Below are 124,704 nucleotides of genomic sequence, written 5' to 3'. Positions count from 1 at the left end.
TGATTTTTTGATTTCCGTTGTGTTGAACACAATGGTATCCGTGGCATCTTACTCGTCCATCAAAGGCGAATAATCCCAGAGATTGGTCAAGATACTTTCTTGGATGATACGGAAGCAGTCGATTTCCTCAATTAGGTCTGGGAGATTGTCTGTATGTCCAAAACTAGCGTTAATGCCATCAAGAGTAACGAGGTTGGGATGGTTTAATGAAAAGTCCACGATACGTTGGCATTGGTCGATGACATTGAAAAACCCAGTGATACCCTACACAACTACCACGAAAATCTAACTTTCTGCGGTTCTATATTCTGAGCCTGGGAAATATTTCGCCATATTTGCCCCCTCTTGGCCGATTTTATGTCAACAACTCCGCTTTCTAATCTTGGCATATTTATACCCTACACAACTATGTTGTCAGGGCATTACAGCTTTGTACAGCTCCAAAAGTTTGTAACGCCGCGAAATATTGGTCCTAAACCCAGCTTTAAGTATACCGAACGTCTCGACTAGCTGAGTCGATCTAGACATGTGTTTCCGTCCGTCCGTCTGTCCATTATAATTTGTAAACACGATACAGGCCACAGTTATGGACCAATCTTCACGAAATTTTGCATGTAGGATGGGTTCTGGCCCATGAAGACCCCTATTGTTTTTGTAAAAGATCGGTTAATATTTAGGGGATGAAATGGACCAAATACTAAATTTTTGTCGGTTATTCTGGTCGCTCCTGAGGCCGCAAACATCGCGAATTTTCGCATGGAGAAGGGGATCGGGCCAAAGAATAAGCGTTCCTGTTTTGATAAAGATCGGCCAATATTTAGCGGGTCAAATGGACCCTAACTTTTGTGTGAAAAATTACAAAATTTGTATTCTATAGCGTATATATTTACCATTTAAGGACATAGACCCGAGAAATTTATAGTATATCCAAGAGGAGTGGTTGACCTTTAAATTGATACCAATTATATTGTCGTAGGTACTCGAATGCGGGAGTTACACTTAAATATTTACAGGTGCTTACGTATTCATATATTATTTAGTAACCTATTACTAACATTTACAACGGCTTTTAGATGATTATCAATTAAACCGGGAAAACAATATTTGAAAACCAGTGAGCGGAGCAGTATAGTCGGACGGGGCCGACCATACGATACCCTACACAACTTCCATGAAAATCTAATTTCTGTGGATCTATATTCTGAGATTGGGCAATATTTCGCGATATTCGAACACTTTTGACTGGCTAGAGGTCAGCAAATGTTACTAATAATCAGTACAGCAACTCTAATTACTTGTCCATATTCCCTACACCGTGGGTTGTGTTGTGATGTTCGGCTTTCGACTCGAAAAGTACAAATAATTAACTTTTCGGTCCACTTCATCCGAAAAATTTTTCTGATCATCACCTAACATTTTAGGCGCTGTCCTCGACCATAACTGGAATCTCATGGAACATTTCACTGCAGGGCGGAAATATAGCGCTGAACGCTTTGAAATAGTAGCTGAACGCTACTCAACGAAAATCTTCATGTCAAATTTCAAAGCGGTCAGCGTGACAATTCCGCACTCTGGTGGGATAATAGTAATACTAAAAAATATAATAACATAACTATAACTATAAATATTTATGTATAACTCCCACATCCGAGTACATACAACAATATAATTGGTATCAATTTTGAAATCATCATTGTGGCCTCTAAAGCGAACAGAAAAGCAGCCAAAAATAAAGTTTTTGTCCATTTCATGCCCTAAATATTTACCGATCATTACCAAAACCCATCCTACATGCAAAATTTCGTAACGATTGGTCCATAACTGCAGCCTCTTTACAAATTATAATGGACAAACGGACGGAAACAAATGTTTAGATCGACTCAGCAAGTTGAAATAAACTTAAAGGTAGGTTTAGGACCAATATTTCGCGGCATTATAAACGCGGCATTATGACAATATAGTTGTGTAGGGTATAATTAAATTTATTTTTTAAGCTACGCTTCTCAAGTTTGAGACTGAGAAGGTAGGCAAACATCTGTCCAATAAATATCGTTATACTGTTTGTTTTTAGAATCTGTTAGAATCCCCCTCCCCTCCTCTCTCCCTAGATTCCGATAGCCCCTCTACAAATGTGTGTACAAAATTTCACGATTATTGGCATTCTAAAAATTTAATTATTTTAGATATGGTAGACCCTAGCGGGGAATCCAATAAATAGTCAAGACCCATAATTCCATGCTTCTAACAACATTTCTTCCTAAAACTTCCACCCTTACAAATACGTATTTTTTTAATATAAATCAAGTTTAAATTAGCAACGATATTGTTAAAGGATCCCTGAATAACTGATTCGGTGATGGTACTTTGTCAGAAATGTTATCTAATAGCAAAATATTTTTTTTCTGCAAAATGTCACCCTTCCAACGAGCATAAATCTGAAATTGTTTGACCGATACTTTACGAGAAATCTATCATTACCACCATCTGACGAAACATAATGGATTTCTCTCTCCCCAACCTAATACCTCTAACAAAAATTTTCAATATTGGTCAACATTTTAAATTAGTGAATTTTGGGAACGTTTTTTAACCAAAGGCTCTGCAACTTTATATTTTAGGAGAATCTCCTTGTGTGTCAAAACAGCTACTAATTTTTTTTAAATATCGGTTCCCGGAATAGCCCCAAGATAATGGTAACCACAATATTCGGTACATTGCTATAAGCAATTAAAAATGCAGTGAAACCAATCTTCGTATTTTAAAGTCTTCCTACGTATTATTTCCACTTTTAAATTTTCCATGACTGATTTATTTTATAAAACGTGGATCCTGCCTTTATACGATAAATGCATTGTGCATTCACATGTTTTCCCTTATGCATTGATCATTATATCTTAATATTCACAATACCTTCACATGTGTTTTACAAAAATGTTCATCAATATTTTCTTTCCCTATATGTCCATCCACACACATCCACAAATACATACAAAGCTGTATGTACGCCAAAAAAAAAGAAAATGCTTTTCAATTTTATCTTTTCCTGAAATTTCCGTTTTGTCTGCATTATAGATTTTCGTCGTTATGTGTGTATGTGTCTGTGATGCTCCGGCATTTTCCTGCCACTTCCCGTATTGAACGAATATCATTTAACAGATTTTTCCTCTCCTTTTAACAGGATAACAAAAAATCTATATGTATGTACATATACGTCTGAATGTTTGGCTGGATATTTCAGGATGTACATCAGAATGTCAGAATCGGAATGACAGCAAAAATTGTTTTTGCCACTTTGGTGTTTGAGGTGTTGTTATGGCATTTCCTTCATTAAGACTTTAGCTTGACAGGGATTTTTCGTATTGAAATTTGTTTCTGTTTTTGTTCATTCTCCATAACTGATAAATGTTGAATGTATGTGTGCAGATATATATCCGAAACATATGTCCTTTAATAGGTAGGACAATAAATTAACTTCAGAATAAATTGTGTCAGGATTGTGGCATACAAATATTCTTGAAAAATCTACACATATTCTTTAAAAAACCCACGCTTCTACTGGACCTTGAAAAATATTCTTGAAAGATCTACATCTCTGTTAGATCATGGCCTGGACCTTGAAAAATATTCTTGAAAGATCTACACCTCTGTTAGATCATGACCTGGACCTTGAAAAATATTCTTGAAAGATCTATATCTCCGTTAGATCATGACCTGGACCTTGAAAAATATTCTTTAAAAAATCCGCGCTTCTACTGGACCTTGAAAAATATTCTTTAAAAAATCCACGCTTCTACTGGACCTTGACAAATATTCTTTAAAAAATCCACGCTTCTACTGGACCTTGAAAAATATTCTTTAAAAAATCCACGCTTTTACTGGACCTTGAAAAATATTCTTTAAAAAAATCCACGCTTCTACTGGACCTTGAAAAATATTCTTTAAAAAATCCACGCTTTTACTGGACCTTGAAAAATATTCTTTAAAAAAATCCACGCTTCTACTGGACCTTGAAAAATATTCTTTAAAAAATCCACGCCTCTACTGGACCTTGAAAAATATTCTTTAAAAAATCCACGCTTCTACTGGTCCTTGAAAAATATTCTTTAAAAAATCCACGCTTCTACTGGACCTTGAAAAATATTCTTTAAAAAATCCACGCTTCTAATGCACCGTGAAAAATATTCTTTAAAAAATCCACGCTTCTACTGGACCTTGACAAATATTGTTTAAAAAATCCACGCTTCTACTGGTCCTTGAAAAATATTCTTTAAAAAATCCACGCTTCTACTGGACCTTGAAAAATATTCTTTAAAAAATCCACGCTTCTAATGCACCGTGAAAAATATTCTTTAAAAAATCCACGCTTCTACTGGACCTTGACAAATATTCTTTAAAAAATCCACGCCTCAGTTGGCCCTTGAAAAATATTCTTTAAAAAATCCACGCCTCAGTTGGCCCTTGAAAAATATTCTTTAATAAATCCACGCCTCAGTTGGACCTTGAAAAATATTCTTTAATAAATCCACGCCTCAGTTGGACCTTGAAAAATATTCTTTAAAAATTCCACGCTTCTACTGGACCTTGAAAAAATATTCTTTAAAAAATCCACGCTTCTGTTGGACATTGAAAAAATATTCTTAAAAATTATTTTCAGTTGGATCTTAAAAATATATTCTGTAAAACTCCAAGCCTCTGTTATATCATGAAAAAATATTCTGAAAAAAATATTTGTAATAACGCCTCTCTCTTCTCTTTTCAGAACATCTCAACTTAGCGGCTCGGTGCTTATCAACGGCAAAGAACGTAATCTGCGACGTTTCCGTAAACTCTCCTGTTACATTATGCAGGACGATGTGTTAATTGCCAATTTGTCGGTGCGCGAGGCCATGATGGTCTCCGCTAATCTCAAATTGGGCAAAAATATGAATTTGGCTGCCAAAAAAGTTGTAGTCGATGAAATTCTCGAAACTATCGGTCTTATCGAATCAAGCAATACCAAGACTTGTAATCTCTCCGGAGGACAACGAAAACGGCTGTCGATTGCCTTGGAGTTGGTCAACAATCCACCCGTTATGTTTTTCGATGAGCCCACATCGGGCTTGGACAGTTCGACGTGCTTCCAATTGATATCGCTGTTGAAGTCACTGGCACGTGGTGGCCGTACCATTGTCTGCACAATACATCAACCGTCCGCCAGGCTATTTGAGAAATTCGATCATTTGTATATGTTGGCCGAGGGTCAGTGTATGTATGAGGGTAGGGTGAGGGCATTGGTGCCATTTTTATCATCACTGGGCTATGATTGCCCTTCGTATCACAATCCGGCAGATTATGTGTTAGAAGTGGCCAGTGGCGAATATGGTGAATGTGTACCGAAATTGGTGGCGGCCGTCAAGAGTGGGGTCTGCAAGAAATATAGCCAAAAGAATTACGGTCTCGATATAACCAAGGATATTACCAATGACATTGCCAAGGGTAATGGTGCGACGGCGGGAGCGGCAGCCAATGGAGGCAATGCGGGAGTTGTTACCAATACCACCACTGTTGTGCTGGCCGATGAAAAATCCAAATTGGATGAACCCTCGTCGGCGGCTGAATTGGAACTGAACTCATCAGGCATACTAAAACCACCGAAACTAGAAACCCAAGAAAGTCAACAGTCCGATTGTTCCGTTATCAATATGCCGACACGCAACAGTGGTGAGCACACCGGGGAGGATAGCTGTAGTTATAGTTCCAAAGGAGGTCAGAGTACCAATGCCACCACAAATGTCACCGGTTCCAATGGTGCTGGAGGTGGTGGTAGTGCCGGCAACGGTGGTGGCGGAGGAGGCAATTCCGGTGCCGGTTGTACAACCTCACTCCTGGACTCCCACGAAAGTGTCATAGCTATGCCGAATAAATCCGGTTTTCCCACCAGTGGTTGGACACAATTTTGGATATTGCTCAAACGTTCCTTTGTCACGATTATGCGTGATCGTATGCTGACCCATATGCGTTTGGCGTCGCACATAATTGTGGGTGCCATTATTGGCATGATCTACTATGATGTCGGCAATGAGGCTTCGAAGGTGATGAGTAATGCCGGTTGTATATTTTTTACCACACTATTTACCATGTTTACAGCAATGATGCCCACAATATTGACATGTAAGTACAGAAGGGGGAAGAGTGGGGGGTGATATTATTTATTTTGAAATTGGAATTTATAATTTTGAAAACAAATGTTGTTTCTTTAATTACAGTCCCCACAGAAATGTCGGTGTTTGTTCGAGAGCATTTAAATTATTGGTATTCACTTAAGGCTTTTTATTTTGCTAAGACAATGGCTGATTTACCCTTTCAGGTAAGACGAAACGAAATTTAGAATTGAATGCTTATTTTAATTTTAAACCAGTAAGGAAAGTAGTTAAGTCGGACGGGGCCGACTATATGATTCCCTTCAGCACTTTGGGTATCTTCATCAGATGAATCCTAACAGACGTCGCATTTTTACATAAAATCGGACGAAAATATTTATAAAAGCTATATCGAAATCCAAGCCGATTTCATCGAAATTTGTCACAGAATATCGGCCACATTTTCAGTTCTTGGTGCATCATTTACTTAAAGTCGGGAAAAAATTTCGTGCAAGTCGAAAGATATATAGGGACTTTGGTACAACATTTACCTTAAATCGGACGAAAATATATATGGGAGCTATATCTAAATCTATACCGATTTTCACGAAACTTAACACACATCATTCTAGACCTAATTCAGTACACTGTGCCAAATTTCGTACAAATCGAAAGATATATAGGGACTTTGATACACCATTTACATTAAATCGGTCGAATATATATATGTGGGAGCTATATCTAAATCTGAACCGATTTTCACTAAACTCAAAAAAAAACTGTGCCATATTTCATGCAAATCGAATGATATATAGGGACTTTGTTGCACCATTTACTTAAAATCGAACGAAAATATATATATGAGACCTATATCTAATTATGAACCGATTTTCACGAAACTCAGCACACATCACTCTAGACTTAATTCATTACGCTATGCTAAATTTCGTGCAAATCGAATGATATATAGGGACTTTGTTGCACCATTTACTTGAAATCGGACAACTATATATGGGAGCTATATCTAATTATGAACCGATTTTCACGAAACTCAGCACACATCATTCTTGACATTATTGAGTACGCTATGCAAAATTTCGTGGAAATCGATTGACATATAGGAGCTTTGGTACACAATTTACATAAAATCGGACGAAACTATATATGGTAGCTATATCTAAATCTGAACCGATTTTCACGAAACTTAACACACATCATTCTAGACCTAATTCAGTACCTTATGCTAAATTTCGTGTAAATCGAAAGATATATAGAGACGTTGGTGTATCATTTACATAAAATCGGACGAAACTATATATGGGTGCTATATCTAAATCTGGACCGATGTTCAGGAAACTTGTCACACATCACTTTAGGCTTAATTCAGTAGGCTGTGCCAAATTTCGTACAAATCAAAATACATATAGGGAATTTGGTACACCATTTACATTAAATCGGACGAAAATATATATAGGAGCTATATCTAAATATGGACCGATTTTCATAGTTAAAAAATAAATTTTAAAATAATCCACGCCTTTGGAAAATATTTTTTTATAGAATCCCCAATTAATCATTTTTCTGCATTTTATTTCCAGATAATGTTCTCTAGCGTCTATGTCATCGTAGTGTATTATCTAACATCCCAGCCCATGGAACCGCAAAGGGTAACCATGTTTGTTGTTATATGTGTACTAACGTCGTTGGTGGCCCAATCGTTGGGCCTGCTCATTGGTGCCGGTATGAACATAGAGGCCGGTGTTTTTCTGGGGCCTGTCACCACTATACCGACCATACTCTTTTCGGGTTTCTTTGTTAACTTCGATACAATACCGGGCTATTTACAGTGGGTCACCTATGTCAGTTATGTTCGTTATGGATTTGAGGGTGAGTAGAGGTTAAAAATCAACATTTTTATTTTTTAATTAATTTTAAATTTATTTTAGGAGCCATGGTCTCAATTTACGGCATGGATCGTGCCAAACTGCAGTGTGATGCCATGTATTGTCACTTCCGTAGTCCGAAGAAATTCTTAGAGGAAATGTCCATGGATAAGGCGGAATATTGGATTGATGCTGTGGCGCTGATTGGCATTTTCATTGCCCTGAGAATTATAGCCTATTTTGTATTACGTTGGAAGTTACACATGATACGTTAAATGTAGCGATCGCAATGGATCAACTATATAATCCCGAAATTAATACAACAACAAATAGCCGAAGTTAGAAGTTAGTTGAACACCACATGATATAGTATATTAGGTTTAGGAACTATTTTTGTCAGTGTGTGTGTGCGTGTCTGGCGTAAACGCATAGAAATCATAGAGCCAGTCATACCCCCGAACAGAGAAAAAAAAAACAAAAACAAAAAATTACATCTGTTAACGACTTTATAGGCATACAGACATACATACAAACAAACATACTACATATACATACATAGTATTAGCAATGAGACAGACATACAAAAACAAAAAAACAACAAAAAACCTAAAAACAACATTTTTATTCTCAATATGGTGTGATATGTAATGTGTTTTTTTATAAATATATATATATATAACAAAAAATATATATAAAACATATTTATATAAAAAAACGAAAAATTATTTTTATCTAAATATGTTTGTCTTTCGATATTATTTTTTTCTATTCTATAATTTTTTGTAATTCTGCAAACAATTCTTGAAATTACCAACTAGAATTAATATTGTATTGTATTATATTTATTGTGATGTATTCTAATTTTAGTTTTTTCTTAAATAATAATTTTTAATGGAATTTATTTTTGTTCTCTGGAAGCTGTGGCATTATTTTATAAAGAAGTTTATATATAAATGTTTTTTTTTCTATTAATTTCAATTATTGATAGCAATATTGTAATGCAATTTATATGTATTTTCATGAATGTATTTTTTTGTTCGTATGTAAGTAGTATTTAAGTTTTAGCGAATTTTATTTTTCTTTTGGTCTTGAGTGATACAGATTTAATATACCTATATAGATATTTTTTAAACAAATAATAAAAAAAATCATTTTGAAGAGATTTTCTTTTTAATTTTGTAGGGTATATGGATATTCCATCAATGTCCAATTTTATTTCCAATTTAAGTTTTAGTAACAATTTATAAAAAGCAAGGACAATATAATTTACAATTATATTATCCCGGCACACTGCTGAGTTACATATGTACCCCAAAACTTCAGAGTTCGCTTTAGAATTTGTCTTGAGACCGGTAATTCCATGCTAGCCAAAAATCAACATCAAAGGAAAACATTTAATGTTGACATAAGACAGGTTGAAAACTATTGCTAGAAGTTTGTCGGAAATACAGTAGATCTTATAAAGGCTCCCTATTTCTAAACCGGCGACTTTTTTCCATGTGAATATGCCAGCTACCGGAAGCAGCTCACTTTTACCCTGGAAAGTTAAATTTTTTGAGCAATTTTGACTTTTTGATAAAACACCAAGTATTTATGAAGAAAATCGAAAATCAATCTTGAAAAATCGACTTTGCGATTTCCTCAAAGATCAAAAATCGAATTCTACTTTTAAAGTTTTAAATACAAAAAGTCGATTAATCGATTAGTCGAAAGTCGAAAGTCGATTTAGTTATCCCTTTTTTGGACATAATTAATATTCATTATCAGGGTAAAATTCTAAGACCATTTGGAAATATTAGTCCCTCTACTCTTTATTGTAATCACACTATGTTCAGAAGGATTGGCTTATGTTAGGCTAAATTAAAACCAGTGAGCGGAGCAGTATAGTCGGACGGGGCCGACCATGCGATACCCTACACAACTACCACGGAACTCACATTTTCTGCGGATGTTTATTCCGAGCCTGGGAAATATTTCGTGACATTTGCACCCTCTTGCCCGATTAGAGGTAAACAGCACCCTTTCCTCACACTGACATATTTTCCGAATATTACGAGTATTCAGTACAGCTATTGTCCAGATTCCCTTCACCGTTATGTTATGATATTCGGTGTTCATTTGTGGTCTATAGATCGATTTGAAAATAACACAAAAAATTAAGTTTTCGGTCCACTTCATTCCAAAATTATTATCTGATCATCACCGAAAATTATAGGCGTTGTCTTTGACCATAACTGGAACCTCATGGAATATTTCAAAGCGATCAGCGCTATATTCCCGCCCTCTAATGTGGTAATGGGTTACTAAATAATATCTGAATACGTATGCACCTGTAAATATTACAGTGTAACTCCCACATCCGAATAGATACATCAATATATTTGGTACCAATTTAAAGGTCAAGCACTCCTCTTGGATATACTATCAACTTATGGGGTCTATATCCTTCAAGAGTAAATATCTACGCTATAGAATTCATATTTTGTGATTTTTCACACAAAAGTCAGAGTCCATTTGGCCCGCTAAATAATGACAGATCTTTATCAAAGCAGACGTGCTTATTCTTTGGCCCAATGTCCTTCTCCATGTAAAATTTCGGACCATAATTGTAGCCTCTGGAGCGACAAGAAAAACCGACAAAAATTAAGTATTTGGTCCATTTCATCCCCTAAGTAATAACTGATCTTTACAAAAAACAATAGGGGTCTCCATTGGCTTGAACCCATCCTACATGCAAAATTTCTTGAAGATTGGTCCATAACTGTGGCCTGTATCGTGTTTACAAATTATAATGGACAGACGGACGGACGGACACACATGTCTAGATCGACTCAGCTAGTAGAGATATGACGATGGTAAACCTTAAGGTGGGTCTAGGACCAATATTTCGCGGCGTTACAAACTCTTGGGGATGCACAAAGCTATAATAACCTGACAACATAGTTGTGTAGGGTATAAAAATAGGAGGGGTTTATTTAAAAATTGTTCAACAAAAATTAACAATATCAGCCCACTTTTAGGTATAACCCTCAAAAAGGCTTCCCCTCAATTATATGTATTTTGGGCACCCTTTTTCACAAAATCGTGTACAATTAGGACTTTTTGATATTGGATAGCAAAAATTATCGATATTAGCCCTCTTTTAAATTTCGATATTTTAGAGAGAATTTTGGATACATATTTCGGAGAATATTTCCCTAAGAAAATTGAACTATATTGGTTCATTTTTAGGGAGCCCCATGAAACAGTACCCCATTTCCGTTCGACCTTCTGTCTGTCCGGCCGGCAGGTGCGCACGATAACTCTCGAAGGGAGTAACCTCCCACACAAAATCATCAAAATTAATTTTATAATATCATGCGAACGGAGATGGGACCCTATTCCTTCTGTTACCTTGGTCCACTCCTTCTGGTACCTCCCCCACAAATGGTAAATATTTTCAATATTTATAAATTCGATATTAGACGAAAGGACTGTCCGATTTGAAGCAAACCTTTGCGCAATCTTTACTATGATAAAGTCCGAAGATGGGAGCCATTGGTCCACTACTTCTGGTACCTCCCCCACATAGTGTCAACATTTTAAATATATATCTCCAATATTAGGTGGTACGCCCGCTTTGATTCGAAATGATCAGAATTATGCTAAAAATGCGTTTATAATATCATGTGAACAGAGCATCCAAACATTGCACATCCTTATTTTTCAAACATATCTGTATATAGATAAGGGATGGGTCTCATCGGTCCACTCTTTATAGTACATTCCCCACAATGGGTCAAAATTTTGAATCTATTTAAATCGTATATGAAACGAACGGAATATCCAAATTTCAGCCTAACTTTGCTCATAGTAATATTTTAACCTATCCTAGATTGAATCCAAAGATACCTTCCCACAATGGGTCACAATTTTGAAAATTTGTTAATCCAATAAAAATGGTGTGGATGTGTGATGTCAATTTATTCAAGGTTAAAAAAGGAACCCTTCTGGCACCTCCCTCACAAAAGGATCAACATTTAGCTGAAAATTTATTGTCTGGTATCCGAATGAACTAAACTTTGCACAACCTAATATTTTAACCATGCCTGAATAATGTTGGAAGATGGGACTTATCGGTCCAATCTCCCTCAGAAAGGTACAACGGAATATCTAAATTTAATCCAAACTTTGCACATGTTTATATTTTTTCTAGCCTAGAAGGTATTCAATGGGGCCGATCGATCACCTCCTTCTATTACCTCCCATACAATGGGTCAATATTTTGAAAATTAGTTACTCCATTAATTTCGTACACCTCCTCAAACCATAACATGTCACTTTTCATCATAATCGGTCAATATTTAGCGGGTCAAATTGACCCAGACTTTTGTGTGAAATATGGCAAATTTAACAATTTACTCATGAAGGACATAGACCCAAGAAGTTGATAGTATATCCCAGAGGAGTGGTTGGCCTTTAAATTGATACCAATTTTATTGTTGTATGTGGTCGGAAGTGGGAGTAACAATTAAATACTTACAGGTGTCTATGTATTCGGATATTGTTTGCTATTACCATTACCAAACTAGAGGGCGGAAATGTACCGCTAATGACTAGAAAATTTTACATGAAGTTCCAGTTATAGTCACGGATGACGCCTATAAATGATAAATTATTACTCCGGGAAAACGTGATTTGAAGAAGAAACATAGAGCTCAGTGGTAGTTGTGTAGGGTATAATAGCGTCGGACATTTTGTTCTAATTTTATATTTTGAGAAATCATGGAATGACAAATCTTCGTAACAGAAATTATAAATATCTGTCGATCTTTGGGTATATCTGCCATATAATGGTCCAGCCCTTTTAAAAATAATTTCATTTTATATTTTAGCATTACGAAGTGAATGTATGTTGACATTCCGGGACATTAGTGGATAAACCGCCCTTTTATTATAAGTTCATATATAAAAATAAAATGTTCAAGGTCCTAGCCCAATTTTTCAAATTAGGATCTGTAATTTGAAATTTTTTCTCAGAGAATAAAACCTCCAATCCGATTATATCCTTATAACTCGATTCGGTTTCGTGTTGTAGTAGAATATACAATACAATTTCCAAACTGTGAATTTTAATGTAATTCCAGCAAATTTTCTATTCTGGACCCTTACTTCGAAGTGAGCCTTAAAAGTGTGTAATGCATTATTTGATTAATTCCTGTCAAGTTCTCGGCCTTAGAACTGACATCCCCTTAAATTGACGCTCATTTGGTATTGATTTTTATCAGTTGATGATCTCATGGTTTAAATTTTTGGGGTTTTTCCTCTCGATAAAGAAATGGAAAGCTTAAACCCCTGGGGTTCATGTTATTTTATCGTAATGGTTGAGTTGTGTACATACATTTAAAAAATGTTATGGGGAGAGAAGAACATTTTTGAAAAATATTCAATGGTAATGAAATCCCTTGACAAGTATATTAAGAACCCAGAAGGATGTGGAAGGTTCATCTTCCAATTTTGTTTTTTTTTATCCATTTTCGGAGTCCATATTTTTTACATTCAATATTCTGACTCCTTTGATATCATTTGGAAAATATAATAGCATAATAGTAAAATATTTAATAATCAGTATCACTCAAAATGTATTCAAGCGTTTCACTCAAATCCCGCCAGATTTCTTATATTTTATATTAAATACAATTCATTTTTTATATAAAATTACAAAAAAATCAATACTTTTCTGCTGATATTACCAAATAAAACCACGTTTTCAGTTTGTGTTCTTAAAATATAAAAAACAAATATATATTTAATTTTTTGGTGTGTGTTAGTTCAATTTTTTATACAAAACAAAAAAACTAGTAGTTTCTTTTTTTCTGTGAAATATATTTTTTTATTATTATCACTATTATTACTCTTAATATAATATTCATTATAGTAATAACTATATATACAAAAAAAAAACATATATAAATATAAACTGCAGAAACACATTTACACAAAAACCAATTATATATAAATTAAAAAAAAATAAAATTGAAAAAATAATCTAAATAAAAAGATTTCACAAAGAAAAAAATCCATTATTAATTTAAGTATTTATTATAAGTTATTTAGCTTTTAAATAAAACAAAAAAAAATGAAGTAAAAAATCAACAATTATAAACAACAAGAAAAACATAAAAAACATTAAAACAATATTCTAAACTCAAAACATCACAACCAATAACAATTCATAAATAAATAAAAATAAATCATAAATTAAATGGTCTTTTTTGGAAATTAAATTGAATAAAAAAATGGGACAACTGATGTAAGTCTATGCTAGGTTTTACTTTATTAAACCCACGAAGACACATGAGACATCTGGTTTGGTTTATTAATATACAAAAACCCTCACCAATAATAGGTCAGAATAATATAGGTCAGAAAGAGTAGGCCGATATTCCCTATCTTCGAAATTGAATTGAAATTGAATCGAATAAAATTTAAGTCAAGGAAATATTACAATTTGAAAAGTTCGGATGAAATCGATTACTCTTATCAAGAGTTATCACAAACAGACAAAGTGATGGACATTTGTAAATCGACTCCAATCCACATTAACCAGGAATACGTATCAGAAAATTAAAGACAATTTAACATTTTATGGAAATATATTAGCTACCCTCCGTAAACCTTAAATGCCTATTTACCCCTACTTGGGTTAGAAATACCAAAACTGAGGTGGGACTTTTATATGGGTAATATGTCGAAATTTTCTCTAAAAAAATATTGATCACCCTCCAATAACCTTGTACACCAAATTACAGCCCTTTGGTAGGAAAATGCGGCTATAATATACAAAATACAGAAAATTAGGCGGGACATTTATAAGGCGGCTATGTCCTAACAGAGAAGTTTTTTTAGCCAGGAATACGTAATAGCAAATTATAGACAATTTAAAATTTTCAGAAAATATATTTGTCACCCTCCAAGAACCTGGAATGCTGGATTACAGCTACTGGGTTTCGAAAATGCGGCTAAGGTCCTCAAACTACTAACAAATGAGGCTGGACTTTTATATATTAGCGCTGTGTCACAACCTGGGTTGTATCGAAATTGTTTTAAACACGTAAAAAATTGTTATTCGGTGTAGCCGAAAGATATATACCCTCACCCTATGGTTTGCGGAGGGGGTCTTTGGTGTTATACACAGGTTTTATTATTCGATTTATATAAAGTATATGTTAATATATAATATGTTTCGTATTTTATGTTGATCAAATATATAATATTGACTCTTTTTGTAGGATGTACCAGAGGAAAGGGCACATTTGGTAAAGATAATAGGTTGTGCAAAGTTTGGTTCAAAACGGAATTTCCTTCGCCAGAAGTATTGGTCCAATAGGTGCCATCTTCCAACTTGAGCTAGACTTGGTAAAGATATTACGTTAAGCCATCTCATATGAGACATAAGAGACAAACAAACATACGGACTGACTGATATTTTGTACATCGACTTCAAAATATCTAAAGCGAGGAAAAAATAATATATATAATATTGTTGTACCCAAATTCTAACGAATATTAAATATATATATATATATATATATATGGGCAATATTGCCAATTTTTTAACATAGCTGAAGCGGAGGTTCACCCCTTTATAACACGGGAACTACTTAAGTATATGAAAAAAAGTAAATAGTTTTGGGTTAATTGATCTGTCGTTGCAAACTGTTCATGATATTGACCTCCAAACTTTATTTTGGTGGAAGCTGTGTCTACTTTAATGTAAAAAAATGTGTAAAAACAGGTTGAGGCGAACCAGTTTTTTTTATGTTCTCTATCGATTTGTGACTAAGCCACTCATTGCACGGTCTTCGTATCAAAATAAAAATGCAAGCCAACAAAATGGGGACTACGCCCCTTATGTATAATTTTTCAAAATTTTAACTGCATCTACCTTTAAATGATGCTGACATTTTGAAGCTCGATTTTGAGTGTTTTTTTAATTTTACTTCTACCTTTAATACGCAAGCAAGAATTTCTAAAAATCGATTATAAGATTATTGTAGTCGCGAATCTGCGTAATTTGATATGTATTTTGTGTATGTAGTATGCACAGCTTCAGAGTAATACTCATCCGAGGGTGCGAATTTTGTGCGATCAAATTTCCAAAAAAAAAACTATTTTTCGGGCCAAATTTTTAGATCTGTCAACTGAATGATATGGGTACCCGCGATCAATAAGGTTTTTACGTTTCGGATGATATAAAATCATCTTCGTGAAAATTCATCTACTAGAACGGCGGGAACTGGCCTTCCAAAAACACGAAATTTGGCAAAAAAGTTTTTGAAAATATCGCGGATTTATTTGCGTTTTCTGTGTATCATTTCCGCTTCAATAAATGACCTCATACGGATTTTGATCTTTTTCGAAAAGAGAACTTTAAAAACTTCAGCCGAAAGAGAGATGTACGCAATTTATCTCAAAAATAGATTGTGCTGGCACATCCATGGTTTTTAATGGACCACATTGAAATGGTATAGATCGATGTATTTTTTTAGGGTGCACACCGAAATCGGATGCGCTTTAATGGCATATGGAGTTTTCGGAAATTATTCGCGTTTTACGATTTTTTGGGTACTTCAATGTAACGTGCGGCACATCTTAGCCGTCAAATGAAATTTCGCAAAATATATATGGATTGGAAGATAAACTTCAGTACTTCCTGGAAACCGCATGCGCATCAAATGATTTTAAGAATTACGCGATTTAGACGCAATTTATCTCAAAAATAGTGTGAGCTGGCACATCCATGGTTCTTAATGGACCACATTGAAATCGGTATAGATGGATGAATTTTTTAGGGTGCACACCGAAATCGGATGCGCGTTAATGGCATACGGAGTTTTCGGAAATTATTCGCGTTTTACGATTTTTTGGGTACTTCAATGTAACGTGCGGCACATCTTAGCCGTCAAATGAAATTTCGCAAAATATATATGGATTGGAAGATAAACCTCAGTACTTCCTGGAAACCGCATGCGCATCAAATGATTTTGACAATTACGCGATTTACACGCAATTTAAAATGTATATTTCATAATATTATTTTATTTTAAGATATATTCCTATTTATAAAACCCCAAGATTTATCAGAAGGGTCTTGATATAATCCGCAAGGCGTATACTTATGCACAAAAAGTGATTATTATTATATATGTCAATTTTTCGGCGAAATTCGGGTAAAATAGCAGAATAACCCCAATATTTTTTCTGAAATTTATTGTATAAAATTAAAAAAAAATAAATATGATGACATTATTTTTTCGAACCAAAAACAAATATTTTTCCTCAATATCTTGTTTTGCTGTCGCTTTGATTTAGAAACCGCTACACGGACTTGTGTGATTTTGATATCATTTGATTCACTATGGTGTTTAGATTATGTAGATATTTTTAAATTAATTCTTAGGTGTGTGTGTGTATGTCATTAATATAATGAAAATATTACATCAATATATTCTCCTATAGCTTTTTTATTTTTCTCATATTTCGCGAAGATCTGCAACTTTATCGCGAATATTATAATATATTCATATTCTTATTTTACGGAGAAAGATATATATCAACGTTTTTGGTCAATATAATAAACGGCGTAATTTTAAGATTCTTTTCTTATGCCCAAAATTAAAACCTCGATAACTTTTGCGCGCATCAACCAAAAATTTGATCGCGAACGGTTTCGGAGTCAGAACATTTTTCTCTATATATGTACCAAAAATCATTGATGTGCCACAAAAACAAAAAAGCTGATTTTTTGAAAATGGAATATTAAAAAATTGGCAATATTGCCCATATATATTTGCAATTTGCTATTTTATTTCAAAACTTAACGTTTTTCCTTATTAAACACAATCGACAACACTAGCTCTGTTCACCTCTACAATTCACACTGTGGTTTATTACTTCATAGCATACTTTCAGGCTGACCTAATTAGTGCCACTAACAACTGTTATTGTGAATTGTTGCAGCTGCTTATTCAAATTAAAACCCGATAAAACACTTGTGTGTATTGTTAAACAACGTTTATAAATAATTCGTTTTAATTTTAATAGTTTGAATTCTCTTTGGTAGAAATGGGAAATGTCGTGGATTCTTAAATAATATTTTTTATGGTCCAATTAAGGGGTACATTTTTAAAAGATTTTTTTTATTGAAAATAATGATACTTAACTACAATTTTTTACAATGTCATTGTACCTGCAACTTTTTAAGAAGCTGTCGTATTAAATGACAATTTATTAACAGATATCGCAACTGCTACAGTTCATATCATTCATATGATACCATTGTATCCCCATACTCCCAGTATTTAAAGCTACAGCGGTTCTCTTTGCAAGTTATTTCAGTTTTATAATTACCTCGATTTTTCGCAACTCGGACATTCCATTCGTTTAATACAGGATTTATAAATATTGAACTTCGGACTTGATCTAGTGTTGGTTAACATAATAAGTTGTACAATGTTTGGTTCAAATCAAATAGTTCGTTCACATGATAATACATATTATTTATTGAACAAGTTTGACCATTTTGTGCGGGAGGTACGAGAAGAAGGGGACCGATATTTCCCACTTTCGAACTTAATCTATGTTTGGAAGAAATATTAAGATGTACAAAATTTGGATGATATCAGTTACACCCTTGGAGAGTTATCGTGGGCATCTGCCGGCCAGACAGATAGACGGACGGTCCAAAGAAACATGGGGTCTAAAAATCTATATTTCGATGAGGTACATTTTCACCGTATCAAAGGGCATACACCCTCATTAGCCAACGAATAATAAAACCTATGTATAATTCCGTAGACCTCCGCAAACCGTACGCTGATGGTATATATGTATATGGCGGCAACACGACTGAGAGTTTTTTTACAAACAAATAAAATAAGAAGAAATTGAAATTTTTATTTTAATTATTTATTGTATTTTTTCAGCATTAGGTTTTGTAAATGTACTTGAAATATTTTTGATATTATTTTCAACTGGGACTTTTGCACTAACAGTTACAGTATCTCAGAACATCTCATCTCAGAACATATAAAAAACGAATGTATTCAATTACTAATTAAAAAATAAAAAAAAAATATAAATGCGAAAAATATTTCTAATTTTTAATACAGTTAGAATTTAATATAAATGAAAATATTAAATATTCAAAAATTAAAATTTTGCAATAGATAATACTAAAAATTATTATTATGAATTTAAAAATTAAATAAAAAATAATATAAGGAAACAATTTATGATGAAAGCAAAATTAATATTTAAATATATGATATTCTGGAAACTCTGACACTGTACGAGGCAGGGATTCAAGTACTTTCTCCGTTCATCTTCAGTATAGAAATATGTCACAACTTCATCATTTTCCATCAAATTTCATAATGTGCAGAGTGAGGAGGATTGTGTTTAATAAAGAAACAAATTATCTATATCTCTTCTCTAAAATTGAATGTGTGATATATAATCAAGGATTTAAGGATCCATGTTGTCAAGTGTAGGGTAGGTAATGTTGCATGTTGATTTGGAGTCCTTTATTTGTGCAACCAGGATAAAAGTTGAGGGATGCTGTACCTTATATTCAAATTATAAAACCAATTGTCAGCATACATTGATATGCTTCATTCACATTCCCCGAAAACAAATCGAATTAAAATAGAAAAAAAATGAAAGGAAAGTAGAAAAAATTCTGAAAATAAAATAGAATTGGCTCCATGATTACCCATCAAGGAAAATTTTCCATGGTCACTGGAGACACATTTGCCAAATGAGAATTCTTATTTCTGCCAGTTTAAGGTTATAAAATTTTCTAAACCAATGTTATGGGTAGTCGGATTGAAATTAAAAGAATTATTTACATAAAAAATATGGGATAGAATTCGACCACAAACAAATATATATTCTCTGTTATTTGGTCCTTGGTAAACAAATGCTTTAAATATCATGTTTTTTTTTCAATCCCCTAAATCCGAATTGAGAATTTCTCCATTGAGGAATTTTTCAGCACCACAATTTGCTTTGTTATATTAGCCATGGAAGACTTCAGGGAACAATGTTTTCAATCTGTTATATAGTTGGGAGATTTAGTTTTTGAAAAATGTACTCAAATCCAAATTGAAGATTCATTAGTTGCAAAATTTGTCTGACTTCACCACAATTTCCTGTGTTGTATTAGCCATTGAAACCTCATGTAGTCGCCATTTGAAGAGTGTCGCCGTTGTTAGTTTAGATAAAACAAAATACAAGCTATTTCGAATATCTGTCGATAGTTCCGCTCTGAAAAATAGATACAAACACAAAAGAAACAAAAATATCTGAAAATAGAAAAAAAAATCACTCAAGAAGTCTCATCACGACTTCTAAGCCCACTAATGATGTTTGATCGCATCACTAAGTCTCACTTCCCAGATTCCAGAGTATTCGCCAGTCAAATACTCCGATTTGTATCTTTAATGGTGGCGAATCGATAGATTTTTTAATCTGTGTGTTTCATACCACTAGTAGAGGGCAATTTGATTGGAAACCGGAGATACAATTGGGCGCCGCCGTTATGCTATGATTAGCAGCACATGAGGGTCATGTGCCCAAAAATGGACGAAAAAATCAGCATATTTTCATCATCAGGGTATTTAAACCCATTAGAGGAGCGTCCTTATACTTCTCCTTTATAGATCTTCTCCACGAATCACTATACCGTTTAGACTAGACACTCAGATATTTTTTATTTCCCACATTCCAGGGTATTCTCAAGTCAAATACTCAGATTTGTATTTTTAATAGTGATGAGATTTACGAATAGATAGTTTTTTTCTATCTGGATGTTTCATATCAATTGTAGAGAGCCATTTGCTTTCATGTTGGTGATGCAATTGTAACAGCATGTTAGGGTCACGGGATGGGTCAAAAGTGGACAAGAAAATCGACACATTTTCATCTTGAATATTTTCAATAAAAGTTAAGGGAAAAATATTCTGAAAATAGAAACAAATTGGAGTTCTCTTGGGGTCACACAATGTTATGATACCCCTACAATATAGTTGTGTAGGGTATACAAATCGTCTGATAATAAAAGTCTTTCATGGGGATTGACGTCCTTTTTGCATATTCCGGACGGAATTACTTTTCCATATTCAATCCCAGGGATATGTTTTGATATTCGCCAGAATATTATATACAGGGAAGCCAATTGTTGAATGTCCATAAGAAAAGGATACGGTAGTGATGTGGTTAGATCCGAATACCGAATATTATACTTGAGATCGCCGTGGATGGATATTTCCTGTAGTTGGGGGGGGTGTATTGATTCTAGACAAATTGAAATTAGTCCAACTGAAAAATTTAAAAAATAACTGAATAGTAGGAAGAAGAATTGAAAAGAATCCAGAAAAAAGAAAAAACAAAGGGACAAAATAGGAAGGTCATTCTCCATTATAGTTCGGTTCTTTAGAACACGATCGTCATGGATTGTTATCCTTGACATAAGTCACTCCTTCGAAATGCCTCTAGATCACGTTCCATTAGTTCTTCCCTTCGACTTTAAAGACTTCGCGCCCATAGTTGAGGAATATGCTTCAGTAGCCAGTCCCAATTTTTCCATTTTGGATTTTCCCGCAAATTCAAAAAATCGAAATGGCAGACTTTCAACTTGCGATGATCCATTTTGGGGGTAAATCTTCGACGGTCTTAACTTTCGTCAGCAGCAGCCAATGAAGAGCTGTGGTCTTTGAAAATTCACTAAAGATAACCATGGTTGTGGTTGATGAGGAAGAAATTGCCAGCAATTATTTTATTTTTTTGATAGGCCACCAAAAATGCAACGTCCTCTCAGGTTAATGGCGAATGATAAACTGATAACTTGCTAACAAAATCCTCTGAATTTATACTCAACAATTTTGTTAGTAAATACAAGCAGCTGCTCATCTTTTCAGTTTACATTGTGATAATTTAAATGTGATTACTTTCAAGGACGACCCCCTTTGATCCCTTTTCATAGGTAGCTGAGGGTAGGTATCTTAAGAAGCTACCAGTTATAATATACGCGCATATGTTTGATAATATTGACACAATATTTTAGATTTGCCTACCTGAAAAAATAGTTTCTAAAGAATAAAGTTTCATCCCTAAGGAGATTTGGGTCTTCGAAAGAATTAAAAACCTTCATATGGAGGCAACTGTAAGACATTGAAACTTTTTGGATTCTTGTCTACCTAGCGAAAATTAACATATTGAAATAAAATTTCATCGGATAGGTTACTTTCTATTTTATTCTGGACGCCAGATATTTTTGTGAAGTTAGTCCAAGATAAGCAAGACCAGTTGAAAGAGGAAAAATGTGAAATATCGTTAATACATTTACTTTTCTTAAATTTTTATTAAATATTTTATATGTAAAAAATATATACATACATTAAAAATATATAAAATATGTTTTTATTTTAAAATTTGCAAAATATATAATGATGCTTATAGGCGAGCCTGTTATATTGTCGACTTATTAGAGATCGTTTCGATCTCATATAACAGCCTGTAATGATAATATATAATTGAGCGCCACCGTAATGCTATCTTTAGCAACATATCAGGGCCATGAACCTAAAACAGGACAAGAAAATCAGCTCTAAATCTATCCTCCTTATACTTCTTATTGGTAGATCTTATTAATTTGGACTCGGATATACTCGGAGAATTTAAGCCATAGGATGACGGTCATTATACTTCTTCGTTGTTGAGCTTCTCCATAAAGGAAAACAAAAATATCCGAAAATGGAAAAATAACTACCATCGATCTCAAGAAGTGTCATCACGACTTCCAACGCCCATAATGATCGTAGGGGGACATTTGTTTGGATGCTGTTGATACAATTGGGCGGCACCGTAATTCTATGATTAGAAAATCAGAATCAAGGGCTTTAAAACGAACAAGAAAATCAGGGCATTTTCATCGGAGAAATTTACACGCATAGGAGGAGAGTCCTTATACTTATTCATTGTAGATCTTCTACATGAAGGAAAATGTCGTTTAAACTAAACATTTAAACCATAGGACTTTGTATAGCTTCTTCATAAGGAACCGTACCGTTCGAACTAGGCAACAATGTTATGTCCTACAGATTAATAGTGTCAGACACTATTAATTTCCCTCCAGAAATTTTACCGATATTATTATTATTGTAGGTCGCAAATTTATAAAATAGTGACATTTTTGTTTTTGATGGTTCCATTTAATAAATTTGTTCTCTGAAATTCGGCGATCTTCCCCTTTCAAGTAGTTCCGTTCGGCATGTGTAAAGAGGCTTCAAGTCCCATGAAGGACTTTTATTTTCAGCGGATTTGAATACCCAACAAAACTATCATGTGGCCCCATGGGAACTCCTGTGTTTTTTAATTTTATAGGAATTTTAAGAGGTTGCTCTAATTTCGCTCCGATATTTACAGGATCTACATTTTTGTTTTTTACATTTTTTTAGAAACTCAAAATGAATATACCCTTTTTATAATGTGGAGTTCTGTTCATATTAAGGTGGAGTTCACATCACCTACCATTCGTCGATGTGACAAATTTTGCAATTTTCCTCTGTAGAGTTATTTTGTTTTTTTTTTTATTTTTTCATTAGATGTTGAAAGAGCAACATCGCCAGAGAACAAATTTCTCAACTGGAACAAATTATAATAAACATTTCACTATTTTATAAATTTGCCACCTACAATAATTTTCGTAAAAAATGCTGGATTGAAAAGTTGTTCATATGAAAGATTGCAGTATGCGATTTGTTGCTAAATATGTATGTAAGACCTTACATTGTCTAGTCCATGGAGAAGCTCTACAAAGAAGAAATGCAAGGACTGACTTAAATTCTCCGATTGTCTAGTCTAAATGGTATAGTTATTAATTTTACTAATAACTGAATTTTAATTGTAATTTATATTATTAAATATGAAAAATAGTTTTCAAGGTACCAAAATCCTGCGGGATGAAATTTTATTTCAATTTGTCAATTTTTAAGGGGTATACAAGAATTTAAAAATTGTCATATGTTTTACAGTTCCCGCCATAGGTTGTTTTTCATTTCTTTAAGAATCCTAATTTTCTTGGGGATGAAGTTTTATTCTTTTGGAAATATTTTTCAGGTAGACAAATTTAAAATATTTTTTCATAATTAACAAAAATATGTCGTACATACCCCGACTAAAACAATTGTCAGTTTCTTAAGGTATCTAACCTCAGCTACCTATGCAAAGGGATTAAATGAACGTCCTTGAAAATAATCACACATAAATTAGCACACAGTTACCTGACAAGATGAGCAGCTGTTTTGTATTTACTAACATAATTTTTGGGTATAAATTCAGAGAATTTGTTAGCAAATTATCAGTTCATCATTCGCCATTAACCTGAGTGGACATTGCATTTTCTGTGGTCTCTCAATTTCAGAACACAGAGCTATTCATTGGCTGCCGCCGAAGACCATCAATGATTCACCCCCTAAATGGGTCATCCCAACATGAAAGTCTTCCATTTCGATGTGTTTTCTTGGAATTTGCGTAAAAATCCAAAATGGAAAATTTCGCATTGGCTACTGTGGTAACTCTTTGGTCTCTTATATTCCTCACCTATGGGGGTGAAGCATTCAAAGACGAAAGGAAGAACTATTGGAAGGCGATCTAAAGGCAATTTGAAGGAGTGACTTGTGTCAAGCATAACAATCCTTGGTGATGGTGTTCCAAACGACCGAATTATGATGGAGATGGACTTTTCTTTTTTGTTCATTTGATTTTTTTTCAGAATTTTCTTTTGAATTCTTTTACTACCCAATTATTTTTCAGATTTTTATAGTTTGCCAGGTTGAATTATTCTAGAATCAAAGTTCCCCAGTATTCATTCATTGCGATCTGAAATTCCAAGTATAAACGTTGGTTTTCGCATGTTGCCCATCACCCTTATGGACACTCATAAATTGCCTTTCCTGAACTAATAATATTCTGACGAATACAAAACCACATATCTGAAATTCAATATGGAAAAGTAAATCCGTTCGGCATGTGTTAAAAGGCGTCAAATCCCATGAAGAACTTTTATTTTCAGACGATTTGTATACCCTACACAACTATGTTGGAAGGGTAGTATAACTTTGTGCGGAACTCCTGTTATTTCTATTTTCAGATGTTGTTTTGTAATTTTTTTATAGGAATTTCAAGAGGTTCTTACGTAACTAAATTTCAAAGCGGAGTTTTTAGCATTGCCCATTTTCTGTTTTTTATGGAAACTCAAAATAAAAAGATAAAAAATTACCCAACAAGATACACTGTAACTAATCGACCAAGTTCTTCTTTATTTCTATTTTCAGATTTTCTTGTTTATTTTTTAATATTTTTTTGATGTAAACTATCTAGTTTACAGGTTAAGGTAAAGTCCACACCTCCTACCATTTTTCGGTGTGATAAATTTCATTTCAAGGATCATCCAAGTGCATGGAAAGACTTCTGGTAGTCGATGCCCATTGTCGCTGCTGAAATATGTAGGACCTTGTATTGCCTAGTCTCTAATGAAGAAATATAGAGACCACCGTTCTATGGCGTACATTCTCCTATTGTCCAGTCCAAACGGTATAATTCTTCATGTACAAGATCTACAGAAAAGAAGTATAAGGATCCTCCTCCTATGGGTTTAATCCCTCATGTGATAATAAAGGCATTACGGTGGCGCCTAATTGTATGCTTAATTATGAGGGACCTTACATAGCCTAGTCCAAACGGTACGGTCCCTCATGGAGAATCTCTACGATTAAAATGTGCTGTTTTTCATGTCCGTTTTTGAGCTAATGACCCTGATGTTTTAATCATAGCAGTACGGTGGCGCCCAATTGTATCTCCAACATCCATCCAAATGATCCTCTACGATTTGTTTTCTTCATGGAGAAGTTCTACAAAGAAGAAGTACAAAGACGATCCTCCTATGAGTTTAACCCCCCTTGATGAAAATGTGCTGATTTTCCTGTCCGTTTTTGAGTCCATGACCCTGATGTTTTAATCATAGCATTACGGTGGCGCCCAATTGTATCAACAGCATCCAACCAAATGACCCTCTACAATTGGAATGAAACACCCACATTGAAATAACTATCGTATATCTCATCACTATTAAAGATACAAATCGAAGTATTTGCCTAGAGCATACTCTGAAATCTGGGAAGTGAGATTTAGTGATGAGGTCAAATATCATTAGTGGCCTTAGAATTCATGATGAGACTTCTTGACATCGATGGAGTTCTTTTCTTATTTTCAGATATTTTTTTATTTCTTTTGTGTGTGTCTATTTTTCAGAGCTGAACTTATCAACCGAAATCGTAGTGGAAGTGAATTCGAAATAGATCGTATTTTGTTTTATCTAAACTAATAACGGCGATACTCTTCAAATGGCTACGACATGAAGTCTTCCATGACTAATACAACACAGGAAATTGTGGTATTGCCGAAAAATTCCTCAATGAATAAATACTCAATTTAAATTTGAGTACGTTTTCGAAAGTTACATCTCTCAACTATATAGAATATTGAAAATATTGTTCCTTGAGGACTTCCATGGCTAATTCAACACAGAAAATTGCGGTGATGAAACATTCCCCCAACGAATGAATCCTCAATTTGGATTTGAGTACATTTTCGAAAACTAAATCTCCCAACTATATAGAACATGAAAACGTTGTGCCCTTTGTGTGTCTTAAGAACCTGATGTTGGTGCAACAGAATCATCTTTAAAGCATCTGCTTACAAAGTACCCAAAAACAGAGGAAATACAAGTCTTGTGGTCGAATTTTATGCAATATTTTTTTTCGTGGAAATAATTATTCTCATTTCAGTATGGACTATCCATAATCTAAGCCTGGAGAAGATTATAGCCTAAAACTGGTAAAAATAATAATTCTCACATAATTGACTTATTGCAAATGTGATCCAGTGACTAAGGAAGATTTGTCATAGGTGGAAAATCTTGAATATAACTCCATTTTTATTTTCAGATTTTTTTCTATTTTTCTTTTATTTTTTCCTATTTTAAGTCGATTTTTTTCGGAGAGTAGAAATGAAGCACATATGTGTATGTTGACAATTTTTCTAATTTTAATATTAAGTAAAGCATACCTCATCTTTTATCCTGATTGGACAAATAAAGGACTTCAAATCAACATGCAACATTACCTACCCTACACTTGACAACATGGCTCCTTTTATCCGGGATTACATTTCACACATTCAACAATATATCGTGCTTGATTTTTGTATGACTAGACATGATTTATTTGTCCTCCTTAAAGGTCTTTGTAAAAAATACGAAAATACTTAATTTAGTGGAAAGAATAGATAATTGGTTTCCTTGGTGGATATTCACATGGATATTAAAAACAATCCTCCTCACTCTGCACATTATGGAATTTGATGGACAAAATGCAGTTGCGAATTATTTCTATACTGAAAATTAAATCAGAACGTATTGAAATCCCTGCCTCTTACAGCTTCAGAACCAGAAAATCAATTATTGAATTAATAAATTTGCTTTTATTTTAAATTGTTTTTACATTATTTCTTGTTTAAATTGTATATTAATGATTTTTATATATTAATAATAATAATAATTTTAGTAACATCTTGGGGAATATTTAATTTTTTAATGTTTAATATTTTCATTTACAATAATGTTTAATTATGTTAAAAAATAAAAATATTTGTTTCATATAGTTTATATGTTAATGAACAATTGAGTACATTCGTTTTTACAAAGAATATTCTGATATGCTGTAACTGCTAGTGCCAATTTCCTACTGACAATAATACCAAAACTATTAAAATAATTTGTACAAAACCCAAATCCTGAAAAAATACAATAAATAATTAAAATAAAATCCTCAATGTCTTCTTAATTTCCTTGTTCTTAAAAAAACCAAGTAAAAAGTGTCAGTTTTTAGGCGTAGACTTTTAAAAATTAATTATCATTTTTCTATTGTCGTTTGATAAACCCTGCCAATGACCACTCATCGTCAGCGTCATCCATTGAATCACATAATTCATATATGCGAATGTAAATCTTTAAAGTTTATTTTGTTTCGCCATAACTTTTCAATTATAAAAGATATAAAAGATGAAATATCTCATTCTTAAAATATTTTTTGAATTTCTCATATCAGCAATATATATTTTATAGTTCAAAAGTTAGGGTAGTAATAAGAAATAAACGTTAAATTTCTGCATTGCCGAATTTGAATCATGACAATCAATAGATAGATTAATATATAATCGAAAGTAATATGCAATATTAAAGCTTAAATTCTTTAGCTAAAGCTTAAATCGCCGTTTTTACACTGAAGATTAAAAATTTTTGAAAAAAAGAACATGAGAAATTCAGAAAACATTTTGTTCTTAAGAAATAATTTTTAGAATAGTTTATGGACTATAAGAAAGATCATAATTCCACCGTTTATAGGACACAAATTTCATGAAAATACCTTTAATATTTTAAAACGTATAAGCAATTTAAAATATATATTATTTTTTGCAACATGACAACCCTTATAAAGGTTCGTCGTCAGCGCCATCTATTGATCCAAAATGAATCAATTATACAATTGCAAAAAATTTAATGTTAATTAATGATATGGACTTAATATGAAATATAACCTTTCTGGCAATCCAAGCTAACGTTTAAAAATATTTTTAGAAAAACTAAAATACTCATTCTTAAATATGATTTATTGTTTCAATATTTTCAATTTGAAAATTACGTATCCTTTTCTGAATTTACTACATTTATTACATTTTAAACTGGTACATGACGTTTTCGACGTTTACACCTTTTTGACCGTCGACAACCTAAAATTTCGTCAAACGGACCATCCCTGCTTCTAATTTCTTGTCAAGATTACCTTCACCGTGGGTTGTGTTGTGATGTTCGGCTTTCAATTGTGGCTTATAGATCGAATCGAAAACACACACACAATTAAGTTTTCGGTCCACTTCATCCCAAAATTATTATCTGATCATCACCGAAAATTATCGGCGTTGTCCTTGACCATACCTGGGTCCTCATGGAAATTTTCAAAGCTATCAGCGCTATATTATTAAGTAAGCACCTTTGAATATGTAAGTGTAACTCCCACATCCAAGTACATGTGACAATATAATTGGTGTCAATTAAAAGGCCAACCACTCCTCTTGGATATACTATAAACTTCGCAGGTCCATGTCCTTCAGGAGTAAGTTTAGTAGGAGTCATAGAATACAAATTTTGACATTTCCACACAAAGTCAGTGACCCGCTAAATATTGACCGATCTTTATTAAAACAGACATGCTTATTCTTTTGCCTGATCCTCTTCTCCATATAAAATTTCGCGATATTAGGGCCATAATTGTGGCCTCTAGTGCGACCAGAAAAACCCTAAATATTAACCGATGAAAACTTTCATATAGATTGGACCATAACTGTGGCATGTATAGTATTTAAAACTATAATTGACAGACGAACGGGCGGACGGAAGGACATACATTTTTAGATGGACTAAGCTAGTCGCAATACAAACTCTTGGGGCTGCACAAAGCTATAATACCCTGACCCTGTGTAGCATATACAAAATATGTTTATGGTTCAATAGTTATGGTAAAAAGAAAATTATATTACATTTTTTCATTTGCTTATTCCAATCACAATAATCTATGGCTGGCGATGGACCATTGCCAGGGTTACCATGATGCGAAGAATCATATAAATTTTAGGTTGTTTATTAACTGATTGTTAAATGTAAACAAATATGTACACGAAAATTTGCATAGCGTATTGAATTGAGTCTAGAATGACGTATCCTGTTATTGATAGGCCATGCTTTTATACCCTCATACTTAGGGCTAATGTGTGCATATTGCTACTTCAGAAAAATGTGCCTCATCGAACTCTTTGTAGCTGGCTGGTGTGCACGATATTTTTGAAGGGGGTAACAGATTTCATACAATCTTCGTAATATTTCTTCCAAACCTAAATCAAGTTCAAAGATGTGAAATATCGGCCCACTCTTTCTGGTACCTCCCACAAAAAATAATCAACATGTTGATGAAAATTAATCTTACAATATCATGCGAACGGACTATCGGATTTAACCAAACTTTGTAATGTCTTATATAATGTTATAAGAGGGCAAACATTTTCAATTTTTAAATCCTATATTTTGTGAATGGAATATACTCTTTGGCCCAAACTCTGCACATCATCGTATTATTACCAACTCTAAATCAAAATATTTTGAACTAAACTTTGCACAATGTAATATTTTAATCATGCCCTTATAATGTTGTTAGATGGGACTTATAGGTACACTCCTTCTAGTACCTCCACTCCAAAAAGGGTCAATATTTTACAAACCTGTAAATTTAATTTGAAACGATTTACATCACCGATTTAATTTATAGTTTGCACATCGTAATATTTTAGCAAACATACTTTAAATCCGAAGATTGGGGGGATGTATAGACCCCATCTTCGGACTCGGTGGTCAACTCGTAGATAAAAACATATAACTTATATAAGGAATAATAAAACCTGTCTGTAATTCCGTAGACCTACATAAATCATAGAATGAGGGAATCTTTCTGTCGGCAACACCGACTGAAATTTTTTACTTGTTTTCTTAAGAAATTGTAAATTTTTTTCTAATTACAATTGCAGAAAATATTGAAGTCCAGCCCTCCCTTCATATCGACTTTAAAAATTCCTGACGAATATTGATTTTCTGTGCAAAGTATATCAGGTTTCCAGAAAATTTTGTCATCTCTTTATTATTATTTTTCCAGACAGTTTTCCTATGAGTAAATGTTCAATTTATCAGCTTCGAACGATCGATTTTTAAGCAGGCAAGTTATAGTTTTCCGAAATATACGTTTCGTATTTGTGGTTCTCATACACAGTTTATCGATTCTTCTGCAGAGAATGAAAACCTCTCAAAATCCAGTATCTGCGCGACTTCGGTCGCTGGTTGATATTATCAAAATTAAATATTAATTAAATATGAAATATATGGGAAATAATTAAAACCAGCATTAAAATCAAGCAGACAGATTTAATTTGCAGAATTTTTTTGCATTCAAAAATCACATGAATTTATTTTACGGGTAGACAGATATTAAAAAAATTGTCATATGGAACTGTAAGTTCCCTCCTTAGTTGTTTCTTCATTTCTTTCAAGAACCCTAATCTCCTAAGGGATGAAGTTTTAATCTTTAGAACCTATTTTTTCAGGTAGACAAATTGAAAATATTTTTCATAATTACCAATCCTTATGACGCATATACCTCTAGTAAAACAATTGTTAGCTTCTTAAGATACCTACCCTCACCTACCTGGACAAAGGGATCAAATGGCCGTCCTTGAAAGTAATCACATTTAAATTAGCAAAAAGTGAACTGACAAGATAAGCAGCTAAAATTTTTGGGTATAAATTCAGAGGATTTATTTAGCAAATTATCAGTTCATCATTCGCCATTAACCTGATATGACGTTGCATTTTCTTTCTGATCACTCGATCTGAAAATTGTTCCTGGCAAATTATTCTTCATCAACACCACTATGGTTATCTGAAGTGAATTGCCTGGAACAGAGAGAGCCCTTCATTGGCTTCCGCCGACGAAAGTAAAGACCATCGAAGATTCACCCCCCAAATGCATCATGGCAACTTGAAAATCGTCCATGTCGAAGTGTTTTCTTGGAATTGGCGTTAACATCCAGAATGGAAAACTTGTCACTGGCTACTGGAAGAACTATTGGAAGGTCACCTAAAGGCAATTTGAAGAAGTGACTTAATTCAATGATGACAATCTTTGGCGATCGAGTTCTAAAAGACCGAATTGTGATGGTGGAGGACTCCTCTATTTTGTCCTTTTGTTTTTTTCTTTTTTAAGGATTTTCTTTTCAATTCTTTTACTACCCAATTATTTTTCAGATTTTTTAGTTTGTCTGGTTTGAATTTTTCTAGAATCAAAGTCTTCCAGTATTCATTAGTGGCGATCTCAAATTCCCTTATGGACACTCAAAAATTGGCTTTCCTGAACTAATAATATTCTGACGAATACAAAACCACACCCCTGGAATTCAATATGGAAAAGTAATTCGGCATTATAGCTTTCTTCGGTCCAAGAGAACTCCTGTTATTTCTATTTTCAGATTGTTTCTTAAATGAATTTCAAGAGAACCTTACGAAACTAAACATTAAAACGTAGTCTATAACATGCTTCATTTTCGCTGCGATATTTCAAGGATCTACATTTCGGATTTTTTCATAAAATTTTAAAGAAACATAAAACGAAAAGACCTGATAATATATAAATTGCCTAACAAGATCTCAAAACCCTAGAAACTAAAACGAGTGGACGTGGTTTCTTCATTTATATTTTCAGATTTTGTTGCTTATTTTTTAATATTTTTATTAATATGAAGTTCGGTAGTTTTCATGTTAAGCTGGAGTCCACACCCTCTACCATTTGTCGGAGTGACAAAATTCACTTCAATGACCTTCCAAGTCCATGAAAAGTCTTATGGTAGTCGATGTCTTGATCTTTTTCTCTTTGCAGAGTTATTTTGTTTACCCATTTTTTTAGATTTTAAGAAGGAACGTCGCCGTATTTCAGACAATATCTCAACTGGAACCATTAATAACAAACATTTCTATAACCTACAATAATCTGTCACATAGTCAAACATTGCAGCACGTTTCGATTTATTGCTTAAATATGCAGGACCTTACATTGTTGTCTAGTCCACTCTACAAAGAAGAACTATAAGTATCGTCATCCTATGGCTTAAATTCTGCCAATGTCTAGTCCAAATGTGATTGTCCTTCATGTTGTAAATGTATAAGGAAGAAGTATAAGGACCCTCCTCCTATGGGTTTAACAACCTTGGATAATAATGTACTGATTTTTTGTCCGTTTTTGAACTCATGATCCTGACGTTGCGGTGGCGCCCAATTGTATCACCAATATCACAACAAAATACCCTTTACGATTGGTATGCTTAAATATTTTGGTCCCTCATGGAGAAGCTCTTCGAATAAGAAATAGCAGCATCGCCGTCCTATGGGTTTCATCCCATTGATGAAATGTGCTGATTTCCTTGTCCGATTTGGAACCCATGAACCTGATGTGCTAATCATAGCATTACTTTGGCGCCCAATTGTATCACCAACATCGAACCAAATGGCCCTCCACAATTTGTTTCCTTCGTGGAGAATATCTACAAGACTTAGTCATAAATTCAAACATCATTAGTGGCCTTCGATGGAAGTTTTTTTTTTATTTTCAGATTTTTTGTATCTTTTGTGTGCGTCATTTTTTTAGAGCTGAACAGAAATCATACTGGAAGAATTCGAATATCTAAACTGACAACGACGATACTCTTCAAATGTTGACGACAAGAGGCCTTCCATGGCTAATGCAACAGGAAATTGTGGTGGTGCCGAAAAATTCCTCAACGAATGAATCCTCAATTTGGATTTGAGTACATTTTAGAAAACAACATCTCTCAACTATACAGCAGATTGGAAACATCCTCAATTTGGATTTGAGTACATTTTCGAAAACTAAATCTTCCAAATACATAGAGGATTGAAAACATTGTGTCATTTGTATTCCTTAAGGACCTGATGTTGGCACAACAGCATCATATTTAAAGCATGTGCTTACCAAGTTCGTGGAAATAGTTCTTCTCATTTCAATACGGACTACCCATAACATTACCCTTGAAAAGATGATAACCTAAAACTGGCAAAAATAATAATTCTCACATAATTGACTTATGGCAAATGTGGCTCCAGTGACCAAATTTTTCCTTGGTGGAAAATAGAGGACATCATTCATTTTATTTTCAGAATTTTTCTTTTTTTTTCTATTTTTTCCTTATCAATTCGATGTTTTCGTAGACTGCGAATGAATGTATGTTGAATTTTTTAATTTGAATATTAAGTACAGCATTCCTCAACTTTTATCCTATTTGGACAAATAAAGGATTTCAAATCAACATTCAACATTACCTACCCTACTCTTGACAACACGGCTCCTTTAATCCAGGACTATATATCACACATTCAACAATATACCATGCGTGCTTCTTGTCTGCCTAGACATGATATATTTATTACAACTAAATCTCCTAAGGGGTCTTTATGAAATGGGATGGACAAATAAAGTTGTGACATATTTCTATAATGAAGATGATTCCCTGCCACTTATAGCATCAGAACCAGAATATCATTTTTGTAATTATTAACTTTGTTTTTATCTTAAATTCTTTATTCATATTATTTTTTCATTTAAATTGTATTTGAATAATTTTTCATATATTGATAATAATATTTTTAGTGACATCCAGGGGAATATTTTAATTTGTTGATGTTTAATATTTCCATTTACAACAATGTATAATTATGTTAAAAAATAAAAATATTTGTCTTATATATTTTATATTTCTATATATGAGTAATTGAATACATTCAATTCATTCAATACAAAATTATCACAGTTAGTCCTTCCGAGTATTACTTGCTCCTCTCCTTAAAACATTCTCTCCGTGGTAAATCTTTCAAATCCATAAGCGAAATAAAAACGCACACATATGAGTATTTTGCAAGTAAGCTTCAGCAATTTTGGAAAGTGAACATAATGAGGCTTCCTGAGAGATGGAAGAAGGTTATAGAACAGAACGGTTCATATATAACACTATAAATCAACCTCAAACAACAAATATCGTGTATTCATTTCGCACAAAAAAATGTAAGAAACTTATGGGACAACCTAATATATAGATATATCAAATTTCAATAGGGTTTTTCCTTGGGCAAAATAAGTGACCTGTTCCAAATTTAATGTATCATAAATTTGACCTGTACTTTGTTTAAAATTTAACATGCATATTCTCAAAAGGAAGCATGGGTCTATCTCAATTCCTTTTTCTGTTACACGCTTATGTACAAAGACATAATTAAGCTTATGTACAAAGACATAAGACCTCCAGCTCTTCTATAGGAAGAAGAATACCTTCAGCTTTCCTACAGGAAGAAGATTACCTCCAGCTCTTCAATGGGAAGAAGTATATCAGCAGATCTTCCATAGGAAGAAGAATACCTGCAGCTTACAGGAATAAGAATACCGGCAGCTTACAGGAAGAAGAATACCTGCAGCTCTTTCACAGGAAGAAGAATATCTGCAACTTTATTTATCATTAAATAATGGACTATCCGATTTGAATCGTAATATGTTTAACAAACATAGATCATGTTCGAAGGTGTTTGGACAAAGCCCCCATATAAAGATTCCGTCATGCTTGCGTACTTTAAATGATTTAGAACCATTTTCCGACCGCAATAGCTGTAATTACATTGAATATTTTAAATATAGTTCCATATTTGGAACTGTTTGGAACCGTCTGTCCGTCCGTCTGTTGTAATCACGCTATCTTCTGAAGGAATTGAGATAGGGTGCTGAAATTTTGTATAGGGTTGTCTTTTGTCTGCAGGCAGGTCAAGTTCGAAGATGGGATATATCGGTCCACGTTCAGGCATAGCTCCCATATAAGGGTAACCGTCAAATTTCGGTATTTTGGGGTTCTTGAGCAAAAAATTATAAGTATAGGTCCATTTTTTCTGGTAGCCCCCATATAACAGTACCTCCTAATTTTCAGTATTTTGAGGGCTTTGGTCGTATTTTCCACCGAATTGGCTGTAATTTAGTATTTTAAGTTCTTAATAGTTACCAAATCTCTCCACAAAAAATTATGATTATAGGTCATTTTTTTCGGGTAGCCCCAATATAATTTTTCGGTATTTTGCGATTCTTGAGCGCGTTTTCAGCAGAATTAGCTGAAATTTGGTAGATTGGGTTCATATCGGATACTAAATGTCTCCACAAAAAATTATAAGTATAAGTCAATTTTTTCTGGTAGCCCCCATATAACAGTACCTCCTAATTTTCAGTATTTTGAGGGTTTTGGTCGTATTTTTTCACCGAATTGGCTGTAATTTAGTATTTTGAGTTCTTAATAGGTACCAAATCTCTCCACAAAAAATTATGAATATAGGTCAATTTTTTTCGGGTAGCCCCCCTATAAGGGTACCCCCAATTTTGGATATTTGTTCTGCGTTTTGGGTTTGGTTCTAAGACTCTGTTGTAATCATTTCACCTGCGGAGGATAGAACGTAATGTTCGATAATATACTATATATGAACTATAGCCCGGATTTAGACCTAGGACTGGCCCCTGTGTGGGACGTACTAGAAGGTGTGGATCGATATTTCCCATCTTCGAACTTGAACAACGTTTGGAATAAATAATAATATAGGCAAAGATTGGATGAATTCAAAATTTTCTGAAATGGACTTTGTCCAAAAATACGTGGGATTTAGAAGCAATATTTCGACGAGGCACATTTTCACTGTATCAAAGTGTATACACCCTTATTAGCCATAAGGCACAGGGTATAAATATTCATTAAAAATTGCTGAAATTATGGTTTACATAATCAGTTTGTAGACTTTCAAAATAAACGGCTCAATTAATGGACAATTCATTGTACTGACACCCTTAATACAGTAAACCTTAAGACGTATTGTAACTTCTATGGCTTCGGGAAAATCTATTACATTTTTTACCTGTAAAAAAATAACAAGAAATATAACTTAACAGACGTGCATAGAACATGAAAACAACAAGAAATAGTTGCGGGAAAACATACACACTTATGTTTCGTCATTTGGTTCCCACGTAAAATTTACATATGTATTTCTATTGCATTTCATGTTCTAATTTTTCAGAAAGCTTAGTTTTTTTTGTGTCCCAAATATCATACAATGTTGTTCATTACAAGTTTGAATTACATACGTACATATGCATGTTTGAACACACACATTTTGCGTAATATTGAGAAACGTAGTTACCGGCATTGCCGAACCAGATGACATGCGCAGACTGGAAAACGGAAATAATAGAATTGCGAATGTAAACAAATAGTCCCCAAACCAGCAACAACACAACCACAATGTTCTGGCACAATCACAAGCATGTTGTATGGGTCATTATTTTGGTTTGAGAATTGCGCCATTAACACAACAAATGCATATTAGGTAGGACATACTTAGTTCGAAGAGGGTGAGAGAGAGAGAGTAACAATAGAAGTGATAATGATTTCAAATGAACTATTTAATGATGGCGATTAGTTACTCGGCTCTGATATAATAAAACTAAAAAAATAAATTTAAGCTGTAAATAGGCTGGTATTATGGGTATGATACACAAAAATTGCTCTGACTCCCAACTGACTTATTTCGGAAAAATAGATATTGATAGATATAGATAGAAACTCTAGACACAGAGTTCACACTTCCCTGCATCAAGGTGAACTATTGATTTTTTAGTTCGTTATCAAATTATATAAAATATACGTTTGTAATCACAAACTACAATTGTATTATGTGTAGAAATGTCACTTATGAGGCATTCCATACGAAAACATTCAGACAATTTGGAGTCGGTTTACAAATGCCAACCCCACAAATATCAACATTTGGAAACGAACGGAAAATCCAATTCCATCCAAACTTGACACATCGGCCCGATATTCTTTGTGCCTTCCCAACAGAGGTGACGTGAATTCCGTGTGGTCTGAAGCTAGCAGACCTTCATATATATTCCATACACTGATTTAGCGCAACTCTCTGATATATAGGTCCATCATCTCTGGTACCTCCCCAGATAGGCTGTCGCCAACACCGACTGACACTTTTTTACTTGTGACTATATATAAGATATGTATCCTATGTATAGAAAGCCTTCAACCCGTAACCCAAGTGGGTTACTATACATCTGGCCTAATAATGACCAGTAATTAAAGTCCAACGTCGGACGAGCACCCTTCACCACTTTAGGTACATACAAGAGAGGGTTCTACGATTCTTTTTGTAAGATACAGTAATATATAAACCGATTTTAACCAAGTAACATAATTAGGAGATGATAGATAATCTATCGATTCGGACCATTTCCTTGTGGCAGCCAAAGTTCCCACCTGTCTTAATGTAGCAGCAAAGGTGCGAACTAATGTAATACGGAAAGTAGACGCCGAAAAGATGCAATCACAACACATAGCAGAAGCCTAGTCCGCTCAACTATTCTGCCTGCTTGATGAAAGCTCTTCTTGTCCTGATAATAATAATATAAAGCACATGGTCAAAAATTGTCCACTCCCTACAAATGGCAGCAAAAGCAAGAGTTTGGTGCCAAAGACTACCCTCAAAAAGCCCGTGGTATGATCAGGAGTGTCGTGAAAAACGCACCTTATAGGGTAACCCTGCAAACAGTAGCAACACGTAATGCAAGAGAGATTTATCGGGAGAAAAGAAGAGAGAAGAAATGTATTTTCAGAAAAAAGAAAGAAAAACTTGAGCGTACGCAAACAGGATGAACATGTTCGTTCTGACTCCTGCAGGAAGCCCATCCAATGTGGAGATGAAGAAGGAAACCTGGTGACAGATACAGACAGCGTGTTGAGGATCTGGAAGGAGCATTTTGCAAAGCATCTGGTATCACATAATAACGCTGAAGAAGATACCCCAGAACCAATAAGATATGAAGGTATAGATTGTGTACCACCTAGCCGGTGGTTAGACGCTGATCAGAAGCATGCATCAACTGATTAGTACGATTTGGCTAGAGGAATACAAGGCCAATGATTCGAACCTCAGCATCCTGTGTCCCATGCACAAAAAGGAGACAAGACGATATGTACCAACTATAGAGGAATAAGTATCCTTCCCATCGCATATAAAGTGCTATCCAGCGTAGTGTGTGAACGACTGAACCCAAAGGTTAAATTACATTGGATCATACAAATGCGGATTCAGACCTGGAAAAAAGCATAGGCCCGATTATCACTCTGTGGAAAATCCTGGAAAATACCCACGAAAAACGCAACAACACATTCCACCTATTCGTCGATTTCAAAGCCGCATTCTGCAGCCCTATCCGTTCACAGGTGAATAAAGCCATCTCAGCGTCCGGCATTCCCGCAAAATTAATACATTTATTCAGGAGGACTTTAATTGACACAGACCTCTAGAAGCCCTTCAGTACCAACCTAGGATTCAAAAAAGGTGACAGGTGCTGGAAAAGATCATATGAGATGCAAAGGTGAACAGAAATGGGACTCTGTACACCAAAAAACACATGTTACTCGCCTACGCCGATCGACATAATGGGTCAAATATTGAGAGTGGTAACAGCCACCACAGATTTTATATACCTTGGTACCGCTATAAATAAAACTAATGACATCAGTTTTGTAATTCGAAAATGGATAGTGTTGGCCAACAGATGCTACTATGGTCTAAGTAAGCAGTTTGGAAACAATTCCACCTCTCGCTAGACCAAATTCACACTTTGCAAGACCTGATGATTTTATATGGATATGAAGCATGGGTACTTACGCAAACAGATGAGGCAGCTCTTGGACTGTTTGAGAGAAGAATTCTCCGAAAGATCTATGGGCCGATCTGCGTTGACGGTGAATATCGCCGTCGAATGAACCATGTGTTGTACGAGCTATTCTCGGACATCGGCATTGTCAGATGTATCGAGCTGCAGCGGCTACGTTGGCTAGGTCATGTTGTGAGAATGAATGAAGATGCCCCAGGTCACAAAACCATATAAAAGCGAACCAGCTGATGATTCACGCAGAAGGGGAAGCCCACGAATTAGATGGAAAGATCAAGTGGATGACAACATTGCCGAACAAAAGGTCTTTCAAATTGGAAAAACTGCGCAAAAGAGCGACGCACCTGCAAATCTTTTTAAAGTCACAAGCCAGCTAAGTAAGTAAGTATATATCAAGTTTGAAGACGGGACCCGTCGGTCTACTCTTTCTGGTACATTCTCCATAAAGTGTCAATATTATGAAATTTTTTTAAACCAATATCAAGATAATGGAATATCTCTTTCGATTCAAACTTTGCAAATCGTAATGTTTCAAAACCTACATTAAATCTTATAAAAGGGTCCATAAGGCAACCTCTTCTGGTAACTCTCAAAAGATCGAGAGAATAATAAAACCTGTACTTTATTACGCAGACCTCCTCAAACCATAGGCTGAGGATATATATCTGTCGGCAACACCGACTGACACTTTGTTAACTTGTTTATTTTACTTTTAATATATGGAAGACCTTCTTCTGTATATAAAATCTATTCTACAATTATATTATATAGAAGACTTTCTATGGATGGAAATGATATAGAACGATGTTTCGAATTTCTGAAGGTATTTTATGAGATTTTCTGGTTTTATTTTTAGTTTTCTATATCTAGATATAATAGTCTTCTTTGAGACCTTCTGGACTTCTTTAATACAACTTCTGGTCTTCAATGGAAATATATTTAGGTTTTCTATTACAGTACCTTCTTACTTCTGTGAGAAATCTACATCGTATAAATACTACTGGACATCTATCAGAAGGACTTCATACATTCTATGATATTCTATAAGGAGACATTTTGGTTTTCTATGAGAAAAATAGTAGATCCGAGAGAACGCACTTTGCATACCCTCCACACTGAGGTGAGGCTTTAAAATACTCAAAATCAGTCGATCAGTTCTTATATTGAGCCATACCAATAAATGGAACCTCTAGAAGTTCTTCAATCCACCCAATTTTTCAAATTTTATGGGGAATGTCCCATACGATAAAACCAGTCATTCCAAAAATTTTTTGGTATAAACAACGACATAAGGCTTCAAAATACCGGAAATAAGTCGGTGGGTTTTTTATGGGTCTATATCGAAACATGGAGCCTCTAACATTTCTTCGACCATTTTTCAAACTTTACGCCGAATGTCCCATACGACAAGACTACTCACATAACACAATTCGTGTTATGAACTTACATATATTATGAACGCGATGGCAAACAAGTTGTCTATAAAAGTGGCAACAGACCAGTTTCAAGTTACACATTATTTGCAACGTCTATGTTTGTGTGGAGTAGAGAATAGCTGTTGCTTGGGGGTTTTGTTTTATTTGGTTTCTTCTTTTCCATGCCATTTTCCACAAAATTGTTTCTAGACGTTTTCGACTGCTGTAACAAGTTGAGGAAAAACGACTTGCATTTTCTGAGCGAGCAGTGTCGCCATTCAACCACCAAACAAACTTGGCCAAGAGCATAAAAGAGAGCGACTAGGCCAATATGACAGTGCCACAGCCAGCCAGCCAAACAAAGAAAAACAAACGCAATACCATTGGAAATGTTGTTTTCTTGTGTGGCAAAGCTATGGCTGGCTGGTTGGCTGGCTGACAGCTTGCCACTCATGGATATGGATTTTTAGTTTTTATACGGATTTTGTATAGTTTGGTAGGGTGAAAAAGTGTGTTTACGATTTTCTTTTGATTTTCACAAAGAAATAAAATTAAAAAATGTATTAAATTAAATTCTAAAAATATAAATAATTAAAAGTGCCTTTTTTATTAGTGACAAAAATATATTTGCAATTAAATCTCCATTCGTTTAATGTTAACAACACTTGAGAAACAAATTGCCTAATTAAAAAATCTTACTTGTTGCTACTACTGCTGTTGCTGCTAACTTTCAAAGTCCAATGTCCACACTGCGGATAAACAACCACATGTCGTAACGTACTATTAACCTTACCGCTTGAACCCGTCGTTAGCTCGTTAGCTCAGTTAATGCAATTTTTCATAATTTCTAATAGCTGTCGTTTATATTTTTATTTTGTTGATAATAAGTGATAACATTTCATTCACGATTTAAATAATGCGCAAGGATTTAAAGGATAACTACAATGAAAATCTATTGCTGACATGTAGCCAGGAGGATAACGAGTAAGTTTTTATATTATTGAATTTGAAACAAATCACAGTGAATTTTTTGGTATAAGAAAAAAAACATCCTTAAGATCTTCCTTCATTTACAAAACAATATTCAAATTTATAGGTAAAATGTATTGTAAAGTTTTATCTTTACAGGTCTTGTTTGGGAATACCTTGTTGTCTTTTTGTTCTAATTTGAAAAGACCTTCTGAACTTCTATGAGAAGAAATACAAAACTTTTCTAAAAAGGACCTAATAGACTTCTATGAGAAGATATTCTGAACTCTAAAAAATGGTCTTCTATAAGAAGACCTTCTGGTATTTTATAAGAAAATTATATTGTCTAGTCCATCTGGTCTTATATTAGAAGACTTACTGGTCTTCTATGAGAATTTCTTCCTTCTGGTCTTCTATTAGAAACCTTCTGTATTCTGTTATTCTATAAGAAGATTATTTAGTCTTCTATGATAATACCTTCTGGTCTTCTATCGGAAGACATTTTCGACATTATGAGAAGTCCTTCTGGTCTTCTAATCTCAACAACTAAAAAAGTCTACAATGAGAACCCCTTCTGTTTTTTATAAGAATACCTTTCTTCTAACCTTCTATTAGAATACCTTCTGTATTCTGTTATTTTATAAGAAGATTATTTGGTATTCTATGAGAAGATCTTTTGGTCTTCTATGAGTAGACCCTCTTCTATGAGTAGACCCTCTGGTCATCTATGAGTAGACCCTCTGGTCTTCTAATCTCAATAACTAAAAAGTCTTCTATGAGAAGATTTTCTGCTCTTCTATGAGAAGATTTTCTGGTCTTCTATTAGAAGTTCTTCTGGTCTTCTATTAGAAAACCTTCTAGGTTTCTATTAGCAGACATTTTTGTGTTCTGTGAGAAGACCCTCTGGTCTTCTATGAGTAGACCCTCTGGTCTTCTAATCTCAATAACTAAACAGTCTTCTATGAGAAGATTTTCTGGTCTTCTATGAGAAGATTTTCTGGTCTTCTATGAGAAGATTTTCTGGTTTTCTATGAGAAGATTTTCTGGTCCTCTATTAGAAGACCTTCTGGTCTTCTATTAGAAAGCCTAATAGGTTTCTATAGAAGGTCTTCTTTTAGAAGACCTTCTATTCTTTTGAAAGACATTCCACTCTTTTATGAGAATATATTCTAGTCTTCTATGAGCCAATTATCAGAATACCTTTCGGTATTCTATGAAAAAACCTTCTGGTCTTCTATGAGAAGACCTTCTGGTCTTCTATTAGAAAACCTTCTAGTCTTCTATGAGAAGTCTCTGTGGTCTTTTATGAGAAGACCCTTTGGTATTCTATGAGATGACCGTTCGGCCTTCTATGAGAAAACCTTGTGGTCTTCTTTTAGAAGACCTTCTATTCTTTTGGAAGACATTCTACGCTTTTATGAGAATATCTTCTGGTCTTCTATAAGAAAACTCTATCAGAATACCTTTCGGTCTTCTATGAGAAGACCTCTATTAAAAGACCTTCTAGTCTTCTATGAGAAGACGCTTACAGAACTATGGATAGCTTAAAAAATAATCCTTAAAAATCCACACTTGTAGAGCTCAGGACAGCCATAGCTAAGGATTATTTCAGGAATATTTCTTTAATCTACGCTTATAGAGATCTGTATATTCTAAAACTTACTTACTTTGCTGTCTCGAGAAATAACATTTGTTCCATAAGTAGAACCTAAAAAAGATTTCCGGGCGCCTCGATTTTGTGCGCAGTTTTTTTTTCATCCATTCAGTTCCACAGTTGGTCTGAGTCTACTGGTCGTCTTGCGCATTCATAACATTAGCTTGGAATTCACGCCATTTAATATTCGACCCACTTTGGCAGACTCCTTCTCAATTTGTTCAAAGGTGGTTGTTGCCGGTCGCAATGTTCGACCCACTATGTCGATTTTATCGACGTAGGAGAGTAACATATGTCATTTCTGTTCACATTTGCATCTCGTATGGCATTTTCCAGCAGGATGTTATAAAGATCACACGACAAACTGTCACCTTGTTTGAATCCCCGTTCGGTATTAAACGGCTTCGAGAGGCCCTTTCCGACTTTAACTTCTGATCTTGTGCCACTCAAAGTTATCCAATAATATTGACAGTCGTTTTCACAGTACGATGGATAACACTTTATATGCGATTGGAAGGATACTAATTCCTCTATAGTTGGCACATATCTTGCCTTGTCTAGATATTTTGTGCACGGAACACAGGATGATGAGGTTCCAATCATTTGACATGCATTCCTCTAGCCAAATGGTACTAATCAGCTGGTGCATGCTCCTGATTAGCATCTGGCCACCAGACTTGAATAGTTCTGCTGGTTACCCAGTAGCACCTGTTTTTTTATTCTTCTGTCGATTAATTGCTATTCTGACCTCATCTTGGCAAGGTGGTATACTATATATACCGTCATCTCTAATTAGTTCTGGGGGTATCTTCTGCACCGCCACTATTTGATACCAGAGGCTTTTCAAAATGTTCCTTTCAGATCCTCAACACTCTATCTGTATCTATCTCCAGGTTTTCATCTTCATCTCTACAGGAGAATGTAGAGAGAATGTACTAGTTGGTAAAATTTCCGGACTTCATTCTGACTCCTGTACACCTTGATTTGCTTACGTTCACGTTTTGGTTTTTTCTTTTTTTTAGTTTGAAAATACATTTCTCCTGTCTCCTTATCTCCCGAGTCTTTGGTACCCTGAAGTCAATCAACTTCATGCCGTTGTCTTCATGGAGACTGATTTTTTCGACGGTGGGTCCAAAAATAGTTTCCCTTCCGATTTTTACATTAAAATATTTTGTATTAAAAATTGTTAATGTCATGGCCAGGGCAGCGGCCATATGACATTTATAGGCGCTCCTAAAATATGTCATTGGTCTGTTCATCATTGTCTTCGGTCGGAGCATGGGCGCAAATGAGACAGATGTAGAAGAATTTCGCTTTTGTACGAATCTGTAAATCTGGAGAGAAGGTATTTTATACCGCAGCCAAATCCATGTCTCGTTTCATGGCAGCTATAATACATGCTATACGCATTTCCTTCAAGGCAATATTATCGGCATGGTACTTGTTGGGTACATCTGCCAAAGCGAAAACTGTTACTTTTCTGTTCAATGTGCTCAAGTGCATATTCACAGATCGTGGTCCTTTATACGTTTGAGGGGTCGTCAACATTAGGGGGGTTTGGTTTTCATTTTGGTAGTAATTGGGTAACGAACCCGACGCCTCAACCCATTTATTATAGTTCTCAGTGTCCACAATTGAGATGAAAGAGGGACCAAAAAAGCCATGTTTAAGCCATTCAGAGCCGTTACTTGGTATCTATCATCCCCTAGGTCACCCATTTCAAATCCACCATAATATAATTCAGGATATCTGTAAAAGTATTATTTAAAAATCCACTTCTATAGAGCTTCGGATAGCCATGAATATATTCCTTAAAAAATCCTCGGGAGAGCCTTAGAAATATTCTTTACGAATCAGTCTTACAGAACTCGAAGTAGTCTTAAATTTATTTTTTAAATTTCCACACTTATATAGTTCTGAGTAACATTAAAGTATTATTTAAAAATATCCGTCTCAGGGTAGCCAAAGAAATATTATTTAAAAGTCCTTGTAATAGGACGTAGATAGCCTTAGAAATGCTCTATAAACAACTCTCTATATTTTCAATGTCTTCTCTGCTGAGATCATAAAACGTTCGATTTGGTCAAATGTATCCAATGTGATAGCCGACTGGAATATAGACGACTTTCGCATTGAATTTCAAAATTATTACCTTCTAAACGATATAGATCATAAACTAATTACCACACATCAAACAATATAGTTCATTGTATAAATAAAATCGATAATGAATGTATGTACAATTTACATACATATAAAATATATACGATGACATGCAACAGTATATCAGACCCCTCAATCAATTCAGCAAACGACCCCAAGCTACCTGTGAAATGTGAGACTTCATACCATCGTCGTTGTTGCTGTCGTCGTCGACATATTCAATTTAAACGTCACAGACCGTCATATTCTTCTCAGTCTGACAGTCATTTCACATTCGATGACGTTGATATGAATTGGCGCTAAAAGAAAACAGCCGAGTGTGATATTCTGATTAATTTATACGAAACATGCAATTTGAATAAATAAAAGTTCAAAGTGGCAGAATTATAGCGAATAGAAAAGGAAGATTACCTCACACTAGGTGGCCACAAACATTCGAATATGTATAGTTGATCTATATTTTAATTGAGCTTAACCAGAAACTTGAGCCCTATATTTTCTGGGCCCAAACATTTTTATAGATTTTCCCGATAACGCATTCTACACCCCTTTTTATAGGTGTGTTAAATCGATGATCCTGATTATGGACACTACATTCCAGCTTGTCTAGCATTACAGGTACAACAACAACAACAAAATAAACTATAATCAAATTACAAAATTTGCATGACTTTGTTCCTTCCATACCACACACATACACACTGGCAAAATTGTTGTGAAACAAATAAAAAGCGTTACAGCGAAACCGGTTAGACGGCCTCAAAAGTTTTCCATAATAACAGCAATGAAAAAAAAAGTAAACAAAAAAGCCACAGTTTGTTTTAACAAGTTTTGCAATAAAAAAATTAACAATGTTTTGAGTTGCAAAGCCACAACATAAATACAAAATATTTACTTTTTGAATACTTTTGACAATTTTTCTTAAAATCAGTTGTAAATAACAAACAAGCGTTAGAGAATTCTGCAATCAAACAATGAAACAAATTTTGGTTCTACCTTTGCTCCCGACCGATTTCCTACAAACGGTCGGGAGCTTTATATGGGTACAATTATATGGTATAATGCGGAAGTAGGTTGCTCATATTATTGCCTTACAGGAAATGTGATGGTAAGGGACTGGCGTAAGTAAATCAGATGATTACGCCATGAAACGAGACATGAATTCGAAGAAGAGGAGAATAAAGACCTCGTCTCCAGATTCTACATAAGTCTTATTTGCGTCCATAATCCGACGGAAGACGAAGATGAACAGACCAAAGACATATTTTACGAGCGCAGAGAAACAGAATATGACCGCTGCCCTGGCCATGACATTATAATTCTGCTAGGAGATTTTAATGCAAAAATCGAAAGGGAAAATATTTTTGGTCCCACCGTCGAAAAATTCAGTCTCCATGAAGAAACATCTGACAACGACATCAGGTTGATTGACTTTGCGGCAGGAAAAACATGGTAGTTAGCAGCACCAGATCATCCAGGTGGTCTTGAGTATATCGAGATGCTTATATACTCAAGACCACCTGGATTTCTCCTGACCAAGCAACGAGAAATCAAATCGATCATGTTGTCATAGACGGAAGGCATTCATCCAGTGTTTTAGACGTTCGATCTAATGTAATACGGAGACTCGACGTCGAAAATCTGCAAACTCAACATATAGCAAAAGCTTACTCCCCTCAACTTACCCATCTGATAGACGAAAGCACTCCTTGTCCCAATAATAATATAGAAGCAAAAGCAACACTTGGGTACCAAAAACCACCATCAAGAAACCCATGCTTCCAAAAGGAGTGTCGTAATGCTGATGGGAACACAGCGTATATGGCAACCCTGTAGACAGTAGCAACACGTAATGCTACAGAGAATTATCAGGAGAAATGAGGAGAGGAGCAACTTATTTTCAGAAAAAAGAAGAAAAAACAAGAAAAACGAGACGATATGTATAGGGGTCAGAATGACGTCCGGAATTTTTACCAGCGAGTAAACCACCAAACTGAGGGCTTTGGTGTAGGCATCCTCCTGTATAGATGAAGATGGAAACCTGGTGACAGATACAGACAGCGTGCTGAGGATCTGGAAGGAGCACTTTGGAAAACTTCTGGTATCAAATAGTGGCGGTGAAGAATAAAATCGACGGTATAAATTGTATACCACCTAACCAAGATGATCGGCTGAAGAGTAATAAAGCAGCAGGTGCCGATGGATTTCCAGACGAACTATTCACGACCGGCGGTCATATGCTGGTCAGGAGCATGCACCAGCTGATTATTACAATTTGGCTAGAGGAATGCATGCCAAATGATTGTAATCTCAGCACCCTGTGTCCCGTGCACAAAAAGGAGACAAGACGATATATACCACCTATGGAGGAATTAGTCTCCTTCCCATCACATATGAAGTGCTATCCAGCGTGCTGTGTTAACGACTGAAACCAATGGTCAATGACATTATTGGATCATACCAATGGGATTCAGACCAGGCAAATCCACGGTAGACCAGATTTTCACCGTGCGCAAATCTGAAAATAACCCCACGAAAAACATATCTACACATACTATCAATTCGTGGTCAAAAAAGCCGCATCGACAGCCCTATCCATTTATAGTTGATTGAAGTCATGTCAGCGTTCGACATTCCCTTAAAATTAATACGGTTATTCAGGAGAACTTTAATTGGCACAAAGTCAGCTGTTAAAGTCGGAAAGGACCTCTCGGAGCCTTTCAATGCCAAAGAAGGATTGAGACAAGGTGACAGTTTGTCGTGTGATCTTTTTAACATCCTACTGGAAAAGGTCATACGAGACGCAGATATGAACAGAAATGACACTCTGTACACCAAACAACACATGTTACTCTCCTACGCCGATGACATCGATATAATGGGTCGAACATTGCGAGCGGTGACAGCCACCTTTGAACAATTGAGTAGGAGCTTGCCAAAGTGGGTCTGGCAGTAAATGGCGAGAAGACCAAGCTGATGGTATCAACGCGCAAAACGTCCAGTATACCCGGACCAACTGTGGAACTTGAGAAATACAGCTTCGAGGCCGTCAACGATGTTATATACCTTGGTACCGCCATAAATAAAACTAGGGACATCAGTTTTGAAATTCGGAGAAGGATAATGTTGATCGACAGATGCTACTATGGTCTAAGTAAGCAGTTTAGAAACAAGACCACCTACCGTTAGACCAAACTCACACTCTACAAGGTGCTGATACTACCAGTGCTGTTATATGTATCTGAAATATGGGTACTTACGCAAACAGATGAGGCAGCTCCTGGAGTGTCTGAGAGAAAAATTCTCCGAAATATCTATGGACCGATCTGCGTTGACGGTGAATATTTCCGTCGAATTGTCAAATGATGCTCAGCACAAAAGGCATATAAAAGCGAGCCTACTGATGGCTCCCGCAGAAGGGGTAGATAAAGCGGAAGAGTACATTTCGAAACAGGGCATTTCAAATTGGAAGAGCTGCGCTCTGCTCTGTCACAAGCCCAAAGCTCTATTACTCAGATTTTTTTGAGAATATTTTTATAGGGCATATTAAGGTAAGCTTTGAATAATTGTTCTATAGAAAAATCTATTCTAAAGACTGACACACATTTTAACTAACAAGTGTTGTAAAATTTACTGCATATTTAAAATGTCCTATCATGTTTCCATTACCAATACAACAATGACATTCAAATGTCCTTTTTATTAGTTTCCTAATTGCCATTGTAAGTTTACAAATTGGCAGAGTTCTTTGATGTAATAACAAGCAACCAACCACCACTTGACAAGTGCAAATACATGGAAATGACTTTTCTTTCTCTTTGGAACTGAACCATCCGAATTGCATATTTAAATATGTAATGGGTACAACCACAATATGCACAGACGCCAACACAAATAATTCTGATGCACAGACGCCAACACAAATAATTCTGATAAAGTATTTGTTCCATTTAACCCCCTAAATATGAACTGATCATTACCAAAAATAATAGGTGTATTCATTGGTTCTTCATGCAAAATTTCGGACCATTAGTCCATAACTGTGGTCTGTATCGTGTTTAAAAATTATGATGGACAGGCGGACGGACCGACACACATTTCAAGATCGACTCGGCTAGTCGAGATATGAAGATCGGTATACTTAAAGGTGTGTCTAGGACCAATATTTCGTGGTGTTACAACTCTTGGGGCCACACAAGTTATAGTTATGTAGGGTATAATTATAGTTAATCAGGCTCATGGTGTGTATAAGTACATGAACCTAAATTGAAAATGTTTTGGGAATAAAAACATGCTAGAAGTAGTATCAATATATGAATGTATGTCCAAAATGTCAAAGCTCTATCTGAAATATCGTTATTTCCATAGACAAAATCGATATATAATTTTAATCTGATAGATTAATATATAGATTTTAAGGAATTTCGGACGAGAATTTTGAGGTGCTACACTCCACCATAAGGTATGGAATATAAAAGAGATAATAGAGGATATCATTAGAAAGAAGTATTCTAAAACTAGTAAGGAAAGTTGTAAAGTCGGACTGGGCCGACTATATGAAACCCTTCACCACTTTGGGTATATTGTACATATGTATCCTAACAATTGCATGCCTATGTTCTCTCTTTCACCAACCTATCCTAACTTTAATTTCATTCGAGCAGATTTAGAGCCGTCTGCGTAACATGGGGAAAATTTATGGAAAACGATTTATAGCAAAATTGATACACGCTATTCGGTACGCCGCGTTGTTTTAAAATATTATATATATGTGGGAGCTATATTAAATTCTAAACCGATTTTCACGGAAATTAACAACCATCTTTCTAGACTTAATTCAGTACGCTATGCCAAATTTTGTGCACATCGAAGTATATATATAGGGACCATGATGAACAATTTACATAAAATTGGACGAAAATATATATAGCAGATATGTCGAAATCTAAACCGATTTTCCCGAAACTCACCACTCATCATTCTAGACTCAATTAAGTACGCTATGTCAAATTTCGTGCAAATCTAAGGATATATAGGGACTTTGGTGCACTATTTACCTAAAATCGGACGAAAACATATATGGGAGCTATATCTAAATCTGAACCGATATCCACGAAATTTAAAACATATCGTTTTAGACTTAATTTAGTACACTGTGCCAAATTTCGTGCAATATGAAGGATACAAAGGGACTTTGGTGCACTATTTACAGAAAATTGGACGAAAATATATATGTGAGCTATATCTAAATCTGAACCGATATTTACGAAATTTAACACATATCGTTTTACACTTAATTTAGTACGCTGTGCCAAATTTCGTGCAAATCGGAGGATATATAGGGACCTTGGTGCATCATTTACCTTAAATCGGTCGAAAATATATATGGGAGCTATATCCAAATCTGAACCGATTTTCAGGAAACTTGACATACATCATTCTAGACCTAATTCATTACGCTGTGCCAAATTTCGTGTAAATCGAAAGATATATATAAGGACTTTGGTACACCATTTACCTTAAATCGGACGAAACTATATATGGGAGCTATATCCAAATCTGAACCGATTTTCAGGAAACTTGACACACATCGTTCTAGACCTAATTAATTACGCTGTGCCAAATTTCGTACAAATTGAAATATATATAGGGTCTTTGGTACACCATTTACCTTAAATCGGATGAAAATATATATGGGAGCTATATCCAAATCTGAACCGATTTTTCCCGATTTCAATAGGGTTCGTCCCTGGGCCAAATAAATGAGGTGTGCCAAATTTCATCCAAATCGGATCATAAATGCGACCTGTACTTTGTTCACAAAAATACATGGACGGATAGACGGACGGACATGCATAAATCGACTCAGAAAGTGATTCTATGCATATTCTCAAAAGGAACCATGGGTCTATCTCGATTATTTTTGCCTATTACAAACATATGCACAAAGACATAATACACTACACCACAGTGTGGTGAAGGGTATAAAAATGCAATTTAAGTTATATTGCATTTGCAGCTCTGACTATTGTTGCTTCAAACCCTACAACGCTCGACACAATTCTCTAGCAAATGAAGATATTCAATGCTGGGAAATTGGGTGTACAACATTGCTTGCAACACATAATATAGTGAAACCCTTGAGAAGTGAATATTTCCCAGTTATGACCAATTTGTGGCAACTAAATTGAATTGAAAGCATCGAACATGGTTTTACTGTAGCAACTTCATAAAGAAAACTTTCACGAGACGAGGTTAAGTATGGTCATACCAAAAGATGTAACATTTTTATTTCTTTATTTTGTATTTTATTATTATAGAATATCATTGCGTCAATTATGGCATTTCGTTCAGACAATGATGTGATATGTAGAGGACAATAGGGCGTCATTCTGTGTGAATAGCCATTAAAATATTTAATTGATAAGAACAGTATGAATACAATGTAATGCAATATACGAGCACATATATTATTATAATGTGTGTTTCCAGAAATAAGAAATGTCAATAGGACATAACTGAGATTGTAATTGAATATTACAGTACGGATGATATCCTCCGCTTTCTATTCCACCTCCTAAATTATGAAATTATACCTCAGGCGGTCATGAGTTTTTATACCAACCAAAATTCGCTGGAAATTATTATTAGTTGTTATTGTTTTAAAACTAATTAATTAAGTTTTATCATATAAAGCAAGTAATAAACTGATAAAAATATACAAAATTCGTTCGCAATATAAACAAAAAATTATGATTCGCTAAATATGAATTGGACTTTGAGTTCATTGTGCTTACGCGGTCTATGAAAGTCAAATAATAAATGGACATTTCAAATAACAAAAAAAAAAATTATCACACGACACCCATGGGGAACAATAGTAATCAATAAATACTTAAGATAAAATGCAATACGACATTGTTGTATTCGTATACCCTATACAAATATATAGTGCGGGTATTATAAGATTGGTTGACAAGTCCTGGTCCATTGTAAAACTCCGTGATTTTGGCATCATAATTGTGGCCCGTAATGTGACACTTTCTATTGGAACACTCAGCTCTACGAAAAATTTGTGGACGTTACAATCTATAGTCTGACAGACGTTCGGGTATTTGTAGCTAGATTGGTTTAATCGGCATACAATAAATTGGATCAGTGACACATAATGGAAGGTATTAAAAACACCAGTGAATTTTTATACCCTTCACCACACTGTGGCACAGGGTATTATGACTTTGTGAATATGTTTGTAACACGCAAAAGGAAACGAGATAGGCACATAATTCCTTTTAAGAACAGCGTATATATTTTCGTCCGATTTAAGGTAAATGGTGCACCAAAGTCCCTATATATCTTTCGATTTGCACGAAATCTGGCACAGCGTACTGAATTGAGTCTAGATGATGTGTGTAAAATTTCTTGAAAATCGGTTCCGATTTAGATATAACTCCCATGTATAGTTTCGACCGATTTTGTGTAAATGGTGCACCAAAGTTCCTATATATCTTTCAATTTGCACGAAATTTGACACAGCGTACTGAATTGAGTCTAGAATGATGAGTGTAAAATTTCTTGAAAATCGCTTCCGATTTAAATATAGCTCCCATATATACTTTCGCCCGATTTAAGGTAAATGGTGCACCAAAGTACCTATATATGTTTCGATTTGCACGAAATTTGGCATAGCGTACTGAATCAAGTCTAGAACGATGTGTGTAAAATTTCTTGAAAATCGGTTCAGATTTAGATATAGCTCCCATATATAGCTTCACCCGATTTTAGGTAAATAGTACACTAAAGTCCCTATAAATCTTTTGATTTGCACGAAATTTGGAGCAGCGTAATGAATTTGGTCTAGAATGAAGTTTGCCAAGTTTCGTGAAAATCGGTTCAGATTTAGATATAGCTCCCATATATATCTTCGTCCGATTTCAGGTAAATTGTGTACCAAAGTCCCTATATATTTTTCGATTTGCACGAAATTTGGCATAGCGTACTAAATTAAGTCTAGAATGTGTGCAAAGTTTCGTGAAAATCGGTTCAGATTTGGATATAGCTCCCATATATAGCTTCGCCCGATTTTAGGTAAATGGTGCAATGAAAACCCTATATATTTTTCGATTTGCATAGCGTACTGAATTGCGTCTATAATAATGTGTGCAAAGTTTCATGAAAATCGGTTTAGATTTAGATATAGCTCCCATATATAGTTTCGCCCGATTTCAGGTAATTGGTGCACCAAAGTCTATGGAAATCTTTTAGTTTGCACGAATTTTGTCATAGCGTACTGAATTAAGGCTTCGTGAAAATTGGTTCAGATTTAGATATAGCTCCCATATGTATTTTCATCCGATTTTAAGTTATTTGGGGCACCAAAGTCTTTGAAAATCATTCGATTTGCACGACATTTTTCATAGTGTACTGAATTAAGGCTAGAATGACGGGTGCTAAGTTTCGTGAAAATTGGTTCGGATTTAGATATAGCTCCCATATATATTTTCGTCCGATTTTATGTAATTGGTGCACCGAAGACCATATATACCATATATATATATAGAATATACCCAAGGGTATCATATAGTCGGCCCCGTCCGACTTTACTACTTTCCTTACTGGTTTTAATTAAAAACATAAAACTTTAATTTAAAAATAATTTAAATATAGTGCTCTCTCTCTCTCTAAAGACGATTAAACCCACGATTCCCACAAAAGGGTAATTTATATAAAATTTTCAAGAACAATTCAAGAGGTAATTCCCTACACTGCGACGGGGGTCTATTGTCTTTGTTTACAAAAATAACTGAAATGTTGTTTCTAGCCACCACAAAGACAACAAACTGTTTAAGCGAGCGGAACTTTATCTTGACAGGTGATTAATTCGATTGGTAACGAAACTACAAAGCCAACAAAAACGATAGGTGCTTTATCATCAAAGGAAATTTTTTTCTGTTGAACTTCAAACATTCTTAATAGCATTCTGATAAAAAAAAACAACAACAACATTGTGACATAACTTAAAAAAAAAAACTACAATATCGTCTTAATTGCTGGTCATCGCGGAACTTTGTTTTTTGTTTTTTTTTTTACAATCATTTGAAGGTATCGTGAATTTATTAACCACGTGTAATTGTAGGTTTCGGGTTTTTGAAGAATAGGCGAAAACAGGCGAATGATAAATATGTTCCTTATCGAAAATATGAATGATTTTTTCTATAACGATTATTAGCTATTTATAATTTCTTATGATATATTCGGTATTTTATTGAGTAGAATATCACTTGATCAGCTATTGAAAAAGTACTTATATACATAAAACCCTTTCGTACTTTAAAGAATATTGGACCTGTTGACCCTATATATATTCGGCCCAAGGACGAGCCCTATTGAAATTGGGAAAAATCGGTTCAGATTTAGATATAGCTCTCATATATATATTTAACCGATTTAATGTAAACGGTCCCTATATATCTTTCGATTTGCACGAAATTTGGTACAGGCAAACCATTTAGGCCTATAATGATGTCTGCCAAGTTTCGTGAAAATCGGTCCAGATTTAGATATAGCTCCCATATATAGTTTCGTCCGATTTCATGTAAATGGTGCCCCAAAGTCCCAATATATCTTTTGATTTGCACGAAATTTGGCACAACGTACTGAACTAAGCCTAGAGTGATGTCTGCCAAGTTTCGAGAAAATCTGAAATTAGTACAACCTATCCTGTGACAAGTTTGTTTGAAATCGCTTAATATTTGGATAGGGCTTCCATATATATTTTCGCCCGATTTCAAGTAAATTGGGCATCAAACTCCTCATGTTAGTCAGTTTGACATCAAATTTTGCACAACGTACAAAATTGAGCATAGAATTATGTAGTTGCGTTTTCTAGAAGTACAGACATAGCCCAACGAATGACCTATTTATATTTGCTTGAAGTCGATTTACATACTTTATGGATAGATCTAGGTAGATTAACATTTAGATAAATATCACATATCTTATTTCATCCAATTTCATGCTAATAGTCCTGTTTAATATACCCATAGTGGTGAAGGGTATCATATAGTCGGCCCCGTCCGACTTTACTACTTTCCTTACTGGTTTATAATTGGGGATATTAAATTCGGACGGGTGGAACTTTTTATACTCTCCACCATGAGGTGTACGTTTAAAAGTGTATGTAGTCTTTCATTATCCCCAAAATACCGAATAATGAGCTTACCGTTATATGGCGGTATCCAAAAAAGTGTACCTATATCGATCATTTTTAGTAGTAAGATTTAATATCCAATGGGAAATCAAAGTACCAAATTACAGTCATTTCTTAAAAAAAAAACACCAAATATTCTAAAATACCGCATATTGGTGACACCGTTATATGAGGGCTACCCCGCAACATGGACCAATCTTGACGATTTATGGTAGGGAGATTATCTACTCAATGAGAATTCCTAGAATCAAATTAAAACCAGTTCTGTTGGAAAACATATCCAAAAGCTTAAAAATACCAAATAAAGAGGTACCGTCAAAAGGGGACAATTATTTTATAAGTTTTTGCAGGAAGACAAGTATGAACCCAAAATTTCAAATTTCCCCTGATTAGGTGAAAAAACATGACCAAATGCTTCAAATACCGAATATTAGGGGTGCGGTATCCTAATATCATTCAAAAAAAGTGCACCGACATATCCCATTTAAATACCAATGTATGTGCGAAATTTCAAAGCTCCATCTTAAATATTGCAAGTTCTATAGTGATTTTAACAGACACACGCACAATTTTATTATGATCAAGGATATATCAGGTTGGGGAAAAATAATATGCACCATTTTGTTGTATGCACCGCTTGGTGCCAAATCTCGACTGTATGGCGGATGCATTAAAACTTCCCAACCAAGCTCCCGAAGATTCTGGCGACTCACTGTAGATGTGTGTGGCCTAGCGTTATCCTGGTGGAACACGAAAACCCTCCTGTTGGACATTTTTGGCCGTTTCTGGTCAATTGTTATCTTCAAAGTGACCAGTTATTGACAATAGAGATCAGAATTAAACGTTCGGTCATATGGAAGCAAATCATAATAAATAATCCCCTTCTAGTCCCACCAAATGTATTACAGAACCTTCCTGGCCGTTAGACCTGGTTTGGCCACCATTTGAGGTGCACAGGGTTCTCGTATGTTTTCCATTTCTCATCTACTGTCACCATTCGTTTAAGAAATGGGTCTAACTCACTCCGTTTGTCCAAGGCTTTGCAGATGGAAATTCGATCCATCCTATTTTTTTCTCTTAATTGGTGTGGCACCCAAACATCGAGCCTTTTTATACCCTACACAACTATGTTGTCAGGGTATTATAGCTTTGTGCAGATCCAAAAGTTTGTAAATCCGCGAAATATTGGTCCTAGACCCACCTTTAAGTATACCGATCATCATATCTCGACTAGCTGAGTCGATCTAGACATATGTGTCCGTCCGTCCGTCTGTCCATTATAATTTGTAAACACGATACAGGCCACAGTTATGGACCAATCTTCACGAAATTTTGCATGTAGGATGGGTTCTGGCCAATGAAGACCCATATTTTTGGAAAAGACCGGTTAATATTTAGGGGATGAAATGGACCAAAAACTTTATTATTGTCTGATTTTCTGGTCGCTTTAGAGGCCGCAATTATGGCCCAAACACCGCGAATTTCGACATAGAGAAGGGGATCGGGCCAAAGAATAAGCATGCCTGTTTTGATAAAGATCGGCCAATATTTAGCGGGTCAAATGGACCCTAACTTTTGTGTGAAAAATTGCAAAATTTGTATTCTATAGCGTATATATTTACTCCTGAATGACATAGAGCCGAGAATTTGATAGTATATCCAAGAGGTGTGGTTGACCTTTAAATTGATACCAATTATATTGTCGTATGTACTCGGATGTGGGAGTTACATTTAAATATTTACAGGTGCTTACGTCCTCAGATATTATTTAGTAACACATTACCACACTGGGGATAGCGCGGATAGCTTTGAAATTTTCCATTACGATCCAGTAATGGTCAAGGATAACGCCTATAATTTTCGGTGATGATCTGATAATAATATTGGGATGAGGTGGACCGAAAACGTAATTTTTTGTGTTTTTTCTAATATATATATAGTCCACAATTGAAAGTCGAACATCATAACACAACCCACCGTGAAGGGAATCTGGACAAGTAATTAGAAGGGATTTACTGAATATTAGTAATATTTGTTGACCTCTAGTCGGTCAAGAGGGTGCAAATATAGAGAAATATTTTCCATGCTCAGAATATATAACCACAGAAAGTTAGATTTTCGTGGAAGTTGTGTAGGGTATCATATGGTCGGCCCCGTCCGACTATACTGCTCCGCTCACTGGTTTACAGTTAGGAGCCACTTCAAAAGGTCTTCTGCAGGAAGAATGCCATTTTTAACTATAGAATAGTTAAGATACTCGTTTTAAAGTTGTATATAGTTATGAGACCCTATTGGCATTTTACAGCCAGGCGACACATTTAAAAGACTTTTAATAGTAAAGAGACTCCTCTAAAGATATTTTACTGTTGGAAGACCCATGTTAAGAAATTACTTGGTTAACCTCAGAGTAAATGGAAACACTCTCCCTTCAGAGTTAATGGAAATAAAAGACCCTTGGGAAAATTTTATTTAAATATCATTCGTACTTCTATATAAATTAATAGAATTTGAATAGAACGGTCTGAATTAAACCTTTGAAGGGTCTCTGTATTTAGAACACCTTTTAAAGGCCTTCTACAGTTAGTAAATCATTCCAAATACTTCTATAGTTAGGAGACGATATTAAATATTTGTTTTAGTTAGGAACCCCTTTATAAAATCGACTGCAGATACCACTTAAAGGTCTTACATAGTTAGGATATCCTTCTAAAAGTCTTTATCTTAAAAAGGTATTCTACATTTAGAAAGACTTTTTAAAGAACGTCCAGAGTAAGGATAGCATTTAAATGATATTCCAAATGTAATCTATAGTTAGATGACCCACCCTAAGGTATTCCATAGTATACGAAAAAATTCTTTCTTTTGAGTTAATAGAAATAGTCCCTCGAGAAAACATGTATTTAAATTACTAACCGAGCATTTGCTTGGGAGCTTAGAGTGAAGCATGAATTTGAATAGACCCTTTTAACGTGTTGTCTTCTACAGAATATAATACCATTTGAGTAGAATATTTCGTTATTATGAATTCAAAATTTTACAAAAAAATCGTTGTGAAACTAGAACCAGTTTCAGAATTCTAAAATGGTTTTAAATTTTATGACGTTGAACAATTGCAATTATTTTTTTAATACCAGTTTCCATAGCTTTTTTTGCTTTACTGATCTTCACCTACTCATTGATATTTATCCGTTCGTTTTTGAATCTGATTTCCATGTTTTTGTTGACGATGATCATTTACTTGGCACACGAGGCTACCTAGCTATGTCCATACCGGTCCTATACTTATGATGACCGTGACAATGAACCTGTAACCGTTAAATGTCGCTTTTTTGAACTTGTGTGGAATGGAATGCTTTGAGATATCAGGTTTTCTGTTTTTTTATTTTGGTCAGTAAAAGGGCTTGTCGTAAAAACTTGAAAAATAAAAAAATTGAAAATAATAAATATGACCAATTATGTGGTAGTAGTTGAAGGAATATTGATGATAAGGGAATGCATGTTCGACGATTATTAGCTCAATTCCCAATGCCTTAAAGGTGACTATCTGAGGTACATAAAAACACATTTTCGGGGTCTACTACGCTTATCAGCGGTATGATAACACCACAAAAAGTAACTGCCATTAAATGTTAATAAATTCTACTTTAGTTTATGTTTTTTATCAGTACAATATTATTATCAGGTGAATATCGATGTTCACACGAAATTTATTTTATTTTCAAAATGGGAATTCTAATCCATAAGAAAAATATTGAATTCAGAAATGAAAACATATTTCACCGTTTTGGGAGAGGTGATCTAGGTTCCCTTTGCTACCCTGACTTTAAATTATTCCCAAGAAAATTGTTCGCTCATGATGAATACCTAATGAAAGCCCTTTTATTATTTTATAAGATTAAAATCTCCCACCCCTCCCCTTTGTATTACCCTGTAATCCACTATTTCATCACAGAAAAAAAAACAGATTTATTTTTTCATTCCACGAACCATGTAAGTTATTCGCCTCGATTTAATTGTTATGAACAATAAGCACCACAATTAAAAATATATATTTCTTAACAAACGACGACAACAACACCAACAATGCCTTGCCTTTCAAGATCGCAAATTTTTTTATTATCGGACATAACAACGTTCAGTGTAGGGTTCGAAGTTCAGAATCTACCCATTACTAATACAAACCACCACACATATTAGAAAAATTACCAAACGAGTAATAATTAAATAAAATACAACAACAAATACAAAGACGAGGACAACAACGACGACGTCGAATTAAATTGCGCCAACAATAATAATAACATGACGCGATATTCCTCCTTATCACAGCCAACAACACGTCCTGAGTGAGAATCAGAAAAATACAAGTTGTCAATTGTATGAAGAGTAGAATTGTAAAGAGAGTGTATGGGACGAATTTTAGAAATGGAAGTGTTGACAATTTGGTTGAGATCTGATTTTTATAAGCATACATGGAGAATACCTCAAGATCCCTAATAAATAGAAGGAGTGCGAATACAACCTATACAACTACGGTAGATCAGCGATCTATGAGAACACAATAGCGGATTTCCTGCCTATCACCATCGGACATAACGTAACCACGTAAGACGATCTTGGCCACTGCTGAGTTTACCTTAGCCTCGGACAAAATCGAATATTATAAATGGCGCCCGAACAGGGACCCGGAAAAACTGATCCTGCCGCCATCGAAGATTTATCGAGGCCTTTGATCAATATGTTTGGAGACTCAGATACAAAAGTCACGATTTTGACAGAAGGCACTTGCGAAAACAGCTGAGAAAACATCTAAGAGAAAAGAGGACACTAGAGAACTTACTACGGGAATTGGAGAAAGAGGTTAAATCATCGGTGCACTAACATCAATCCCTGTTACCATTGAAGTTCCAGCTCCAACCCCGCGGTCGGGCATGTCATATTTGGATGTCATGAACATAATCCACCGTTAGGCATTCCATGTCATTCCATCCCACTAGTTCTTTAGATAGTAGATCACATTAAAGATCTTCTGCAGTTTGGTTATCCTCTTAAATGCCTTCTATTGTTCGGATACCCTTTCTAAAGGCCGTCAATAGGTAGGATGTCCTTCTTATGGTATTTTATATATGTTGCTTTTAAAGGTCTAGTATAGTTAAGAGACCCTTCTAATGGTATTTTATAATTAGGAGACCCTTCTAGGAGGGTCCTATACTTACAATTCTGCAGAAGTTCTATGGTTATCAAGGTTATCAAGGAATCTAAATTGCTGACATACATACAAATCAATAAACACATACAGAAAATTATCAATATAGGTCCAAATTTTGACATAGACCACAAAAAGTGGTGTCCCAACTAGAAAGCTATTTTATACTCTCCATCTCCATTTTTGAGCGCGTTTTTTAAACGAATTCACAGTAATTTGGAACTTTCGGTTCTTAATCCCTCCCCCAAAAATTAAAAATATAGCCCACTTTTCCCGGTAGAACTCATATTAAGGTACCCCCAAATTTTTTAGTATTTTGAGGGGTTTGATCGTGTTTTCACCGAATTCGCTTTAATTTAGTATTTTGTAGTCGTATTTTACAACAAATCTCCCTCCCTCTCCCAAAAATTATTTATCTTTTCGGGGGATGACCCCATATAACCCCCTTTTTATACCATTCACCACACTGTGGTACAAGGTATTATGCCTTTGTGCATATCTTTGTAACAGGCAATAGAAATCGAGATAGACCCATGGTTTCTTTTGAGAATATGCATAGAACAGTGTTGAACAGAACTAAATTGAGAGTAAATGTCCGAGAGCGTAAGTGAGAGATAATCATCAAAAATGGCTTACCACACCAGAAAATAAGAGAATATGCGTTTAGCCACCGCTATCGCACTATTTTGTGCATTAGTGGCATAGACAGACGGACAGAAAGTGGTTCGTCCGTCCATGTATTTTGATCCGATTAGGATGAAATTTGACACAGATCAATTATTTGGACCAAGGACGAACCCTTTTGAAATTGAAGAAAATCGGTTCAGATTTAGATATAGCTCCCATATATACTTTCGTCCGATTTTATGTAAATGGAGCACCAAACTCCCAACATTGGTCCGATTGAGACAAAATGTTGCACAGAGTACTGAATTAGGCCCAGCTAGACGTATGCGAAGTTATATTGGAATCGGCTCAGATTTCGTCCGATTTTATATAAAATTTCCACAGCGTACTGAATTAGGTCCAGATTGATGTATGTGAAGTTTTGTGGGTATCGGTTTAAATTTAGATAAAGCTCCCATATATAGTTTCGTCCGATTTTATGTAAATGGAGCACCATACTGCGAATATTTGTCCGCTGTTAGCACAGCGTATTGAATTAGGTCTGGATTTATGCATGCGAATTTTTGTTGCAATCGGTTCAGATTTAGATATAGCTCACATATATAGTTTCCAGCCATATATAGTCCGATTTTGTGTAAAGGGAGCACCATACTACTAATATGTGACCGATTAAGACAACTATATTTTCATCCGATTTCATCTAAATGATGTACCAAATAACTATAGTTCGTCCGATTCCATTTCAATGGTTCTCCAAAGATGTCTATTCTATCTAAAGGATAGAATAGACAGATACAGCCGCATATCGCACCATTTTGAAGGGGCAATTTGTGGCCTATCATTAGCTTTGGAGAGATACCATAATGGACCCAAGTTAGACTTTTAGGGAGTTTTTCAAACAAATCGGAGTCCAAACCCCAGTTTTTGACTGTATCTCCAAAAACGGTTTGATCATATTACCACTCAATGAAAGGTATATTATAAGCTTTAAAATTATATTAATTTTATATTAACCGGATCCGTAGAACTGGGTACCGGTTCCAGAAAAATCTGATCGTTTTTACTAAACTAATGAGGTTTTTATTTAAATTTAAAGCAATTTAAAAAATCTCGGTAATCCGGATTGGGGTCTGCAATCATCCGTATTAGCGAGTTTTTGCTGTAATTTCAAAAAAGCTTTTTAATGACTAACATACAAAAACGCCACATTGATATTACTAATATCGTGTTGAGAGACCACTGCATTTGTAGCTCTTTCTCACTCTCAACGATTTCATTTCTCAACACCAAATTTAAAACAAAGGAAAATATTTGATAAATTCACATAGAGTTGCCAAGCCCCATAACACCATCGATAAACAAATGAGTGAGAGCGAATGAACAAACGCCGATACAAACAAACATATGTTCGATTCTTATAAGAGTTATTTTTGTTGTGCGTTGTATGGGGGGTTCGCTCAATGTATGAGAGAATGAACGAGCGAGCCATCGATTTAGTGGTGAGAAAATGAACTGATAAGTGAATACAATTTGTTGTTGTTGTTATTTTTGTTATTCGTCGATACTTTGTGTGTTCTACTGGTGACAGTAGTCATCAGAACGATTAAAACGAATAACAAGAACAACAGCAACAACAACAATTGGGGACTGGTTAATCAATACAACAACAAGAAGAGTATTTCTACCACCACCAACAACACCTTTACTCGGGTTGTTACTACCTCCAGCACACAAGAAACAACGTCGTATACGAAACAAAAACCTATGAACTGAATTGAAAACAAAAACAAACAGCAACAACAACAACAAAACGAAATTAACGCTGAGGCAAGAAAAACGCCAAAGTCCCAAAGTAACCGAACAGCCGCCACATTCAATAGAAATTAGTTGCGATCACACCGTGTATACGAGCGGTTGGGATTTTTCCTCGTCTTTCTTTCTGTTTTGTGTGTCGAGATTCAATCGTTCGTTCGTTCAGTGGGTTCTTTGTTCGTATGTCAGACAGACATACATTGAAGAGGAGGGTTTCTTAATGGGAACGGTGAAAATATTTTGAACTTGGAATAAGGTCGAGATACAAACAATAACAACAACAAAATCACTCACCACACAACCAGTTGCCGAAAAGCCTTTTTTGTTTTGAATTGAAAAAATAAGAACCGAGTATCGGTTTTCTCGTGGTGTTTCGTTTCTTGTATCTTTTCGTAAAGAACACAAAGAAAACGCGTCGTAGTTTTAATTTTTTTGTCCCAACTACGAAGAACTCTTGGCAGTGGAGTTTTTGTGGAACTATTAACAAAATTTAACCCATCCATCTATGGGAAAAACGAAAAAATATTTTTTAAAGAATTTTGAAAAATAAAAACAAATAGAATTTTTTATATCTATGTTTACTGTGATTTGGTTTTGAATAAATAAAAAAAAATAATCTTATCAAAATGGTGGAAAGCGATTTAATAAATAAAAATCTTTTAAGTGACAGCCAGCGGGGCAACAAGGCCCAAATTGTGCCCGTCCAAACCAAAACGCTACAACATCTGCCGAAGCGACCGGCCGTGGATTTGGCCTTTCACAATTTGACATTACGTGTCAAGGAAGGAAATCGTAGCAGTAAGTATTACAACAACACAAACCCCAACAACAACAATTTTTTTTCTTTACAACCATTTTAACTTAATTAGAATTCGAGGGTATGAAATTTCCATATTTTTTTTCTGCTGAACTGTTTCTTCTCTTTTTGTTGTATTTCTGCCCCTTGTTGTGAACTTTTGAATATTTATTTCAATTCTTCTTCGTATTTTTTTTACATTTACATTCCGACTAGCTATGTAAATTTCCATTGTCTACGATTTCACCGTGTTTTTTCTTTTATTCTCAATTTTTTAATTTATTTTTTTTAATTGCCTGCATTTAATTTTACTGATTCACAGATTCTTTCGTTTCTTTTTTTTTAATTTTTTGTTATTCTACTCATTTTCGTAATATGCATATTCTTTGTCTGTTGTTTTTTTTTTTTTGCTTTGACTGACAGTCGTAGTATCTATCCGTCCCTCTGTCTTCTCTTCCCTCTATCAAATTGATTAATAATTTTATTATTTGATAGTGATCTTCCTCTCTTCCCATTCTCTTTCTCTTCTTCTTTTTATTGAATATTCTGATATTTTTTTGTTTTTCGGTTATTTGGTATCTGCTGCTATGTTTTTCTCGGTTTAGCCTCTGATCAGAATATCTATCCGATGGCATTTTATTCGTTCTAACAAGAATCATTCTTGTGCGATCTCTTTTGTGTTTATTTACATTTTTATTCGCTGGCCGCAGAGCTACCAGATGTGTTTGAATATTGAAGAATATTTGGGATTGTTGTGGATTTTTTTATACTAAATTCAATCATGAATAATTAATATGGGAATGATGAAACGGAATTGTTCTGATTAAATTAACATCAATTTATTGAAAATGAGAGTTTTTCGAATTCGTTAAGGGGAAATCAAAAAAAAGATTAAACAAGTGAAAAAGCGTTAAGTTCGGTCGGGCCGAACTTTGGATACCCTCCACCAAAGATATACTAACAGGTACTTGAAATGAAAATATAGGGAAAATACAAAAAGTGGACCTATATAGACATTTCTACAAATCGATTATGTAAACCCTACTGTAAAATATAAAACAAATTTCAGAAACTATTAATTGTTAATATACCCTCAGCTTTTTGGCTAAGGGGGGGTATACACTTTGACACAGTTAAATGGTTCTAGACCCCATTTTTCTTTGAACCAAATTTGTTTCAGAAAATATTATTTCTTCCAAACTTAGTTTAAGTTCGAAGATGGGGAACATCGGTCCACTTCTTCTGGTACCTCCCACACAGGAGCTAGTTCATATATAGTTCATTATCGAACCTTGCGTTCTATTTGTTTTATCTCGACATCCTCCGCAGGAGAAATGATTGCAACAGAGCGTTAGAACCAAACCCAAAACGCGGAACAAATCAGATAACCATTTTAATATAAATAAAAGGGGGTTATATGGGGACTATCCCAAAAAGGGGGCGAATATTAATAATTTTTGGTGGGGAGATTTCTTACCACATACGACTACAAAATACCAAATTGCAGCGAGTTTGGTAGAAAAACGCGCTCAAGAACCCCAAAATACCGAAAATTGGGGGTACCCTTATATGGGGGCTATCCGAAAAAATTGACCTATATTTATAATTTTTAGTGGAGAAATTTGCTACCCAATAAGAACTCAAACTACTTAATAACAGCCAATTCGATGAAAAAATGCGATCAAAACCCCCAAAATACGGAAATTTGGGGGGTACCGTTATATGGGGGCTACCAGAAAAAGTGGACCGATAATTATAATTTTTAGTTTAGATATTTGGGACCAAATAAGAATCCAATGTTCCAAATTTCAGAGAATTCGGTTGAAAAACGCGCTCAAGAACCCCAAAATACCGAAAATTGGGGGTACCCTTATACGGGGGCTATCCGAAAAAATTGACCTATATTTATAATTTTTTTTTGGAGAGATTTTGTACCTATTAAGAACTCGAAATACTAAATTACAGCCAATTGGGTGGAAAAATACGATCAAAACCCCCAAAATACTGAGAATTAGGAGGTACCGTTATATGGGGGCTACCAGAAAAAGTGGACCTATATTTATAATTTTTTGTGGAGACATTTAGTACCCAATAAGAACTCAATGTACCAAATTTCAGCGTATTCGGTTGAAAAACGAGCTCAAGAACCCCAAAATACCGAAAATTGGGAGGTACTGTTATATGGGAGCTATACCTATACCGATATATCCCATCTTCGAACTTGACTTGCCTGCAGACAAAAGACAACCCTATGCAAAATTTCAGCACCCTATCTCAATTCCTTTAGAAGATAGCGTTATTACAACAGACGGACGGACATGGCTAGATCGTCTTAGAATTTTACCCTGATCAAGAATATAAATACTTTATAGGGTCGGAAATGAATATTTCGATGAGTTACAAACGGAATGACAAAATTAATATACCCTCCATACTATGGTGGAGGGTATAAAAAAAATCTTACTGGTTCTGAAAAAGAGGTTTGAGTTGGAATATTTAAATTTGCAGAGTAAAATAAAGTAGTATATATATATATATATATATATATAACAGTGAACGGAGCATTATAGTCGGATGGGGCCAACCATATCCTACACAACTACAACTGAACTTTTACTTTCTGCGAAGCTAATTTCCGAGACGAGGCAACATTTTTCTAATTATACACCTCACCACTAAATATCTGACCATGTTAACCCTTGAACATTTTAACTTAAATTCCATATACGAGTACATACACTTGTGCTCATACAATTATTTATCATTAATTAAATTCTATGTCAATTTAAGCACGTCAGTCTGTCTGTCCGTCTTCACAGACATTGCTAGTACTCCTAGGATGATTAGTATTGCAAATCGTATATATCGGTCCACGTTTTGGTGTAGTCCCCATATAACGGTACCTTGGTATTTTGGGGACTTTGTACACGTTTTCCAGCCGAATTGCCTGTAATTTGGTATTTTGGGTTCTCATTGAATAACACATAGCCGTACCAAAAATTATTAACAGTGATCCAAATTTCAGGGTATACCCCATATAAAGGTACTTCCAATATTCGGTAGTTTGGGGATTATGGATACAGTTTTCCACTGAATTGGCAGTAATTTGGTATTTTGGGTTCTCATTGAATAGCACATATTCGTACCAAAAATTATTAATATAGACCTAAGTTTTAGGTTAGCCCTCTTCTTATTGTACCCCCCAGAATTCGGGGAGTACATTTTCCAACCAACTTGGCTGTAATTTTTACTAAAAATATTTAATATTGACCCACGTTTAAGGGTAGCCCCCATAATATGATGCCCCCGATATGGTTTTTTTATACGGTACCCCACATCTCCGCACTAAAAAATATTACCCAAGTCGGTATTCTTAGAATTTTGGACACATTAAAAATTTTAAGAACGTTATTGATTTGCTTTTGATTTATAATAATTAGTCGATGACTGAGAAACATTTAAAATTTCGCTTCTGTCTACTCAAAAAATTGGCAAGAAAATAAGAACATGCTTCTAGAAATACAGATTCTGGCGATGAATGTAATTTAAATGTGTTCGGAAATGATAGTACAAATATTGTCCACCACTGCAGGAATTTAACCCCAGAAATACTAATAACACAGTTAAGCATGGGGGCTTATCAGTAATGGTATGAGGAGATTATACGGCATTAATAAAATTGTCCAAATATGTGGTGTGATGTTCAATCAGGTCCTGGAGAAAAACGTACTGAACGGGGTTAGGGGTGATTTGCCGATAGCGTGTCATGATTCCAAGCATTGCTCATATAAAATTTATCAGAATAAAATTTAGTTTGGTACACCAAACTGCCAAGGTTGAAATAACATTTTGCACAACGTATTGGAATTGGAGCAGGTTGACGCACGTGAAGTTTTGTTGAAATCGGCTTAGATTTAGATATAGCTCCCATATATAATTGTATACAAATGGTAAACCAACGAACCCAAGTCTGCCCGATTGACATGCAATTTATCAGAGAATTCCCATTAATTAAACTAAATTTGTTCAACTATCTATGTAGTTAACATATTTAATTACTGTCGATTTCATTTCAATGGTTGGAGGGTACTACGTTTGCTTTATCTACAGTATATTGTACATATGAGCATCTTTTGTATGTACCCAAGTGGTACCATATAAACGGCCCGTCCGACTTTTGAACTCTCCTTACTGGTTTATTTTGGATTTTCATTAGATGTAAAATCTTCCTACCAAAACTGTTCAATATCGGTGCACATTTTGGATTAGTCCTCATATAATTTTTCGACCTCATTGGGTGATCCTGCCCCTTCAATGGTTCTAACTTCAAAAGGTCCTCTTTCATACCCTGGGTATATTTTATTTAAACACATTTATTGACTATAAAATTAGACATTAACATTTGTATTACCCTTTTTACAACAGCCAAAGCAATTTAATTTTAATTAGTAATGTTGTGATTTTATTTAAACCTGTTTCGATTTGCTTTTTCAGACTTTCATTTGAAAACAAAATATACATCCAAAATATGTTGAGTTTGAAGTGGTTGATTAACAGAGCTCTCTTTGTTCGATTATAGCTTGAGGCTTTGCTAGAATATGAAGATTTCTAAGCACCATCTGTTTACCGTATTCTTATTTATTTATTATTATTTTTTTTGAGAAGATAGCTATTGATAGCCGTACATGGAATGCGTTAATAACAAATTTAAACGAGGAAATATTTTTTTTAACTGACTGACATATGTTTGCATTTGCAGACATATGGACAAGTTTTGGTGGCACTTCTCAAATGTTAATTGGATAATAATTGTGGTTTAGAAATTGTGAGAATATAGAAAGAAGAGAGAAAATTAACAAAACTATAAAATTGCAAACAGATAAATAAAACATATGAATTATTTACAAGTATATGTAAAATAATCCGTAAATTAGAAAGGAGTTGCTACCATAACAGAACCCAAGGGGTCATCACATTAAACGCAAGAAGAGATTGAGTGGCACAAGAGTCCCAGCGTTTTTTGCAGACGTCTGGTAACACCTTCAACTCTACCAAAGCGTTCTCACTCCTCTTCTAATTTGAATGTAAATGAGTATCTACCATAACAGAACCCAAGGTGGTACATAAATATATAAGGGCTTTTAAGTTTCCTACGGCAATTGTAAAAATGATATAATAACAAATATGTCCGCACTTAATAAATAAAAACGGGTAATGTTTATCGATTTCTATGACCAATGTCTCTTTATTTTAACAATTTTCCAATTAATTGTTGGTTTGTCACAATTGTAGAAGTATCTAAAATAAAATCCATCATTATTTTTACATGACAAAAACACGCCTATTATTCGCAGTTCTCATTAGCTTTACAAAGAAGTATTCGACGATAATGAGATTTTTAACACACATGGGCGAATTACAAGGGAACGAAGTACAAATGAAATAAATATCGGCAATTTATAAGCATTTAACAATCATATTCAGAAGGGGAGAAAGGAATGAATTGAATTGTGTGTATATAAATTCATTTACTGATTATCATTTAAATATATTCATAAATAAAACTTCAAACGCATATACTTATACATACAATAAACACCCAATAGATTAAAATTCTCATTGACAGCAATGCATAATGTGGAATAAATGCAATTAATCACATAAACAATATGAAATATTGTTAATTATTTCAATTAATACGCAAATAAAATTATAGGAAAAAAACTGTACATGATTTCTAAAATGAAAACATCTTAAGATAATACATAACTTTTTTATATATTAATTTATTAAAATGAACCGTACCGTACCGTATTTATTAAATCCAATAGATCTAAATTCTCTCAATTCAATTACATATATGTCAAATAAGTCCTCATAGAGGAGGTTAACTAGCCGCTTTACATGGTTTTTTTTTTCAAATCACGTGTAACCTGATTAAAAATCGATAGGGTTAGAATATATTAACCGTATATAAGGTTCGTTACACTCAAGCCTATTTTCCTATATTTTATATAATGAACTGTTTTCTTATATGGGTGACACATTTTCTTATGTACGTGTTTTTTATGAGAATTTCTTATATCCGTGGTCTACTGTAAATAGATGAGAGAAATTTTTATTGGTGTAGGAATCTGATATTTGAACTCTAACGATGACCTTCTTTTTCACTGCACTTGTTCAGTTTCATTTTCCCTTTGTTTATTTGTAACAATGGAAATGTTAATCACATTTTTATTTAATTCAGAACGCATTCGAATGATTCACCCTTTACACTGCATTTGTTTGTTAATATAGATATACATATTGGATTTAAATTTATTTAATATTCGCTATGCATTTCATGAACTATTTCTCAGAAATACACAGATTAATAGACCGTTCCGGTATGTGAAAATCCCTAATAATTGTCAAATCATGGTGATAAATTATTCTTATGAAATAGCAATTAAATAAAATAAAAAGTGACAGTCGATATTGCCCACAGATATATAAATTAAGGCTATGGTTGGGGGAGGCGTACGAAATTACTGTCTAGTGCCAGTTTATGGAGGAGATACCAGAGATGGTAGACCTATATAACCCATAAATGCACTAAATCTATAATTAATATAAATATATGAGTCATGTTTACACCAATCCTATGTGATCTAAACATGACAGACCAATATATACTATTCGCTTTATCAAATAGTTGACCAACTCTGCTGAGTTACCCGATGAAGTTGCCTTAAAAGATTTCAGGATTTAATGTAGGTTTTGTGAAATTATTACGATTTATAAAGTTTCGGCATTTCATCCACTTGATATAGAATTAAAAAATTTCAAAATGTTAACACTTTGTGGGGGGAGGTACTTGATATAGTAGACCGATGGGTCCCACCTTCGGAATCGATTTGGACTTATTTAAAAATATGTACAAGGTTTGGATACAATTTTATGTTCCGTTTGCTTCATATGAAATGTACAAAAATTCAAAATGTTTACCCTTTGTTCGGGTGGTACCCAAAGCAGTGGACCGATTAGTCCGATCTTCCAAAATTATAAAGGCTTGATTAAAATATTAAATTGTGCAAAGTGTTTGAGAGAAAAATTCTCCGAAAGATCTGCGTCGACGGTGAATATCGGCGTCAAATGGCATAATTAATCGTATGGAGCTGTACGAATGAATGAGGATATCACAGCTCAAAAGGCATATAAAAGCGAGCCTACTGATGGTTCAAGCAGAAGGGGAAGGCCACGAATTCAATGGAAAAAATCAAGTGGAGGATGACATATCAAAATATGGTCTTTCAAATTGGATAAAATGCGCCCAAGATCGACGCGCCGGGAAATCTTTTTTAAGTTCGGCTTATGGAAAAAATGTTTTGTCTCGAGCCAACTATGTAAGTAAAGTTTGGTTCAATTCTTCTATATGAGGGCTACGTCATAGTAAATTGCAGACTGAAAATTGGAAATACCAATGTACACAGGTCATACTGTAATACTCTCTACGTAATTCTAAGATATGGTCAATTCGTGTGGAAAATGCCCCTAGGACCATCAAAATAACTGTAATGGGGTTAGACCTTTATATAAGGGCTATACCTAAAGATCGACGATACATATATAATTGTTGGTAGGAAGTTTCCCCGGCTAATGAGAATCCCAAATATTAAAGCGGGGCAGTATAGTCCGACGGGGTCGACCATATGATACCCGACAAAACTACCACAAAAATCAATCTTTCTGTGGTCCTATATTCTGGGCCTGGGTAATATTTCGCAATATGTGCACCTTTGTGACCGGTTATATGTCAACAGTTCCACTTTCTAACCCTGCCATATTTTCCAAATCTAATTATCCCGAGGTGAATATTTACACACAAAAAAATTGGAATATTGGCCGATCATCTAAACAAATCTCTTTCACCGTGGATTTTCGAGAGCGACTAGAAAATCTGACAAAAATAAAGTTTTCGGTTTATTACACCACCTTAATATCCTCTTAACATCACCGAAAATTATAGGCGCCGTCCTTCATCATAACTGGAACTTTATGTAAAATTTCAAAGCGTTCAGCGCGACATTTCCAACATCTAGTAGGGAAATAGTAATTCTCCCACAAACGAGTACATACAACAATATAATTGGTATCAATCTAGGATATACTATCAACTTCTCGGGTCTATGTCCTTCAGGAGTAAATATATACGTCATGGAATACAAATGTAGTAATTTTTCTGACACATGTCAGACTCCATTTAACCCGCTAAATATTGACCGATCATTATTAATATAGGCATGTATATTCTTTGACTCCTTCTCCATGTAAAATTTCGCGATGTTCGGGTCATAATTGTGGCCTCTAGAGCTTCCACACATCCTCAAAATATTAACCGATCATTACCAAAAACAATAGGGGTCTTCATTGGCCAGAATACATTCTACATGCAAAATTTCGTGAAGAATGGTCCGGATTGGACGGACACACATGTCTAGATCAACTCAGCTATTCGATATATGAAGATAGTATACCAATCTTCATGGTGATGTAAAGGTGGGTTTAGGGCTAATATTTCGCGGCTACACAAAGTTATAATACCTCAAAATATCGAAAATTAAGGGATTCCATTATATTGAGACTATACCTCATCATAGACCGATATTGATAATATGTTGATAGGAATCCAAAATATTAAACTAGAGTTGCCAATTCGGTTAATCATGAACCAACATTGATAATATTTCCTACCAAATATTTAATTAGACTGAATTCTGCTCGAGCATTTCAACTGCTCATTGATATGTATGATGTCCTGAATCGAAGAGGATTTGACTACATACATTTTTAAATTCATATATCCTCACAGGAAATTGATCGGCCCAGAACATTAAACTATTTACTTAACGTAATGTTCCCTTAAAAATATTTGGTTATCATATCATGGTATTTCTGTACTCTTTTTCCGAATGAAGTTTCAGTTCTTAAATATATCGACATGATATTTTTCCCAAATGCTATATTTGCTTGGTTCCGAATCGAATTAGTTCAAAAGAACTATTCCGCATAAGCAACGATCCGTACTGGGTCCGATTTGTTCATTCATTTGGTCCCTCCAGTCGTTCACTTTGATCTCGTTCACTAGTTCCTTTTGATTCAATCATTCGTCTAGATTTTCCCGTTCATTGGCAGAATGTACAGTGGTACCAATTGAACCATCAAATCATATATTGACCTAATCTGTGAAAAACAATCTAGCCTTGAAAACGAAAGATGTTCGTGAACATATCTAAATGTTTTTATACCCTTCACCGCACTGTGGTACAGGGTATTATGTCTTTGTTCATATGTTTGTAACAGGCAAAAGGAAACGAGATAGAAACATGGTTCCTTTTGAGAATATACCTAGAATCACATTCTGAGTCGATTTACACATGTCCGTCCGTCCAGGTATTTTTTGAACAAAGTACAGGTCGCATTTATGATCCGATTTGGATGAAATTTGGCATAGGTCACTTATTTGGCCCAAGGACGAACCCTATTGAAATTGGGAAAAATCGGTTCAGATTTGGATATAGCTCCAATATATATTTTCGTCCGATTTAAATGGTGCACCAAAGTCCCTATATATCTCTCGATTTGCACGAAACTTGGCACAGCGTAATAAATTAGGTCTAGAATGATGTGTGTTAAGTCTCCTGAAAATCGGTTCAGATTTAGATATAGCTCCCATATATATTTTCGTCCGATTTAATGTAAATGGTGCGCCAAAGTCACTATATATCTCTCGATTTGCACGAAAGTTTCCTGAAAATCGGTTCAGATTTAGATATAGCTCCCATATATATTTTCGTCCGATTTAATGTAAATGCTGCGCCAAAGTCCCTATATATATCTCTCGATTTGCACGAAATTTGGCACAGCGTAATGAATTAGGTCTAGAATGATGTGTGATAAGTTTCCTGAAAATCGGTTCAGATTTAGATATAGATCCGTATATATTTTCGTCCGATTTAAGGTAAATGTTGTACCAAAGTCCCTTAATATCTTTCAGTTTGCACGAAATTTGGTACAGCGTAATGAATTGCAGAATGACATGTTTATGGATCCAATTTCATTTTACTGGACCTTTAAAAATGCGACGTCTGTTAGGATTTATCTGTTGAATATACCCAAAGTGGTGAAGTCTTCCACAACGCATTAACATCGTACTCTATTAGTATTTTTGTTAGTTTCGTTAATTATTTCATAGTTTTAATACTAGCTAATTATATGATTGATCTGCTGTAGCATGTCCTAGATGAGGGGACTGTCATCTATCGTTATAATAGAATCAATCCCTCTTTGATTTTTGAATAGTGGTTAGTGTCCTTGCTAATTTAGTGTTTTCATTGTCCTCTGCCATTCCTGTTTTGTCAGGAGGATGCATTTTATCTGGAAGGGATGTAAGCCGATTTTTATAAATATACGAATACCTGATTTAAATAATTCTCCGCTGGAATTTTGGCTCATCGCTTAGCATTCTGCCAAATGTTCCACTAAGTTTATATTACAACAAGTTAATGTTTGTATTAGAAAAAAGGGGCCTCAAATTCGAAGGGACCAATATTTTATTACCGTCCAAAAATATTATTGAGTTTGCTTTAATATGGCTTTGTGATATAAAAATTTATTTTTTGTATTAGAAAAAACCCGCAAACTTGAAGGAACCATCTGTATACATATTTCATCTGTATACATATTTATATCTCAGTAGTCCAGATTCCAAAAACCCCATTCTAACATCTGCTGTGTGCTACTGATTCACAGAAAAAAAGAAAACTTTCACTTGAACTTCATATTGATGTTGATCTCCTGTGTTAAACAGTTATAAGTCAATATTTGTTGTAAATACTCGTACTTTAGTTTAACACTTAACACCGATACCGGCACACACACCCAAACATCTAAACTAACAAATAGCAAATAAACAAAATTATAGGCAGTGGTATATTAAATAAACATTTATGATAATTGTTTACCTTTGACAAATAAAAAACAAATTCTAGAATAAGTTATTAAATAAATAATGTCAGTGGATTGAATTCGAACAAAAAATGTGCAAAGGTGTTTTCTCTAGATTGGAATGCAGTTTTCAATGGTGGAGATACACAAGTGGATTAAGATTGCAAATGTGATCGGATAACAATTAGTGGTAATTACGGAAATTAGTTAATAATAGGAAGAATGATTTTCTTCTGTTATTATTCTTAATTACGATAGAAAAGGTGATTTTCATTTATACCTTAAAGTTAAAAAACGTGACTATTTTTGATTTATTTTTAATGAAGAGACACTTAAAATTTCCAAATGAAGATTTTCTAGTTTGTGCCTAAAATGTGAGATATACGAGGAACAGGCCCGTTCGTCCATATCTCGTTTTTAAATTCTAATTCATGAATATTTCGATTTCAAGAAAATCGACGTTGGGTGCCAATAAAGCCGGCCTCACGTTGAGCACCAGTGAAGCAACTCAAAACAACAAGATTTACAATAATGTTGGCTACTCCTTGTTTATGAACTACCTCCAGCTTATGATCTGAGTCCATCAACTTGGGCAAGCGTGGGTAATGATCTTAAGCCTTCAGTGTTCGCATAAACGAATTAGAGCCGGGTGGTCCAGGACTCGGAGTGTAGCGATTTTATTGAAATTTGATTGAGCTTAGGTACTAGTTATGAGAAGCAAGATCCGCGTCTAGTATTGGTTGTGTAATAATGTAGTAGATACAGAGATGTAGTTTTTAGTACTATTTACAAAATATTTACATAGTTAACCGTTAATTTCAAATATTTAAATAAGAGTTGCATTTAAATGATTTATAAAACGTATGTGTTTATACTATCAAATACAATATGAATAAAACTGGAGTTGATCCGCTTCAGTCTCCCCCTCTGATGCTGAAATCGTCCCGATGATGCAACAGTAATAAATGGTTGTGGAATCTGGTATTGATTCAGTAATGAAGATGGCGTTCTCGTTGTCATCATATCTTTCTGGGAGTTGGTAGGTCAGGTATACGCCTTCTCCCCCTAGAACAGAACTGCAAACGATATGGTACATGGTGATTCTGCAAAAATACCATTTTTTCTCCGAACTGCATAATCTTCCAATAGAAGCTGCAACTCGTTTACTGTGTCGGCGTCTGAGATGGACTCGATGTCTCTGGATGTCACAAATTCTTCAACTGAGGCGGCATTTCTCTGCCCCCGAAAACGCAAGTACAATGCAAAACGAACGCGTCCGGTTTTCGTTCTGCATTGCCTGGATCAGTTGTTGGAATTGGCTTTCTGCTTTTGGTATTTTCCTTTTTCTATCTTTGTGTCGTTATTCGTGACCAATTCGTTGGGCGTCTATAAATAAGGCCGTCTGACTTGTTGGTGTTGTCCTCGGCTTTTACTTATAGGTAGTAGTTCATGGCCACTGAGTTGGGCGCCAGTGAAGAAAGCTCCTTGGGTATCAATGAGACTTGCCCCACGTTGGGTGCCAGTGAAGAAACTCGACGTTGGGTGTCAATAAAGCCGGCCTCACGTTGAGCACCAGTGAAGAAACTCACAACAACAAGATTTACAATAATGTTGGCTACTCCTTGTTTATGAACTACCTCCAGCTTATGATCTGAGTCCATCAACTTGGGCAAGCGTGGGTAATGATCTGAAGCCTTCAGTGTTCGCATAAACGAATTAGAGGCGGGCGGTCCAGGACTCGGAGTGTAGCGATTTTATTGAAATTTGATTGAGCTTAGGTACTACTTATGAGAAGCAAGATCCGCGTTTAGTATTGGTTGTGTAATAATGTAGTAGATACAGAGATGTAGTTTTTAGTATTATTTACAAAATATTTACATAGTTAACCGTCAATTTCAAATATTTAAATAAGAGCTGCATTTAAATGATTAATAAAACGTATGTGTTTATACTATAGCAAATAAAATATGCATAAAACTAGAGTTGATCCGCTTCAGATTTAATTTCTGTGGAGCAATCATTGTATGATTACGATCGAAATCTACTTTCGGAATATGCCCTCGGCTTGAACATATTGTGTGCTATTTTCTAAGTTTGTCTTACAACAATAGAACACTTGTGTTTGGCATAGCTGTGATAAGTACTTCCTCCACAAAGCGTGCTTCTAAGCACGTACTTATTTTGTTGTCTGGGAACAAAATATGAGCTTTTGTGCGTAATATTTTTTAAATATATCTGACAAACTTATAACAATTGGAAATTGTGGCGATAAAATAATACTTTAAATATGATATTCTACGCACGCTCATATTAAATGATTGTCACAATTTATGACACGTACTATTCATATTTTATTGAGCCAGATTTGTCAGAAAATCGGAAGTTTTTTAAGATTTAAAATTTTTCTTTGAAGATAGAACTCTTTTCATTTTCATAAAGTTTTGAAATTATTATAACCTTTACAAAGCTATGATGCCTTAGCTTTTTGAATGTCTCCGATTCTATAAATGTAATTGGTTATTTAAAATGTGTTTATATGTATACCTCCTCGTATATGCGAAAAATTTTCGGTTGACCATAAGGTTTACTGTCCTTTTTGTTTAATTTTCGCAAATAATACTAGTACTTGTTGTGTATGTACGTGCTTATTTAACAATAAAGTCAATAAACTATAATAAAAAATTAATTAAATAAAATGCAAAAACGTAAATACAAATAAATAAATCGATCATTAGGTCGTTGCTAAGTCAACTGTCCCCAAAAATTGTTTTTATAAAATTTGATTGGATTTCGTCATTCACAGAACTCGAAATCTCCGTTTAAAATTACCGACATATAAAGGATCTGCACTGAGTCTATAATTTGGTATTTCGTTTTCTTAGAGGATAGAACATGTCCTAAAAGTTATATGGGTTGAGGACTTGTGCATGTCTACTACAAGGACAGTCACTTCTTCGTCCTTCTCCCTGTGGAAGACTTCCTACTTCAACGGCAGTGTTTTGGTCTGCAGACCAAAGGTGTCATTCCGAAACGAACTAGTTCATTGGAAATATTCAAATAAAGGAACGATAGGAACTGGGTCTAGTTCTTTAGTTCATTTTACGTTCTTTCAATTTTTTGTAAACATAATTTCGTAAATTTATTACTTTACACATTAAAGGCGAACATCAAAGGTAAATACCTTGATCCAATTCATAAGTTTCAAATTGTGTAAATAATAAAATGATCGACGGTCACGCTTATGGATCAAGGCCTCTATGCTCTTTAAAAACTCAAATTCTAATAGTAGATAATCTCACTTGCATTCCCTGATTCCCTGATCCATCTCCTAACAGGCTTCGTTTTTAATTTACAAGAGCATTACATCGAACTTTGCTGCCAATAGTCTAAAAATTTTGGGTTGAAAGCTTCTTCTTTGAGTATTGGGCATTCGCTTGATCTTCTGGAAACCTGATCCGCTTCGGAAAATGTAGAGGAATGACAAGGCCTATCCTTATAGGCACCAATGTGCTAATTGCTCGTGTTTCTATGGTTTGTCCTGGACGAAATTCACCATTATGCTCCATGTTTCTCTCTTGTCGCGGTTCTTTGTTTACTTCCTCTATCTACGCTACTCCGGCACCCGCCCGTACTCAGTGCATTTTAATTTTATGTTTCTTTGTGTATTTTTCCATGTTTTTTTTTTTTAAGTGGTAGACTCGTGGGAAAATCAGCGGCACCCGCCGGTACTCAGTGTAGTATCTTTATGTTTCTTTGTACCTTTTTCCTTGTTTTTTAAGGGAATACCCTCCGGTTCATCCTGGCCAGATTCTGCCCTTGTATAGCCCATATAATTGATTCTTTCTTGTCGTAAACTTAGCAATGTCTTTACTCACTTATTCCATCATCTTATCAGCATGTTCGCTCCTCCGCCATTCTGATTCCGGTATATTGGTCTTACTCTCGTGTTTAGATTCGGAATTCGGGTTTAAATTCCCGCGTGTCCCGAAAGGTTGATTTTTAAACTCATATTGATTTTTGCTTGTTGACTGCGTGCTTACTGACATACCCTCGTATACAGATGCCATGATATCCCTATCTGTAGGAGATGCTTGCTCACGATCGAAGAATGACTACGGGGCTTGACTATGTATGCTCTACATCGTTACTTTTATTATTATTGGCACCTTCCCAGCAACAACTCTGCGCGAGTTTTCGGTTTGAATGCCGAATTGTGATGGTGTTTTAATTTTATTGCACAAAAAAAATTCTTTTAGAGTTTGTGCCGATTACTCGAAAACTAATCGGAAAAATGTTAGAGAATCTTAAGCTGAATTTTTGAGTTTTAGCAGGCTAAAAAAGATCAGAAAAGTTATAGTTTATAGAGAATATATTCTAAACTTCAGGAAAACATAAGCGGAAGTGCAATTTTTATTTGAATTTCGATTTTTCATTTGTAAATATGAAACGTTTTATGGGAACAGGCCATGTATGTAAAATTAAAATGAAGTTAAAAAGTTAACTGACAATTGAAATAGGTGGGCAATTTAGTTCCTGAAGCGATTAATTTTTTTAATTTTTTTTTCTTCTCTCCACAAAAGGAACTAGGTAATTTATTTAGTTCATTTTAGTTCCATCGTTCATTGCTACATGTCAGTTAATTCGGTCAATGAACGGGAAGAACTAAATTAAGGATTGGACGAAAATGCACTGGGTGATCGATCGAGTAACAGCAATCGAATGTATCAAAAGAACTAGATAATTGATATTACGGAATCTAGTTCCGATCGTTCTGTTTGCGGAATAGTTCTTTTGAACTAGTTCATTCCGGAACGCAACCCAACTCGTTTTATTTGTATTGAAAAGCTGTATAAACCTATATCAATTAATTCGGTCAGCGGTAAAATCTTGATGAACGATTGGATGAAAAATCCTAGCTGAAATTGCTCTCTTTCAGCTAGTTTTTTGGAATGGAACCACTGCAACAAAATGAAGTAGATAAACAAAAAATAATATGAGCTAGTACCGATCGTTCCCTTTTAAGAAAAATGTTTGAACTATTATATTGCAGAAGGAACTCACTCTTATAACTGCACCGTGTCTTCTTTCTATGGGAAAGCTACACAGGACCTTCTATGTATAGAATGCCTATTTTATAAAAGTTCTACATTTATACGAAATTTCTGAAAGGTGTCGGTAATTTGTAGGTGGAATACTTTGCAGACTTCCTAGAAGTTAGATGGGGTATCATTTCCCAAAATATCATAAAAATCGAATGTAATTTCTTAAGAAATCGAAATTATGGCATTTCCGAAAAATCACACCAAACGGCTGGATTGCTGACCATTTGGTTTCCAATAAAGTAAATGAGAGCAATTGAACAAGATGAACGAAAGAACTGGAGCTAGTGCCGATCGATCCTTTTGGGGAATAGTTGTTTTGAACTAGTACGTCGCGAAACGAACCAAATTTATTAATTAATATTGTATTTTTGCTATGGAACTGTTGTATACTGCTTCCCATGGATAAAATGGCGGTTTATAGAAGTTCTTCATATATACAGAACATCTGAAAAGTATCACAGGTCCTTTGTAATTGGCATATTTTCACAAACCTTGTAGAAGAATTCCCCAAAATATAAATACCAAGAGTAATTTCATAAGAAATCGAAATTATGGCATTAGTTCTCATACCTTCCGAATATTCACACCAACCTACTGGGATTGCTGACCATATGATTTCCAAAATAAAAACAAAATGAAAAATGAAATGCACGATTCTATCCAGGGCCTCCCTTGGCCAGAATGCCATCACAATGGAAAGGTATCACAATGGAATATTTTTTTCACAGACCTCCTAGAAGTCATTCCCCAAAAATATCATAAAACCCAAGAGTAAATTCCTAAGAAATCGAAATTATGGCATTAGTTCTCATACCTTCCGAACATTCACACCAACCGGCTGGTATTACAGACCATATGATTTCCAAAATCAAAACAAAATGAAATCTATTTGTGTATTCCCCTCACGCAATGTGTGTGACGATGAGTTATAGTTCGATTGGTTAGTTGGTCGGTCGTTCGTTCGGTGGTCGTGATGGTGGTCAATTGGATAGTTTGTCAATGTGGATGGAAACTTTGGCATAATTTGCATGCTTCTGCGAAATTAGCATATCAACAACAACACCACGAAGTCATCATAGTCATCAAGACATCATTATAACGCAAAACGCCGCCACAGGCACCTACCTACCTCCGCTCTATGGTGGCTGACTGACTGGCTATTCAGCATTTACTTCCGCATAATGCTAATCGCGGAGTATATGGTCGCAGTCATTGCTAACTCCACACAATATTTTTGTTGTTGTTATATTTTAATTCTGTCTGACGTATTGGGAAGCGTTAAATATTTTATTCATCATTTGTTGTTGTTGTTTTTGCTCTACAAGTTTGTTATGTTAAACTATTTATGGTGATATTATTATTTTTATTTTTGTGTATAGGTCTTCCAATTATGATTTGCTTTTATTTTTTTTTCTTAGTTCCTTGTTTTAAGTTTCTTTTTGTTGGTGCTTTAATAAATTAATAACTTATTGCTAAGGGTCTATCAAAATTTGTTTGGTTGTTGTAATTTTTTGAACACGTTCTGTTGTTATTGATTATTGTTCGGCATTATTTGTTATTTTTGTTGTTGTTGTACCTTTTTGTTGTTTGTCTTATTTTGCAGTCAAAACAAAGAGGCCATTCAACTATGATTTCTCGATTTTTTTTTTTTGGAAGTCAATTCGGTTGTTGTTATTGCTATTGATGACGATTACTATAACGCTGAGGGCGATGGTGATGATCATTATAATGACGATGAGGTTTCTTTTGTTTCGATTTTTTTATGTTTGTTTGTTTATGTTTAACACCTGAATAAATTTTGTGTGATGGTGGAAAGAGGTGGTATGAGGGAAGTGACGTGTGTGAAGGTGACTTACAAAGAAAGAGCGTTGAAGTGAAAGTAATGTTTATTGAAAGAAATGGCAGGTAGCATAATACATTTGTTAAATGTGGGAGGGGTAAAACAAATTTTTTGGGGAATGTTCTACTACTTCTATGTGTGTTTACATAAAGGTTAAGAGTTCAAAAGAAGTTATGTTTGTTTACTTCGTCAATACCACAAATGGAATTTAAAAATTAAAAATTCCAAAAAAAAACAATTTATGAAACACAGAAGTATTCTTCAGAGTCGGGTCGTTCCGGAACGAACTATTTCAAATGAACTATTCCGCGAAAAGAACGATCGGTACTACTTCGGGTTCATTAGTTCATCTAGTTCATGTTGCTCCTGTCGTTCCTTTTTGTTTTTTTTTTCACAGAGTTCCTTTCGGTACATGTGTTTTTCTCGTTCTCTGACCGACATAATTGCCGTATATCAATGAACGATTGAACTAATTGTATTCTACAGAGTCGGTTTGTTCCGGAACGAACTATTTCAAAAGAACTACTCCGCAAAAGGAACGATCGGTACTACTTCGGGTTCTTTCGTTCATCTAGTTTATGCTACTCCAGTCGTTCCTTTTTGTTTGTATTTCACAGAGTTCCTTTCGCTACATTCATTCTTCTCGTTCTCTGACCGACATAACTGCCATATATCAATGAACGATTGAACTAATTGGAACTATGAAACTAAGTAAATGACTTATTTCTTTTTGGAGAGCGAACCGAAAAAAATCGAAAAATATTATTCATAAAAATCCATGCTTAAAGCTCTGTTTTTTTTACAAAAAACTATTCAAAAATAACCACGTTTTAAAAAATTATAAACCTGTAAAACAATTATTAAAAAATCCACGCTTGTAGTTCTGATAATCCTTAAAAAAATATTATTTAAAAATCCACGCTTTTGTTCTGATAGTCCTTAAAAATTATATTTAAAATCCACGATTATAGCTATGATAGCCCCTAAAAATATATAAAAAATAACATTTATAGTCCTTGAAAATATGATTTGAAAAATCCACACTTGTAGTTCTGACAGTCCTTGAAAAATACGATTTGAAAAATCCGCGCTTGTAGTTCTGATAGTCATTGAAAAATTTGATTTAAAAAATCCGCGCTTGTAGTTCTGATAGTCATTGAAAAATATGATTTTAAAAAATCCACGCTTGTAATTCCGAAAGTTCTTGAAAAATACGATCTGAAAAATCCACGCTTGTAGTTCTGATAGTCCTTGAAAATATGATTTTAAAAATCCACGCTTCAAGTTCTGATAGTCCTTGAAAATATGATTTTAAAAATCCACGCTTCAAGTTCTGATAGTCCTTGAAAAATACGATTTGAAAAATCCGCGCTTGTAGTTCTGATAGTCATTGAAAAATATGATTTAAAAAATCCACGCTTGTACTTCTGATAGTTATTGAAAAATATGATTTAAAAAAATCCACGCTTGTAGTTCCGACAGTCCTTGAAAAATACGATTTGAAATATCCGCGCTTGTAGTTCTGATAGTCATTGAAAAATATGGTTTAAAAAAATCCACGCTTGTAGTTCTGATAGTCCTTGAAAATTCCACGCTTGTAATTCTGATAGTCCATGAAAATATGCTTTGAAAAATCCACGCTTGTAGTTCTGACAGTCCTTGAAAAATACGATTTGAAAAATCCGCGCTTATAGCTCTAATATTCCTTCAAAAATAATTTTTAAAAATCCACGCTTATTGCCCTGATAGTCTTTGAACATTATTACATAAAAAACGCGCTTATAGCTCTGGTAGTCCTTGAAAAACATCGGTACTAACAAATTTACGCTTGTAGCTCTAAAAGTCCTTGAAAAATATTATTTAAAAAATACGCTTATTTCTCTGATAGTCCTTTTAAAATATATTTTCAAATGAATGCTTATAGCTTATACCTCCAGGCTTTCAGATAGTCCTTGAAAAATGCCTTTTTTAAAAAATCCACGACTTTAGTGGACTTAATAATTTTAAAAAATTCGCGACGTTAGTGGACTTAAATATTTATTTTAAAACATCCTCGCCTTTGATGGACTTAAAAATCTAGGCCATCGATGGACTTCCAAAAATATTATTTAAAAATCCACGCCTTTGATGGATTTCAAAACATATTTTTTTGAAAAATCCAGGTCTGTGGTAGATTTAAAACTTTTGTTACATTCGTTTATCATTGTTTTATAACAGCTAAGTAGATGATTGATCTGCGCTATAGCGTAGGTAATGGAGCTGCTATTTATCGTTGCCTAGAATCAACGCGTGCTTGAAATTTGCCAAGGATCGGGAATAAACTCCGTACAAAATTAAAGTTAAGTTTTAGTTGTGCAGGGTATCATATGGTATACCCCGTTCGACTATACTGTTCCGCTTATATTGTTTTTATAGCCACTTATTTTCAACTTATTTTGCCAAACTTTGCCGTTTTGCAGATCAATACCGACTCAGGTCCACGCAATGGTGTGGCCTCCATATAACTATAAAATTAGTAGCCTACATTTTAGCAGCTAAAAATCGAAAGTATTAACTTTACCGTTAAGGTAGTGGAATTTTTTAAAATAAACACTAAGTCGTATGAATGAATCCGCCTAGTTCGAATTGAAATCTACAAAATATTTTTTGTATTATTATATTTTATGTTTTTGCATTATTATAATTTATGTTAATCAGAATATTTTATGAAATTTTGTTTTTATTCACAATGGTCAGTTGTTATGATATACAAAAAATATTCATCACATATTCTTGCAAATATGCTTAACGAATCTACAGAGACAATGATGGAATGATAGATGAAACTGTGGAGCTTTAGAACTGAAGAAAACCTAAAATCATAAAAATAAAGAAGTAAAGAGATAGGCATAATGTAGTGACTAAAGTTTGAGCGTGGAACATGAAGGTTGTCAATCTATTTTGAGTTCTCCAGTTTCGGTTTTAATTTTTGCACGAATGTGTGTGTGTGTTTATTTCGGAATCAAACAAAACTCGACCCTATAAAAAATATAAATTTATTTCATTTATGTATCCATAATGTTTTGGTTTTGTTTACTGCTCGAAAGATTAACTTAGTAACAGGTCCCCCTCTTTTTTTCTCGGTGTATGTGTGTTAGGGGTCATTATTTTAAGCCATGCGTAATATTTTAATTGTAATGTTTTTTTTCGTTTTTATTTTCATTAGTTATGACTTTATTGTTGCAACAGCGTTGTACTAAATGTTTTTAATTGTCCATCGCAGGTTTTTGTAGTATTTGAAGATATAAAGATTAAAATATTTTACATAGTTGAGTAGTTACAATACTGTTATTAAATTTTGTATGGAATGAATTTGGCATCTAGAAACATATTTTCTTTCAGCGATTAATATACTCTCTGTATAGACCTTCCAATACCGCCTCAAAAGCTCCTGTTTTTTATCATATACTTATGTAGAAAATCTGCTACATCGATAGAACTTCATCTATAGAACGAAAAATTCTGCTGATCATAAATCGAGAATATTTATTGTGAATATAGGAAACACTTCCCTTGTTCTCCTGTCCGTTTTTCCTGGTTAAAATGTATTACATAATATTTAATATCTTTTTAAGTCCTATTAAACGACAAAAGTGGCTGTGTAGAGGGTATAAGGTTTTTGCTGGGGACATATAGGTCTAAAGTTTTCCGAATAATGCAGGGTATCAACATTTCATCATTTTGTTTACTTGTTTTATTTTTAATTTCTTTGTTTTTTGTTGCTTTGCTTATTGTTGCAAGGTCAGTCACTAGCTACAAATTTTTCCCATATCGTTGTATATTCGGTTTTGTAATTTTCATGAACTTATCTGGTTGTTGCCGGTGCTGTTGAAATTTCCACAACCGAATTGTGTAAATTTTTCAGCGTAGCTTAAACGTATTAACAAATGTAATGAATATTTGTGTTTTTTCGTCATATTTTGTGGTTATGTCAATATTTTCGAAAAAAAAAAAACTTTTTTAATTTTAAAATTTTGCAATAACATTTTAATAGCCCTCAAATGAAATGATGGGGAAACTTCGAAATAAAAATATTATTGGCGTTAAAGGTTCGAAAAATAGATTTTCTCTTCTATGATATGAACGAGGAAAACTTATTATTGTTTCTTTGCGTATCTTCATTTAATGGTAAACATTCGTGTTGTTTAACAATTCGATAATCCGTCTACTAAATTATACTATTGACCTTCCGGCACAAGCTCCTGACCAACTACTTACTCTCATAATCATTGCAAAACAAGGAAAGTAATTTTACGAACAAAGAAAAAGGGGACCCCCCATTCTCGGGGTCATTTTTTTTTTTTTTTTTATTTAATTCGATTCTGCACTAATTCAAGAATGTCCCTACAAAATTTCAAGTGAAAATCTCAAGAACTCTTGAAAATATAGCCGGTTTATTGTATCAGCATCAAGTGACGGCTAAAGGGCTTCTCAAACTTTTTTCTCTTTTGCGAATGGCGGGCACGATAACTCAAAAACTAATAATCCAATCGATTCCAAATTTTTACACGTTTCTCTGTGAGTGTTTAGCTATTTTAACTTGGTTTTTGGTCAAAAATCGGCGATTTTCCAAAAATATTTTTTCAAAGGTCCGTCATTTTGTTAATTTTAGAGCGAAGTCAATAATCCTAGTTCATACGAGAGCCAGACATGTACTCTTTCTAACACCGTTGGAATTTTCGGATTCCGATGTTGCAGTGCCCGTCATCAAAAATAAGGACTTTTCTTTAATTACAAAAAACAACAACAAAACAATAACAAAATTTTTTTGTAAATTATTTTTCTTCTCTTTTAAATCTTCAAATATATGTATATGTGCAAAGTTACAAACCTTAACAAGCATTAGTATTGATTTACCAACCCATTGAAAATCTTGAAAAATTAAATTCTAGAATGGGTGGGGTTCCCTTAATACGCAACATAACTTACCTATGTAATGTCACGTAGTATCAGAAGATTACTGACTCAAAAATCTAATGAAGGCCCTAAAATTGAATAACAAAATATGTAGACCCACGGATTGTCTCACATGACATGGTCTAAGGTATCATTACACATTATTAACTTTTCTATACCATTTGAGATGCACGATTTGCTCTATTCTTCCAAATTGTCCTCAGTTTCGGAGATCACTTCTTCAATCGACGTAAATTCCATACCAGTGAGCATACTTTAGAGTTTTTAGAAGGGAAAATATATGCTAGGGGTATATATGGAAATTACCGTGGTCTTGGTAAAGTGGAATTTTTGTTACAAATTTCGCCCATTGGTAATTAGGGCTATATTGTAGGGTTTTTTTTAAAGCTTGTCTCTGGAAATTATTTTATGATCGCCCCACAATACAATAGCATTTATATCGAAATAATTTGGAATCTACATATGCGAATGTCTTAAGACCAACGTAGAAATAATTAAACAATGAAATGCAAAACTAGCCACAATCGAGTGGGAAGAGAGACCACGATTGTAAACGGGAGAAACAGCAGACAAGCAAATGATTGCTAAACTAACAACCACAAAGAGAGGGAAGAGATATCGGACTATAATAAAACAGTACACAGTGTGTGCTGTTTTCTCGGGAGGAATACATTTGTTTTTTTTTCAAAAGAGAGAGGAGATAAAATATCGAGAATGTTTAACACGAATGTCAATAGGGTACTTTGAATTTTATCTAAGTTGATAATATTGCATTTAATAGATTTACGTTCATTATCCCTTTTTTAGTCTTAAAAACTCAAACTATTGTTTTACCCATTTATTTGATTATTTAAAAGATTTGCTAATTTATATTTTCTTTTCTTGTTTTTTACAGATGCCAAAACAATCCTCAAGGGTGTCAGCGGACGTTTACGTTCCGGTGAACTCACCGCCATTATGGGACCATCTGGTGCTGGTAAAAGTACCCTGCTGAACATTCTGTCCGGTTACAAGTAAGTGTTAAACACAATACAAAATGTATCTAAAAAATATTATTAGAAGATATTCTCCATTAAGAGAGAAATTTATGTATGTTCTTCAATGTATTCCCAAATGCTCCTATATAAGTAATACTTGAAATAGGAAATATAAAGAAATCCTCATGTATAGAATGAACACCTTTTGAGAATATGCATAGAATCACTTTCTGAGTCGATTTATGCATGTCCGTCTGTCCATGTTAAATTGTAAACAAAGTACAGGTCGCATTTATGATCCGAAGTGGATGAAATTTGGCACAGCTCATTTGTTTGGCCCAAGGACGAACCCTATTGAAATTGGGAAAAATCGGTCCAGATTTAGATATAGCTCCCATATATATTTTCGTCCGATTTAAGATAAATTAGGTACCAAAGTCCCTAAATATCTTTCGATTTGCACCAAATTTGGTACAGCCTACTGAATTAGGTCTAGAATGATGTGTGCCAAGTTTCGTGAAAATCGGTTCAGATTTAGATATAGTTCCCATATATAGCTTCGCCCGATTTTAGGTAAATGGTGCACTAAAGTCCCTGAAAATCATTTGATTTACACGAATTTTGGAATAGCGTATGGAATTAAGTCAAGAATGACGTGTGCAAGGTTTCGTGAAAATCGGTTCAGATTTAGATATAGCTCCCATATATAGTTTCACCCGATTTAAGGTAAATGGGGTATAGCCTACTGAGTAAGGTCTAGAATGATGTGTGCTAAGTTTCGTGAAAATCGGTTCAGATTTAGATATAGCTCCCATATATATTTTCGTCCGATTTCAGGGAAATGGTGTACCAAATTTTTGTATAGCATAGCGTATTGAATTATGTCTTCGGATACATATGTACCCAAAGTGGTGAAGGGTATCATATAGTCGGCCCAGTCCGACTTTACTACATTCCTTACTGGTTTTTTTCTATTTCGCATGCAACCCCTCGAAATTTTTGTTGAAGACTCCATAGTACATAAATACAGTAAAAATCGTTTATAACGATATATCGGCTATAAGGGAAAATCGAATAGTTTAAAAAAATATTGCAATTTATACTATCCTTACCTGGACCACAATTCGGTTGGAGCCGAATTGTCTAACAGAATGGGCTGTAATTTTGCATATCAGATCGAATTTCCTTATCGTAATTCCACCATTCACCACACTGTGGTACAGGGTGTCTTTGTGCGAATGACAATATTTTGCACAGCATAGTAAACTAAGTATGTGAAGTTGTTTTTTTAATCGGTACAGATTTAGATATAGCTCACATATACATATATTTTCATCCGATAATTGGCAAAGTTTGTTTGATTTAGACACATTTTTTGCACAGCGTAGTTAATTATTTACAGATTGGTGTGCGTATGTGTGTGAAGTTTTGTTAAAATCGATTCAGATTTAGATGTAACTCCCATATATAGTTTCGATTTTAAGTAGTGGTGCACCAAGGATCAAAAGTTTGACATTTTCAATATATATAGATATTTTCAATAAAGGTCCATTGCATGGTCGCATTGTCGGTATTCTGAAGATTTTACCCACATTCTCTAGCCGAAGGCAATTTCTTTTTTACATTCCCGGTTCCTGTAGGGTTAAAAATAATTGTTTAAAATATGGGTACAAATATACCTTTATTTTTGGTCATAGTCCCCCATTGTAAAGGTCCTGCACCATTTTCAGTATATTGACGGATTTGTGGCAGTGTAAAAATCTGGGGTATGTTGGATTTGCCAGGTCTGAAGTCCAATAATGCCATTGACCATTGGCTTCAATCATTCACACAACACGCTGGATAGCACTTTATATGCGATGAGAAGGAGACTTATTCCTCTATAGTTGGCACATATCGTCTTCTCTCTTTTTTTTGTGCACGGGACAGAGGGTGTTGAGGTTCCAATCATTGGGCATGCTCCTGATTGAATAGTTCGGCTCCTGATTGAATCAGCACCTGCTGCTTTAATATTCTTCACCCAATTGACTGCTATTCTGATATTCCTTGAAAAGTTATTATTTAACAATTCTGAGATCATTATATTGAAAAAAAGTTTTCAAAAAATCTACACTCATAGCCCTGATAATCCTTAAAATATATTCCATTCAAGTATATATAAAATATATTCCATTCGAATATTCGATGAGCAAATATTATTTGAAAATGATATGCTTATATCTCACATATTCATTGACAAAATGATATACCCTAAAAATATTACTCTTATTAAATCTTCTATTTCAGCTCTGAGATTCCTTAAAAATATTATTTTAAAATGCTACTAAGTCCAAACTTATAAAAATATTTTTTTTAATCTACTCTTATAGCCCTTGAAAAAATATTATCTAAGGGGACCCCCCATTCCCGGGGTCAAAATTTTTTTTTTATTTAATTCGAATCTACACTAATTCAAGAATGTCCCTACAAAATTTCAAGTGAAAATCTCTAGAACTCTTGGAGATATAGTCGATTTATTGTGTCAGCATCAAGTCACGGCTAAAGGGCTTCTCAAACTTTAAACGCGTTTTTCTCTTTTGCGAATGGCGGGCACGATAACTCAAAAACTAATAACCCAATCGATTCCAAATTTTTACACGTTTCTCTGTGAGTTTATAGCTATTGTATGAACTAGGATAAAGACAATCGGTGAAGATCTTCCTTATTTTTTAACTTGGGTTTTGGTAAAAAATCGGCGATTTTCCAAAAATATTTTTTCAAAGGTCCGCCATGTTGTTAATTTTAGAGCGAAGTCAATAATAGTTCATACGAGAGCCAGACAAGTACTCTTTCTAACACCATTGGAATTTTCGGATTCCGATGTTCCAGTGAGGAGTTATCATGCCCGCCATCAAAAATAAGGACTTTTCTTTGATCACAAAAAAACAACAACAAGACAACAACAAATTTTTTTGTAAATTATTTTTCTTCCTTTTTAAATCTTCAAATATATATTTGCAAAGTTAGAAACCTTAACAAGCATTGGTATTCATTTACCAGCCCATTTAAAATCTTAACAAGTGAAAAAGCGTTAAGTTCGGCCGAACTTTGGATACCCTCCACCATAGATATAATGACAGGTACTTGAAATAAAAATATAGGGAAAATATCAAAAAGCGGACTCATACCGACATTTCTACAAACCAATTATGTAAACCATGATATAAATTTCAGAAATTTTTAATGGATAATTATACCTCAGCCATATGGCTAATGAGGGTGTATACACTTTGACACGTTGGAAATGAGCCTCATCGATATATTGATCTAGACCACATGTTTCTTTTGACCAAATTTGTTTCAGAAAATTTTGATTTCATCCAAACTTTGCCCATCTTATTGTTTCTTCCAAACTTAGTTCAAGTTCGAAGATGGGGAATATCGGTCCACTTCTTCTGGTACCTCCCACACAGGAGCTAGGCCTAAATGCGGGTTATAGTTCATATATAGTTCATTATCGAACCTTAAGTTCTAATATTTCATTTCGCTATCCTCCGCAGGTGAAATGATTACAACAGAGCCTTAGAACCAAACTCAAAACGCTGAAAAAATCAGATAACTATTTTAATATAAATAAGGGGATTATATGGGAGCGACCCTAAAAAGGGGGCAAATATTAATAATTTTTGGTAGAGAGATTTGTTACCATATACGACTACAAAATACCAAATTGCAGCAAATTCGGTTGAAAAACGCTCTCAAGAACCCCAAAATACCGAAAATTGGGGGTACCCTTATAAGGGAGCTATACGAAAAAATGGACCTATATTCATAATTCTTTTTTAAAGAATTTTGTACCTATTAATAACTCAAAATACTAAATTACAGCTAATTCGGCGGAAAAATACGATCAAAACCCCCAAAATACTGAAAATTGGGAAGTACCGTTATATGGGGGCTACCAGAAAAAGTTGACCTATTTTTATAATTTTTTGTGGAGAAATTTAGTACCCAATAAGAACCCAATGTAGCAAATTTCAGCGAATTCGACTGAAAAACGCGCTCAAGAACCGCAAAATACCGAAAATTGGGGGGTACCCTTATATGGGAGCTATGCCTAAACGTGGACCGATATATCCCATCTTCGAACTTGACCTGCCTGCAGACAAAAGACAACCCTATGCAAAATTTCAGCACCCTATCTCAATTCCTTCGGAAGATAGCGTGATTACAACAGTCGGACGAACGGACATGGCTCGATCGTCTTAGAATTTTACCCTGATCAAGAATATATATACTTTATAGGTTCGGAAATGAATATTTCGATGTGTTACAAACGGAATGACAAAATTAATATACCCTCCATACTATGGTGGAGGGTATAAAAATAAAAAGTTGTGAATGGGGGGGTTCCCTTAAAACATATATGAGTCCCATTTTCGAACTTGACCTGCCTGCAGACAAAAGACAACCCTATGCAAAATTTCCGCACCCTATCTCAATTCCTTCGGAAGATAGCGTGATTACAACAGTCGGACGGACGGACATGGCTCGATCGTCTTAGAATTTTACCCTGATCAAGAATATATATACTTTATAGGTTCGGAAATGAATATTTCGATGTGTTACAAACGGAATGACAAAATTAATATACCCTCCATACTATGGTGGAGGGTATAAAAATAAAAAGTTGTTCCCTTAAAACATATATGAGTCCCATTAATGTCGTTTTTCCAACATGTGTTAATTCCTATATGTATATCAAACGAAAACATTTGCAATTGTGTATTATCGATAACTTCCTATCAGCAAAAAAAAGTCGGTTATCAACCTCTTTTTTGTCGGTTTGCAGCTGGGCGCATAGAAGGTCCAATAAAGTCAATTAACTTTTTTATGATGACCTTGTGCAAATCATAAATAGCTATGGAAAAACAGCAACAACTCAAAGCAACAGTAACTCACAAAGAAAATTGACCATTGTAATAAAAAATAAAATCAAGAAGAAGAAAAATAATAAAATTAAACATTAATTGAAGGCCTGGCTAGCTAGCTGGCGGTAGAGTTTTCTTTGATAGTTCAAGGAAAATGTTAATGGTCATTTAAGGGTAATAATTATTATAAGACCATTAATTATGCAATTTCAGTTATATACTGCTAAAGGTTATGAAAGTAAATATTGGGTCTATGGCTTCGGACAACATATATATGGAGGGATTGATCTGAGGTCACCGAAAACATAATCTTTTTAAAAATTTTCCTGAAGGGTCGATCTATACAAGATCTCCATAGTGTCATCCATAACTAGAATGATACAAGAATATTCAAAAAATTTTGTATTTAGGAGATGATCATTTTATAATCAGAAATATCGATTTATTTCTGAATATATAGAGAGTATAATATTCGAACATTTCTTAGATTTAGAAAATAATAATTTTATAGACAACCAGTAAAGAAAGTAGTAAAGTCGGGCTGGGCCGACTATATGATACCCTTCACCACTTTGGGTAGGTATATTCTACATATGTATCCCAACAGACGACGCGATTTTGCTATATATCTATATCTGAACCGATTTCAGGGAAAATTGCCAGAGACTAATTTATATCACTTCAGTACGTTGTGTCATTCGGCCTTGCTATGGATCTTTTCACGCAGCTTAGCAACATCATTTTAGACTTAATTCAGTACTTCAGTAGTGTTGGCGGTTTATTTGGGATACCATTTGTATTTTGTTTTTATAAAAAAAAACAACTATCTATTAGTGGGGAATGTATGACATTGATTGCCGAGGGGTAAGGCAGGGAAGACTATAGTTTCGGATCACGCCACTGATCCTCATAAGTCCCCTTAGTTTTTTGTTGGGATATTCTCCCCAGAAGCTATTGCTTCTATACAAAAAAAAAAACCTTTCAAACCCAAATGTCTCTTGTAACAAAGCGAAGTACTTAGCTGACCAACGTACCCTATACCAAAATTCGTGCAAATCGAAAGATATATAGGGACTTTGGTGCACCAATTACATAAAATCGGACGAAAATATATATGGGAACTATATCTAAATCTGAACCGATTTTCACGAAACTTTGCCACATCATTCTAGACTTAATTCAGTACGCTATCCCAAAATTCGTGCAAATGAAAAGATTTCCAGGGACTTTGGTGCACCAATTACCTACAATCGGGCAAAAATATATATGGGAGCTATATCTAAATCTGAACCGATTTTCATGAAACTTAGCACAAATTATTATAGACCCAAATGCCAGTACGCTATGCCCAATTTCGTGCAAATCGAACGATATATAGGGTCTTTGGTACACCAATTACCTTAAATCGGATGAAAATATATATGGGAGCTATATTTAAATCTGAACCGATTGTCACGAAACTTTGCACATCATCATTCTAGACTTAATTCAGTACGCTATACCAAAAGATTTCCAGGGACTTCAGTGGACTATTTACCTAAAATCGGGCGAAGCTATATATGTGAGCTATATCTGAATCTGAACCGATTTTCACGAAACTTGGCATACATCATTCTAGACGTTATTCATTACGCTGTGCCAAATTTCGTGCAAATCGAAAGATATATAGGGACTTTGGTACACAATTTACCTTAAATCGGACGAAGATATATATGGGAGCTATATTTAAATCTGAACCGATTTTCACGAAACTTTGCACACATCATTCTAGACCTTATTCATTACGCTGTGCCAAATTTCGTGCAAATCGAAAGATATATAGGGGCATTGGTACACAATTTACCTTAAATCGGACGAAGATATATTTGGGAGCTATATCTAAATCTGAACCAATTTTTATGAAATTTTACACACATCATTCTAGACCTAATTCATTACGATGTGCCAATTTTCGTGCAAATCGAAAGATATGTAGGGACCGTTTACATTAAATCGGACGAAAATATATATGGGAGCTATATCTAAATCTGAACCGATTTTTCCCAATTTCAATAGGGTTCGTCCTTGGGCCAAACAAATGACCTGTGCCAAATTTCATCCAATTCGGATCATAAATGCGACCTGTACTTTGTTTACAATTTAACATCTACAGACGGACAGACGGACGGACGGACATGCATAAATCGACTCAGAAAGTGATTCTATGCATATTCTCAAAAGGAACCATGGGTCGATTATTTTTGCCTGTTACAAACATATGCACAAAGACACCACAGTGTGGTGAAGGGTATAAAAATATCACCTTATTTCTGAATACCTTATATAGTCAGTATAATAATCGGACATTTTCAAAATGTATTTCCCCTTTTCTTTAGGTTTGTATAGCGTTCAATATGTTCGCTCAAACCTAACTTATCACTGCGTCGCAGTTTCTTATTTATTTTTGTTGTTTATTAGACTTTGTGATGTGTTCACATAGTTCAAATCGGGTTAACGAATTATTATCAATACACTTGTCTAGCACATGTTTTGTGCAAAATAAACACAACCAGTAGTTTGTCTGAAATGAAAAAAAATGTGAATAAAATAATAATACGAGATACTAGAAGTAGCTAGATTGCATTTCAATGCTTATATTCGTACATACATATATATATATAGAAAACGGAAGCTGTTTCTCATTAACACATATATAAAACTAATTTTACTTTGTTTCGGGTTTCAAAAATAGATTTCAAGTGAATCAAATAAGTTTGAGGTTACCAAAAAAAAAATTGAAAATAAAATTAATTTGATTGATATGTCTTATAGTTTCGAGAGATACACTAAAATGTTCCAAAAAATATACATTAATGACTCTGGAAAATAGGAAAATATTCTAAAAATGTTCCTTATATAAGTCCCTTAAATAAAATATTCTTAAAAATAGCACTCTTGATTCCGAGGTACCCCAAAAATAGTTTTGAAAATTGCGGGCCATAACAAATTTTCAATGATTTTACCAAGGGTGCTTCAATGATATACTAAACCAGTATGGGTATATTCAACAGATGAATCCTAACAGACGCCGCATTTTTAAAGAACCAGTAAAATTAAATTGGATCCATAAACATGTCATTCTGCAACCGATACTAAATTTTTCATTTGGTCAGATATAGAAGCTGTATCTAAAATCTGAACCGATTTCAGGAAACTTAACACACATCATTCTAGACCTAATTCATTACGCTGTGTCAAACTTGGTGCAAATCGAAAGATATTAAGGGACTTTGGTACACCATTTACCTTAAATCGGACGAAAATATATATGGGAGCTATATCTAAAACTGAAAAGATTTTCACGAAACTTAACACACATCATTCTAGACCTAATTCATTACGCTATGCCAAATTTCGTGCAAATTGAAAGATATATAGGGAATTTGGTGCACCATTTACATTAAACCGGATGAAAATGTATATGGGAGCTAAATAAACTTAACACACATCATTCTAGACCTAATTCATAGACCATTTACATTAAATCGAACGAAAATATATATGGGAGCTATATCTAAATCTGAACCGATTTTCCCAATTTCAATAGGGTTCGTCCTTGGGCCAAATAAGTGACCTATGTCAAATTTCATCCAAATCGGATCATAAATGCGACCTGTACTTTGTTCACAAAAATACATGGACAGGCGGACATGCGTAAATTGACTCAGAAAGTGATTCTATGCATATTCTCAAAAGGAACCATGTGTCTATCTCGTTACCTTTTGCCTGTTACAAACACATGCACAAAGGCATAATACCTCGTACCACAGTGTGGTGAAGGGTATAAAAATGTACATGTGTCTTCGAAGGTCCTAAATAAATATTTCAACAAATCAGCCTATATAAAAATAAAAACAAATATTCTAAAAATTCCTCAAATGGCTATCAATTATTCTAAAAACCCTTGCCAACTACTCGGATGGTCTTACAAAATGTTAAAAAAATGTATATCTCTGAGGGTTATATGAAACATTTAAAAATCCTCACTTATGGCTTCGAGGGTCCTACAAAATTATTTTAAACTACTTTCTCGCTTATTGCTCTGAGGATCCTAAAAATATTCTAAATAGTTACGCTTATGGTTCCGAGGTCTTACAAAAGTACCTTTGTGGATTCGAGGGTCCAAAAAAAATATTCTACAATTTCCCTTTATGAGGATAATACATGATCCAAAAAAAAATATTTTGTGCCTTCGAGGTTTCTTCAAAAATGTACCTCATAAAATTTAAATTTTGTAATTTTACACCAAAAAGTTGTGGTTTATTTGACCTGCATCATCAATACATCCCTTCGAAATAGTTTGTCAGATCGCCTTCCCCATGAAAGCAAACAAAACAAAAATAAAACTTTCTTTAAACTATTCTCAAAAAAGTATGGCTATGGTTCTAAGAGGTCCGCTAAAACATCTACTTATTCCTCCAATGCCCTAAATTATACATTATAGAAATCCTTATGGGTTAGGGCCCTACAAAATATAACAGCCTACACAACTACAACCAGAATCAAACTTTCTGCGGTTATATTTTCTGATCCAGGGCAATATTTCGCGATATTTGCACCCTCTTGGCCAATTATAGGTGAACAGCTCCACATTCTAACCCTGGCATATTTTGCAAATTGTTTTCTCGAGGTCAATATAAATATAAATTTGGTCACTTTAGATTTTAGTTCATTGCAGAATAATGACCGATCCCCTTCACCCTGTAAAATATGTGGTGTTCCATAGAGCGACTAGAAAATCTCGCAAAAATAAAAATTTCCGTTCATTACATCCCTCCTCTTGGATATACTATCAACTTCTCGGGTCTATGTCCTTCAGGAGCAAATATATTTGCCATAGAATACATTTTCCCCATTATTCACTCAAATGCCTGGGTTCATTTACCCCCGCTAAATATTGACCGATCTTCATCAAAATACTCATGCTTATTCATTGGCCAGACTCTCTTCCTGGTTCAAAATTAGAGGTCTTCTTTGGCCAGAACCCATCATACATTCAAAATTTCACGACTATTGGTCTGTATAGTATTTAAAAAAATTGAAATGGACATACGGCCGACGGACGGAAGGACACAAGTGTCTAGATCGACTCAGCTAGTCGAGATATGACGATCGGGTCTAGGACCAATATTTCGGGGTGTTATTGGGGCTGCACTATAGAATACCCCCTTTTTGGAACTATAAAAGACTCTCAGGGGGTATTTTATAGTCAGATGTCTTTCAAAAGGACCTAAAGCGTCTTTAATAGTCAAAAAACCTACAGGAGGTCTTACATGGTCAGATATTCTGACATTTTTTAATGAAAGCTTTGAAAAGTCGGTCACACTCAAAGAATAAAGAATGTCAGGTCCATGTAACTGGTTTTTAGAAGAATATTTTTAACAGACAATCACACCCATACACGCCTTTAGTAAGGAAAGCATGTGTGATACATAGGCATGGTTTTTAGAAGACCTAAGGGTTTGTTATTAATTTTTTTTAATTTCTAATCTCCCTTTAATTACGGAATTATAAAAAACTTCCTCAAAATGACCATTATTAAAAAATAACATTCGATATGTTTTGTTATCTTTACTTATTTAAGTTCTACAAAGCAAAAAACCGAAATTATTCTTGTCATTGTGTATATATCCATTGTGGACTTTGACTGCACAACACTCATATCTTCTGACATTCAGTCAATATTTTTTGTCGTTGTTTTACTAAATTTCACTTAATTATAAAAATAACAGCAATGGTAATTATCGCTTTGACGTGTTGTTTTTTTACGATTCATACACGAAAATAATGCCCGTCGTCATAATTGTGACAGGTGAATAAAGTTCAAATGAGAAAATAATAAAAACAATTAAGTACTTGGTTACTCCGGACGAATTTTCAAGTTTTTTTTTTAATCATTTTAGAAAATTATCTAAAGAAGGGATACCAATGTCTCAATACCAAAGTCTCAATTTCGAAAAATATAATGATTAGTTATTAATTTCTATATTCTTATGAGATATACTTTTGAAAATATATTTTTTACATTCGTCTAAAATTTGCCCCTTAAAAAAATCAGAACCTAACCTAGAAAAATAATTACAGTGCTTGTGAGTGTCTCTAAATTTTCCGCCCCTTATAAAATTCCGTTTTGAAATAATTATTAACACATGTCTAATTATGACATATCATTGACATTGCATTGATTGACATTCTAAACTGATTTCGTTCCATTAATAAAATAATTAAAAACTTGTTCCCAAGTGACAGTTCGAAAATAAATCTACAAACTTATTCTCAGAACTGCACGTTTGAATTAAAAAAATCAGACTTTTGGAACTATAAATGGAAATTTGTAATGTATATTTCGTGGATTTTTAATGAATATAATTATGGATTTTTAATTAATTTTTTTGATCACCCGAGGGCTCCCTGAGTTATAGGAGTGAATTATTTAAAAACATTTTTGTTGGACTCTGAGCTATAAACGTTGGTTATATGAAAAAAATTTGGAGCCCTCTCTCAATGAATACAATGTTATTGTTAATCGAAATTTTATTAGAATGATTTTTACCAAGAATAACAAAGCTATAATCGGATATTTTTAAAGTCCACGCCTTTAGGTTAGAAAAAAACACGCTTAGCCTTTAAATATTACTCAAAAATATGATATGAAAAAACGCCTTACGCTTTGAAAGACCTATTAAAAATATTTCCTTAAACTCCATGGAAAATCCACTTTTTTACCAAGAAAGTACCGCCAAAATAGAAGACCTCCTAACGGCCTTATGTTTATCGAAGAATCTCTGAATGTATTTTAACTATAGAAATCTTACTGACGAATTTCTGATTATGGAAGACTCTTCTGGACCTTCAGGAAGTCTTCTGACAATAGACTATATAAGACCTACTGAATATTTTTTGATTTTTAAATATTTTCGATTCAGAATGTCCTCTGACCATAGAAGTATTCCTTACTATAAATGTAAACCCGCCGCAAAGTTCGTTGGCCCAATTTTTTTATACCCTCCACCATAATTACACAAGACCTTCTGAAGGTCTTATCGCCATAAATGGGTAGGGGTATTTTTACTATAAAAATCCCACTGACGACGTTTTTATTATCGAAGACCCATCTGGACCTCCAGGAGGTCCTCGGACTATAAAAACTCTTCTGACCCTCTTTGGAATAAAGAATGCCTCCACTATATATATATATATATATATATATTTTTTGGAATAGAATACTACCTGGTTGTATTCTGAATATAGAAGTGCTACTGGCTATAGAAGTAAATACATTCTTAATTTCGTGGATTGATTCTGCTTCATATGAGGGTAATGTCAAAACATGGACTAACTTCGAATGTCCCTGAAAAATATTCTTGAAAATCCACGCCTAAAGCTTTTCTTGTCCATGAAGAAATATTCTTAAAAACCCACGCATTTTCCTCTGAATGTCCTTGAAAAAATGTTCTTAACAAGTTGACGCCCGGAGCTCTGAAGGCCATTGAAGAAATTTTCTTAGAAACCCACACATGGAGTTCTGAAAATCTTTGAACAAATATTCCTAAAAAATCCAAACCTAGGCACTGATAATGTTCTTAAAAAACCAAGTCCTTGAAAAAATATTCTTAAAAAATTTCCTGCAAAGATTTTTTTCACCCTCCGAAAATTCGGATTGCCAAATTACAGAAACTTTTGTGAGAAAATGCCACAAAGAACTTAAAAATAGTGAAAATAGGGAGGAACCATACTAGATGGGAACTATCCCTATAAAGAATTTTTTTCTGAAAAATGTTTTACTCCCTCAAAGAATTTTGAATACCAAACTGGTTTGATTTGGGTTTAAAAATGCGTCTAAAACTTTCCAAATACCGAAAATGGGGTGGAGCCTTTATATGTGAGCTATACCAAAACATATACCTATACTAATATTCCGCAAACTTATATGTCGGTCTCCATTTTGAAGACTATAATAAAACATGGACATACATCGAAAATCTTCTGCATATATGTTTTTCACCCTCCAAGAACCCGTTATACAAATACAGTCACTTTGGTTAGGAAACTCTTTGGAGAAATGTATATGGGGGTTATTTCGAAATATAAACCTACATCGAAATATTTCCGCAAAAAAAGTTTTTCGCCCTCAATGAATATCAAATGTAATTTTACAGCCCCTTGGGTTGGATGTTTTATATATATATATATATATATATTATCTTCTTTAAAATGCCATATGGCTCTGCTAATCCTTCACACAAAACCCTTTAAAATATTCTTTAAACAATGTATACGCCTGCAGCTCTGGTACTCCTTCTGAATAATTCACGCTTAAGTTTCTGAAAGTCCTTCACGCCTATATTTGTGATAACCCTTGAAAAAGTCTTAATTAAAAATCCACGCTTATGGTTCTGATACTTCTTGAAAAATCTTCTTTGTGATAATCCTTGACCATTATGACTTTTATAATACATGGGATAATCTTCTTTAAAAATCCTTACCTATGGCTCTGATTATCGTTGATAAAATATTTTTTTACATCGGCGCCTATGGCTCTGATAATCCTTGATAAAATCCTATGGATCTGATAGTTCTTAAAAAAAATTAATTTTAAAAATACAAGCGTATGGACAGTCTTTCAAATTTTTTTATAATATCCTTGCCTATGACTTTGATAATCCTTGAAAAATTCTTCTTTAAAACATCCGCGCCTATGGGTCTTAAAATCTTTGACCAAATATCCATTATATATCTGATAATATTTGATAAAATCTTCTTAAAAAACCTTGCCTGAGGCTCTAAAAATCGTTGATAAAAGAATCACGCCTATGGCTCTTATAATCCTTGTCAAAATCAACGCCTATGCATCTCATAGTTCTTCAGAAAAATTTATTTGAAAAAATCCAAGGTTATGGATCTGACAGTCTTTGAAAAATATTTTTATTAAGTCCAAGCCTATGGTTCTTATAATCCTTAACGAAATCTTCATTATAGATATGTAATATTTGACAGAATTTTCTTAAAAAAATCCTAGGATATAACTTTGATAATCCTTGACAAAATCTTCTTAAAAAATCCTTGGCAATGGTCTTTAAAAATCAACGAATATGGATCTGATAGTCCTTCAAAAAATATTATTTATAAAATCTATAGCTCTGATAATCCTTGTCCAAATATTCATTATGGCTCCGATAATACTTGGCAGAATTTTCTTTAAAAAAATCAATATTCATAATTCTTAATAGAAACTTTTTTTAAATGCACGCCTATGGTTTTGATAATCCTTGACCAAATATTCATTATTTTACGCCTCAGATACTTCTTGAAAAAATATCCTTTAAAATGCCTATAGCTCTGAATAATTGCTCTTATAAAATCTAAGCAAATTACTTAAAATGTATTCTTCTCTAATCCGTTATTTTTCTTTATTCTTCTCCTCTTTTACTAAAATTTTTATTAACTATTTTTTTCTTTATTTTCCAGAGCCAACAACATCGAGGGTAGCGTAACAATGAATGGCCATGAACGTAACATTAGTGCCTTCCGTAAATTGTCTGCCTATATTATGCAGGACAATCAGCTGCACGGCAATTTGACCGTCCAAGAAGCCATGACTGTTGCCACAAATTTGAAGCTGAGCAAAAAATTCACCAAAGCCGAAAAACAATCTATGGTAAGTAAAACAAATTGTTTCCGAACATTCAAGAAGTTCCTCTAACATTTTAAATATTAGCACAAAACTACAATTTTGTTTCTTGACAGATCTTAAAAAAATATATGTTGTCTTCTTTTTCACATTTTCGTAAAATTTTGGCACGTTCCGCTTTACTTTGGTTTAAGACAAAACAATAAAAATAATTGTTGTTTTTTCGTACAACAACAACAAATTCGTTAAATTTTTATGACAAATGTGCGGAAATATTTATTATTCTACATTTCATAATTGTAGCATGTTATGTGCTTTTAAGTAATTTCGTGGTTTTAGGTACGCACTCATAGTAGCATTAACATTAAGATGAATTATCTACACGAAAGATTTTGAAAGTTTTAGTTATTGTTTAACATGTTTATTTTTCAGCATATCTCTGTCTTTTTCATGGCTCATTTTGGAAAAGTTGCTGAGATGTAAAGTCTCTACTAGATAATATGCCTATAGAAACCTCTCGATTTTGTCTTTCTAGAAGATCTTCTGATTGTAAAGAATCTTCAGAAGGTTCTGATTTAAGTGAACCTAACGAAGGTCTTCCGAGTTTATAGTATATTCAGAAGGCTTTCTAATTTTAGAGAATCTCCAGAAGGTCCTCTGATTGTAGAGAATTTCGAAAGGTTTCCGATCTTAAAAACCCTCTCGAAGGTTCTCTCTTGTCGCTTTAAAAAATCTAAGGAGATATCAAAGACCTTCAAGAGATGGTCATCATCTTAAAGCCTTCTCCTGAGAGTTCCAAAGATCTTCTGATTTTTGACAATAACTTGAAGGTCTTCTAATTTTAGAGAACCTCACAAAAGTCTTCCGATTTAGGAGAACATCCCGATTTTTTCTGATTCTTAGAAAACCCAAAGCCTTAAAAATCCACGTTTTTGGTTCGGAAGGTCCTTGAAAAAAATCCGCGACTTTGGTTCTGATGACCCCTGAAAAAATCCAGGCTTTCAGTTCTGAAGATCCCTGAAAAATATCTTAGAAAAATCCTGGAGATTTGAAAGTCCTTAAAATATTTTTAGAAAAATCTTCGCCTGGAGATCTTAAAAAAGTATTCTTAGAAAAATTCTCGCCTGGAGATCTGAAAGTTCTTAGAAAATATTTCTTTAAAAATCCCTGCCTGGAGCTTTGAAAGTATTCACGCCTATGGTTGTCCCTGCTGCTAAATTATTCTTAAAATCCACGACAGGAACTCTACAAGTCTTTGACAAAAATCTTCTTTAAAATATCCACTCCTTATGCTCTGTATGTCTTTGAAAAATATTCTTACAAACCCCACGCCTGGTGCTCTGAAAGTCCTTAAAAAATATTCCTAAAAAATCCACGCCTTCCTAAAAATTCAAACATGCAGCTCTAAAATTTTTGAAAAAATCTTCTTTAGAAAATCCACCTCTGATATTCTGATTGTCCTTGAAAAAATATTCTTCAGAAATCCACGTTTTGGGCTCTAATGGTCTTTGAAAAATATGCTAGTGACAAATGCTGACGGTCTTCTGCATGCAGAAGAATCTCTTTTGGAGCTCACCTTAAGGTCTTCCGGCTTCAGGATCTCCAGAGAAGGCATCCGGAGGGTATTTTAACTATATATGCCCTCTTTCTGTCGTTCTGGTTATGAAATACCCTTGAGGATCTCTTGTAGGTCTTCTGATTATAGGAGGGAGAGTTTTTGACGGCCTTCTGACTATAGGAGCTCTTCTGAAAGTCTCTTGACTTTAGAAGACCTTCTGAGGGTATTTTAATTATTTGTGTCTTCTTGACGACGCTTGGGTCTTTTAATTAATCATGTCCTTCTGATGTATTTCTGATTATGAAAGGGCCTTATGAAGGATTATAGAAGATCTCCTGTGTGCCTCCTGACTATAGACGCTTTTCTGAACGTCTTTTGACTATAGGTCGTCTTTTGACCTGGTCGTATTTTGACTGTAGAATTTATACTGAGGGTAATCTTACTATAGAAAGCTTCCTGAGAATCTTTTCAATTATTGATGACCTCTCGACGACGTTTTGATTATGAAAGGCCCTTCTGGACTCGTTGATGATCTTCTGCAGACTGCCTGAACTAGTCTTCTGACTACGACCTCCTGAAGATCTGAATACGAGAGACTCCCGTGAGGGTCCTCTAACTGCACAAAACCATCTGAAAGCCTTCTAACCATAGAATACCTTTGGATGTTTTATAAAAAAATATGACTTCCCGATGGTCTTTATACTACAAAAACCTTTATAATTATATACCAATTTGAAATCTTTAGAAGCTCATTTAATTTTCCTAAAATTTTTCCCACTAATTCCCCCTCAAATTCTTCTTTCTTCCCATTTCAGATCGATGACATTCTTTTGACACTGAGTTTAAGCGAACATCGTAATACATTGACACGCAATCTGTCCGGCGGTCAAAAGAAACGTCTTTCAATTGCCTTGGAATTGGTCAACAATCCCCCAATCATGTTCTTCGATGAACCCACATCGGGTTTGGACAGTTCCACCTGTTTCCAATGTATCAATTTACTGAAAATGTTGGCAGAAGGTGGTCGTACTATTATTTGTACCATTCATCAACCTTCGGCTCGTCTATTTGAAATGTTCGATCAATTGTATACGTTGTCCGATGGTCAGTGTGTCTATCAGGGTAGCACCAAACAACTCGTGCCTTTCTTGTCCACACTAAATTTGGAATGTCCCAGTTATCATAACCCGGCCAGTTACATTATTGAAGTAGCCTGCGGTGAACATGGTGATCATACACGTCGTCTGGTCGATGCCATCGGTAATGGTAGTAAAGATATTCGTTCCACTGCCGATTATGCTGAACTGAAGGCCCGCAACGATTTGATGAAGGTGCAAAATTTGAAAGCCATCTTGGATAAAAATGATGCTGCCAATTCGACGGGTGGTAAATTTGAGGATAATTTGAAGCTGAACAATGGTATTTTGAAATCGAATTTAGTCAATGATATTGCCAAAGAATCGGCAACAGCTGGTCCTGTTGTCAGCACCAATGAGAAAGGTGATGCCATGATTGAATTGGAAAAGACAGATAATTGTACCACGGCATTGTTGTCATCGGAAATTACATCGCCCGAGAGATATCCCACTTCACAATTTCATCAATTCTGGATTGTTTTGAAACGTACCTTGCTTTTCAGTTTCCGTGATTGGGTAAGTTGGAGGGGTTTATTTTGTTTTATTTATTGTGGAGTGTTGTTAATCATGTTTTTGTTTTCCAGACTCTTATGTACTTGCGTTTGTTTGCCCATTTATTGGTTGGTTTCCTAATCGGTGCCTTGTACTATGATATCGGTAATGATGGTGCCAAGGTCTTGAGTAATTTGGGTTTCTTGTTCTTTAATATGTTGTTCTTGATGTACACCTCGATGACAATTACGATTTTATCATGTAAGTATACGAAGTCTAAATGTAATTTATTTGTAAATAAGGCATTTTAACAATAAAAGACCACATGGCGGCATACTGTATATAGAATGCCCCGCTAAAGATCTTCCGGCTTGAAAGACGTTTCAGCACATCCTGAAGGTATTCTGACTATAAAATACATCTTGGCGGCCCTCTTACTATAGAAAACATGCTGAGTATATTTTATCTATGGAAGAACTCCTTAATTTCGCATTACGGAATACTTTTAAGGACATCCTTAAGATCTTCTGATTATAGAAGAGTCTCTGAAAGCCTTCTTACATTAAAAAAATCGTGACCATAAACTGGCATCAATGTAGTCGAATTTCCATGAAGTATCTTTTTAATTGAAAATGTTTTCAGGACCCCATGTCAGAATATTGACTTAGAGCCAGTTTCTGTACAATTCACGCTGTTATTGGATTTTTATTTTATTTTGCAAATTGATGTTTAACCATCCGAGTACCTAAAATGTCGAATTGCGTCTAGGTCATTTACCCTTCAAAGGTGAAATAAAATCCACATAGAAAACGATATAAAACCCTAAAATGTGTCGAAAGCTGCATGTACTCATGTTAAAAATTTTTCAGATAATATGCGGTTCTCTGATAACCCGATATACCATAAATTTCAGGAGCTTATGTTAGGTAATGTGTCTAAGACTTTAAAAAACTGAAATGAGGCGAGATATAGAAGTCCTTATGATTGTCTTCTGACTATGAAAGATGCTTCGGGTCCTCCTGAAAGCTTTCTGCCTCCTGAAAGCATTCTGCCTATATGAGACGTTCTTAGGGTCTTCTAACTATGCAAGACATCCAGAGGGTATTTTAACTACACAAGTCCTCCTAACACCTTTTGCATATAAAAGATTCCCTGAACGTCTTCTGACTATTAGCAGTGCTTCAGATCCTTTCTGAGAATCTTCTTACTATCGAACACATCTTGAGGGCTTTTGAACTATGTATGTCCTCCTGATGACTTTCTGGTTATAAAAGTCTCTCAGGACGCTTTGGAGGTCCGCTGATTATAGAAGAGCTTCTGACGGCCTTTTGACTATAGAAGCTCTTCTGAACGTCTATAGAGTACATCCTGAGGGTCTTTTAATTATTTATGTTCTCCTGAGAAAAAATCTTAAAAAATCCACGCCTAGGGTTCTGATGTTACAAAATATTCTTAAAAAATCCACGCTTTGGATTCTGACGGTCCTTAAGAAATAATCTATAAAAATGGACGCCTCGGGTTCCAATGATTCTGATGGCCCTTGACAAAATATTCTATAAAAATCTAAGCCTCGGGTTCTAATTACTCTGATGGTCCTTGGTAATAATATTCTTTAAAATCCACGTCTTGGGATCTGATCGATCTTGGTAAAAATATTCTTTAAAATCCACGTCTTGGCTTCTGATGGTCCTTGAAAAAATATTCTTTGAAAATCTACGTCTTGGGATCTGATCGTTCTTGGTAAAAAAAATATTCATTAAAAATGCACGTCTTGGGTTCTGATGGTCCTTGGTAAAAATTCACACCTCGATTTCTAATGTCCTTGGTAAAATTTTCTCCAAAATCCACGCCTGGAGTTTCAAAAAAAGGCATGACTTTAAATCTGATAGAAAAAAATTTTTCGTAAAAAATACAATCCACAGGTTCGGATGATCCTTAAAAAATATCTCAAAAAATCCACGCCTTTGGTTCAGATTGTTAAAAAAAATCCACTCCTTTGACGGCCCTTGAACAAATATTCGTAGAAATATGTTCTGATGGTTCTTGGAAAATCCAAGACTATGGGTCTGATGATGCTTATGAACATGGAGGATCCTTTAGAACCTCCTGGAAGTGTTCGGCCATAAAATAGCCAGAAGGATGTCTGGCTATTGGAGATATTATGAATATGTTCTGACTGAATGGCTTATAAAAGTCTTCTGACAGCCTTCAGGATTTCCTGTTGATATTATCATAGAAGAACCAAAGAGTGGCTATAGAAGTCATCCAAATCGTCTTCCTCATGAAGGTATTTTATCTATTAAAGACCCTTCAGAACCTCTGGGAAGGACCTTTAATGAATTATTTTCTACAAATTAATTATTTGCGACTTTATTGCCTCAAGGGCCGTCTTGATAACGACTTCTGACTATAAAGGTTTAATCAAATTCTTTTGGACGTACTTCGAACACATAAGTGACAGAGGGACGTCTGGTCATAAACATCTTGTGAGTATAAAAGGCCTCCTAAAGGGCATTCTGACTATGAGAGGCCCTTATGGATATCCTAAAGTTTATCTGAGTATATAAAAAACCTCCTAAAAGTATTTTATGTGTATAAGTGTATTCAGGACGTCATATGAGGGTAATCTCTCTCATACTTCCTCACGACCTTAAGATGTTTCTTAATACAAAGGAATTATCTCTCGGTGATCAAGTTGGGGGGTCATTGTTAAGCCGATAAACCTTACTATCCAATACTTCTTTGGGTTTGGCAATTTACATCCTCGATGCAACAGCGAGGAGTTGTCTTTGGAACATCTACCAGTGACTCCTTTCATATCAGTTGCAGTCAGTCTCAGACGTATTGAGTTGTCGTTAAAGTCGACACACAGTCAGTAGTTTTCACCTTGAAGGAGCCCATATCATCAGCGAACATACTCGTCTTTCATATCGACTAAAGGCTAAAGAGCTGATGACATTCTTCTCTTCTGGAGGGCTCTCATGACTTAGTTGGAAACTGACACAATAAAATGTTACACGGAGAAGGAAATGTGACCAAAGAATGAACATAGCTGTTCTAAGGATGATCGGGTCAAATATTATGTGTGAAAAACTCGCAGACCATAAGATAATTCGGACTAAGTAATTTCCCCCGACACCCTTCTATTAGACACGCTGACGGTCGCAGTTACCCAATAAATAAATTGGACTTTCCACTATCCGCAACCAGTGCACATGTCCAATAGCATTTCGGTATGCCCTCGCTTAAGAGTATAGACTTAATAGCGCTTCGACAGTCTTATTATGATTACATTCGCGAGCGGATATGCAGGACTATTCTCACATGTTTGAATTTTTAGTTGAATTCCAAACTTATAGGTCTAGAAACGGAGACTGAAATACAACATTTATTCCAACGATGTAAAAGTCAAGCTGTGGTCTACAAACATAGTCTTAACATGTATTATCTCAAACTCTAGCCCAAGTATCTTTAAAAATATTATTCACAATAACATTACTCTGCATGTTCTCTCATTTCAGTCCCTCTCGAAATGCCTGTATTGCTAAAGGAAAACTTTAATCGATGGTATTCACTGAAATCGTACTATTTGGCTATATCCGTGGCGGATATACCATTCCAGGTAAGTTGCAAATGTCTTATTTAAAATTTGACAATTTTTGAAAATATTAAAACCCTGTTTTCCCCCCGCAGGCTATTTTCTGTACCATCTATGTGGCCATTGTCTATTACTTTACCTCACAGCCGTGGGAGTTGTTCCGTTTTGCAATGTTCTTGGGCGCTTGTCTGATGATCTCATTTGTTGCACAGTCCGTGGGTTTGGTTGTTGGTGCTGCTATGAATGTACAAAACGGTGTATTCTTGGCCCCTGTAATGTCGGTGCCGTTCTTACTCTTCTCCGGCTTCTTTGTATCGTTTGATGCCATCCCCGTGTACTTGAGATGGATCACGTATTTGTCATACATCCGTTATGGTTTCGAAGGTACTGCTTTGGCTACCTATGGTTTTGGCCGCGAGAAATTGAAGTGCCATCAGACCTATTGTCATTTCAAATCACCCATGACCACTTTGGAGGAATTGGATATGGTTAATGCCAGCTACACTTTGGATATTGTTGCTTTGGTCGTGATCTTTGTGGTGCTGAGACTTTCGGCATATCTATTCTTGAAATGGAAGTTGAAGACAGCACGCTAAGATGAATGCGGATCGGAAAATTGGATGTATGCGATTTTAGAAGAATTTAAATTTTACATTTTTTTACATCAACAAAACAAAAAAAGTAGTGGAAAAGAAAGGGGATTATTGTATTTTCTTTTTTTAATGTAAAATGAAGATAAAAAAGTTTTACTTTACTTGTTACAACTAGTATGTAAGATATCCAAGAAAACAAAAACAAATTCTTTGTCTTTTCAAAAGCCAAAACGTGATTAAACGTGATTTATAAACTTTTTTAAATTATTAAAAGAACAAATTTTTATTTGAAAACAAAACACACAAACACAAAAGTTTTTATTAAAAAACAATATTACCAAAAACAAAACAACAAAATAAATATACCAAAATATGCCTTAAAAGCTATTAACGGTGGCCGAGAAGAACAAAAACATTCCGTTACCACAAATGTTCTACAATAACAAAGACAATGCTCTCTACTTACTCTAGCAGGATTCCACATTGTTTCGCCACACACACAACAGGGATCATTACCCTCATACATCCTCGAAATCCCTTGGCATGGTATTTTGTTGTCTATCGATGATAAATTATTCCTTTCTTCCCTTTAGTTTTTAAGTATTGATTCATATTTTTATTGGTTAAAAGAAGTTCTGTTTTTTATATAAGTTCTGTAATTTGATTATTTATCTTTTTCTGTCATAGGGGAACAAATCTTGTCTTTGCTTTCGTTTGTATTTTAAGCTTGATGCTTAAAAACGATCATCAATTTATACGAAAGTCGTTTAATTCGACTCAAATACACACACATACAGACACCAAACGAATTCCTCCTCCCATTTATGTATATGTATATATGTGAAACAATAATGTAGTATTTGTAAAATGTGAATAAAATTTATATATATTTTTTATAAATACATATATACCTTTATTGTGGAAAATTATTGTACTATTATTACTGAAGGTTATCAATAGGGATGAAAGAACGGAATATAACAAAATTTAAATATAACAAAAATTTAAACTGTAGAAAATCAACTAAATTATCATGGAGACACATTTCAGGTGTTTAACTTCAGCGGGTCGATTCTAATTTAAAAGATTCTCAGATCGATTAAATATTTTAACGAGAAAATAATTAATATTTTATTAAAGATAGTATGATGGATGATAGATTGTCGAATTAACCGTAGCTTCGAAAAATATTGAACCATTGTGTTTCTCCTGAAAAAGATCATGAGAATAAAATAGAAGAAGGAAGGAGAGCAAGGGGTAGAAAAATAAGTTTGGTAACTCAGCCATGACAATTTTTTGGCAAATCTCTAAATTTTGGGGGGATCAATATCGGCGGAAAGGGTCAATGGAGATTTGTGATCACATTTTATTTTACAAAATTTTGGCCAGCGGACAAGACGTTGATCTTTTTTATACGCTCCTCAACGTTTCTTTTTGCACTTCAAACGATTATCAAGGATTGGTCCAGGGTTCTTGGGTTGCAGAGAGCGTTTCGTAGCTACTTTATCCAAGATAGCTAGATGTGACGTTGGAATTTTACGTTTCTTGTTGAACAGTATTAATTCAGATTTCGAGAGATTTATGCCAAGACCATTATGTGTATGACATAATGACGGATACTGTCGGAATTCTCACAAAAGATACAATAAATGGTTATCGTTGTTCTGGATCCATGATCGCAGAGCAATGTCACTTTTGCGGAAATTTAAAAATCCTTAATTGGCCTCAAGATGTTTTTTTTTATACCAAAAGGATGATGCATCCTTTTAATCCGTTAACGGGTTGATATTCGCCCGTCGATATTATCGTCTTCAATGCCATAGACTGTTTCCTTTGGAACAGCCTCCACTGAAGTTGCCGTATTCACTGCCAAAACATTTCCCGCCTTCGTATTGGCCACGATTTTGATACCTTCCACCACACTGTGGTACAGGGTAGTATGTCGTTGTGCATATGTTTGTAATAGGCTAAATGAAACTAGATAGAACATTATTCATTTTAAGAATATGCATAGAATCTATCTAAATCTATTTATGTCCGTCCGTAAAACTGTAAACAAAGTACAAGTCAAATTTATGATTCGATTTGGATGAAAATTATTACAGCTAGTTTATTTAGTCCAAGTACGAAGTGAAATTGGTCAAAGTCGGATCAGATTTAAATATATTTCCCATTTATGATTTCGTCCGATTTGATGTAAATGCTGCACCAAACTCCCAATATATATCCGATTAAGACGAAATTTTGCATATCGTTCTGAATATAGTGCGAAATTTCATTGAAATAGGTTCAGATTTAGATATAGCTCCCACGTATTTTTTCGTACGATTTTATGTAAATGGTGGAAGAAAGCTCACATATTTCTTTCGATTTACACAAAATTTGAAATCTCCTACCACATTGAGTCTATAATGATGTGTGCTATGTTCCCTTGAAATCGGATCAGATTTGCTCCAATATATATTTTCTTTCGATTTCATTTTCCATATATTTTTTGACAAGATTATTTTATACTGAGAATCCACAGAGTGACCACTGTACACGACATAGGAATTCTATGGATTTGGAGTTCCCCTCGTAGCCATGTGCTGATAGTCCCATTTTGTATTTACTCACAAACTTTAGATGTTTTCGTACCCGATGTGATCCACAAATCTTTGACAGTACCAAATTGCCCTTCAAAATGCATTTCTGCTCAGCGCTTCTTTGTTTTGAGCACTTTGCGGTGCTGTAGTCGACAGATCGAGGGCAGAAGAGGAAATATTCATATAAATCAGGCTGAGGAGTGATTCACTCTGATAATGTAAAATTGTCGTTAATAATGGTAGGCTACATCCGCTAATCAGTTGGATTTTTAACACTTGTGACTTTGGAGAAGGAGGTTGCCAATGTAGCCACTCCAACATCAGTCAAAGCTGTTTTTATTTATTTATTTATTGGTTTGTTTGGAGATATAGATATTTAGATACGGAATAAAAAGAGGACATGATGTCGACCATGGCATGATATCCTTACCATGGCGAGGACGTAGAAAAATAAACCATATTTTAGTTGTGGCGCCCAACATGACCTGGTTTAAATTATTTGCAAACCATAGAACACTTATAGACCGAAATTTTATAACATAATAGTGTTGGCGGGTTATTTGGGAAACCATTTGTATTTTTTTATTGCAAAATAGTCAGGCATAATCCCAGTTTGTTGTTTTTATAAAACCAACTATTTATTAGTGGGGAAAATAATGCATTGTCCACCAAGGGGTAAGACAGAGAAGACTAGAGTTTCGGATCTCTCGTTTGATTCTTGGGTTTTTGTAAGGAATATTCTCCCCAGGGATATTCACCACAAACTTGGGGATTCATTTTTCAGGGTAGGAGCCTAGGAACCGATGGTTACTAGCTAATCTACTGGATCCAAATTCGCCTCATAAATTCATGATTAAATATGTCCTCCATTCTCCGACCATGTCATGACATCTATAGAAGACAAGGACTTGGTTAAATAACCTAATTTTAGTTGTGGCGCCCAACATGACTCGTTCAAATACTTTGCAAACCAGAACACTGGTAGACCGAGGTTGTATAACACCCAAAAATTGGGGAGTCATCTTTCAGGGTAGAAGCCTCCAAACCCATGGTTACTGGTTAATCTAAGGGAACCAAATTGGCCTTATAAATCCAAGTGAAGAATGCATGATGCAATAATAAGATGATGTATCACAACAAAAACCTTTGTTTTTGTCTCGATCTTCTGTTAAATTTTTTCATATAATATTTCACATGGTTGACAACATTGCACATCGAATGCATATAGAAATTACGCACTTTGACAATTAATAGAGACATCAGCTGTGCTAAATGGACAACCTATTTATTGTGCCATGGAACAATGTATTGGACGGAATCATTGATTATATGAAGATTTGTATTAGTGGCAACATTAAGATCATTGTAGAGCATACTTTCAGGCGCTTAAATAAATAATTAACAACATTCTGATGATCTTCATTATTATGTACATCATTATATTGTACTGATGTATACCTTAACCATCACCGATTTCCAATTTCGCTGTGGAATGCGATAGCAAACATATTGAAAGTAGGAAATGCAAAAAATAACCTAAAATATTGAATTATGTATGGATAGGGTCCTAAGGAAATATTTTTTTCTTACTTCAGAAAATACTATCGATTTCATATACCGGACCACCTCATTTTCGGTATTTTAAAGATCTTAAACGCTATTTCCACCCTAAAGGTCTAAAAACAGATATTCGGGTGTTTTGGAAACATACAAGCATACATTTATTTAGAAAAATATCAATATCAAGATAACCGTTTGAACATAGTCCCGATATAACTAACCCATTTTCGGTGTATTGAAAGTATTAGTTTTCTCAAAGTGTCTGTAATTTCATATTCTGGGCTTTTGTTGCTAATTCTGACGGGTTTGCTGCTTTTTATACCCTTCACCACACTGTGGTACAGGGTATTATGTCTTTGTCAATATGTTTGTAACAGGCAAAAATAATCGAGATAGACCCATGGTTCCTTTTGAGAATATGCTTAGAATCACTTTCTGAATCGATTTATGCATGTCCGTCCGTCCGTCTGTCCATGTTAAATTGTAAACAAAGTACAGGTCGCATTTATGATCCGATTTGGATGAAATTTGGCACAGCTCATTTGTTTGGCCCAAGGACGAACCCTATTGAAATTGGGAAAAATCGGTTCAGATTTAGATATAGCTCCCATATATATTTTTGCCCGATTTACGGACTTTAGACCCTGAAAATCTTTCGATTTGCACGAAATTTGGCATAGCGTACTGAATTGAGCCACGAAAGATGTGTGCCAAGTTTCGTGAAAATGGGTTCAGACTTATATATAGCTCCCATATATAGTTTCGCCCGATTTACGGACTTTAGACCCTGAAAATCTTTCGATTTGCACGAAATTTGGCATAGCGTACTGAATTGAGCCACGAAAGATGTGTGCCAAGTTTCGTGAAAATCGGTTCAGATTTAGATATAGCTCCCATATATAGTTTCGGCCGATTTTTGGTAAATGGCGTACCAAAGTCCCTATATATCTTTCGATTTGCACGAAATTTGGCATAGCGCACTGAATTAAGTCTAGAATGATGTGTGCAAAGTTTCGTGAAAATCGGTTCAGATTTAGATATAGCTCCCGTATATATCTTCCTCCGATTTAAGGTAAATGGTGTACCAAAGTCCTTATATATCTTTCGATTTGCATGAAATTTGGCATAACGTACTGAATTGAGGCTAGAATGATGTCTGCACAGTTTCGCGAAAATCGGTCCAGATTTAGATATAGCTCCCATATATAGTTTCGTCCGATTTCATGTTAATGGTGCCCCAAAGTCCTTATATATCTTTCGATTTGCAGGAAATTTGGCATAACGTACTGAATTGAGCCCAGTTTCGAGAAAATCGGCCCAGATTCAGATATAGTTTCGTCCGATTTCATGTAAATGGTGCACCAAAGTCCCTATATATCCTTCGATATATTTGGATAGAGCTTCCATATATATTTTCGCCCGATTTTAAGTAAATTGGACATCAAACTCTTCATGCTAGTCAGGTTGACATCAAATTTTGCACAACGTACAAAATTGAGCATAGAATTACGTAGTTGCGTTTTCTAGAAGTACAGACATAGCCCAACAGATAACCTATTTATATTTGATTGAAGTCGATTTATATAACTTATGGATATATAGGTAGATTCACATTTAGATAAATATCACATATTTTATTTCATCCAATTTCATGTTAATAGTCCTGTTTAATATATCCATAGTGGTGAAGGGTATCATATAGTCGGCCCCGTCCGGCTTTACTACTTTCCTTACTGGTTTATTCAAACAATTGTTATCCAATTAGTATTCCTGATTCTTGAGGTGTGGAATAGTGACATTTTTCGATATAGGTTCCTCACATATAAATGTCCTTTTAGATTTTTCCAAAGAAATGGCTGTAGTTAAAGATGAAGCTTCTTGGAGAGTAAACAAAAATACAGCTTACGTTAGGTATTTACAGCCGAAGTGGCCTTAATTTGAAATTTTTAGTCTAGAGGTAAAAACATTTTTTTTGCAGAAAATTTCCGATATAGATCTATGTTTTGACAGTATTAAGGATCGCGCCGTTTTTGGTATTTTTAGCCGCAGAACAGCCCAAAACGGCTGTAATATCGCATTACCGATTCTTGGAGGATGATTAACAAATATTTACAGAAAATTGTATATAAAGTTCAATATTTGATATAACCCTTACATAAGGTTTCTCTCCATTGCAGCATTTCCCCACCGAAGTAGCTGTAATTGGGTATAGATCACCCTTATTTTTCGATACAAAAAAGTTCTTCGCTCACGCTTCCAACATGACCGTCCGTAACTTCTTATTTAATTTTCTCAGACTTACTATCAGACAATGTACACTGATATGTAAAGAACCACAACTTTTATATTTGAGATATTTTATGTTTAAACCAGTAAGGAAAATAGTAAAGTCGGACTGGGCCGACTATATGATACTCTTCACCACTTTGAGTATATTGTACATATGTACCCTTACAATTGCATGCCAATGTCTTTCTGCAACCTATGGTAAATTTAATTTCATTCGGGCAGATTTAGAGTCGTCTGCGTACCATGGAACAAATTTATGGAAAACGATTTATATTTCACAAAACTTAGCACATCCCTCTTGACTTAAATCAGTACGCTATGCCAAATTTTGCCAAATCCAAAGATAAATAGGGACTTTGGTCCACCACTTAACTTAAATAGTATGAAAATATATATGGGAGATATATCTAAATCGGAACCGATTTTCACGCAACTTAGCACTATCATTCAAATCCAATTCAGTACGCTTTGTCACATTTCGTGCAATTCGAAATATATATATATATATATATAGGGACTTTAGTGCGTCATTTACATAAAATCGGACGAAAATATATATGGGAGCTATATCTAAATCTGAACCGATTTTCACCAATTTCAATAGGGTTTGTCCTTGCGACCTGTACTTTGTTTACAATTTAACATCAACGGACGGACGGACATGCATAAATGGATTCAGGAAGTGATTCTATGCATATTCTTAAAAGGCTTTCGCTTTCTTTTGCCTGTTACAAACATATGCACAGACATAATATATATATATTGAAAAATTAAGGTGTTAAGCCCTAAATGCATTAGTTTTCTATTTATTTTGAAAAATACGAAATAATTGGTCCATACCTGGGATAATTGAAATTCATTATATATATTACGGGTACCTAGAAATTGGTTATGGCGAATGACAATTAATTTCAGATGGGTCTTTAACCACAATTGTTAGAGTTAAGTTCAATAATGGCCCTATAAAGTTTCGAAATCATATGAGTCAAAACATGGACACATATCGAATATTTTCACAGTGGCATAATACATCTGAAACCTTCAACATAACTAAAACCAGTAAGGAAAGTAGTAAAGTCGGACGGGGCCGACTATATGATACCCTTCACCACTATGGGTATATTAAACAGGACTATTAGCATGAACTTGAATGAAATAAAATATGTGATATATATCTAAATGTGAATCTACGTAGATCTACCCATAAAGTATGTAAATCGACTTCAAACAAATATAAATAGGTCATCCGTTGGGCTATGTCTGTACTTCTAGAAAACGAAACTACATAATTCTATGCTCAATTTTGTACGTTGTGCAAAATTTGATGTCAAACTGACTAACATGAGGAGTTTGATGCCCAATTTACTTGAAATCGGGCCAAATATTAAGCGATTTCAAACAAACTTGTCACAGGATACGTTATACTAATTTCAGAACGTTTTGTTCCTATTGGTTCCTTGGTGCGTCAAGTACTTAAAATCAATCTATAATAAAAGGGAGCTATACCTAAATGTGGACCGATTTTCACGAAACAACGCAGACATCAATCTAGGCTAAATTCAGTACGTTATGCCAAATTTCGTGCAAATCGAAAGATATATAGGGACTTTGGGGTACCATTTACATGAAATCGGACGAAACTATATATGGGAGCTATATCTAAATCTGGACCGATTTTCACGAAACATACATCATTCTAGACCTAAATGATTAGGCTGTACCAAATTTCGTGCAAATCGAAAGATATATAGGGACTTTGGGGCACCATTTACATGAAATCGGACGAAACTATAAGTGGGAGCTATATATAAGTGGGAGCTATATAGAAATCTGGACTGATTTTCATAAAACTTGGCAGACATCCTTCTAGGCTCAATTAAGTACGTTATGTCAAATTTCGTGCAAATCGAAAGATATATAGGGACTTTGGGGTACCATTTACATGAAATCGGACGAAACTATATATGGGAGCTATATCTAAATCTGGACCGATTTTCACGAAACTAGGCAGACATCATTATAGGCCTAAATGATTAGCCTGTACCAAATTTCGTGCAAATCGAAAGATATATAGGGACCGTTTACATTAAATCGGTTAAATATATATATGGGAGCTATATCTAAATCTGAACCGATTTTTCCCAATTTCAATAGGGTTCGTCCTTGGGCCGAATAAGTGACCTGTGCCAAATTTCATCCAATTCGGATCATAAATGCGACCTGTACTTTGTTTACAATTTAACATGGACAGACAGACAGACAGACGGACGGACATGCATAAATCGACTTAGAAAGTGATTCTATGCATATTCTCAAAAGGAACCATCGGTCTATCTCGATTATTTTTTCCTGTTACAAACATATGCACAAAGACATAATACCCTGTACCACAGTGTGGTGAAGGGTATAATAAGTCGAGATCATTATATGGGGATTTTAACAAAGAATGGGCAAAATACCGACAATATATAAAAAAATGTTACCACCCTCCAAGAGTCGCGAAAGTTAAATTATAGTCTCCTCGGTTGGAAAATGAGAATAAAATGTTCACCCTCCAAGAACATAGAATGCAAAATTAAAAATCTTCAAATTATCGAAAATATATGCGGACTAAAAATGGAGCCATATAGAAAATTTTCTGCGAAGATGTTTATCATAAAATTACAGACTCTTCGGTTGGAAACCATCAAAATACCGACAATGGAGCCTTTAATATGGAGGCTATATGAAATTGTGGACCCATTTTCAGATTAGTAGCAATGTAACGCAGCGCAGAAATTAGAATTTTATGGTAGTTGTGTAGTCTATGATATGGTCGGCCCCGTCCGAGTATTTTGCTCCGCTCACTGGTTTAAAATGTTGAAGTATCGTTGGGTGGTAAATCTTCCTACCATTAATTATAAATATCGGACGAATTTGTGATCTTCAGTCCGTTTACAGGTACATACATGGATGTAGGCGTAATTGGCTATAATTTAGTATTATGAAGGGGCTGTAATTTTGCTTTCCGGGACCTTTTGGGTGAACAACTTCTTCACAGATTCTTCTTCATACACAAATGTCAAGCGAAAATTTCGGCATGATTTTTTTTTTTTTTTTTGGAATACTTTGAAAAAAAGAGTACTTCTGGTGTTAAAACAAAATGTCGAACCTTGAAAAAATTAGAGTTAATTCACATATTTATGGTATCGCTTACAATTATCGGACTCCGTCAAAAATCACATTGTTTAACAACATATTTTCAAAATCAAATTATCTGAGAATAGGTACATGATTTAATATTCCATGTGAATTTCCCAATTTACTTAGCTAATCGAAGTCATGTTAAAAGGAAATTAATGTTGTAATTGTAATGGCAGTAATTAAAATCGATTTTATTAATATAAATTAAGCGATCACAAAAAAATTATAACCTAAAACATTACCCAACAATATAAAAAAAACCCCAAAAATTACTTCACCAAAATGACCGGATGCAGTTTAAAAGTAATTCGCAAGACTAGACAAAGAATGGCCAAAAGAGGTGCAAATCACTGAGCAGCTACCAAATGGCTAAGCTTGACTCCTATGAAAATCATAACGCGACTGCTGCTACTGCCGCGGACCAGAACAAATGATCGTCAAACTCAACGCCAGAACTGCGCAATCAACCTCATTCAGAAACTAGGAAGAAAAACAACAACAAAAATAAATTTTATCTTGACGATATGAATTTTGTTTAATGTTGTTGCTTTTATTTTTTTGCGAAAATTATGATCTGAGTAGAAGAAAAAAAATAACATGGAAACTTGATTTACTTGGAAAAACTGTTATCTCATGATGACTGGATGGATTGACTCTTAAACTGACTGACTACCAGCTAACTGATGAACTGATTGAATTTAGTGACTCTCGTCGCTAAGATATAAATCGTATGACTTTATGAATTATTCCTCGGTGATATCAAAGCATCGCTCGTAGCAAATAAGGCCAAAAAAAGGGCAAATGAATTGAGATTAGAAAAATAAAAACATCAGTATGGAAAAACAATAATAACAAGATTTGTAATTGAGTCATAATTTGGATATAGAAAGGCATATGGAAATATTCGTGTATGTTTATATGTGCATGCCATTCATTGTACATATGTAAACTGGTGAAGGGAATTTTATGTCTTTTGTCGGATGGAATGGAATTTATTTGAAATGTATTCTAATGAAAAACAAAAAAAAAAAAAAAACGGCAGTGAGCAAAGGCTATTGCCGAACGGTCCCCACCATGTACATAACTATCTGCTGATTTGAACCGTTTGCGAGCAAAAATTGAATCGCAGTAAGTAGGGGTCATTTCACACCCTATACAACTCCCATTGCCAGTCTCAATAACACATACAATGTCTGTCTTGCCATTTTTTACAGGCATAGCTCGAAAGGTTAAATTTTTATTTATTATTTCAAAAAAATTGCACTTAAAAAAAATTAATAAAAAACAAGTGAAATCAGTAAGAAAGGACAAAGCCGGTCAGGATTTATTATATCACACACCACTTTGGGTGCTTATTATACCCTACACACTATACACTAAGGCTCCTAGAGTTTGTATCTCCCCCATATTTTAGCATACCGATAGTCATATCTCAACTAGCCGAGCCGATATAGACATGTTTGTCCGTCCGTCTGTCCATTATAATTTGTAAACCCGATACAGGCCACAGTTATGGGCTAATTTTGCATACAGGACGTCATATTTCCTCAAATAAAAATCTGTAAGGAAAGTAGTAAAGTCGGGCTGGGGCGACTATATGATACCCTTCACCACTTTGGGTATATTGTACATATGTATCCTAACAATTGCATGTCTATGTTCCTCCTTTCTCCAACCTATCCTAACTTTAATTTCATTCGAGCAGATTTAGAGCCGTCGGCGTAACATGGGGAAAATTTATGGAAAACGATTTATAGCAAAATTGATACATGATATTCGGTACGCCGCGTTGTTAAAAATATAATGTATGTGTGGGAGCTATATCTAAATCTGAACCGATTTTCACAAAGATTAACACACATCTTTCTAGACTTAATTCAGTACGCTATGCCAAATTTTGTGCTAATCGAAGGATATATATAGGGACATTGGCGCATCATTTACATAAAATCGGACGAAAATATATATGGGAGATATGTCGAAATCTAAACTGATTTTCCCGAAACTCACAACTCATCATTCTAGACTCAATTCAGTACGCTATGCCAAATTTCGAGCAAATCGAAGGATATAAAGGGACTTTGGTGCACTATTTACCTAAAATCGGATGAAAATATATATGAGAGCTATATCTAAATCTCAACCGATTTTCACGAAATTTAAAACACATCGTTTTAGACTTAATTCAGTACGCTGTGCCAAATTTCGTGCAAATCGAAGGATATATAGGGACGTTGGTGCATCATTTACATAAAATCGGACGAAAATATATATGGGAGCTATATCTAAATCTGAACCGATTTTCCCGAAACTCACCACTCATCATTCTAGACTCAATTTAGTACGCTAAGCCAAATTTTGTGCAAATCGAAGCATATAAAGGGACTTGGTGCACTATTTACCTAAAATCGGAAGAAAATATATGGGAGCTATATCTAAATCTGAACACATTTTCTCAAAATTGAACACATTATGCCCAAATCGAAGTATATATAGAGACTTTGGTACACCATTTACCTTAAATCGGACGAATATATATGTGGGAACTACATTCAAATGTGAACCGATTTTCAGGAAACTTGACACACATCATTCTAGACCTAATTCATTACGCTGTGAAAAATTTTGTGCAAATCGAAAGATATATAGCGACTTTGGTACAACTTTTACCCTTAATCGGACGAAAATATATATGGGAGCTATATCCAAATCTGAACCGATTTTCAGGAAACTTGACACACATCATTCTAGACCTAATTCATTACGCTGTACCAAATTTCGTGCAAATCGAAAGATATATAGGGACCGTTTACATTAAATCGGACGAAAATATATATGGGAGCTATATCTAGATCTGAACCGATTTTTCCCAATTTCAATAGGGTTTGTCCATGAGCCAACAAAGTGACCTATGCCAAATTTCATCCAATTCGGATCATAAATGCGACCTGTACTTTTTTTACAATATAACATAGATAGACGGACGGACAGACGGATGGACAGACAGACGGACATCTGTAAATCGACTCAGAAAATGATTCTATGCATATTCTCAAAAGGAACCATGTGTCTATCTCGTTTCCTTTTGCCTGTTACAAACATATGAATAAAGACCATGTACCACAGAGTGGTGAAGGGTACAAAAACAAGTCAGAACCACTTTCAATTCGGGGGTGTGGAACTTTTTATTACGAAAAATTACGTGTGAAAAATGCGTCTAAATCGGACAAATATTGGCAGTATGGAGCTCCATTTACATAAAATCGGACGAAACTATATATGGGAGCTATATGCAAATCTGAACCGAGTTTCTCCAATTTCAACAGGGTTTGTCCAAATAAGTGACCTGTTCCAAATGTCATAGGGAACATACAAAAAAGTGGATCCACACCGACAATTTTATCGAGCGATTTTTGTAAACCATATTGTAAACCAAATACAAATTCCACAAATTTTTAATGGGGATTTTTTCCTAAAATCTCAAAACCCAAAACATAAACGTAGACCTATATTGATAACGCAAGGCGGGATGGAACATGTGTATGAAATCCTCAAAATACTCCAATTTAGACAGCTATGTTATATGAGGTTCTATCTAAAGTGGGATCAATATTAATTACATAGTGTATATAATAGCGAGTATTTGTGATTATTATATGAAGGGCATGTGCTTTATAACTTAATTCCGTTATAACTTAATTCCGAACATAATAATTTAGTTCTGTATTTCAATACCTTCTTTCACGACTAAATATTAAGAGTTCCGAAAATCGGAAGACAATCATGGTCGCTACTCCTAAATGCATGTCGATATATTTCCTTGTCGAACCTGAATACCTACTTTTTTATCTCGATATCCTCCGAAGGTAAAATGATAACAAAAGATGGCCAAATCGTCTTAGAATTCGATGCTTTTTATAGTATAAACTGACAATTTCCTGTACAAATCATCCTCCATACTCCGGTGGAATACGCCTATATGAGGACAACCCCAACAAACGGTACAAACCAAGTAAATATCTATACTAATAAATAGTAAAGTGATTTAACAATCTGACTGATTTAACAATCTAAAATCTTGAAATTTTGGGCGAGGGTCACTCGTGGTCCAAAGGTGACAGATAAGGCTGGGTTTTTGGAAATGCGTACTAGAACGGTACGAAAGGTACTAAATGTGATACCATTTGTATTTGGCGAACCGGTAGAGCCAGAACTCTGAAATTTAGATTGGTGGTCGCTGATGGAGTGTAGGAAAGGGTTTTTGGAAATTCGAACTATAACTATCCGAAAAGTACTAAAATGTACTTAATTTGGTACAAATTCGTAGCATGTGAATGGATAGAGCTAATAACTTGAAATGTGGAATGCGAATTAGGATTGAGATGTAGAGTCTATTTAAGATGATGGTTTTGAAAGCGTGTACTCATGTGTACGAAAATTACTATTTGGTACTATATTTGGTACAAATTTAATCTATAGTAATAAAAGAGTAAAGTGATTGACTGACTGATTTAACGATTCATCAACGCCCAGACGTAACGGCTAAAGCTAGAATCTTGAAATTTTAGGTGAGTGTCACTCTTGGTCCAAATGTGACAGATAAGGCTGGGTTTTTGGAAATTCGTACTAGAACGGTACGAAAAGTACTAAAAAGTATTTGGCGAACAAGTAGAGCTATAACTCTGAAATTTGGATTGAGGGTCACTGATGGAGTGTAGATTGTTAAGGTTTGCAACTTTCCACATATATATTTGAAGATTTAAAAGAGAAGAAAAATAATTTACAAAAAAATTTGTTGTTGTTTTTTGTAAGTAAAGAAAATTCCTTCCTTGATGGCGGGCATGATAACTCCTCACTGGGACATCGGATTCCAA

The 124,704-nt window shown here is 34.6% G+C and overlaps 2 protein-coding genes across 2 annotated transcripts; both read left to right on the top strand.

Moving 5' to 3' along the window:
* Positions 1-4,759: 4,759 nt before the first annotated feature.
* LOC133336777 (ATP-binding cassette sub-family G member 1-like) lies at positions 4,760-8,277 on the top strand (the record flags this gene model as incomplete). The annotated part of the gene is made up of 4 exons (XM_061545058.1): positions 4,760-6,150; positions 6,246-6,346; positions 7,718-8,006; positions 8,066-8,277. Coding segments are annotated over 4 exons (1,993 nt in total), but the record flags the coding sequence as incomplete, so codon positions are not given.
* A 55,925-nt stretch (positions 8,278-64,202) lies between these two features.
* On the top strand, positions 64,203-110,222 carry LOC133336778 (ATP-binding cassette sub-family G member 1-like). The gene is made up of 7 exons (XM_061545059.1): positions 64,203-64,397; positions 88,175-88,292; positions 102,674-102,863; positions 105,210-106,046; positions 106,115-106,283; positions 109,544-109,644; positions 109,716-110,222. Exons 1-7 carry the CDS (start codon positions 64,226-64,228, stop codon positions 110,214-110,216), a joined length of 2,088 nt encoding a protein of 695 aa, XP_061401043.1. The 5' UTR covers positions 64,203-64,225; the 3' UTR covers positions 110,217-110,222.
* The last annotated feature ends 14,482 nt before the right edge of the window (positions 110,223-124,704 follow it).

This window comes from Musca vetustissima, unplaced genomic scaffold (genome assembly GCF_032173495.1).
Source record: "Musca vetustissima isolate MV318-11 ecotype Yass unplaced genomic scaffold, APGP_CSIRO_Mvet_v1 utg40450, whole genome shotgun sequence".
NCBI lineage: Eukaryota > Metazoa > Arthropoda > Insecta > Diptera > Muscidae > Musca > Musca vetustissima.
Note: the sequence above shows the minus strand (reverse complement) of the source record. Positions and strands in the feature narration are given on the sequence as shown.

Excerpts from the sequence above, each read along its gene's own strand:
- LOC133336778 (XM_061545059.1), top strand. The coding sequence starts at position 64,226 with ATGGTGGAAAGCGATTTAATAAATAAAAATCTTTTAAGTGACAGCCAG. Across the intron at positions 102,864-105,209 it reads AAGCCGAAAAACAATCTATG|ATCGATGACATTCTTTTGAC; the intron begins GTAAGTAAAACA and ends TTCCCATTTCAG. Across the intron at positions 106,047-106,114 it reads TTTTCAGTTTCCGTGATTGG|ACTCTTATGTACTTGCGTTT; the intron begins GTAAGTTGGAGG and ends TTTGTTTTCCAG.